This window comes from Prionailurus viverrinus, chromosome D1 (genome assembly GCF_022837055.1).
Source record: "Prionailurus viverrinus isolate Anna chromosome D1, UM_Priviv_1.0, whole genome shotgun sequence".
NCBI lineage: Eukaryota > Metazoa > Chordata > Mammalia > Carnivora > Felidae > Prionailurus > Prionailurus viverrinus.
Window position 1 is genome coordinate 100774312 of NC_062570.1, and position 120797 is coordinate 100895108.

The 120797-nt window shown below is 38.7% G+C and overlaps 9 protein-coding genes and 1 pseudogene across 9 annotated transcripts; 9 read left to right on the forward strand and 1 right to left on the reverse strand.

Annotated features, from left to right (window-relative positions):
* Positions 1 to 8189: 8189 nt before the first annotated feature.
* Positions 8190 to 9152, forward strand: LOC125176706 (olfactory receptor 4A15-like). Its single transcript, XM_047878502.1, has one exon. The coding sequence runs from the start codon at positions 8199 to 8201 to the stop codon at positions 9150 to 9152; it is 954 nt and encodes a 317-aa protein (XP_047734458.1). The 5' UTR covers positions 8190 to 8198.
* A 10574-nt stretch (positions 9153 to 19726) lies between these two features.
* Positions 19727 to 20659, forward strand: LOC125176677 (olfactory receptor 140-like). Its single transcript, XM_047878451.1, has one exon. It carries the CDS (start codon positions 19727 to 19729, stop codon positions 20657 to 20659), a length of 933 nt encoding a protein of 310 aa, XP_047734407.1.
* Positions 20660 to 26498: 5839 nt separating this feature from the next.
* LOC125146542 (olfactory receptor 140-like) lies at positions 26499 to 27428 on the forward strand. Its single transcript, XM_047823253.1, has one exon. The coding sequence runs from the start codon at positions 26499 to 26501 to the stop codon at positions 27426 to 27428; it is 930 nt and encodes a 309-aa protein (XP_047679209.1).
* A 12489-nt stretch (positions 27429 to 39917) lies between these two features.
* On the forward strand, positions 39918 to 40925 carry LOC125176746 (olfactory receptor 4C6-like). The gene has a single exon (XM_047878548.1). The coding sequence runs from the start codon at positions 39918 to 39920 to the stop codon at positions 40923 to 40925; it is 1008 nt and encodes a 335-aa protein (XP_047734504.1).
* A 10742-nt stretch (positions 40926 to 51667) lies between these two features.
* LOC125176557 (olfactory receptor 4C15-like) lies at positions 51668 to 52603 on the forward strand. Its single transcript, XM_047878202.1, has one exon. It carries the CDS (start codon positions 51668 to 51670, stop codon positions 52601 to 52603), a length of 936 nt encoding a protein of 311 aa, XP_047734158.1.
* A 6783-nt stretch (positions 52604 to 59386) lies between these two features.
* LOC125176558 (olfactory receptor 4C11-like) lies at positions 59387 to 60301 on the forward strand. Its single transcript, XM_047878203.1, has one exon. It carries the CDS (start codon positions 59387 to 59389, stop codon positions 60299 to 60301), a length of 915 nt encoding a protein of 304 aa, XP_047734159.1.
* A 4432-nt stretch (positions 60302 to 64733) lies between these two features.
* On the reverse strand, positions 64734 to 80912 carry LOC125146543 (solute carrier family 25 member 43-like; annotated as a pseudogene).
* Positions 80913 to 81067: 155 nt separating this feature from the next.
* LOC125146544 (olfactory receptor 4C11-like) lies at positions 81068 to 81979 on the forward strand. The gene has a single exon (XM_047823254.1). The coding sequence runs from the start codon at positions 81068 to 81070 to the stop codon at positions 81977 to 81979; it is 912 nt and encodes a 303-aa protein (XP_047679210.1).
* Positions 81980 to 96060: 14081 nt separating this feature from the next.
* LOC125176722 (olfactory receptor 4C11-like) lies at positions 96061 to 96972 on the forward strand. The gene has a single exon (XM_047878523.1). The coding sequence runs from the start codon at positions 96061 to 96063 to the stop codon at positions 96970 to 96972; it is 912 nt and encodes a 303-aa protein (XP_047734479.1).
* Positions 96973 to 113717: 16745 nt separating this feature from the next.
* On the forward strand, positions 113718 to 114626 carry LOC125176716 (olfactory receptor 4C11-like). Its single transcript, XM_047878518.1, has one exon. It carries the CDS (start codon positions 113718 to 113720, stop codon positions 114624 to 114626), a length of 909 nt encoding a protein of 302 aa, XP_047734474.1.
* Positions 114627 to 120797: the final 6171 nt, after the last annotated feature.

The following is a 120797-nucleotide window of genomic DNA, read 5'->3' on the forward strand; positions in this document are numbered from 1 at the left end:
TTGATGGTTTTCTGTCTCACATTATGTCTTTCATCCATTTTGAATTTAGTTTTGTGCATGGTGTAAGAAAGTGGTCCAGCTTCATTTTTCTGCATGTTGCAGTCAAGTTTCCCCAACACCATTTGTTGAAGACACTGTCCTTTTTCCATTAGATATTCTTTCCTGCTTTGTTGAAGATTTAGTTGACCATACAGTTGTGGGTCCATTTCTGGGTTTTTCATTCTGTTACATTGATATATGTGTCTATTTTTGTGACAGTACCATATTGTCTTGATGACTACGGCTTTATAATATAGCTTGAATTCTGGAATTGTGATGCCTCCAGGTTTCTTTTTCTTTTTCAGGATTGTTTTGGCTCCTTGGGATCTTTTGTGGTTCCATAGAAATTTTAAGATTATTTGTTCTAACTCTGCAAAAAATGCTGGTGGCGCTTTGATAAGGGTTGCATTAAATATGTAGATTGCGTTGGGTAGTATAGACATTTTAACAAATTGTTCTTCCAGTCCATGACCCTGGAATGCTTTTCTACTTTTTTTTGTGTCCTCTTCGATTTATTTCATCAGAGTTCTATAATTTTCAGAGTATAGGTTTTTTTTAATGTTTATTTATTTTGAGAGAGAGAAAGAGAGAGAGAGAGACAGAGAGAGAGACAGAGAGAGAGAGACAGAGAGAGAGAGAAGGCACTGGGGAGGGGATAGACAGAATCCCAAATAGGCTCCGTGTTGTCAGCACAGAGCCCAATGTGGGGGGAAGAAAAGCTCTCACTTTGAGTATGATTTAACCTGGGTTTTTCACATATGGCCTTTATTATGTTGAGATATGTTCCCTCTAAACCTACTTTATTGGGGGTTCTTATCATGAATGGATATTGTACTTTATCAAATGCTTTTTCTGCATCTATGGAAATGGTCATATGATTTTTATCTTCTCTACTGTTGATGTGATGTATCATATTAATTGATTTGTGAATATTGAACCAGTCTTGCAACCCAAGAATAAATACCACTTGGTCATGGTGAATGACTTTTTAAAATGTATTGTGGATTTGGCTTGCTAATATTTTGTTGAAGATTTTTGCATCTATGTTCATCAGCCACATTGGCCTATAGTTCTCTTTTTTTTGTCTTTATCTGGTTTTGGTATGTCTTTATCTGGTTTTGGTATGCTGGCCCCATAGAACGAATTTGGAAATTTTCCTTTGTCTTCTATTTTTTGTAATAGTTTAAGAATAATAGGTATTAACTCTTCTTTAAATGTTTGGTAGGAAAAAAATAAGTGTTTGGTAGAATTTGCCTGTGAAGTCATCTGGTTCTGGACTTTTGATTGTTGGGAGTTTTTTGATTACTGATTCAATTTCATTGCTGGTAATTGGTCTGTTCAAATTTTCTATTTCTTCCTGATTCAGTTTTGGGAGGTATTTTTTCATAGGAATGTATCCATTACTTTTATATTCTCTATAACCCTATGTATTTCTGTGGGGTTGGTTGTTACTTATCCTCTTTGATTTCTGGTTTTGTTTGAGTTGTCTCTCTCCCCCATCCCCCCTTTTTTTGATGAGTGTGGTTAAATGTTTATCAATTCGAAGAATATGCTCCTGGTTTTATTGATATTCTATTTTTTAAATACAAATACACACACACAGAGAGAGGAAAGTATGGCCCATTCAAAGAAACAAAATAAAACAGCAGAAATTGTCCCTATAAAGCTCTGATGACTGGACAAGGACTTTAGCACACCATCTTAGAGATGTTCAAACAAGTAAAGGAAGGTATGGCAAAGCTCAAGGAAAGGAAGCTAAGGAAAGAGTCAAGGCCAAATATCAAAAAAGAGACATAAAACTTCCATATCAATAAACCTCAGTAAAGAAATAGTATTTTTGGGGGGAGCCTGGTGGCTCAGACAGTTAAGCACCTGGCTCTTGGTTTGTCCCTGGTCATGACCACACAATTTTGTGAGTTCAAGCCCCAGGTCTTCTTGGGATTCTGTCTCTCTGCTCCTTCCCCTGTCATGGGGCTCTATCTTTCTCAAACTAAATAAATAAACATAAAAAAAAAGTAATACACTTTTCAAATCATGTGTAGAGAGTTTCAAAGGACCTGACATTGTTATATAAAAGGCATCTGAATATCCAGTTTCAAATATTTCTAGATTTAGTTTCTATGGTTTTTTTTCTTATATTACTTTGTAATTGTCTCTTTCAAATTATATATCCATACCATCTATCTCTTATTCTTTTTAAGAAATATTCTCTTCTTTGGGGCAAAACTTCTCAGTTGGAATTTTATATGTGGGTTTTACCTCCTCTGAGTTAAATGGAAACTTTTAACATTGATTACCAATAATCTTGTGCCATTCTTATTAAGTATGTCTTTTTTATACAAAGACTTAAGATTTTACTTCACTCCAGTGTCTTCTTCAGCTTGAGAATTTCAAATATATACTGATGAATTGAAAATAACAAATTGTTGGGGTGACTAGGTGGCTCAGTTAGTTGAGTGTCTGACTCTTGATTTCAGCTCAGGTCATGATCCCAGGTTGTGGGATTGAGCCCTGCCTTGGGTTCTGTACTGAGCATGGAACCTGCTTAGGATTCTCTCTCTCCCTATGCCCCTCTCCCTTACTCTACAATAAAAAAGGGGCACCTGGGTGGTTCAGTTGGTTGAGTGACTCTTGACATTGGCTCAGGTCATGGTCTCATGGTTCATGGATTCAGGCCCCACACTGAGCTCTGAACTGATAGTGAGGAAGCCTGCTTGGGATTCTCTATGCCCCTCCACTGCTCATGCTCACTCATGTGCTCTCTCTTTCCAAATAAATAAATAAACTTAAAAGAAATCAAATTAAATTAAAAATATAAAGAATTCTTGTTCATGCAATCTTGTATTTTTGGTATTAATAAGTGACGTGTTCCTTGCTTTTAGATTGCTGTTTTTTTCTACTTAATTCTCCTGAAGTGATTGGCTAGAAGCCTCTGAAAACATGGATCATGTAAAAGGTCTCAGTTCTCTAGAGCATGATTCCTCAGTGAGTTTAATTTTGAACAAGCAGCCTTGGGGACAAAATGTTTTAACAACTCCACGAAGTAATTTGTTGCTCATTGTTGATTAAGTGCCCAGTCATATCTTTCCTTACCTGGGAGAATATTTCTCTTTGGGGGGTAATGTTGCTGTCAAGATGTAAAAAAAAAGCCATTACTTTACTGGGCATGGGCCATATTAAACCAGTCATGCGAATGCTTTCAGAAATATTCCAAAGAATCCAAAACATCCACTGCATTATGGACTAAAAATGCTATTAAAGGTTGATTCAATTAATTTGGTCAGTTAAACATAATGATGTTTTACATTTAATTTTTGGTAGATAATCTCAATGGCGGCTTTCAAATTCAATGATTCATCAATCATATCAACTATACATTCTTGAAGCCAACTCTGTATAATCCCATAATCCAAACTATTAAATGTCTGTGAAAGTTGAAGAAGATGGTCATGCTTTGTGCAGGCAGAGAAAGAGAAATCCTTATGTGACAAAGCATTTCGATGTCACTAAGTGCACCCTGACATTTTTTCTGTAGTCACATTGGGGTTGATGTGTTGGCAATCCTGACTCATTTTCATGAAACTAAGTGGTCATCTTTCAGGACCAAAGATAGAATTGCAGAAGCCTGGATTTGGAACAAGTGACCAAAGAGAAAAGAGAAAAGAGAAAAGAGAAAACCCAGGTAATGTATATACCTTAAACATATACCTTATACGTATACATATATACCTTATACGAGGGATCCTATAAAATATTTTCCCTTTTATGTCTGGCTTATGGCACTTATCATGGTGTCTTCAATGAGTTTTATCCATGTTGTAGCATGTCTCAGCATTTTTTCCTTTTTAAGGCTGAATAATGTTCCATTATCTATATATACCATAATTTATTTATGCATTCATTAGTTGAAGGACATTTGGACTGTTTCCACTTTTAGGCTACTGTGTAAAATGCTTCTATGAACATTGGTGTGCAAATGACAGTTTGAATCTCTGCTTCCTATTCTCGTGTGTATATACACCAAATAACAGTTTGATATGTAAATTAATATCCCTTTAGTACAAAGGGAAACTCAGAACTTACAGTGTGAAAACTTGAGGTCATAGAAATTTAGTTACTTGTTAGATTCATTGACCTGTATGTGTACCTTATTAGAAAGCAAACTTTAGTGTCTGTGGAAATAGAATTCATGAGTTTTGTTAGATATGAGATGTATAGAATATTAAAGAAAATGCCACTATCTGTTTCTGCCTATGGGTTAATTCCATGGATATTTTCTCATTTTTAGGATCTTAAAAATATTGTGAATAAAATTGACACATTGTATTATTCACCCAGTTGACCTCTTATTTATAAAAATAAGGCCCCTTTGATTAAATTTAGATTTAATGATACAATGCAAAGAGGAGACTGAAATGTTGAGAAAAACAGAGGCAAGGGCATTTGTACACAGTAAAGCAAATGGTAAGGAGAGGACAGCTTCTGTAATTGTGTATGAAAACTCCCCAGTCAGTCCCTCCACCCCTCAGGGAATGCTCCCTTGGGTAGTGGGAGAAGACAGTGGACTTGGGGGAAACTCATCTAACCCTAGTTCTAAGAGATGTGGCACTAAAATTACACAGGGAACCAAATAATGATAAATAATATCCTGAATTTATTTCGTGCTTCTTAATTGTCAGGCAGTTTTTGGATAACTTTATTGGCATTATCATATTTAGTCTTTAAAACCATCATATGTGTTAGAAGCTGTTATGTTTCCTTATGCAGATGATGTTGAGTAATTTGCTCAAGATCGCACAGTTGCTAAGTATAGATTCTGAGGATTAAATTCCAAACCAGAATTTAGAACCTGAGTTCTCATAAAATGCATCCAGGACCACCCCTGCAAAATTATAAAACAAAAGTCACAAAGATTATATATGGGAGAGGCAATCCACCCTCTGTGATTGTTGTTATTCTCTGTTGTCCCCAAAGTCAGCCACATTCAGGTTTTAGAGTAGCATTGTTACCTCACTATGAAGAAACTGACTTGGAAAATGTGTTATTTCTTTAAAGTATATCTTTTTAAAAAATCTGATGAGTGTTTATTGGGACCTCAAAATGTTTGCTGCATAATTTTTATGGTCACTGCTCGATCATTAAAAAATGATCGCTTATGTGGGGAATAGATTTTAGTAATCAGACAGTTAAATAGAAACATATGTTTCTAACCATTGGCTTGCTATTATATTTCTTCTTCTTCTTTTGTTTAATTTATTTTTATTTTTTTATTTTTGAGAGGTAGAGAGGCAAATTGTGAGTTGGGGAGGGGGTGCAGAGAGAGAGAGAGAAGGAGACAAAGAATCTAAAGCAGGCTCCGGGCTCCGAGCTGTCAGCACAGAGCCTGATGCAGGGCTGGAACCCATGAACTATGACCTGAGCTGAAGTCGAACACCCAACTGACTGGGCCACCCAGGTGCCTCGCCATCATGTTTCAAAAGGATCTGGACTGTAGCTCAAAATTTCAGTCTATAATTTCCAATAGCTTGCTGATTTGAGAGTGTTTCCCAGTATTTTACAACTTGCGTGCCATATATGTGGTTTGTTTCTTCTGCCTTATGTTGTGGAATTTGGCATAGTGGAGATCTTCTTAATTTATCTTATTTTAATTCACATTGTGGGACAGTTATTGATTTAAGGTTTTGGAGCACTCCTTAATCATTTATTTGTTCTCATTGAATGTGGTAAGAAATTTGAAGTATCTAACGAATGTTGGAAGCAGATATATTTATTTTTAATAAAATATTGTATAGGTAAAGTATAGAATTTTGTAGCATTCTGAGTCAAATCACCATTTTTCAATAGTCTAGAGTACTAATTATGTTCATAAGCTCATTTAAACAGTCAAATATTCATTGATCCCTTAAAATGCGTAAGGCACACATATGGATTCTGGTGATACCATTATTAAAAAGATATGTGTCTATGTTCACTCTGCTGGCAGATCTAACAGATGTTGGGAGAAAACACAACTATAAACAAATGAGTGCTGTAAGTTCTCAACAGGACAAGGGGTTGGACCCTCCTACTGGAGGCTATCTCTTGAATGCTCAGACAAACCCCATGAATTGTGAGTATTTGTCATTATAAATGCAGACATAGCTTCATAATTGTGCATGAAGATATTTAATTTTGTATGTATGCAATGAACTGCTGGAAGCCCCAAAGATGGAACCCCTTTAAGCAGCTTGTCTCTTCTGATATGTCTTCGGATATATCTTAAAGTTCAGAATCTGGTTTTCTGGAAATATGAAAAGTCTGAGGGGTGAGTCCTGGTACTGATGCTGGGGGACCCTCCAGTCTAACTCCAGGTTAAAAACTCAGGAAATCTGAAATTCCTCTACTTCCAGTTCACTCAGTCCACCCAAATCAAAATTCATCAATTTGCAAGCATATTTCATTCAGCTTATAGTCTTTGCTGAGTGCTATCTGCCTTTTTATGTTTTCTCTTATTTTCTCTCTTCTACATTTTTATTCTCCCTCTGATTTTGAGTACAAATTGGCTTGCTTAGAAGCAGAAAGAATAAAATAATCTCCTTTCCTTCACAAATGATGGTCTACAAATGTACACATTATAATGGAGCACATTTCAAATAATTCTGCTAAAAAAAGTTGCACACAATACATGCAAAATTGGTTGTGGATCATATCTGAAAGGCCCAATGGATAATTCATTTTCCTCAAGTGAGAAAGAATGTCTTATATTCCACACAGACTCAGATAATCAAGAAATAACAATGAACAAAACAGCTGGTGTAATCTACTCATTACTTTAATAATCATATAACCTTTAACACATGAAAATTCACCCTGATTATTAAAAAGATGGTCTACTGTCAAATGCTAGATAACGTTTTCAATAACAAGAATTCAGGAACTCAGGAATCTGGAAAGACTATAACCTTTCCAATAGAAACATGGGTTGGAACATGATTTTCCCAAGATGACTGGGAAAAATCAAATAACATTTTTAGATTTTTAGTATAGAATTATTTCTACTATACCATGATTCTGCCTAAAATATTTATGTTGGCATTCTAAATTGAGCTATGGTTAGCAATAATCAATTCTAAACAGTTTTGGAAAGTAGGAAAAATATCTATGTAGTGCCCATTTACTTAAATTTGTACTACCCACTTTTCTCCCCAATAACCTAGGTTGTAGTAAATGTCCATTCAGTGTGTGTGTGTGTGTGTGTGTGTGTGTGTGTATGTGTGTGTATTTTCAAACAACATGTTGCTCTTATTGTACTTTCTTGGGTGGGAAGAATTTAATATATTGATCTCAGTTGGTTTCTTACATGTTTAAAATTCAGCTAAAATAAATTTTATAAACATTTTATTTTATTATTAAAAATTTTTTATGTTTATTTTTGAGAGAGAGAGCCGGGCGGGGAGGGAGGGCAGAGAGAGAAGGAGACACAGACTCCGAAACAGGCTCTAGGCTCCGAGCTGTCAGCACAAAGCCCTGTGAGTGGCTCGAACCTATGAACCTGAGCCACAGTCAGACACTCAACAAACTGAGCCACCCAGGCGCCTCTTATAAGCATTTTAAAGGGCACTTATGCTATGTCTGGTTCTTTCATTGCTTCAGGTGACTTATTTTTTCAGTATTTGGAGCTCATAGTGAAGTAACTCAGAAAAGCAGTTATCTAAATGTCAGGTTATCAATTTATGCTCCACGTACTAGGTATTACATTGTAAGTAAGCTATTAGAGATGAGATTGTTTTCATGGTGAACCTCAGAAGGCCAAAAAGAATTCAGGAAAAAAAAAGAAATGACATATAATGTCAAAAAGTGCAGTCCTTGTGAATTTCTAGAGAAAGCTTCTTCCTTGTTTGGTAGATCATGTCACAGATAGGCCCACTCACATGTACCTCCCAGGTAGAAAACTGGTCTCCTCATTGTAGTTGATGCAAGGAACTTGTGGGTGGAGATTCTAAACTCTCATTTTCTAGAAAGTCACCCTGTGTGAGACCCTTTGGGGCAAACATTGTTGAGTCAACAATGTTATGTCAACACTTAGTTTGTTGACATACAGCTTGTGATCCTCTCAAATTCATTTTGGCCATTTTGTTTGCAGCCTCTGAGGCCTGAGTTCAATGCCTTCAGAAGAACGTATGGAAAATAGAAACAATGTGACAGAGTTTGTCCTCCTGGGGCTCACACAGGACTCTGAGGGGCAAAAAGTTCTCTTTGTCCCATTCTTACTCATCTATATTGTGACAATAGTGGGCAATCTGCTTATCATGGTGACCATCATGGCCAGTCCGTCACTGGGTTCTCCCATGTACTTTTTCCTGGCTTATTTATCATTTATAGATGCTATCTATTCTACTGTCATTGCTCCCAAGATGATTGTAGACTTGCTCTATGAGAAGAAGACTATTTCCTTCCAGGCTTGCATGACTCAAGTCTTTCTGGATCACTTACTTGCTGGTGCTGAAGTCATTCTTCTGGTGGTGATGGCCTATGACCGATATGTAGCCATCTGTAAACCACTTCATTATCTAATCATCATGAATAGGAGGGTATGTGTTCTTATGCTGCTGGTGGCCTGGACTGGAGGCTTTCTGCACTCGTTGGTTCAATTCTTCTTTATTTATCAGCTCCCTTTCTGTGGCCCCAATGTCATTGACAACTTCTTGTGTGATATGTATCCCTTATTGAAACTTGCTTGCACCAATACTTCCCTCATTGGGATTTCTATGATAGCTAATGGAGGAGCCATTTGCACTGTCATCTTCTTCATTCTCCTAGTTTCCTATGCAGTCATATTACGCTCTCTTAAGACTCATGGCTTGGAAGAGAAACGCAAAGCCTTCTACACCTGTGCATCCCATATAACTGTGGTCATTTTATTCTTTGTTCCCTGTATCTTCCTGTATGCAAGGGCTAATTCTACCTTTCCTATTGATAAATTCATGACTGTGGTTTTAACATTCATAACCCCCATGCTGAACCCTTTAATCTATACCCTGAGAAATAAAGAAATAAAAAATGCCATGAGGAAGCTTTGGAGTAAAAATCTGACCTTTGCTGGAGGAAGGTTGCACTGCTCGTGCAGAACATGATATTCATTCTTTCACAGAATCAAGGACTCCTTTCACTATCAGTGATTACATTTTAAAAATCATCTCCTTTGCATTATTTAGCCTATTTATTCTGAAACAGGTCTATAAATTAATCTTTATCTAAATGGGGTATGTTATAGCCCTTAGAGAGCAAGAGAATTGTGTCAATTTAATCCCTGATATATGTAATCAAACTGTGTTAAGATTCTTTAGTGGGAAACAATTTTTGGTTTTATTTCAAGTTCTTGTTTGTGGGGTATGGCACCTCCATGGTATGTAAAAATATTATCTAGTAGAAAATTTAAAATTAAAAATTCATCTTGTTAAAAAATAAAACCTAACAGTTTCACCTAACAGCAAAAATAAATATCCTGGTCAAATTAATTAATTTCACAGCACATGTTCACAGCTGAGGATAGACCCATAAGTAGTGAACTTTGTTAGGTGTATACTGTGGTGGTAGCATATGGTTGATTTTGTATATTCTAATTAAGTTTTGGACAGAAAAATTAAATTGTTCAACCCATTCTGTACATCAAGATCAAATGGCTTCTTCCAGTAGTTACAATATATGTATAAGTGACTCGACTCATATTATGATAGAGCCTCAAATGTTGCCTACATTAAATTATACTCTCTGGGTACCTTTTTAAAAAATTGGCAATAAATGTAAAACATTTTGGGACTAGATTGTTTTGTTTACATATGAATGACTTTCTGATTCTCTGTAAACTTTGTGTTCTTGACTTAAGTGGTAAATCAAAGGTGTCTTCTCTGTTTACAATTGCTCTGTAGAAGTTTTGGAGGTCTATTACTGTAATACAAAGACCATTTTTTAAGGTTCTGGCATTATGCATTACCTTGTTGAGAAGTCAATTCACAACACAGATTGGATATGATATTGGTATTGTTTTTGCCCTCATCCTTCTTTCAGTTTGTAATTCGATCTGGTTAGTGTACTTAGCAATATTAACGCTCCCATTTCTTTTATATGTATTGAATAAATGCCAGCCATGAAGGTTCATTTATTATTCAATGAAGTAAATAAAAATTAATCTAGATCTTTTCTTCAGAAAGAAATTCAACACAGTGGATTAAATAGTAAAAATTTATCAGAACTGTAGGAGATGACACCGGGGTCCTGGCATGAACTAAGTTGGGATCAAGGTCTCACCACCTCTGCTGTGGTGCAGAGGTGCAGAAACCGGACTCAGGATGAATGTTCTGTGCATATGCTTCTCAAAGTCCTTTCCTGTCCTGATTTGATAAATATAATTTTCAAAAAAATTTAAAGTTTTGCTTCTTACATTTATATCTCTAACCTATATAGGATATAAATTTTCAGGTATGGTGCGAGGTGGGAATATACTTTCCTTTTTATAGTAGATTAACTTCTCCCAGCACATTTATTGAATAACCATTGCATTTCCCACTACCCTGCAACACCTCCACTTTCATATAGAAAATATCTATATATCTATTCTTCTATTTATTAGCTTTCCAAAGTGTTCAATTTGTTGATCCATGAACAATAATACAGTGTCTAAATTACTGCAGTGTTTCACATAGTATCGAAGTCTAAAAGATCGCTCCCAAATACCAGCAATCACTTTATCATTTCGGATGGTTTTGGTGGGTCAGAAATTTGGGAGTGGTTCACAGTGGTATTTCTGGGTCAGGGCCTCTCATGAGGTTGCAGGCAGAAATTGGCTGAGCCTGAGGTCATTCTGAAAAGCTTCTTCACTCACATGCCTTGTACTAGGCTTGCAAGTCTTGAACAGTGAGGGCTGGAAGAACTAGTACTCCTTGAGATCATAAGGGTGGGGCCCTAATCTGATGCAACTGGTATCCTAATAAGGAGAGGAAGGGACATTAGAGTTCTCTCTCTCACTCGTGTGCACAGAAGAAAGGCCATGTGAGGACAGTGTGAGAAGGTGGCCCATCTGCAAACCCGGAAAAGAGGCCTCACCGGAAGCCAACCGTGTTGCCACCTTGATATCGGGCTTCCAGCCTCCAGAACTGTGGGAATATCAAGGTCTGTTTAAGCCTCCCAGTCTGCAGGATTTTGCTGTGACAGCCCAAGCAGACTGATATGATGATGGCGGTGGTGACGATGATGATGATGATGATGATAAATAATCTAGATTTGGTGAATAAAGTCCTGAACTGAATCACCAAAATTCAGTTCAGGAAGATAATAGCTTCTCATCGAATCTTGAGATGAGAATAATTTCCTAAGCCAGAACTTCTTGAATGAAGGAATCATCACATATCCTTGAATAAATACCCTGTGATATCACCACAGATAGGGGGTGTATATCTTCATCCTAACCTTTCTCTAAGGCATCTGACATCATTTGGCAGGGTAACTATGCTCTGAAAAGAGAGAAATACTCAAACATTTCTGGAGATGCCATAAATATGTTGCAAACTAATGCTCATTCCTGGGTGGCAGAATGCCACTGTGGGCCAGTGGTCAGAAAGCAGACCGAAGGTGAAAGAATATTGTCCCAAAGCGATCACAGTGGGCCAGTTCTGTGGAGAAAGTTAGACTACTTATATTCTAAGGAATACATTTCCATTTTGGGTCCCTGATCTCTGGTGTTTAGTTTCATGGAATGATAGGCTGAGTAGAAGTATTTAGAACTAATCTTCCTTTTCAAAACAGTAAGTAAAAAAAATTATCATATCCTTGGGCTACCAAAGAGATTTGATTTATTCAGGGAGTGAGTCTTACCACATTCCCACTGAATTTACTAGTTCGGCTTGGAATAAAATGGAGAGACAGGGTAACTGTGTGGAAAATGGAATCTTAAAATAAATCTGAAATAAATTAGGCAAGCAAAACAATGTATTTTGTTTGAATTATCCTTTAGCAAGTGAAAATATCAGCTATTCCATGCAGGAAAAAGATAAGTAGGTTGGGATATAAGAAACCTAAATTTGTACCCTTAGTTTGTCACCATCAGACTTAAATTTTTTCCTCATCACCATCTGAATGTGTAATTTCAGGAATGTTTCTTTCCTTCCCTGGGCCTCAGTTTCTTCATATGAAAAATAAAAAGAATGAATTAGATACTCTTCAATAATTCATTCAGTTCCCAATGTCTATGATTAATGATTGATTAATCAAATTCTGGCCTCCATGTACTTGACTTTTTGGGAAACTCCCATAGTAGACTATCAAACCCAAGACTAGTATTCTTCTTACAGTCAAAAATGGTACAACAATTTTTGGGACTTTTGATTTTGGAGAGCTTGTAAATCAGGCAGATAACACTGTGGAACTGAAATAGCAGAAACTGACTTTTGGTTCTACTGCTTACTAGTTACACCATCCTGGAAAAATGAAAGAAATTATTCTAAATGTTAGGTTTTCCATCTATAAGTTCAGAGTAATGTACTCATCTTCTAGGGTTATTTTGAAATTAAATATGAGAGAGGATTGTAAACAGTAAATGCTTGATGTATGATACTACCTTTTTTTTTTTATTAAAAATTTTTTTTTTCAACATTTATTTATTTTTGGGACAGAGAGAGACAGAGCATGAACGGGGGAGGGGCACAGAGAGAGGGAGACACAGAATCGGAAGCAGGCTCCAGGCTCTGAGCCATCAGCCCAGAGCCCCACGCGGGGCTCGAACTCACGGACCGCGAGATCGTGACCTGGCTGAAGTCGGACGCTTAACCGACTGCGCCACCCAGGCGCCCCTGATACTACCTTTTAATAGCAAATTTAGGTCAAATTAGAAATGGACAGAGACCATAATATGTTATTAACTGACCAGACAAAATATAGAAGTAATGATAATTCTAAATTCTCCAAAGAGAGGAGATGGACAATTCTCAGAGGAAGAAGTTGACGTATTTCAAATTCTCAAGTGTGTTTTGAATCTATTTGTTAATGTCTCCACAACCTAGGATGAGAAACAGTCTCTTCTTAAAGCCTTTGTTGAAAGATGAATGTTAAAGAAGATTCATGCTAAGTACCTTGGTAAGATTTTACATGGGAGGTAATGTGGGGCCATGGTCAAGATCAAGACTTGAGGCCAGACAGACTTGAATTATATCTTTAGGTCTGTCCCTCACTAACTATATATCCTGGAACACAAGGTTTTCCTTCTCCATGTCTCAATTTTCCTATCTGTAAAATAGAAGGAAGAACCTTTCAACCACATATCGCTCTTTCTAAAAAGTATTCAGTGAGGTATTTTACATTTTTTTTTGCATAATGTATAGCATATGTGAAACAGTCAATACTAATTTTTGATCATTACTTGTAATAATAATGGTTAACTTTCATGCAGAACTTTATAATTACCAAATAATTCACACTCTTAAGAGGAAAGTAAGCTTAATTCTTTAGTCCTTAATTATCTCAGAACTGTAATATTTCTGCCACCACAAAAATAAAAAAGGAGGTGAGAAAGAGCTATTGGAACATTCAAAATGGTACTAAAATTTATTTAAAAAGTCTTTTCTAAAAGTAGAGTAACATATAATCATGCTAAAAAAATATAAAATACAGAGAGGTGAAAAATGAAAAAAATGTTAGTTTCAGCATTACAAAAACCCTATAAAATAATACTGTTTTTGCTTTGTTTACTTTCTGTATTTTTCATGCATAATTTTTCATAGTTATCCCTATACTTTTCCAACACAAACATAACATTTAACAATATAGTAACTGAGACTTTTTCTATGAATTAAAAGATTTTGGATAAATGTTTCTTTAATTCCTGAAAGCAAAAAGGGGTGTCTTATTTAAATGCACTGAAATGACTTTTAGCGTTTATTAATTGATTGTGTAGCAGACCTTTCCTTTCTTGACTCGTATGTAGTTCGGCTCTTAATGAGGGAGAACACTGCTGGGAGGGACACCCTTGGTTGTTTCCTATGTGTTATTATATAGGAGAGGCTAGTGAAAACATCATGGCTAATGGTTGAAGATGTCGTTTCTGGTATCACATTTGAAAGCAATCAAAGCAAAGGCTTTCTTTTTGAGAGTTGAGATGATCGTATTTGATAAAGTGTAGCAGATAACTGGAGCCTCACTGCTTCCAAATTTTTAATCTCTCTCTTTTTTAAATGTTTATTTATTTATTTTGAGGTGGGGAAGTGGCAGAGAGGGAGGGAGAGCAAGAATCCTGAGCAGACTCTGCACTGTCAGTGCAGAGCCCCATGTGGGGCTTGAACCCACCGACTGTGAGATCATGACCTGAGCTGAATTCAAGATTCAGACGCTTAACTGACTGAGCCACCCAGGCACCCCTTTAATCTCTTTATGCAAGAAATAGCAGTCCCTTGCTTCCTGAAGTGATGGGAAACTGAGGTGGTTCTTTCAAGAGCAAGCATTTGGAATTCTATTCCCTACTTTAAGTATTCACTTAATCTTCAGAGCAAAATGTTAAAGCGTCTAACTCAGTGTACTAGTCACGAGGTGTGATCCAATGCTCCATCTTCCTGGGCATTCACACTTGGTTATGGGGCACGTCACACACTTTGAAGTGCGCATCTCTGATACTTTTAACATTTTCCCTCTTTTTCCTTAGAATATTGACTGTCCATATCATAGATGAGGAGTTCTTTCAGAGAAGGCCCCTGTCTGCATCTCTCTTTGTAGCCCCTTCCAGCCCCTTTGCACATATTAGGGGCCGGATATATATATAGTTACTGAATTAACATGTAAATCAATGAAAGTTTGGACAGTAAACCAATGAATTAACGGATGAATGAATGAATCATGGGTTCTGAGAAATAAGGGACTGATTTTCATAAAACTAAAAAATGGATTTGATCTAGTTGTGACAATACCACAACTATATCTTATTCGATAGCTTCTCTATTAATTCTCTACAATTTTTAGATGATATAATTACAAAGGTAAGCCAAAGACCCAAACAACCATGTTTGCAAAAGATAAAACATTGGAGTTTTTAAAGACTGGATTCTCTGTCTTTGGCTCACACAGACTTAAACAGAAAAAAATTGCTTCCTTTTCTCATCTATAGTGATAACACCTGTTAATAGGCCTATCTTTTTCTTTTTTTTTTTTTTAATGTTTATTGATTTCTGAGAGAGAGAGAGAGAGAGAGAGAGAGAGAGAGAGAGCGCCAGCAGGGGAGATGCAGGGGGCGGGGGGGAGACACAGAATCCAAAGTAGGCTCCAGGCTCTGAGCTGTCAGCACAGAGCCGGACGTGGGGCTTGAACCCACAAGCTGTGAGATCATGACTTGAGCTGAAGTCTGACGCTCAACCGACTGAGCCACCCAGGTGCCCCTAGGCCTTTATTTTTCAATCTGGGAGCTGAAAAAAAGGAGCCTGGTTAGGCTCCTACAGTATAGGCATCCTGGTTTTCATATTTTCACCTGCAGCATTGATTCGCATTCCTTGACCTTCTTGGTAGCTATGCCTCTACTAGATTATTCTCACTAGTCCTTTTTCAGAAGGCACTGAAGCAGTGCTTTCTGGGATTTTAAGGGGAGAAACATTTGCTTGAGTATACACCATTACAGGTTAAAAGATCACTCTAGGGAAATGAAATCTGGAGATTCAAAAAGGAATGGAGAGTAGTGGATAGGTAGAGATCTTTTTTTATTTTGTGGGGCAGGGAGGATGCTGAGCAAAAAGGTAGGAAAAAAGAATTTGAAGGGGAGAGTATCAGTGAATAACACTTGCAAGAAATCTATTTATTTCTGTTGAAATATTTTTGACATTCATTTTAAAACTGTAATCATGTGTAACAAACACTGTCTTTATCCGCCGAAGGCCAAGACTAACAAATCTACTGTGGAGTGCATGTGTGAAATAGCTTACAAGCAATCACTTTGGTAAAGAAGAGAAAAGGACTCGTGCTAGGTGGTTAAAAACCATGCAGATAAATGACTGACAACCACTCTTATTCTTTTTGAGTAATTCATTGCTTTAGGTGTTATAGATATGGCCTCATAGAAAGAACACTATAATATTAATAGTCGTAGTCCAGCGTCATCCTTTGTGTCTCCTTTATGCCAGTTACTGGGATAGTAGCTGTTCTGCTCTCACAGATATCCTTTGAGCCAAGTATGTTCATTTTACAGTAAATAGTGAAGAGTTCCAGGGGTTAAATGCACTTTATGGAATTACCTTTGCTTGTTTATTTCAGCGTCACAACCCTTTGACTTACATTGAACAGCTTCCTTACCCTTTCTATATCTTAAATATTTCATCTGTTAAATGAGGATGATAGCAGTGTCTGACTTCATTGTTGAATTAAAGATTAAATGTGTCTGGTACTTGATAAACAGTCAGGAAATCATTGGCTGTGTTAGTAGTGACTTCTAGACATGAAATTGTCTCAGTAAATGACAACACTGTCTTTAGATGTTGTTGTCCAAAAATTTTTGGAGTAATTTTTACTCTTTTCTCTCTTTACGTCTATGTTAAGGCCATCCAGAAATTCTATTGTATCTACCTTCATAATATATTCACCTCTACTATTACCATACTGGTCCAAACCATCATTGCTTTTCAGCTGGATGGTTGTAGTAACCTCCCAACGAGTCTGCTTCTACTCTTGTTCTTCTCTGACCCATTCTGAGTCAGAATAATCCTTTTAGAATGATCTGCAAGGCCCTACAAGATCTGTCATCAGCCAGTCTTTATTCATTCCTATCCTGTTACACTGCCTCCTTTGATCAACAGTATCAACCATGCTCCCTCCTCAGGGACTTTTCACTTGCTGGTCTCTCTATATGGAAACTTCTCTCCTTGGGTATCATTGCAGGTCCTTCCCCATTCGTTCAAGTTTGGCTTATGCAATCCCTTCCAAAAGAAGCCTTCTCTCACTGCCTTGGAGAAAATCATATACAGGGACCATGTATCATTTACCCTACTTTATTTTTCTCATAGCAATTATTGTAACTTGACATAATGTATAGTTCTTTTTTTTATTTGCTATTTTCTCTCTCTACTTACTAGACTATAAGCTGCATGAAAGAGGAAATTTTATCTCTTATTTTTACTGTTAAAGCTCCACTTCTGAGAGTGTTAGTATTTTGAAACGAACTTATACATGAATGACTCAATAGACCATAAAATTATATTTCATTGTGTAATCCTTCCCCTATACACACACACACACACACACACACACCAGAGCCAAATTGATGTAATTTGTTCAGCAGCTTGGTTTCGCTGTGTTTGATAAGGGTACTTACATTAGCCAAGTCTGGGTGGGAATAGAATTAGGGGGTTAATAAAAAATAATTTAATAACATATTTTGATTCAATTTGTCTTCAAAGCAAGTTTTTTAAAAAAATTAGTGCTTATTTATTTTTGAGAGAGAGAGAGAGAGAGAGAGAGAGAGAGAGACTGTGAGCGGGGGAGGGGCAGAGAGAGAGGGAGACACAGAATCTGAAGCAGGCCCTAGGCTCTGAGCTGTCAGCACAGAGCCCTACACGGGGCCCAAACTCACGAACTGTGAGATCACGACCTGAGCTGAAGTCAGATGCTTAACTGACTGACTGAGCCACCCAGGTGCCCCTCTTCAAAGCAAGTTTTAAAGAAGACTTTTACAAATTGATTAAATAGAAGGAGATCCTCAAACTAAAACAGAAAAACCCATGGTGAAATAACACAGAGGTTAAGAATATCTGGATTTTTATGAGTCTTTTAGCTTATCGCTCCTAAATATAATGGTCCCTATTCTCAGATCAAAAAGCAAGAGAATTTTTTAGAAAGTGAAACCATGACTCTTACACAAAATGAACACATGAAAAAGATTTTACTTAATCATTAATTTATGAGAGAACTGGTAAGATTATAATCACCCGAAAGAAGAATCCAAAATATTACCCTTACATTATTCAATCAGGGATGTGTAATGCATCTACAAATAAATGCAGAACTGACTTTATCTATAATGGCCAGGGAAGTCAATCAACCTTTCACCAAACAATATTTGCATTTCTATGGGCCAGAGTTATTAGCATTATTATCAGTTTTATAAATGTTATGAGTTATAAAATAGCTCAAAGCAGTAAAAGGCATAAATCCTATATAATCCCAAAGAGAGTGCTGCAGATAACACAAACTTCCACTGAAGATGCCCAATAATCTTTATGCTACATTTCTGCCTTATACTATATATATATATATATATATATATAGTCTTTCCAGGGGAATTCTACCAAACATTTATTTATTTATTTAGTTAGTTAGTTAGTTATAAAAATGAAATTTATTGTTAAATTGGTTTCCATACAACACCCAGTGCTCATCCCAACATGTGCCCTCCTCAATACCCATCACCTACCCTCCCCTCCTCCCACCCCCCATCAACCCTCAGTTTGTTCTGACAAAAGTTAATTTAATTTAGCAGCTATACATGAAAAGAAGTACAGATCTTATAAATAAAATAAATTCATATAAAGGGAAAATTATTTTCTCATTTATTTTTATTTTATTTTTTTTACAAAGGAAAGAACACAAATTTTCTGCATCCATTGGAGTCCTGAGATAGCATACTTAAAATGAGAGATTAAAAATAGTTTAATTATGTTTATTTATCAAGGTATAGGTAGGGTTAAGGGAAACCAATAAGCGATGAAAAAGCCATTACCACAATTAGACTTGAGAGAGCAAGGGCGGGGGGCAGGGGGAGTGATCACAGGAACCCAGAGGGTCCATCCCAAAGAGTTCTGCTTCAGTGAGTCACCCAGTGGTTGACAGACCGCTGTCAATCGAACAATACATACCCTGACATCCTTTTCTTCTCACCTGCTTTCTTACATTCAGCTGGTACCACCTATTGGTCAGAAGGTAAGAGATCTGGTTGAAAGAGACCAGGGAAAGCAGCTGCCCAGGGTGGGCACATTGAGAGTGGATCTGAAGGGGTGGAAAGACTACATGTAGTTTGCATTCCCACCATGTACTGCATTATTTTTTCCTTAGTAAGGGAGTAAACACTTTCATTTTTTGGAGTTAACTGGAAAAAAAGAAAACCCAGAAGAAATAAGTAAAGAGTCTTCCAACTTATTTATTCATTTCATATTTATTGGACACCACAATAAGTCCGACACTGAACCAAGTGAACAAATAAAGGGGTGGACAAGCAGGCAGGTCTACTCCTCTGCCACTTATTTAAAGGGTTTTTAAATGCAAAAGAAGGTGAATTAGACTTAATCTTGCATCAACCATGTGTGGAACCAAACCAACAGTTGTACAGCTTTTTAAAAATATTTAATGAGTTTTTAACATTTCTTACTGGCTGAGAAGCAATCAGGCTTATTATATGGTGACCTTCCTGTGCCTGGATGTCCTCTAGCAAAGACCCAGTGACCAGTTTTTCAGGTGTGGAACAAGATTTTTGCATCCTTGTAAGAGGTTGAATTCACTTCAAAAATTTGCTCTTTTTATAAAATAGAAAAAGCAAGTTTCTTTTCTTTGGCACACCATGAAAAAATAGCTTATGCTATTAAAATGCTTTGGACTTACCTAAAAACCCCACATACAGAGTTCTCATCACCTTGTCTTTGAAAATACTGTCTTTACAGGTTAATTCTCCACTCTTGAATTCATCATCAGCTTTGAAATGAAAGAAGACAGGATGAATGTGACCGAATTCATTCTAATAGGACTTACCCAGAATCCTCAGATGCAGAGAATTCTATTTTTGGTGTTACTTATCATCTACATTGTCACTGTCACAGGCAACCTGCTCATTGTGGTCACTATAATCTGCAGCCAGACTTTGGACTCCCCAATGTATTTCTTCCTGGCATTCTTGTCTTTGATAGATGCATGCTATTCCTCCTCCATAGTCCCTAAAATGTTAGCTGATCTGCTCTCTGATTCAAAATCTGTTTCTTTCAGTGGCTGCATGACACAGCTCTTTGTAGAACATTTCTTAGGAGCTTCAGAGATTGTCCTCCTTGTGGTCATGGCCTATGACCGCTATGTGGCCATCTGTAGACCCCTGCACTACGTGACCATCATGAACCACCACACATGTCGCCTCTTTGTGGGGGTGTGTTGGGCAGTGGGTTTTCTCCACTCCATTGGACAGATTCTAGTTACTTTCTGGCTCCCATTCTGTGGTCCCAACGTCATGGATCACTTCATGTGTGACATTTTCCCCCTGTTACAACTTGCCTGTACTGACACTTTCCTTGTCGGCCTCTTGGTTGTTGCCAATGGTGGAGTAATTTCTGTGATCACCTTTGTGATGTTATTGGTATCCTATGTGGTCATCCTGTGCTCCCTGAAGACTCACAGCTCTGCAGGGAGGAAAAAGGCCCTCTCTACCTGTGGCTCCCACATCACAGTTGTTGTTTTGTTCTTCGTGCCCTGTATTTTTATGTATCTGAGACCAGTAGCTACTTTTCCCATGGATAAAGTCCTAACACTATTCTTTGCTCTTATTACTCCCATGTTAAACCCTGTCATCTACACAGTAAGGAATACAGAAGTAAAAAATGCCATTAGAATGTTATTAAACAGCAATGCCATTTCAGAAAATAAATGACCCACTGCAAAGATGCTATTTATTTCATGATCTTTTACATTTTTATATTTTATTACTTTTAAGACATATCTCTCATGTGGCACAACACCTCTGCAAGCAGGTATTATTATGATTATTCCTATTTTACAGATGAGGGAAAATGAAGTTCAAAAACATTAAATAACCAGCCCGATGTCAGACAGAGCTAGTATGCAGTTCTGCCTTTTTCTAAATCCAAATTTGATGCTCTTCCAACCATTTCAAAGAGTATCAGAAAAAAGGCAGCATTTCATCAGAACTTCTCCTGTTTCGTAACAGACTTAAAAATGTTCCTTTCTAATTACAGAGCTGTGTAATGGCTTGTGTATATAAGCAGTTGGTACTCATAAAGCTGAATTGCCTACTGGCCTCGGACAGTGTGGTATGCAATTTAGAAAGGAGGTATTTGCCAATACCCTCTTGGCACACACTTGCTATATCTAATGTTTAAAATTATCCTGGGTTTCTTGTTCTGTTGGGTAAAAGTTGTCAGGGATTATAAAAATTAATTGTATTTAGACTGATGTGAGGATTTTAAAGTGTCTTCCCATGGTCACAACTTACAAAGTTGAATGCTCGTGTTTTTATTTTACAGAAAAAAAGTAGAAAATCAGAAAGGTTAAATAACTAGGTCATAGAACATGTAAGCCAGCCTTGAGTGCAAATATTCGTACTCCACATCCTGTGATCTTTTCATGATACAGGGGTCTGGGACTGGTATTCGATTATGGTTTGGTTTATAAAAATAGTTTTTGGTTATATGCCATAGAAAGTGACACTTTGAGTAATAATTATCAGTAAAATCAAATGTAATTATTTTCCAGAAACATGCGGTAAAATCATTTCACTATTAAAAAGTTGACTTTGCATTTAGTTCCTTGATACTGGAATCCTCTTTGGAAACTGCTTTAGGAGAGCATTTATAAGAGATACGAAAAAATAGGAATCATTACTCAACAGTTGCCAAAGAAAGTATTTCTCAGCTGAACAGCTTAAGTTGCATGACTTTCTTGTGAATTAATTTTGGCTTTTTTCAAAAATAAAGTCGGTTAAAGAAAATGAAATCTGTGACCAAAATACAAATGTGTATGTATGTCATAGATGTATTTACAGCTTCCTCTTCTGACAGAAAGATCCAGCATCCCACCTCATGAGTGCCATATGTTTTATTGGAAAAAAATCAAGGGATTCCATGATGTAACAATATTTAGCCAGCATATTATGGTTATGAAAATGTAGAGTAAAAAAGCATCAGCTTTAGGACCAGGAGACATGGGTCTTATTTCTCACTGCGCCATTATCTCATCCATGACCCAGACCAGCTCTCCTTATGTCTACCAGTAGTTTACCTGGGTAATTTAGAAGGTGATTCCAAGTTCCGTGGTTCTGCCCATGCCCATATTTTATTACTATGAGTGTTGTTATATTCACGTCTACTTCAGTTAAAAGTAAAATTGGAAGAGTCATGAGACCAAAGCTCATCTCCCCCAAGTTTTGTATTTCTGACAAACAACTTAGAAGATGTCCTTCAAGGCTGAAAGGGTCTGTGGAGTGGTAAGACAATGTGAGTTCTGCTCCTTTGAGAACACGTTCCTCTCCCCATTGAAATGCACGAAGCCACAAGAAATGCATGAAGAACACTTTGGCAGGTACCTGATTTTTGTGAAATTAGTCCCTGAACCCATCAAACATCAGACCGTACCTCAACTAGTTTCTGGTCAACTGTGATATGATGTATATTTAATTTCTTCTGCTTTCATTCTGGTTTATCCTTCTGATTTGAAGCGCTGTGTTGCTGTCTCTCTGGGGGTTTCCAACCACTCTGCCTTTGGATTTACATTCTGGAAACACACTTCCCTGGTATAGCTCCAGGAACTTCTCTTTTGAAAAATTACTTTCATGGAAAACCCTCAGTGATTTATATTTAACTCGTTGTTTTTTCATTTCATGCTATTGTAGGCTTTGGGAAACTAGACTAGACAGTGGTAAGGGTTCTAACGCAGTCTCTCCACTGACCACTGCAGCTAAGTAGAGGCTGGATGACCATTTAATGGGCATTGTGAATGGAATGCAATCTTTCATGACACTGGGCACAATGACCTTGTAAGCACATGCTAATTCTCTGATCTGATGCTGGTTTTCATCCCAGAGTTGAAAGACAAGTTCAAGACATTTTCACAGATGATCCTTCAGCAAAAAAAGAATATATATATATATATATATATATATATATATATATATAATGTATATATAATATATATGTATTATGTATAAATAATATATATGTATATATTATGTATATATATACATATATATATGTATATATATATATAATAGCTCTTCAGGTTCAAATCCTGATTCAAACTGTCTTTGGTATGTACCATCACAAATATTACCATGGCACTATAATACTCAAGTGCCTAATCAAACTAGGTTTAGTCATGTTTTCTCGGGTACCTTAAACTGTTTTCCCTCATGACACATGTTGCTCTCAAGGACCCAACCCAGAGTTATGTACAATTACTTTTTCCTCTTACTAAAGAAAGCAATCTGAACATGGGTGAGTGTGCTTCTATACAGGAATATTTCTGAATGTAATTGAATAAAAATATCACTTCAAAAATTGATATTTATTTCTTTTAGTACATAACTGTAATCTGCCTCGCAGTTGGTGGCAGCATAAAGGTGTCATGACACTTTAGTTGTAAAACAATAATTTAGGGACAAGGATCCTGGCCCAGAATTTAGAGGCCTGGCTTCTTGTTTCACCTTGGCAAATAGCATTCTTATTTCTTGTCTTATATTTTCTTGTTATAAATACAGATAGGTGCCTATTTCTTTTCTATTTCATAGGGATACTATGAGATTAAATTTATATGACTGAAATAAATACATTTTACCATCTTTGACTACAATTCAAGAATGGAATTATGTTCATTATTATCATTTTTATCTAATTTCAGAATTGGCATAAGAAAGAACCACTTTGAAGAAGTATTGGAAACTTTAGCTGATATGAGGTGCCAATATTATAATAGGGTTCATAACTATCACCTCATGTACATCTGAAAACAATATTTGAAAATTACCACCATGAATGGCAGACCAATCGAAAAGCAAATATTATGGCTTGAAAGTTTAAAAAATCAGATAGTTATCCGCCTAAATGTTTAATTTTTACAATACCAAATATTCAGACTCTGTATTAAGCTCATTTTTTATCAAGTATACAAATTTATAAATGGTTGACTTAGTTTTCTCCTCTTGTCATGGTATTTTGTATTCATATAGATTCAAGGAAGAAATTAAAAATTAAAGATGAGTGCTATAAAACTGATGTTCAGTTAAGTTCCGTGCAATAATTGGGTTGTTGGCAAGATCTACGGATGATGGTGACATATCCCTGAGGTCTAATTAACCACAGCTAATAAACTTCACAGAATGTGCCTACAGACAGGGTGGATACTTGTGCTTATGAGACTCAAGAGAAAGGTGCCATTTATAAATCAGCAAAGACACTTAATGTAGCTGGGCTAGTGTGTATTTTCAATCTTACAACTTGACTTATTTCTTGGTGAACTACCAGCTGCCTGAGACCCTGGCCATGGAGCTATGTCAGACAATTTCATAGGTGAGATTTTTTTCCCCCCAGAAAATATATAATTATAGAATCTTAGGTTTAAATGGATCTTGTAAATCATAAAATCACCTCTTACCCCCTCCCCTGGTTAATCTGACATTTAAATGTCTTCTGCAGCAGGTCAAACCACAAAAGATGGAATCAACTACAATACTACCAATTTAGAAGTAAAAATATTTTGGGATCTTTTTTTCTTATTTATTTATTTATATGCATATTTAAATTAGTTAGAATCATGTTATATATTCAAATTTGCATCCAGAATTTCCCCCAACTATTATTACAACATAATAATTTTGCTTTGAGATTGTGCAAATGTTTAAACACATCTCTGTTACAAATTACATATTATTCAGAGAGGTGCACTGTATTTTGCTTATCCATTTCTCTAATGTTGGACATTGTATGCAGTTTTTAATTTTCCACAGTTCTTAATAATTGCGTTGAACATATTTGTACATAATGGGTTTTCTCTTTTAAAAATATTGTTATTTGGGTTTTATTCCTAGAAGGAATATTGTAGATTCAAAGAGTACCACCCAAATAATTTCTATTTCTTCATAGCTAGTTATAAATCACTGTTATTAATTACATCTTATTCTTACTTATGTGCACTATTGTCTCTTCTAATCTTCCGGGGAAGTCCACCTCAGAATAAGGGACTACTTGATTTTGCTATGAGGTTGCTACACTTGGTTTTCACATATGAATAAAATTTTCATCTTGGATAATTAAAAAATTAAACTCTTTATCCATTTACCTTTGGAAGGAAAATAAATGTTTTCCTGCAGGGTAAATTTTGCTATATTTATGTTTTCTCCCTTGTTTCATTTGAGAGATTTATGTTCCCACATTTCCTCATTCCATTAATAATGCAAGATCCTGCAAGCAGGAATGATGGGTGATGGATGCTTTGGGGGGATGGGAAGAGAGGGTGCGAGAATGCAGGTAGGAGGAGCATAAAGGAGTGGGGGAGTCTCATGAATGAATGTGCTGCTACTGTTTGGTAATAAAGTGTTGGGGGACGGGTTACTAAAGGCATTTAAACAGGGACACTTTTTATGACTTTATGTTGACAAACACATTTATATACATAAGAAGCGTCCAATAAGTGTTTGTTGAATAAGTGAGCATATAATACACACTTAAAGTAATAGATTTTATATATTTGTGTGTGCATTTTTACATACACACACACACACACACACACACACACACACATATATATATATATACACACACACACATATAACCTATCTTATCTAACAGACTCTGTTCTCCACATGAAATTTTTATTTTTAAAAACTTATCTTTTATTATTATTTTTTAAAGTGTTTATTTTTTGGGGCGCCTGGGTGGCTCAGTCGGTTAAGCATTGGACTTCAGCTCACGTCATGATCTCGGGTTCATGAGTTCCAGCCCTGTGTCAGGCTCTGCACTGACAGCTCAGAGCCTGGAGCCTGCTTCAGATCCTGTGTCTCCCTCTCTCTCTCTCTCTCTCTCTGCTCCTTCCCCACCTGTGTGCTCTCTCTTTCTTTCAAAAATAAATAAATATAAAAAAGTGTTTATTTATTTTGAGAGCGAGAGTGCACATTCAAGTCGGGGAGGGGCAGAGGAAGAGGGAGAGAGAGAATCCCAGGGAGGCTCCACACTGAGGGCAGCACCTGGCATGGAGCCCGAACCCATCACCCTGAGATCCTGACTTGAGCTGAAATCAAGTCAGACACTTAACTGACTTACAGTTGTAAGTTAACTCAGTTGTTACAGTTGTAACTCAGTTGTAACTGAGTTACAATGTATAAGGTCACAGGCAGAGAGGAGGGCTCAGAAGCGTGGGCCACTGAAATGACTTAGTGAAGTCACTTAGGGTTGGAACCCGGAAAATTGCACTCGTGTTTAAAACCCAGGGTTTCCTCAGTACATTACACATCAGGAGCTGCCCTTTGGGTGTTTATAAGCGGCAGGTGGGAGGTGTATGAAGAGACAGGTGGGAGCATTGTGGAGGAAGTAAGAAGGAATGAAAACAAACGCCGAGGCAAGGAGTGCCCAGAACATGCGCTACATTTACAGTGACTGTTTTTGTACCATGAAATTCAGACTACAATCCTTTCATGGATTAATAGGTATCTCTCTTTATCCCTCTGTAGGGAATTCAGGCCCCAGGAGGGTGTTCCTTCTTGAATGGATATCCTCACACCTCCGAACAATGTGACTGAATTTTTTCTCTTGGGACTCACGCAGAATCCACGCTTGCAGAAAATACTCTTCGTGGTCTTTTTGTTCATTTTTCTATTTACTGTGCTTGCCAATCTGCTCGTTGTCATCACCATCTCCCTCAGCCCCACACTTTCCGCTCCCATGTATTTCTTTCTTACTTACTTGTCTTTTATAGATGCCTCCTACACCTCTGTGACCACCCCCAAAATGATCATCGACCTGCTGTATCAGAGGAGAACCATCTCCTTGGGTGGCTGCCTGACTCAGCTCTTTGTGGAGCACTTCCTGGGAGGATCAGAGATCATCCTCCTTATTGTCATGGCCTATGATCGCTATGTGGCCATCTGCAAGCCCCTGCACTACACAACCATCATGCGACAGGGGCTCTGCCGCCTCCTGCTGGTGGTGGCCTGGCTAGGGGGGATCCTGCATGCCGCTGTGCAGACGCTTTTCATGCTCAGCTTGCCCTTCTGTGGTCCCAACGTCATTGACCACTTCATGTGTGATCTCTTCCCTTTGCTGAAACTTGCCTGCAGCGACACCTACAGGTTGGGAATGGTGGTGGCGGCCAACAGTGGGGCCATGTGCTTGCTCATTTTTTCCATGCTACTCCTCTCGTACATAGCCATTCTGAGGTCCCTGAATTCCCACGGCTCCGAAGGACGACACAAAGCCCTCTCAACATGTGGCTCCCACTTTGCCGTAGTTGTACTTTTTTTTGTGCCTTGCATATTCACCTACATGCGTCCTGTGGTCACCTACCCTGTGGATAAGCTGGTGACTGTGTTCTTTGTGATCCTCACTCCCATGTTAAATCCTATCATTTATACAGTGAGAAACACAGAGGTGAAAAATGCCATGAGGAGTCTGTGGAAGAAGAGAGGCTGTTCATAATGCCAAGGAAGTGATGGTATATATAAATAGGGAGGACTATATCTGTCATAAAGTATGAAAGAGAATCAATAAATTTTGCAGATCGCTGACAGAAAAAAAAGTCCCACATACTAACATTTATTAAACACTCAATAGTGGCTAAGCCCTTTGATAGGTGCTTTTGATAGTTTTAAATGTACTTTACCAAAGCTTCAGTGTTCATAGATTCAAGGTATGCAATGGAAAAGACGACTATAAATCCCAAGTTTGGTTACTATAGAGTATGTTTTTCTCCAGAGTCTTACTGTTACTTTACCAAATTTTTCATACATATGTTACTTGGATGAAATCGTTTTTTCCATAGGACTTTTTTTTTTTTTTTTTGCTTCACCTATGGTGAAACAGAAAATAGAAATTCTTAGGTAGATATATGTGGACGGGACAGTTGGGGAGTGAAACTGCTGATATTTTTTAGCCCTATGAATGTACCAAAGGCAAAAGGGAAGACACCCACAAAAGGAAGGGAATAATTCATAACGTAGTTCTAGTTTAGGGTGTTTTTTTTTTTTTGGCACAAAAAATAAGCCAGAAATGTTGAAATTACTCTCAGTTTGGTCTCATCTTTAAAAATACCCTTATGACTCATTGTTTATTCATTTCTTTTTTTAAAATATTCTTTACCATAAAGGAATTTTTTCTTTCTCCTTACCGAAACCTGAGCCACTTGAAACAACAACAGTAAACATTATTTTATTTAACCTTAGCAAAAGGACATATGATTAGGTTCTAAAGCTTTTGCTCGGGAGGTTCTGATACATACATTTATATTAAATGAACACTTTGTTACTTGTCAGGCATATTCAGCTCAGGTGATTTATCCGCATACAAAATCGGTAGTTCCGATCTTACTGTCCTCATTTTACAGAGAAGCAAATTGGTGACAAGAGAGGTTTACTAATTTACTTGCCTCAGGTCACACGGCTACGAGTTTCAGCTGCAACACTTGAACACGGGTCTTCCAGAGCTCAGTCCTACTTTCTTTCAAATAAAACACAGCCGTCTGAAGCATTTATATCTATAGATAAGACATTTTTCTGCAGGTCTTGATGATTCACTTTGTCCTTCAAGAAAGATGGTGTAAAATTGGTTGTAGCCTTGTCTTGCATATAGAGATACGTTTACGCAATAACACTCTTCTGTGCACATGGAATCTGCCGGGTCATTCTCTTTTACTACGCAGCACTTTACGAAACAAAGCTTCTCTGACTGTAAGGCTCCAACTTGTGTTACTTCCCACAGAGGTCCCTTTCTCAAGCTCGCTGGTCATCTGGACTTGCATCTTAATTTGACCACACAGCTAATGACAGAGCATGGTCTATCTTTTCTCGGGGGTGACTGTGTGTCCTAGTTTATGCCTGGCTGTCTCAAATCATAAGGCATAGAACATTTTCCCACGAAGTCGAGGCCTGGAAGATGATATAACAGCGCTTAACCTATTAAAAGGGATCAAGTTTGCAATTGCTGGTGGCAATTAAGCAAAACAGACTCCAGACCAAACAATGTGTGGTTCAGTTTGACAGGAGCCAGGGGTAAGAACAGGGAAAGTATTGAGTAAATGTTTCTACATTGAGACAAAAGGAGAGATTGGAAGAGGGAAGCTACAGCCAATGATTGTGTCTTAGGTCTGTACCACGTGAGAAGATTAAAGAGGCACAGATTATAAATTGTCAACAGCAAACTTGACAGGCATTAAGACCTGAAAGGAGAAATGTAAGATGGTCTAACACTGTCTCCTGTTGTCAGGAGACTGTTGAGGGAGGCTTGCTGGTTTGGGAATAATTTCAAGGAATGTTAAGGTAATCCTTTGCAAAGAATCTCATCATCGAGATTCTCTCATGAAGGCCAAGTGCCGTCTGATTATTTCTGATACTTAAAACAACAGGAGGGAAAGAAGTATATTTACTCTGAAAAATTAATAAGACACATAATGGTCATATCTGTTGTACAAGGAGACTTTGGTTTATGTGGACTTCTAATTCGGTGAGACTATCAGGCAATAAGTGAGGGGAGTGAGCTAACTCTTGTTGAAGACCAACTGTGATGCACACATTTTGATAGTGCTTTATGTGCTGAAAGTCTCTTTATGCAATACGTTTTATTTGATGGATCTTTACACTATTTATGCAAAAAAAAATGCGATTCACTAAGGGTTAAGTGTCAATATCAAGACTTTTAGGCTCTGCCTCCTCTACTCTTCCCACTTCCCACTATTCCTTGCTGGCATGAAGTGAAATAACCAAAACGCAGAACTACTCATTGGCCACATTGTGAAGATTGTCCTTGAGGCATTTTTTTCCCCCTTATTTGGGGGTCACTTTCTTCCCTTCAGCCTTCCCCTGAGCCTGGTTTCCCAGGCTACCTGTACTCTCTTGATTCTTCTTGTGTCCGAGAAAAGCCACTTGATCTCATGTCCACAGATGTATTTCCTTTCATGGACATCGTGAAAAGTGGGATGTAATGGGCTCAGGAAATGAAATTCAAATGGTTGCATTTGAAAGACAGTGAAGGAAGTATGGGCGAGAAAGATATTTGAAAGAAAAACAAGCAATTCAATCGTTGAGGAGACTGATAGTCTGGGCATGAGGGTAGTGCTTTGAAGCACCTAATGTCGTTTCTCTAGGGCTTTTACAATCGCTGTTCCATGTGTGAATATTTATTGCTTGAAAAATGGCTCCAAAGTCAACTGAGTTTAGGAAATTCTCATTTCCTTTATTCAAAAAAAAAAAATACTATTTAATTCCCACAGTGTGCCAGAGAGTTCTGGGGGCTTGGTATAAGACGTTGACTAATACAAACAGGTTGTGTTTGTGTGGAACTTAAATTACAGCGGGGAGCAGATGGTTAATAAGCAAGTGAACAAATGAATGAAAAATGTAATTGTGTTGGTAATAGGTATGATGAAAAACATTATATTAAGGAGGTGGTGCAGAAGAGAAGAACTGGATATAGATGTGTGTACTTGTTTGTAGCACAACTAGAATTTCAGTCACACTCACATTTAACCACATTATTTACCTTCACCCATTTCTTTATGTTTTCATTTTATTATTATTATTTTTTTTTTGAGAGGGAGAAAGAACATTTGCGTATGAGTGGGGGAGGGGCAGAGAGAAACAGAATCTTAACAGGCTCCACACCCAGCATGGAACCCAACGCGGGGCTCAATCTCATGACCCTGAGATCATGACCTGAGCCAAATTCAAGACTCAGATGCTTACCTGACTGAGCCACCCAGGGGCCCCCCCACCTTTCTTTTTGTAAGTAAGCTTTTTCATATGCTTTTGCAAAGGGTAAAGTATTCTTCGTTCAGGTAAAAACAATTTCTTGGGGAATAAAAATATCTTACTGTTTTTATATATAAAGCACAGATATACATAAAGTACATACATGGATAATATATCTGTGGTGTTAAATTTTTAGTGAGGGTAATTAGAATGTCTACAACAGTGACTTAGGAGGGCAGTAACGAAAAATAAAAAGATTGAGAAGCTTCCCCTAACCTACATATCAAAGTGGTTAGGTAAGAACATGAAGTGATTCTAAGATGTTAGTAAAAATAATCCAAGTGCGGAAGGTGGCCCATCACCTTTGTGAGTCATACTCAATAAAACTGAGAGACTCTTCCTTTTCTGGAGACTTCCTCAGGAGACTGTTGTATTCTGTGTACTATGTTGTAAATGTAGCATATTGATATTTTTCATTATTGAAGGTGGAAAAAGAATGAAGGCTATCATTCCAAATATTTCTAAATTGAAAACATGTTATTTGAGAGTACTATTGTTATGGAGTGAGAAAGAATTGAGTCCTTTTTTTCTGGCTGAGGTACATTGTTTAAAATCCTTAATAATGGCAACTGTTCTGCAGTTAGGTGTGACAATTTTAATAATAGTCTTAAAAGATGAAGGGGACACCAGACTAAGTAGTGGAAAAACTTGGTTCCAGGATTTGCTAGGTGTGTTGGTTTTTCTTCGTCTAGGTTACTAGGCAGATGGATGGTTGTGTGACCATTCTGTTACTGAAGTACTGAAGAAGAGTGGTTACATTGGGAGCAGATAATTGAATGGTTAATACCAGGATCTGGGGTTGTGTTTGTGGAGCATTAGCCTGGCCTGTCTCCAGTGAAGTTCTGCCCCGGAGAAAAACAGATCCTTGTAGGGGTGGATAGGAATTCACTGGTACGGTGATTAGCTCCCCAGTCAGTAGAGACACAGCCTCAAGGGGATGCTGTGGAATGATACAAGTCTGCACACTTGGAAATTCTGTGCCATTGGAAAATGGTGCTCTGCCCTCTTAGCCCAAGACTATTACCCAAAGGAGAACATCTTATTAATAGTGTTTCTTCTAAGATGTGGATTGGAAACTCTTTACAAATTAAGCTCAAAATACAGCCAAGTTCCATGAATGATTTTGTAAATAGCTTAGCTGTCTTTTTTTTTTTTTTTAATTTGGCAACCTTTTTTATTTAGATGAAGTTTCTCTGCCATCTACAAGGGTTGTTTCCTATTTAAATTCTTGGACACTTAGAGCATCTGTTGTAAATCTTTCATCCAAAATCATGAGAAGCTCTGGTCCTATAGAAATAGCTCCCCATGAAATGATCAGACGATGTGTCTGCAGTGCGTGTCCTGATTTACTTGCCTGTATGCTTTGATCTGCTCAATGGAAACTCTAATAGGTCATGATTTGTAGCTATTTTGTAGATGAAAGTTCATGTAAGTACATCCTGGATGGGGCCAGAACTTTGGTTACCCTGACATTATCCTGGAGAATTTACTTGTACAATCTCTGCCTTCTACCTTCTGGAACCATCGGGTAACTGGCTTTTGGAGGTCACAAGGATGACATCAGGTCGAGCACTGAAGGTGACTTCAACAAGTTACTTGAGTATTAAACATGTTCTTCTTAATTTGAACTACTTTGAAATTGTTGAACTAATTGAACCACTTTATACACATATACAATAATACTTAAAATGTGTCAGTAGTTCAACGGTTTTGTCTCTAGACGCAAATTTGTGGCTTCAGAATGGAGAGCCTTAACCTATCAACACTTTTGATTGGATTTGCTTTAATCTCTTTTAGCAAATTATCAAAATGTAAGTGTCTGCCTAATCCAAGTCATGAGATTAGTAACTATGAGAGTGTATTTATGTTTTAGGGATGTGCTCTTAGGAAGGGGAGGAACAGGAATAGCTGGTAAGTGTAGGATGCTTTTAGAGAGATTTTTATGTTTCCTTTTTTTCATGCAACTCTGTGTGTGTGTGTGTGTGTGTGCACATGAAAACACATATATATGTATATATTACACATGTTTCTGCTTTCTTCTTATGCCAACTGCTTTTAGCCTTGATTTTCCAATAACCTTTGAGAACGAATTTACATGGTGCTTTATTCCCGATTTAGTTTAATGATACTTCAAATGTTTGGTTTCATTTTTTTCCAATGTTTATTTTTGAGAGACAGAGAGAGAGAGAGAGAGAGCGCGCGCACCAGTGGGGGAAGGGCAGAGAGAGGGAGACACAGAATCTGAAGAAGGCTCCAGGCTGTGAGCAGTCAGCACAGAGCTTGACGCGGGGCTCGAACCATGAGACCATGACCTGAGCCGAAGTCGGATGCTTAACCTACTGAGTCACCCAGGCACCCTGTTTGGCTTTCAGTTTTCATGTAAAGATGAATTAGATTTAAAAAATATATTTATATAAAACATATATTTATATAAGCACATACACATTTATATGTGAGCAGCTCTGTCCACTGCAGGGTGTTAGTGTTGGTGCTGAAGGTGATGCTGATATGATTTGCTCGGGGATGGGGTCGTGAAATCAAGAAAGCTTCTCCCGGGATTCAGCCCCCTCCCACTGGAAACATCCCTAGAGAACATTAAGTTTTGTATCTACAATGGTATAGTAATTTCCAACCCATAGAGGTGCTATTGTAGATAATTCCTTCTCCACTCATCTTGCAAGGAAAGCAAAATGAATTAGGAAGACTTGCTGACAAAAATAATCCTTTTAAAGCTCTTAATTAGAGACATTCTACTGATGATGCATATGTTCTGGGTACAGATATTCTGAGAAATACGGGGCTATTGATTGCTCGTTAAAAAGGACAACTCAGGGACATCCATAAACGCATTTCTTGTGGTCCAGGATTTTACTGAAGAAATTATTCAGCTCCATAAGACATTCACACACTTAGAAACATGAATCAGCCATAACTTGGATTCAAATACAGGTTCTATCATTTATTAACTGTATAGCCTTACACAAGTTAATTATTCTGCTTTTTCTCAGCCATAAAATTTGTCTAAACAGAGCCAGATGGGAGAATTAAATGAGAAAACATGTATTACGTACTAGCAAAATATGTGGTATGCAGCACATGCTAAATTATTACTATTATTTTGATATTTTGTGTATAGACTATATATTTCTACATCGATATCACAGTGCATATAGGGGACCCTGGGTGGCTCAGTCAGCTGAGCATCTGACTTCAGCTCAGGTCATGATCTCGCGGTTTGTGAGTTTGAGCTCTGCATCTGGCTCTGTGCTGGCAGGTCAGAGCCTGGAGCCTGCTTCGGATTCTGTGTCTCCCTCTCTTTCTGCCCCTCCCCTGCTCATGCTCTGTCTCTCCCTCTCTCTCAAAAATAAACATTAAAAAAAATTAAAAAAAATTTACATAGTAAATTTACTTTAGCTTCATCTGGAGACCAATAATATATTTATTGTTTAAGTCATTGATGAAATTCGATGAATGAATTATTAAATGTGAATTAAAGTAATGTATGATTTTTTACCTTATCATTTGGTTAATATAATCAAGATTGATAATATTCAGTGTGAGTAAAACGGTGGGAAAAACTACTGTTTCATACACTGTTGATGAGAATGAAAGATACTTCAGGATTCTGAGAGAACAGTTACAGAAGCAATCGAAATTCAACATATGCATAGTTTTTGATCCGGTGATGGCATTACTAGGAATTTCTCCAATCAGGAAGTATTCAACCAGGAAACATTAAAACCAGAAAGTAAAAATGTCAGTAAAGTGACGTCCAGTGCATCATTGTGTATAGGACAGAATACTAGAAATAGCATAAATGTCAAGCAAAAACAAATTGGTTATATGAATTATAGTACAACCATAAAATAGAATCACATGCAGAAGTTAAAATGTAGGAAAATTCATAACTGTTGACAAGTAATGCCCAGTTAAATTAAAATTTCAAGAATATTATGATATTTTATATACTTTTATATAGAGCAAAACCCATAAATGTGCACATAGAATATTCCTGCATACAAATGCACATCTGAAAAGAGTGAACTACACTATCAATAAAGGGTCCAGTAGGGCTTATGCTTGGGAGTGGTCCTTTGACTTTCAGCTTTCTAACACTCTACCTCTCCATACGAAATATTTTCCAAGGGCTATATCTTACTTTTGTGATTTATAAAACTTAAACTGAGCATTTAGTAGAAGTATATGGATACTTCTAATAAAATCTAATATCATTTACTAGAAGCCTGTGTAAACACGTGATCCAAAGGCAGAGGATCTGTTTTAAAATAGTTTGTGGTCAGTATCCTTCTCCTCATTCTAGGAAAAGAAATAGAGATCCTGATCTAAGCCCTTTTTACATTTATAAAATCATTTAATCCTTACAACGACCTTTTGGAATAGGTAACATTACCTTCCCACTTTATAGAAAATGGAACTGAGGCACAGAGAAGTTGTCTGGCCTATTTTATGTACTCAGAGGTGAGAACTGACTGTAGTGTGGAAAATCAGGAATTTTACATAGGTCTTTAAGTTCTTACTCCCTACTCCCAATTGAACTCCAGTTTAGCTAGGCACACCTACTCAAGGTATCTCATAACTCAGTTAGTAGGGGTGTATGTGACTAACTTTTATGAGACATCAAAAATATCACAAGCATTATAATAAATATTTAACAAACATCTACACTATAATGTAATTTAATATTTTATCCCATTTTAATATTTATAAATGTAAATATCAAAACCTAAACTATAATGCTAGGAACTTACTATGTTTAATACAACTCTGAAAAAAACCCCGTGATTTAAAGACCATGTGTAACTTCTGGTTGATTACATCCCTGGCAGGTCCAGAATGAAATGTAGGTTTTTGTGATGTCAGAGTTCACATATTTTGGCTATGTACATTATGTTTTTCCTTTCTTCATGCCTTGCTCATGCTGTTCTCTTTCCTGTTGACTTTCTTTATTAAAAACTTAGAAGTTTCTAAATTCTCATGTCAAGGCTTAAATCACTTAATCTTCTTTGAAATCTATAGATCATACTGATAATTTCCCTTCTGGAACTTACATTGTACATGCATCATTTCAGGAGTGCTCATTCTGTTTCCTTCTTTACAGGTAGGGCACCTCCTCTATCCCTCACAGTTTTGGACATGTTATGGAATGAGAAATATGTACTGTCTAGGTAATCATTAGAGAATTGAAGCAATGCAGTTTTTCACTTCTTTGTATGAATGGTCTTTTTGCCAACGTATTTCATAGGAACACTGGAAAAAGAAGGCATTATTACAAAGAGGATCTGAAGGCGGTGGTTCAACACTAAAGTGCAAATCCAAGGTAGGCCTCCACTCTTGGGATTGGCTAATGTATGCCTAGGAGTAGAAATGAGAAAGCTGAAAGATGGGATATATGAGCTTAGATGCCAGAAGGATAGCCTGGCTCTGACAATGGCACTCTCTCATTTCTGGAGGCAAGACGGGCACCAGTATTGTTTGGGCATTTTCCTTGGATACTATTTTCCTTGGTTGAATCCAGTTTCATGGATTTAATTAAATTTAATTAAATGACTAGAGTGTACACAGCACAGCATTAGACATTTGTGGAAATAGAATAAATTAGCTATCCTTAAGCATCCACATAGGGAGATAACACTGACATGAAATTTTTAAAAAATTGGCCAGGAATACAGCTGAATTGCCACTGATATGTACCCTAGCTGGATATTGTAGCAAATATCCAGAATGATGGTGGTGAAGGGGACATTTGGGAAGAAATGAGGCAGGAAGGAAGAATAATAATGGGTTTGTTGATAATAGATGGCATGGGCAGAAGATAGGAGCTTATAGGAACAGAAAATAGTCGTGAATATTTTGTTAGTGCTCCCCAAACATTCTCATGCCTGGTACTTCCTTCGGTGCTTCAGAAAGCATTGTGAGGCAGGGTATGGAATTCTTAGAGAGGCTGCAGAGATGGTGGTTAGTATCCTGTGCCATGGACTTGGTCACAGACATATGAAAAGTGTACAACTTCTCTAAGCCTTAACCACTGCATCAGAAAACCAGGGTAATACAGGTTCCTGTCTCCTATGGCTTTTGTGGGAATTAAAAGAAAAAAATCAGGGGCGCCTGGGTGGCTCAGTTGGTTGGGCGTCTGACTCCAGCTCAGGTCATGATCTCACGGTTCGTGAGTTCAAGCCCCGCGTCGGGCTCTGTGCTGACAGCTCAGAGCCTGGAGCCTGCTTCGGATTCTGTGTCTCCCTCTCTCTCTGCCCCTTTAACGGCTAATTACATTATTTTCTTTTTGCAAGGTTGAAGGTTGTCCAGTCCATGAGTGCCAGGAGTGGGACAGAGAGCTTAGTCTGCTCGCTCTGAACCCACGGCCTCTCCCACCAGACTGGACAGACTGACATGTGTGTTCTGGCAGTAAGAGATGGCTTTGACCGCTGTGCGAAGGAGGCATACAAAAAATGAGGTTGATTAGTATGGGGCGAGGCCTTGAGTGTCATACCGAGTGTGTATTAGTGGTCAGAAAAGAACTATAACAAATTTATAGATTTTAAGACAGAAGGGGCATGAGTCTCTATTCTAGTGTATTATGCTTTAAAATATTTTAAGTCCTGAGATGGCTCAAAGGGCATCTTACTTGGAAGTGGGAACATTTAAGGCAGGTAGGAGTGAAGCTTCTGTGCTTGAGAGGGACAGAGTCCCTGAACTGGCTCCTTTGAGCCCCTAGCATTCCACTCATCTACCACAGCTGCCTCCTTCTCCAGATGAGGAAACGGAGGCCCAGAGTGGTGAGAATGTGATGACACATCTTCAGAGATAAGAGGGATAATTTGGAATGAAACCCGGCTAGCCTGATTCTGAGACTATGTTCCTTCTACACTATTAGGGCTATTATAGGACTTTTAAAGTTCTGAGGTGGAGATTGGGGTTAGCCCATACTGTAGATTGGGGTTAGCCCATATTGCAGATTGGGGTTAGCCTATCCTGGAGATTGGGGTTAGCCTATATTGCAGATTGGGGTTAGCCTATCTTGGAGATTGGAGTTAGCCCATACTGTAGATTGCAAACAGTGCCTTGGCAACTGTGTACCTTGTTTAGTAAAAGGAATAATATTAGGAATGTGTCTTTGGGGATTTAGAGGAATCTTAGAGAACCTTATTTATATTCCCCACAGGTCTCTAACATATTCCTATCAAGTGGCAGACAGCCTCTGCTTAGGTAGTCATAGCAAAGAGAAGTTTACTACTGGAACAGTGCTTTTATCATATCATTTAGTGGCAGTGACACTTGTATATAGCTGACTGAGGCCACTGTTCACTCCTTCAGTGGCATAGTGTAACGGTTAAGAGCTCATGTCTCAAAATGAGATTATATGGATTCATAATCCTCACTCATTTTAGATGAGACGCTTACTGACTCCAAACATCAGTTTCCTCATCCTCAAGATGGGATTTATGATAGCCTCCAACTCATGTGATATGAAAAATAATTGCAATAATGCATGTAACAGACTAAGTGTACCTTGCTGGTACATAGTGAGTAAAAAAAAAATAAATGAATTGTTTTATTGATATTTTGGTTGTTCTTTAAAATTCTTTGTTTCGCCTGGGGCACTCCTTCACAAGGAAAAATGGAAGGAATGATTTATACGAGTTCAGGCTCACGTGCAGGGGTGATATCAGCTAAGTGGGATCGGGGTCTTCCTTGGGCAGAGAAAGAGGCACAGTTTTGTTTTCTTTAGTCAGCATATCTGGAAAATCATTAGAGTCTTGGAATGTTAGTGACAGTTAATTAGTTGTAATTTCTAGTTTCAGGATTGGATTATATATATAATTAGAACACGTTCTTTATGGTAAAATTGTCATCAAATTTGTTGTTGAATTTTACTGTAGGATTTATTTAGTAAGATGAGCACAGGAAGCATAAATTCATCTCACTGGTTTGTGATGATAGCGAAATTATATCATGAAGCAAATGTCTCTACCATATCGAGAACTTGATAGACTCTTAAGAGAAGTGACATTGCTTGCCATTGCTATTGATTTTGATCGAGGAAAAGCCGGATTTGAATTTGGTTTCAATGTTTTCCAAATTTTTTTTTCAACGTTTTTTATTTATTTTTGGGACAGAGAGAGACAGGGCATGAATGGGGGAGGGGCAGAGAGAGAGGGAGACAGAATCGGAAACAGGCTCCAGGCTCTGAGCCGTCAGCCCAGAGCCTGACACGGGGCTCGAACTCACGGACCGTGAGATCGTGACCTGGCTGAAGTCGGACGCTTAACCGACTGCGCCACCCAGGCGCCCCCGGTTTCAATGTTTTCTAACGGTGGGAACTTAGTGTCTTATTTTTCTACTCTTTGAAGCCTCTGTATCTTATCTCTAAAATGTAGAAAATGTCTCATAGGGTATTCCACTGCCTGAGACATATTCACAATACGTAATAATAATCCAGTTTGAGAAGATAACATGTACATGGAAAGAGTATAGCTTTTAATAAGTGGGGAGTCCTTGGGATATGACCTAGCTGGTAGGCTGTTCAACTTAGATCATTCTAAGTGCTCACTGCATATGTGGAAGAAGTGAAGGAGAATTTATGTGTTCTTGGTTGTTGGGTGTGTCTAGTGATAAATGAGTGTTAGCTTCTGGCTTGAAGTTACCAAAAATCAGAGGCTGAGAGAAGGCTTGTATGTAGGTGGTTTATTCTGGAGGCAGTGAATGGGGAGAGTGAAATAGGGGAGAAAGGCAAGTTAATCCAAGATTGTGGTTAAACTGGTTACCATTTATTCTCTGGCTTCTATTTATGAATGGTCTAGGATTTCTTTCAAGTATGTTAATCTCTTCATATTTCCAGGTAGGAGTATGTGCCAGAACGATGAAGTGGGGTTTTCCAAGTATCTCAAGCAACACATATGGGGACAGGAAACAACAGATGTACTGGGGAGTGAAGGTGTTGGGGGAGGGATCAGTAGGATGGAGCTCTTGTCAGGCTATACTGTTAGCAGCTGGTTGCTGTGTCAGTGGCTGGAGCAAAAAGTAGGTCAAGAAGGTATAAGACACAGTGAAAAAATTGTCCAGCACACTCAATGATTACTAATTCAAAATAGTATTCTTTTGTAGATTTTCCAGCTCAGTGTGGTGTGCTTATCTCAGCCCAAAGTAAATGGAGAATCCAAACAATGCAACTGAATTCATTCTTTTGGGTATCACAGAGAACCCAGAGCTGCGGAAAATGCTCTCTGCTGTGTTTCTAATCCTGTACGTGTCCACGGTTTTGGGGAACCTACTCATGGTGGTAACCGTGATCACAAGTCAGAGCCTGAGATCACCTATGTATTTTTTCCTCACTTCCTTGTCCTTCATGGATGCCACCTACTGTTCTGTCATTGCCCCCAAGATGATCGTGGACTCCTTCTCCGAGAGAACTACCATCTCCTTTGAAGGCTGCATGACCCAACTCTTTGCGGAGCATTTCTTTGGTGGTGTGGGGGTCATCCTTCTCGTCGTGATGGCCTATGACCACTACGTGGCCATCTGTAAGCCCCTGCACTACCCGAGCATCATGAACCCTCGGGTGTGCCGCCTGCTGCTGGGAGGCGCCTGCGTGGGGGGGTTTATCCACGCAGCAATACAGCTTCTCTTCATGTATCAAATACCCTTCTGTGGTCCCAATGTCATCGATCACTTCATGTGTGACTTGTTCCCATTGCTGAAACTCGCCTGCATGGACACCCACGCCCTGGGTCTCTTAGTCATCCTCAACAGTGGGGTGATGTGTATGACCATCTTCCTTATCCTCGTGGCCTCCTACGTGGTCATCCTCTGCTCCCTGAAGTCTTGCAGCTCTGCGGGGCGGCGCAAAGCCCTGTCGACCTGTGGCTCCCACCTCACTGTGGTCGTCTTGTTCTTCGTGCCCTGCATTTTCCTGTACGTGCGGCCTGTGGCCACTTACCCCATAGACAAAGCAATGGCTGTGTCCTTTACCATTGTTGCACCCATGTTAAACCCCCTGATCTACACCTTGAGGAATGCGGAGGTGAAAAATGCCATGAGGAAATTGTGGGTCAAGAAGGTAGAAGACACTTCTATACAAGAAGGTATAAGAAACAAACAACCCTGGGGTGTCACTAATTTGTATGCAAAGGGCAAATCTTTCCTTCAAGGACAATGAGGTTTTGTCCCTCCACCATTCATCCCAATCCATTGGGCACATGGCAGCCAATGGCATCTTTTAATATGCAAATCACACTAAGACACTACAATCACCCTATTTCCCACCTCTCCAGTACATTTTATACTCCATCACTTTTCTTACTAGAGTCTGGCCACTCTTTTCTTTTTTCTTTTAAACCTGTTTTTTTTTTTTCTTTTTAAACAATTCAAGCCTGATTTTCAATAATTCAAGTCTTGGTTCAGGGCTTTTGTTTGTTCTTATTCTGTTCACTGCTGGACTTCTCTTTTCCAGAGATTTCGCTTGGTGGGCTCCACCTCATTTTTTCCATCTTCGGATGAACTCCCACATCCTTAGATAAGTCTGTCCTGATGATTTTCCCTAGTCATTCTTCCCTCAGTTACCTCTTCATTCCTGGATTCACTTTACATTTCTTGACCTTGCCTCATGTCAAGAAGGAAGAAAAAGCCCATGAAAGCATAATAACTTGCTCTCTAAAAAATTTAGGATGATAATTTTTCTATTTTAATTATAGAATTAAAGAACTGGAAAGGTCGTAACGATATCCCTAGCCTTACATATTTGTAACGTGTATGGTAATTTTCCCCGTATCAAAAGCAGGTCCAAAACCTACATCTTCTCTTACAAAGGTGAGAGCTGTTCTTACCATTTGTGCTGAAATTATTACCTGTCAGTTAGATTTCACAAATTCCTTCTCATATCTGCCCTATGGGTTCCCCAAATTAATTCACGTTAAATACCTTTGCTCATTAAACATATTTCTTAGGAGCTCAGTGCCTGACTTTTTAAACCCTAACATCTGAAACAAATATTGATCTTACTACTTTTTTATAGGGATTTGCTGTTACTAGTGTAGTTTGTAAATTTCATATGATTATGTAAAATTGAAATATGATAAAATATGAAAATTCAATATTATTCATGATGCAAAGGCATAGCAAAATAGGGTAAAATGGTGCTTTAATTTGAAAAAGAGTATATGCCTAAAAAGCCCTTGCAAGCATCACATTTTGGGGGAAACATTAGATGGACTTTCTTCCTGTTTCATTGAGAAAAATTAAGACATCAGAATACTTCCACAGACTTGTGACTATACCTACCAATCTGTCAGCACCTGTTCAATCATATGCTACCTTCTTACTCCACTAAATACATTATCTGTGTTCCTGCCTGAAGGCAACCAATCTGTGCTCTGGACTTCAACTCCTTATCACTTACATAAAGGCATCTCTTTTTTCATTTCCCTTACGAATGGATCCTTTGCATCAGCAAAGAGGCAGTCTGATATCTTTCATTTTTAAAATAAAATATTCCCTTGATCTCATTTCCTTTATCAAGTACTACTCTGTTTCATTGTCTCTTTGTAGCAAAACTTAAGCGATTCTGTAATGCCTGTTTCCCATTTCTCCCTTTCCAATCTCTTTACATCTTTTTCAGGCATACTTCAGGACCTAACACTAAAAATGCTCTTTTCAAGATCACCAGTGACATCTGTGTCACTCATTGAATAGGCTTTCCTCATTTCTCATCTTATGGACTCCATCACTGAATCCAATCTTCCATGACATATTTTCCCTACTTGACCTTGACTCCCAAATTACTACCTCCAGCTCAGGCTTCTCTCCGGAGGCTGAGATCTGGAAACCCAACCTCCTTCATGGCATTTCCTCTTGAATGACTAATAGATTCTTTTCCCACCTCTAAATCTACTCTGTTCACAATATTCTATATTTCAGCTGGTGGCATAGTTGGTCTCTCTTTCTCATACCCCCATTTATCAGGAAATTCTGTTGGCTCTATCTTCAATACATACTCCAAATTCACCCACTTGTGATCTCTTTTGGACCTGTTTTCTAGTTCCTAGCCACTTCCATCTTTCACCTGAATATTTGCAATTCTCACCCACTCTTCTCACTTCTTTCTTGTCATTCTCTGCCCTATTGCTCTATTGTCAACACAACACGCAGAAATATCCTTAAACCCAGAAGTCAGATAATAGCCACACCTTTATTCAATACTCTGAAATGACTCTTGATCTCACTCAGGTTAAAAGCTAAAACCTTTTGCAATTACTAACAATCAAGTGGACATAATCTGACTGCCCTCTTATTACTCTCAACTCCTCCCTTATGACTAAACCCTCGCTGACTCCTCTGGTTACTCTGGCACCTCTCTGTTCCTCTTACTGGTCATTTACATTCTTGCTGCAGGGTCTTTATGTAGGCTATTCTCTCTGCCCAAAATACTTTCTCCCAGTCGTCTGCATGACTAACTCACTTTATGCTCCCAGACGGGAAGAACTTCTATTTTTAATTTAATAATAATATTTAGATAATACATAGACCTGGGCAAGCAAGGCTTCTGGTCTTCATTCCACACTTGGAAATGTCTTCTGTGAAGTTTTCTAGGTTCTCTAGTGTCTGGAACTGGGTAGTGTCTTCTGGTGGGGTACTCCAGCCTGGACCTGATTGCATGGGTCTCATCCTTGTTTCCTCCTTTGGGGTGCTCTTTGGCTCTCTGTGCTGCACATGGCACCAACCAGATGCCCTGGAAACTCTGGATTCTATACTGTACTGTACTATACTATGTTATGAAGTATCCTAGGTTTTATGCCCAGGACCTTGGTTCCAGGAGGGCATTATGTCAAGCAAGAGGCATTATTCCAACATACAGAGGTTCTGGAGAGAATAAGAAGAGATAGATTCTGGATATGAAGAGGAGGACAGATGTTTACGCATCAGGAAGAATCTTTCTGTGTCTAACTGGACAATAAACAAATCCAAAGTACCTCTTTCTACCCTGAATTCTAGAATTCTGTCAATACTTCACTATATCTAATACTGACCTGTGAATCTTGTAATATACTTTTGAATCAAATTATTATTATTATTATTATTATTATTATTTTTGTTATTATTACAGTAAAACCTTGGACTCCGAGTAACTTGTTCTACCAGTGTTCCACAAGATGAGCAAACATTTTTAGGAAATTTTAATCTGATAAACGAACGATATCTTGCAATATGAGTAGCACGTGACACCAAATATCACATGGCCACAACTGAGCCAACGGTTCTTGAAATTCACTTTGATATACGACAACTGCTTTGGATCATAAACGTGTTTCTGGAATGAATTATGCTCACAAATCAAGGTTTTACTCTATTATTATTATTATTTCATAAGAGTGTTTACCTAGGCAGGGGTCCTGTAAAAAAATATTTGGCTGCTCTGCGCACCCTAGATGAGACCCTGATTTTATTTATTTATTTTTTTAAATTTTTTTTTTCAACATTTTTAATTTATTTTTGGGACAGAGAGAAACAGAGCATGAATGGGGGAGGGGCAGAGAGAGAGGGAGACACAGAATCGGAAACAGGCTCCAGGCTCTGAGCCATCAGCCCAGAGCCTGACGCGGGGCTCGAACTCACGGACCGCGAGATCGAGACCTGGCTGAAGTCGGATGCTTAACCGACTGCGCCACCCAGGCACCCCGAGACCCTGATTTTAGAGACACCAATTTCTGTGATGAAGTAATAACACTCCTGCAAAAGAATGAGGAAGTGCATCTTTGTGGAAATTGATAAACTAACATTAAAATTTGTGTGTATGTGTAGCTATGTTTGAACAGCCTTGGTAATAAAAACAACGTGAGAGAAGTAGAGATGGGACTGGATCTTCTACACATCAGAATATACCATAAAGCTCTGCTGTGTAAATATTTTGCTAGAGGCCATTTAATAGAGAATTCTAAAGAACAGAAGAAATGGTCCAGTGGTTAAGCCATCTATCTTTGGAAACGTGGTATAATTTTGGTAATTTAATAAATGATAAAGGTGGAATTTTAAATCGGTGGGTAAGATTGGTCTATTGGATCAATTCTGAAGGGGCAAATTTCTATTTTCTCTCCCTCTTACCTTGTATCTGCCCCCCCCCCCCATTTCATACATCTCTTTGTACCTGTCTCTATCTCTCTCCTTTGTCTTTTTTGACTTGTACAGTTTCTTTTTTAATTCACAAATTAAATACTTGCACAAATAACATGCTTATTATATTATCTGTCCCTTTCGATCTTCCCACTATTATTTCAGTGTTATCCCACTCACTTTCTCTAATAGAATCAAATAATAAAGATTAAGCAAAGCGAGGTATGGAATAAAGTAGAAGATGCCAAGTGTGGTTCAAAGAAGGCACCAGGATTCCAGGATTTAATTGCTGGAGTTCTGCTGTTGAGTCATGTGTTTAAAAGATCGTCTCCTCCAGGAGTGTGTTCCTGGTCAGTTGGTTCTTCTGGTTGGGAAAAGTCTCTAAAATGTCAGTTAAAAGAAAATAGCACGTGCCCGTTAATACCACAGGTGAAGGTACTTCTGCACATTCACTTTTCTGGCAAATCACTTCAATTCTGCTTCTTTTTGTCAGATGTGAATAGACATAAAATTCAGTAGGATACAAAAGTGTGTAGAACAAACTCCTTGGTATGGACCCTCTCTGAAGAGATCTCATGAGCTAAGTCCAAGTTTCCCTCAAGCTTCAATCCCAGTGCTACATACTCTGAAGGATTAAAGTAAGCAGACCTGTCATTCCTTCTTTTAAAAAACTATTTATTTTGACAGAGACAGAGAAAAAGAGACAGAGAGAGGAAGTGCAAACAAGTTGGATCCCAACTGTGCTGACATCAGAGAGCCTGATGCGGGGTTCAAACCCATGAACCATGAGATCATGACCTGAGCCAAAGTCAACACTTAACCAGCTTAGCCACCCAGGCGCCCCCTGTCATTACTTCTTTTAAAAAAAGTAGAAAGAGAAACATTCCTTTAATCTCTAAAAATTGTTTTTAGTTTTAAAGTCATAACATATATCGCTTAGGTATTCAGACATAAAAAAAGAAGATTTTTGATGAATCCACACAGCTTTGCACATAATTCATAAAATGTGTTATTCCTGAAAAAGCACTTGTTATCTAATCCTAATCCCAACACATTACAGATCCTTATGAATTGATGTGCTTCATCCCAGAACTCAGGTCTTGTATTTAGTAAATACACAGGCATTTTGCTTGAATCCTGCACAGAGATATTATGTTCCATCCCAGTATACATAGTTTTCTATTCCTGAATATGAAGGGAAATCAAAGCATCTTCAAATGGGAACCCAGGAGAAGTTTAAAAAAAAAACAACTTTAATTGGTTAGGGACATAAAGGTTTTGCAAGTACCTGCATAAATCAAATCACAGATAACTGTGTCTTGAAAAATCATACTGATGGGAAATTTCCAAACCCTGAGGAAAACTAAGAAGCAATCCTACAGGTTCATAGCCGCTCAGGGAAACTTCTTTAAATCCTAGCTGGAAGTCAAGGAGGAAACTTTTGCTTTTTTATTTTATTTTTTTCCCTGAGGCCATGTTGAAGACCGCTTGAGAAGCAGTGGGACACATTCTCTACCTCGTCTGCCAGAGACGCTCTTCTTCTGTCTCCTAGATGTAGAAATAAGACTTGGAAACATGCTTCACATTTTGGCCAGCCATTGAATGGACTTTTCTCCATAGAGTATAGGTGATTGCCATCACCAGAATTTTCAAGAAACTGATAAATGGTGAGATTTGCAATTCACATGTTTGCATTTTCAGAGAGAATTTTACTCTTTTTACTGCAACAGTAAATAATAATCTGGATCAAAAATACAGTGGGTTTAGGAATTAAGGGGGAATAGTTAATCATGGAGTTTTAATCTATTCTTTTAATATGTAATAACCATGTATATTTAAAATTTACATGCAAATGTGATTGATATGCACATATAAGTACATAAAAACATATCTTAAATTTACTGTTTGTAATATAATTATAAAAATCTACCTATAATGACAACCTTACTAATAATTCCTCATATAGTTTTAAATATATATTTCAAAATTGAAACAAGCATTTCTATTATTTTCAGAAAGATTGATGCTAGATTAGTTTTGTTGCAGAATGAATGGGAAGGAAATAGTGGACAATGGGGTTAGTGGGGCGGCACATTCCCAAGGTCACAGCCCCAGGAAATAGTCCACAGCCCAGTTCATGGCCATGAGAGTCCCTGAGCAATCTCTGGTGTACGTCCAGCACATTACAAAGTGTGGCCATCAAGAAAGGATAGACCTTGGAATCTTTGGGAAAGTTTGGGCCCATGATATGGATATTTATGAAAAGTTTACAATAGTTAAAAATTTTTAGTTTAAGAATCTATGTCATGTTACCATGTTAGTGCCACCTATGCAAATTAATGATACTGGATAGTTAATAAAACTATCCTCATACCCTGTCTCCTTTCTCTGAATGGTTAAGGTGATGGAAAATATGGTGATATGGATTTTAAACTTGATTTTTAATTTTAAATTTTATATATTTATGTCTAGATACATATTGAAAATAAAAGTCTATTGTTTTTGAATGATCACTTCTTGATTTTAAAATTTTATTAAAACATCTGTACAAATGGGCAGAGTTATTGTACTACTTTTGTTTTTCTCGTTTCACATTGATTAGCATTTTATTGACAGCATCCTGCACTATTTGTAGTAGTTTGATTTACAGAAGCATTTTCCTATTATTGACCATGTTGGATATTTCTAATTTTTCACTATTATAAATGACACATAAATGACTATTATAAATGACATGACATCGTCTTCCATTATAAAAGTTACACCACCTTAATTTAAGCAAAAACCAAATGAGCAAAGGGGAAGAGAAAGAGAGAGAGAGAGAGAGAGAGAGAGAGAGAGAGAGGCAAACCAAGAAACAGACTCTTAATTATAAAGAACTACCAGTGGGGAGGTGGGTGGGGGGATGGGTGGAACAGGTAAAGGGGATTAAGGAGGGCACTTGCGATGAGCATAGGGCGATATAGGGAGTGTTGAATCACTATACTGAACATCTGAAACTAATATAGCACTGTATGTTAACTAACTAGAATTTAAATAAAACCTAAAAAAAACCCAAACAAACCCAAACCCAAAATACCTTAGCTAAAATATTCAGAGGTATTTCAAGCGAAAGAAACTACAGGGAATCATTTGTTTTAACTTCTACCCTTCCTGCAGGTAAATTTATTTCTATATTAAAAATGAGCCAAAAAGTATTCAGTCTACCGACTTTTGGGCAGTATTCAATAATGCTACCGTATTCCGATAGCTCATTATAGTATCTTGATACATACTTGATACTTGAGCATTCAGTCTGGAGTATTCACAATGTATCAGATAGTATAAATAAAATATCAGTTCTTGGGGGAACCCTAGTAGAGCTGGTTGAATATGTCCCACACGATATGTCTACCAGAACATGTGAATGTGACCCTATTTGGGGGGGGGGGTGGGGGAGGGTCTTTACAGATGTACTTGAGTTAAGGATCTCATGATGAGATTTATCCAGATGGGCCCTAAATCCAATGGCAAGTATCCCTGTGAGACAGAAAAGAAGACAGAGATACCGAAGTCCCAGACCAAGATGCAGAGGAGAAGGCTATGTGAAGAGACAGAGGATAAAGTCACGCGAAGTCTAAGGCAGAGACTGAAGCTGTGCGCCTATAAACAAAGAATACTTGGAGCTGGAAGAGGCAAGAATGGATTCTCTCCTAGAGCTTGTGGAGGATATGCCCTGGTAACACCTTGAATTTTTACTTCTAGCTTCCAGAACGATGAGAAAATACATTTCTGTTGTTTGAAACAAACAGAAAAAGTGACACCACCTTATTTCACTTTTAGAATAATTTTTTGTTTAGGGTGGGAGTCACTACTATAAGGAATAAAAACATGTTTATGATTCTGGAAATATTTACAAAAACATTTTCCAAATGATTCCATGAATGAGAGTTTCCCTGCGATTTTAGAATTAATATAATTTTAAAAACCAACACCTTAAAGACACATTTTATCTCATGATAGATTAAAGTTTTCAGCTTGCTTTGTGGGTGTAAACACTACTTAAATATCACTCTGATATCAATATTTCACATCTTCCTTTTGGATTATACATTGCAAAACATAGGCATAATGACTATGTCATTTGACTCTTGTGAGCCAGCAGCTTGAACAAGCGTTACTAAATCTATTTTATGGGAGAGGATGCTGAGGCTTAGTGGTTTTCTTCAATGACACATGGGTGTTCAGCAATGAAGCTGTAATTGCTAGTTTTTTGACAGCAGAAACTGAATATTTATTTATATTATTAAAAAATTTTGGGGGTCCCCTGGGTGGCTCAGTCAGTTAAGCATCCGACTTCTGCTCAGGTCATGATCTCGCGGTTTGTGAGCTTGAGCCCCGGGTTGGGCTCTGTGCTTACAGCTCAGAGCCTGGAGCCTGCTTCAGATTCTGTGTCTCCCGCTCTTTCTGCCCCTCCCCTGCTCACGCTCTGTCTCTCTCTCCTTCAAAAATAAATAAACATTACAAAAAAAAAAAACACTGTCATCTCTCTTCTGTCAGTAGCTCTGGGGCTTGTTCTTACCATTTATTGTAATTTTTCTCCTATGATCCTAACTACATAAATGTTGTTATGTGTCTCACCTTTTCTGATTCTCACAAGAATCCTATCAATAGGCATTTTTATATACACCCAGTTACAGAAGTAAAATCAGAGTCTCTGAGAATTTTAAGTGATTTTTTTCCATCACACGATATAACTAAGAACAGACTGGTCTGTATGAATCTGGAGCTGATGTGCTTCCTCATTTCTTTGCTGCTTTGACTCTAGGAGAAGATGATCACTGCTGGATCATGCATTGATATTCTTTACTTTTAAATAAATGGTTGTTGACTGATCCAATGACCTTCTAGTGTTTGATATTCTTGTTTTCTTAGTGACAGCTTGTAGCCAAATATCAACTTCGCAGTCCAGGCACTATTTAGGAATGTCTAGTATGCTGGAAAAATAATGGACATAGTTATCTTAAAGTAAGAGACAACAGATATTCGTATACATGGTTGTACATTGGTTAGTGTTATTAACATTGTAAACTGTTTTGATTAGCTCTAAGGGGCGTTCACAAAAATCAGCTTATTTTTAATTTGCCCAATAAGACCCATTATTCTTTTATTCACCTGTTTAATAAACATAGATTATGTGTATATATACATACATATACGTAAGGATGGATAAATTTCTGCTATATGTGCAGGTGAGGACATAATCATTCTTCAAAGCTGTATTTTGCTATTGAAAATGAAGTCAAAAGTTGGAGGAATCATCTGGATGCCTTATGGAAAAGATTTCTGTGGGTAAAGTGCTTGGGTTTTTAAATGAGCGAGTAGTAATTATGATTGGTAAGGACTGCTTAATCTAAGTGACATTTTTCCTTTTTCCAGTTTGACCCACATCATAATCCTGTGAGATGAGCAGGCAAGTTATGTATGAATATCCCTACTTTACCATAAAGTCATGTTCATTAGCAACAGATATACTTTGGCAAGTTGTGCTTAATCAGATTGGACCACTTTGTATGATTCATTAGCAAGTAATTAATAAAGCCCTAAGATTCTGGCAATATTCACCGTGCTGTTACTGTTCCTTACTTATGTGATTGTTATCAATTTGTACCTGCAAGTAATTGGGTCATTACCTTCTGATTCTACACTCATCTGTTCTGTGTCCTTCATCAAAGGGCCTCCTTCAAACATGAATAAGGAAATCAGAAGGTTAAAACCTCTACAGGTGGATGAATGTTTGAAAGGCCACCCTGCTCTGTGTTCTTGCTAGAAAAAGAAAGTTCTTACTCCTTTCTGACACAGTGGATGGTGTTGGGGGTTAGTGCCAGAGTTTCTTTGTTAAAATCCCAGACCTAGCATCTGTTATTTGCTAACCTTATCTTTGTAAGCATGAGCTTCCCATCAGTAAAATAGGGATAAGACCTAACATGGACTGTTTCTTGGGCAGTAGGCCCTGAACAATTGTTTTTCTTGTATTATTTAACTTAGTCATCATGGCAAGACTCTGAAATAGGTACTTCAAAAAAAACCCACAAAAAACGTTTGTTCTTATTTTAAAATGATGAATAAAAAAAAACCCCCAACTTAACACATGCATACTTGTTCTGTGTTCACATGGAGCTTTCTCATGTATCTTTCTCTTTTATAAGGAATGAATGAACTCATCTTAAAGGCCAAGTTCATTTCAGATGTTTAAAGAAATATTTGGGGAGTAGCCATGATTTGCAAGGACCTCTTAACCTGGATGTTATTTCTTCTTCTGTTTGCAGATCAGGCAGACTCCTATCAGGGATGGCACGCAAGTCCCCTCGGCTCCCATTCCATCTCACGGTGGACATGATGACCACATTGTCATGGTCCTTTCCTCAGAACCTGGATGTGCTTCAGAACCCTTGCCAACAGTTCACTCCTGGAAGCCATTGCTAAGGGACCCAAGTTGGCAGTTGAGATAAACTATTTCTCTACATGTGGATATCTCCATTCTTCCCCCTTATTGGAACTCTGGCAATTTTAAAGTATTTAATACTACCTTTCTCCTCCCCAATTCTTTCTGACCGCTCACTACCACCTTCAACAAACTTTGACTTTTGTGTGAGTCACAGTGACGCCAGAAACATAGAAGATAATTTTTCGTGTGGATGCACCAACTTACTGACTGTTGCATTACTGTTCGCTGGTCCAAGACAAATTTTTCTTTCTCATAATTGCAGATTACACATGCTCCTTCTGGCGGCTTTTAGCTTTTCCTTGGAAATCATGCGAAACCAAAGCTTTGTAACTGAGTTCGTCCTCCTGGGGCTTTCGCAGAATCCCAGTGTTCAGAAAATAGTATTTGTTGTATTCTTGTTCAGCTACATTGCAACTGTCGGGGGCAACTTGCTAATTGTGGTGACCGTCAGCAGCAGCCCAGCACTCCTGGGCTCCCCCATGTACTTCTTCTTGGCTTTCCTGTCCTTCCTCGATGCTTGCTTCTCCACTGTCATTGCCCCAAAGATGATTGTGGACTCCCTCTATGAGAGGAAAACCATCTCCTTTGGAGGTTGCATGACCCAGCTCTTTGCTGAACACTTCTTTGCTGGGGTGGAAGTGATTGTCCTCACAGCCATGGCCTATGACCGCTATGTGGCCATCTGCAAGCCCCTACGCTACACAACCATTATGAACTGGAGGCTCTGTACCATTCTGATGGGTGTAGCCTGGACAGGGGGTTTTCTGCATTCCATGATACAAATTCTCTTTACTTTCCAGCTTCCCTTCTGCGGCCCCAATGTCATTGATCACTTCATGTGTGATTTGTACCCGTTATTGGAGCTTGCCTGCACTGACACTCACATCTTTGGCCTTTTGGTGGTCGCCAATAGTGGGTCTATCTGCATTATAATCTTCTCTCTGTTACTCGTCTCCTATGTTGTCATCTTGCTCTCTCTGAGAACCCATAGTCCTGAAGGGCAGCGGAAAGCCCTCTCCACGTGCGGATCTCACATTGCTATTGTGGTCTTGTTCTTTGTCCCTTGCATATTTGTGTATGCACGACCTCCATCTTCTTTCTCTTTTGACAAAATGGTGGCTATATTTTACACCATCCTAACTCCCTTGCTCAATCCTTTGATTTACACTTTCAGGAACAAGGAAATGAAAAATGCCATAAAGAAAATGTGGAACAGAATAATGGTGGTTTGTAGTGACAAATAAAACATTGAAGCTTACAAAATATTGTAAAGAGTAAAAGAGTCAAATTTTCTAGACTAAGCCTTTGTGTGTTTGGGTCTGTTTGATAGGAGCTAATGTAATGCAATAAAAAAACCCAGTAATATGGGGTCAGGAAAAATGTTTTCACACTTAGATCACTTATCGACTCTGATTTGGTAACTCAGTATCTTCATAGTGAAGTAAAAGCGTTGGATATTATGTTTACTTAAAATCTTAAAAAAAAAAAGATTGAAGGGAGAAATTACCTATCAGACCTGTTGTCACTCATCCCATGCTTTGGTAAGTCTTTGTGGAGGCATGGCAAAAATATCTTAAGAGGTTAGAAACTTAACACTATTTCAAATGAAAAGAAGTTTATGCGTAGGGCAATGATTTCAGTGATTGAGGAAGAAAACAGTCATGGGTCGAGTGGAAGAGATCAGCGCATTCTCAGAACCTCAGCTATAGGTGTTCCTATGTCATGGGACTATGTTTTGAAAAATAGCAACTTAGATTTCATAGCCCCACTTCCCTAACCTACTCTTCATCTTTTAACTTTTTGAGAGAAGTTATTATTTTCTTATATGCTATATAATCTCTTTCTTTCTTGCTTTCTTTCATCAGCCTTCTCTTATCGACGTATTTAACTTATTATTGAAAGAGAAGTTATTTTCTCATATGCTACATAATCTATTTTTCTTTCTTTCTTTCTTTATTTAGTCAGCCTTCTCTTATGGATTATAAACTCAAGTGAGGCAGGAAAAATTTCCCCTCTTCGGCTCATAATGTATCATTAGCATCTAGAACAGTCTGAGGTAGGAGTTCAGTAAATATCTGTTGAATAAGTGAATAAATGAGATATCTTCCCATATTCACATTTAAATATATCTTTAACATTAACACACTAACGTGTCAAATTTGGCAAAGGAGTGTGGTTATTGCTGATATGAGCTCTTAGCTCTTAATTCTTAATTCTTGACATACATAGAGCATTTAAAATAAATTAGCTCTTAATTCTTGACATACATAGAGCATTTAAAATAAATTGTACATTCTAGCAAATTTCCCCATGTTTAAAATCTAAATATAATATCTCAAAATTCAAATAGAAAATAAAGCCATTATTCTCTATCCACTTTCTCATTTTCATTCTCTATTCCTTCTTCCGTTCCCTGCAACAATAAGTCTTGCTCTCAGTGATCTTACTTTTATTCATAAAATATTTATGATCCCAATAAAGTCATCTATTGCCTCAAATTTGCATTTTATTAGTTGGGTTTATCTAGCCAGAGTTTCTGAATTATCCACTGGAAACCTTACCTTAGTAAGATACAAATTTCAATGAGCAGAGTTTAAATAATCCTAAGATGAAGCCAGAGGTGGCTCAAACTAGTAAAAACCTCAGCTAGCATTTGTTCTGTTTCCACAGTTTCCATGATGGAGTGAGCATAGCCAAGTGCATTCAGCAAACCCTGCCATTGTTTTGACAGGACCTGGAATCCAGATCTCATTTAGTCCTTTGGTCTATAAGGAATTTAATGAGTGTTAAGGGTCAGTTCACTTAGAGATCGAAGAAACTTGAAGAGATCATCGACTTGGCTTCTTGGCTTTGACCACTTCAAAGATCTCCTTGGAAACTGCCCTCTGCAAAAATTTCCCACCAGCACTGGAGAGCTTAATCCTCCTTCAAATGTAAGGAGTTAAAATGGGGCTTTTTGATTGGGAGGTTTAAGGCAGGGGCTGTTTCCTTGCTTGTTCTTGTTTCCCAGCCTAAGAAATCTTATGACATTACTGTGCACATCATATGAAAATAAAAAAGTTTAGACTTCTACTTAAGAGATGTGGATTCTAGGCTCATTTCTGTTGCTTCTGTAACCTGTTGCTTCTGTTCTGTAACCTTCATGAGTTATTTCACTTCTTTGGCGCTCAGTTCATGTTTAAGCAGGAGTAATAAAAACACATGAATATTTCTTCTGTGGTTCTGCGAGCCAGGGACTCATTGTTTTCCTATGTTATATATTTTAAGATTTGCAGAAACTTTTTTTTAAAGGTAGGTCTTCATATTACCGTTTAATTTATGGGGCAGCGGAGGCTCTAAGACTTTAAGTGACAGACCAAAAACCTTCCTCAAGATTCTTCTAGTCCTTTTCTAATACAACAGGCCAGGTGTTGGGGGTGTGATTTTCTCTCAGACGTTTCTGTGAGACACCAGGCCTTGCTGGTTGCCACCTGACCTTTCAGCAAGAGTTCAAAACATTGTGAAATCTTTTGTAGTGTTCTCCTACCTCTCTTTCTGTCACCACCCTCTGTCATTCCCCTGTCGCCTGAATGGATCACTTCATCCTCACTGAAGGTGCCTAGTGGACAGTGACGTGCCTGGCAGGCGATTCTAGAGCAGAGTGCTGGGTTGCACCATAATTTACTTTGTGAAACGTATTGTTTTAATGTAATTTATCCCATCTTTAACAGCTTGTAACCATTCACAAGCAACTTTCTGTACGTAAGTGGAAGGGCGTGAATCTTTAAAAACAAAAAGAAAATACAGAAGACCTATATTCAAAAATTCTTATTCTCATCTCATTCTCTGCATTGACTAAAAAATATAGGTAAGATTAAGAACAGGGGAGAACTGAACACTAATGTTAAAAACAAATATGTAATGATTACCAGTTGACTTTTCCTAAGAAAACATTGGAAATTAAAGAGGTTGAGAAACTTGCTTAAAATCACATAGCAGATAGCGGTGGGGCCAGGGCTCACGTGTGTCTATCTGACATACATATCTATCTGAGCCTTTAAATGACATCAGTGACTTTCATGCTTCTAGAAGAGATGAGCTTAAGCAAATCCTATGGAGAAGTGAACAGACTTTCCTAACCTGCAATCATAGTGAGTTGAAGCTAATTAGCCCCAAAGCATACATTTGCCCTTGGACTATCTGAATGAGGTAGCTCATTGGACATCCTTTGGGACTGGGTTAGGAATAATGGTTTTCCTGGAAGTCTTGAGTCTGAAAGCCTGTCTTAGGCATTTGCAGACTTACGTGGGAATTGTTGTAAATACCTAATAGCATAAGAAGAAAATGTTTACCTCATTTGTATTCTCCAAAAGAAACTCTGGGAAGAGAGGCTGCTTCAGAGGCATTTCTCTCTCAGAATGCAGGGATAAGTTCCTCCATAAAATTTTGAAGGGCTGAATTAAGAAACTTTTCTTTTTCACCACCCCCTCCCTTCCTCCAATATAGACCTTGTTGTTTTTGTCGTAGTGCTTCTGGGGAGGAGCTGTGTCATGTGTGGCCACATGCAGAGTCCCCTTCCTCCATAAACTCTCTCTACCCCATCACCTCTTGTGATAAAAAAAACAAGGATAAGTGTCAATGAAGTATGGTTTGCATGTAATATTCAGGCTCCATATGATTCACTTTCTAAGCAAATGGAAGTTGAAGATACAAGAAAATATACTACAATGCAAGTCATCTATTTCCTCTTAAGCAAAGGGGTAAGTTTTCCAGTCTGTCTGAGATGTTTTCTTCATGTTGCGTCTTCAAGACTGATCTGATATCAATACTCAGCATGTCTTCTAACAAATGATGAAGTTCCTGGACAGTATTTCCACCCATGAAGGGTTGAGGTTGTCCAGGGTTCCTAAGACTTTCCTGGCCTCAGCACAGAGTTATACCGACTTTCAGATAATCTCTGCTTAATGTAGGGGGTTAATAACGATAAACTGCACCATGGCATTGAGGCCAACTTGGCTGAAGTTTCTACTTTGCAGGTCCTCTGATTTGAAAAGTTTTAGGTCAGTGGTGATGTTTCTGGAATGGAGTATAAGATAGGAGTGTCCCTTCTCTACACTTGGGGTTTCAAGAACCTTGTTAACTCTTGCTCATGACCCAAAACTGCACTCTCTGTCTTTTTTGGGGGGGCAAGTGATCGTGTGGTGGGTCAGGAAGAAAGAAGCTAAACTCTCTGATGAAAACTTGGGTGAAATGACCTTCTCCATCATTTTTTTGCTCACCTCTCCTCTATACATCTTTTGAATCTTATCCCCTGTTTCTTCTTTCTCTGATGTCTGCTCATTGTCACTCTCCTCTCTCCTGTTCTGACTCTTTTCTGTCTTTGCCCTTTGCTATTATTCATTTGGATATCTAATTTTCCTTTTGCCATGAAGTTTACAGAACCTGATTTTGGAGTTGGGAGCAGAAATTAAGGTATCAGTTGGCACCCTTCCCTGATGGCTCAGGATTTATCTTCTCTTGGATGCAATCTACATGGTGATAGGGATTTGATACTTTATATGACCTGGAGGCTGAATGATAGAGAGACTTCCTATCTAGTAGCCTCCCACTCAAGTTCTAGCCTGGTTGTACTCAGTGAAACTTTCTGTATCATGCCTGAAACTTTGCACATAGAGTTTTTTGTACATAGGGCAAGTGGCCACACCTACATTGTAGGAAAATGTGAAGGTCAAATAAAATAACAAAAGTGGAATATCATATGAATGGTAAGATTATAGAACACGAATAATGTATAATCTAAGATTGCCTTGTTCAGTTGTATATAAATATAAATATATATACATTTTAAATATATTTCCTATTTAATTTTTTTAATGTTTATTTATTTTTGAGAGAGAGAGAATGACCAGGGGAGGGGCAGAGAGAGAGGGGGAGTCACAGAATCCAAAGCAAGCTCTGGGCTCTGAGCTGTCAGCACAGAGCCCGATGTGGGGCTTGAACTCACGAACTGTGAGGTGACGACCTGAGCCTAAGTCTGATGCTCAACCAACTGAGCCACCCAGCCGTCCCTATAAATATATATATTTAATAAAGCACATAGTAATATAGGATCTAGGGGTAGAGGTTTATTTATCTGGGAAAACCAAAGGAAGACTTTTGGTACGAATATAATTTGAAACTGGCTAAAATTTCAACAGATAAAAGTAAAACTTAAGAATTAGGAAGAGAAAATACTGTGCTCCATTACTGTGATATCCTCCCAGATCAGAGAAAAAGTACAGTCCAGGAGTGTTGGAAATGATGACTGAATTCTGTGATAGAACTCTAAGTGGTGGTGTTGATCTCACATAATGCATACATCTTGTCAAGTGCTACTTTCTTGTCTTTATGTCCCCAAATTTTCTTTTTGCTTATTTAAAATAAAACAAATAGAACTACATCACCTGGCTTTCACAGTTGTCCATTATCTGCTCCCAAACTTCTTTGTTACAACCTTTTGATTTAACAAGAGTATAGTCTCTATGGAGATAGTCTCTATGTTGACCTGAAGCAATGCATGTTTCTCCCTTTATGATATTTTACTGACTCTTCTCACATAACTTCTCCTTTCTTCTCAGCCAAGGGCCCTTTTGGGTTTTTTTTTTTATCCCTTTTTAGGAATCTAATGTTTCAAAACAAAGTAATAATTAATTTATTTACTTTTTTTATAGCTGTCAAGAGATAATTGGACCTGCCAATCAGAGTTTGTAGTTATAACATCTCTGGTTTAACATAATGCACTAATATTATTTTAGCTGGATGGAAAATAAACTTGAAGTTTTTTAGATGCATAACTTTAGTATGGGTAAAGGGACAATTTGAGTGAGTAATTTTGAGCTATATATTTTACTTAAGGAAAGCCAGTATAAACTTATGGAATACTTGAGTTTCAGAGAACCGTATTGGGAAACAGTTTAACATATTTAAAGCAATTACTTCACATCTTTCTCATTTTTGAAACTTCACTGACCAATCAATTTAGAATCTAAGGATCTTTGTACTTTTGGAATCAAAAGTACAAATGCATTCAGCAATATCGCATAGAATTGTATATAAGTCTTATGTAGTTAATTATCTTACCTAGAAGTGTGTTATCCCTCCAACTTTGTTGTGAAGAGGTTGAGGACATATTTATATGCCCTATTACATAGATTGAAGATATGAGTATGTGCTTACTACATATTGGTGACTGGTTTGATGTTGTTATTAATTCATCGAAGGACTGGTGATTTATCAGAAAGAAAGAGGATCTCAAAACTCATATTAAATTATAGATCACTTCACATCAATATTGAAAGGTACAGAAATATTGTAAGACAGAATAAAGACAAATTGTAGTAATTTCCTAAGCTGAAGTAATAGGTAAAATTATGGCCACCATGAACCTGAATTTGGGGAAATAATTTCTTCTTACAGCATAATCTAACCAAGATACCAAAGAGGTAAGGAATAATTGGTACAAACCAGTGTCCAAATCAAGAAATATGTTTTTTTCAAGAAAGAGTCTCCAAGTGTTTATGTTTTAAAATCATACAAGGTTATTATTTTTCAGTAATTGAGCTGCATATACGTTACATGTACATATATACCATACACATATGTACGTATTTAATAAACTATTAGTATCTCTAATTGCAAATGAAGAAAAAGCTTCCAGACATTAAAGTGACCTGATCAAGATCATACAGCAAAGTCATTAGTTCTCACAATTTGGCAGAGATCACGATCACTTGAGAGATTTTTTTTCCCTCTCAAAATTTCAGTCCACATTGGAAGACCTTCAGTTAATGCTCATGGTGAAAGCGTGGACATCATTAAAAAACAAAAAGTTTCCCAAGTGATGACAATACATAAAAAACTGAGAACCGTTGATTTATTTGTTGATGGAATTAGAAACACAAGAGTGCAATTCTGAATCAAGTCCACTGCTGATGCTAAGTCACCATTTCCCCAACTTTCTCTGCAGATGAACAACTTCTCAGCTGTGTTTTTCTATGTTCACTGTGACCATGGAGTCGAATAGCACTGTGAATGAGTTCGTTCTGTTTGGGTTAACACAGAATGTTGTAAAGGGAAAAGTAGTGTTTGTGGTCTTCTTGTTTCTATACCTCACAACCCTTTTGGCAAATTTACTTATTGTGATGACCATAAGATACAGCCGGACACTTGGGAGCCCCATGTACTTCTTCCTTTTCTACTTATCCTTTGCTGATGCCTGCTTCTCAACAACCACTGCTCCTAGGTTAATAGTAGATTCTGTATCTGAGAAGAAAGTCATCTCCTTCAACGAGTGCATGACCCAGGTTTTTGCAGTTCACTTCTTTGGGTGCATGGAGATCTTGGTGCTTATCCTCATGTCCTTTGATCGCTATGTGGCCATTTGTAAGCCCCTGCGATACACTATCATCATGAGCCGGCATTTCTGTGGTACAGTGGTGAGTCTAGCCTGGGTGGTGTCTTGTATCCATTCTTCTGCACAGATTTTCTTGGCTTTGAAACTACCCTTCTGTGGACCCAATGTTATTGATCATTATTTCTGTGATATGCCACCTTTGTTGAAACTTGCATGCATGGACACCTATGTAATCAATTTACTCATAGTTTTTAACAGTGGGGCTATCTGCATGGTGAGTTTCTTCGTCCTGCTTCTCTCTTATATTTTCATCTTACATTCTCTGAATAACCAGAGTGCAGAAGGAAGAAAGAAAGCCCTCTCTACATGCACATCCCACATCATCGTTGTCATCTTATTCTTTGTTCCATGTATATTCACATATACTCGCCCTGTAACTACATTTCCTGTGGATAAGATGGTGGCTGTGTTTTACACTATTGGGACACCCTTGCTCAACCCTCTGATTTATACTCTGAGAAATGCAGAAGTGAAGAATGCAATGAGGAAGTTATGGGGCCGCAAACTCTGACTTGAGGTGGGAGAAAGCAGAGGACTCCAATTGCTAATTCTGTAACAACGTAAATAAAATTGGATTAGTAGAAAAGAGAAAATGTTTTCATCCTGACGTGGACAATTGAATTCTCTCCCAGTAGAACTTTTGGAGACATAGGCAGAATGACCACAGAGCACCGACCCGAATTATTTTGAGCCAATACCACAGAGTGCCAAAACATCTAGTACAGTGGTATTTATGGGAAGATAAGACCACTCTTCCCTTCTGCTGTCTGCATTGCAGCTTGTAGCCAGATTCTGTTGTATCTTTAGCTTTATTCCCTCCTTCGTATATTATTCTGGTGTGTTTCTCTTTTCCATGTTTCTGACCTGTGTTGAAAAATTGGCCCCTAATTTTGACTGACCTATTTGGCTGGCAAATCGATTCTGACACTATCAGATCTGGATCTTGTCTTTTCTGGCTCAACAGTGAACATCGCAAAGTCACTACAAGAAACTGATGATCCCACAGGAGCATACATACCATCTAATTAAGCCTCTATTTGATGCTTGTCTTCTCTTTGTATCATCTTTAAAAATTGGCCCTTTTTGAAATTGTGGTTTATATACACAATGGAGTACTACGTGGCAATGAGAAAGAACGAAATATGGCCCTTTGTAGCAACGTGGATGGAACTGGAGAGTGTGATGCTAAGTGAAATAAGCCATACAGAGAAAGACAGATACCATATGTTTTCACTTTTATGTGGATCCTGAGAAACTTAACAGAAACCCATGGGGGAGGGGAAGGGAAAAAAAAGAGGTTAGAGTGGGAGAGAGACAAAGCATAAGAGACTGTTAAAAACTGAGAACAAACTGAGGGTTGATGGGGGGTGGGAGGGAGGGGAGGGTGGGTGATGGGTATTGAGGAGGGCACCTTTTGGGATGAGCACTGGGTGTTGTATGGAAACCAATTTGACAATAAACTTCATATATTGAAAAAAAATTGGCCCTTTTTTCCTTTTTTTTTTCTTTCCTTTTGGACATGTACAACAAGATAGGTCATGACTTTTTAAAAAAAAGTTTATTTATTTATTTTTGAGAGAGGGGGCAGAGAGAGAGTGAGAGACAGAGAATCCCAAGCAGGCCCCTCACTGTCAGCCTGGAAACTGACGCAGGGCTTGATCTCATGAACAAGATCATGACCTGAGCTGAAATCAAGAGTTTGACGCTTAAATGACTGAGCCACCCAGGCACCCCAAACAGGACAATTCTGCTTACAACAAATATATTCATTGTATTAATCCATAATTACTCTCTATGTACTTTAATATCTTTTTTCTTTGTTCATCATGCTTCTCATTATTTGCTCATATTCTAAGTTTCATATATATTTGTGATATAAATCCATGGACATTTCCCTAATCATCGGTTGGTGAATTGGTGACAGTTTTATACAATTGTGAGAGTTATATCATGAAAGCCAACACCTCATGGATAAGATCATACATATGAAAAAAACAACTGACAGAGACAACAGAGCTACTGTTATAATATTCCATCCACCAAGAGAAGATGTCCACAGAAGTAAGATTCCAACCTGGAAATACAGAACAAAATATGTCAAGGAGGCAATACTTCTCATTATGCAACAGGTGTAGACCTAGTGCAAAGAAGTGTTTCACGGACTAGTGGATAAGATTTCTTGGCTGCTTGGCATGGCACGTACACTTCTGGATTGGGAGAAACGTTTCAGGCTATGGCTTCTTGAATTCCACCTTTATCAAGCAAACTTCGCATAATTTGGCTTCCTTGAGAGATTTTCTTCCCTGGTGGGAAAGATATGGACTAGTGACTGGGATAAGCACTTCGGTGTTTTGGTTTATGTTTTTCATGTATCTCATCAGATTTCCATTCTAGTTTCAGGTACTGTTAACTAATGAGTATGGACAACAGGAGCCAGTCCCTGTGGGAGTGGCCAATGAGTCTGTCTCTGAGAGTAAATATAATAGAGAGTAGTTTCCTATAGATCTGATGATTGGCATGTAAAGTGTGGCAGATAAACTCATCTAAAGCCAATCTGAGAGGCTTTGCATGAGCATGCTTCCCTGGGGATAAAGGCGGACCTTCAAACTCTGATAATAAAAGTTTGGAAGCTTTATTTATATATTTATATATTTATTTATATATGAATTCATGTATTCATTAATTTATTTATGCATTTAAGTTTAGTTATTTATTTTGAGAGAAGGAGAGTGGCAAGAGAAAGAGAAAGAAAGAACCCCAAAGCAGGCTCTGTACCATCGACGGAAAGCCCAATGCAGGGCTCGAACTCACAAATCATGAGATCTTGACCTGAACTGAAATCAAGAGTCCACACTTAACTGACCAAGACACCCAGGCACCCCTGGAGGATTTATTGAAAGCTCATCTTCTGTACTGGAAAATCTCTCACAGTACAAATCCTGTAGAGGATAAGGCAGGAATTTCTTGGTAAAAAAAAAAGGCATCAACAAGCTACTTTCCTTGCCTGCTTTGCCACAAATTTAGCTTTGCTATGAATTGCTAGAGTTTAGTATTGCTATAGAAACAGAAGGGACGAGAGGAGAGGAGAAAAGAGTAGTAATGGAATTGAGATTATGAAGGAGAGAAAGCTTTTCACTTTGAGTTTTAGGAACCTCCTCTGGGAAAGTGTGGAGCCACTGATGATCAGGAAGGTTCTTTTTTTCTTTCTTTTCTGCCAATTCTGATTAGCTGAGCTTTCTCTGAAAATGCATGTCTTTAGGACACTAAAGCTCAGCAGAAAAGATTCATTTCATAAGTTATATTAAAACTAAAATAAAACCAAGGGTTCTTGGGGCTTTAAATACCATCTCTATGCTGATGACTCACACATTTATATTTCCATCCCAGACCTCCATCTTGAATGCCAGACTTGTATACTTGACTACTTGATACTTTCCTTTATATATCTAATAGGTATCTTCATATTTAATGACTGGTTTGTCTCCCTTTTGAAAATAATTTAATAGGGAAAATGCTTTCAACATATTTTAAGCCTGTCTGTGTATAAATTAACATCTTAATATTAGATTTTTAAAACGCATAAATAGGCACTATTGCAGGCATCTGGGTGGCTCAGTCAGTTGAGCGTCTAACTTCAGCTCAGGTCATGGTCTCGCAGTTCTTGACTTCGAGCCCCGCATTGGGCTCTGTGCTGACAGTGCAGACAGAACCTGGAGCCTGCTTCAGATTCTGTGTCTCCCTCTCTCTCTGCTCTGCCCCTGCTCACACTCTGTCTCTCTCTCTCAAAAATAAATAAAGGTTAAAAATTTTTTTTAAATAGGCACTATTGGAAAGTACAGTTGCATAAACTTGACTGAGAGTCCTCAGCTGTAACAATCTGAAATCTGATTTTTAAAAAACTCTAGTAGAGATGATTACCCTGAAGTATTTTGTTCAGTTACATTTTTTTGATATATGCCAAATGTTCTATTTGATCCTTTCTAGGCATCTAAGACAATTTGCGAGAATAATTTGACTTAAATAATTTATTTTCAGGGTAGGTTTGCCAATCAGGTTTAAAAGACAGAGAATTCAGGCCACTCAATCTGTATATGACTTTACCTGGAGGAGGGTCTTTTTGGTCGTAATTAAGCAGTCATGACGAAAACTGCCTCCTGAAACACAAGATTCTTGAAATACCTAAGCTTGGGCTGCTTCAAATTTAAATAAAAAAGCATGGTTCTATGATAGTGATAACATTTAAAATTATTTATTTATTTATTTATTTTGAGAGAGAGAGAGAGAGAGAGAGAGAGAAAGAAACACAAGGAGGGGAAGGGCAGAGAGCGTGAGAATCCCAAGCAGGCTCCACACTGTTGGCTCCTCGTGGGGCTTGATCCCACCACCCAAACTATGATATCATGCTGTGAACCAAAATTCAGAGTCAGAAGCTTAACTGACTGAGCTACCCAGGCACCCTCATGGTGAAAAATGTTAAATGTTTTCACTTAGTTTATGATTAAGGCGTAATTTATGCTGCGGTGTGTGTATTCAGCAGTCAGCAAAGGTTATGAGTTCCAGAATGATTGTACTGAGAAGTCTTTGGTCCCATTGAGTGAAACTGGACGGATGTAGTTTAGTGCAAACTGTGACCCGACATGGCATCTGCTCAGCCACCTCAGTTACATGTTGTTTTGAGGTGTCATGACAGTGACGTTTCTTTGGGGTCGTGTATTGAATCTAGTGAAGTGCCATCATGAGACAGTCGTGTTGGGCAGCCTTCCTGTGGCACAGGTGTTCCCAGGGACATCAGTTTGGAGCTCAGAGGCAGTATATGGCTGAACCTTCTCATTTCCAAGAGCAGCAGACAAGAGTACCCTCTCGTCGCTCCGTGTGTGCACAGTATGAAGCCACATCTGCCTGTGACTGCAGCATGCCTTCTGTCGGTGCACTTCTATTCGACTTTAAAGTGTTTGTTCTTTAGACTTCAGTTGTCTAGTTTTGAAGAATGTTTTTAATTCCCATAATTCCTGGGGCCTCAAACTCTGATCCAGCCCTAGAGTCAATTTATAACTCAGAGACACAACGTAACAATTTTGGTAAAGACAGATTCTGCTTGGAGAACTCAAAGGTGCCAAACATAACTCCAAAATGTGGCAAAATCTTCAGTAGGTTGACTGTCAATCCATTCCAGAGCCCTAGTTCCCCTGGGGCTTTCCCTGTCCACTGCTCCTGAGAAATGGACATCTACTCCTCCACAATGGGGGAGGTAGGAGCTCTGAGCCTTCATCTTTTTCTTCACCGTGTAGAAGGGAGAGGATCTGGGCCACCGCAGTAGCCAGGCAGACACTGGCAAAGTTGCGGGGGAGAGAGAATCAATCTCGGGGCCCAGTCTAGATTTTCTCTAGGTTCACAAAAACTAGAAGGGTGACAGTAGAGAAACAGTAAGGGAAACCCCCCGATAAAGGGTCAGGAACACTTCCTCTTCAGAAACAGTAGAAAAATACAGAGGATCCCCCTGTGAGATGGTTTCAGCACATTCTGCACAACAGCCTGGTTTTGATGAGGTCTGTATTTTTTACAATGGTGAAAACCATGTCTGCCAGACTTCCAGCAATGATGGAGCTCCACTGGGATTATGGCCCAGGTCATCCATGAACAGCACTACAAATTTCAGCAGGTACAGTTCTGCAGGGGAAGAAGTGCAGGCATGCCATCGTGTTTCCCTTCCATGTGCTGGAATCCCCGGGGTTGTGGGAAGACCCCTGATCCTTCCACCCCCAACCGCCAGGCCCAGTGCCCCCAGTGGCGATCAATTTGCAATTGTTTGATTCGAGAAGAATCGATTGTTCTTGCAATCAAACATAATTGACCTGTGGCCTTCCCCAGAAAATTCCATCCTTCCAGTTTCCCAGACCAAAAACATGGAAGTAAAAAAAAAATCGATAACATCACAGTTCACACATAACCTATTAGAAAAACATTCATTTGGCTGTGTCTCCCTCTCTCTGACCCTCCCCCGTTCATGGTCTGTCTCTCTCTGTTTCAAAAATAAAATAAACGTGGACTTTCGGCAAGATGGCGGCTTAGGAGGACGCTGGGCTCACCGCACGTCCTGCTGATCACTTGGATTCCATCTACACCCGCCTAAATAACCCAGAAAACAACAGAGGATTAGCAGAACAGAGTCGCCGGAGCCAAACGCAGACGAGAGGCCTGCGGAAGAGGGTAGGAAGGGCGGCGAGGCGGTGCGCGCTCCACGGACTGGCGGGAGGGAGCCGGGGCGGAGGGGCAGCTCGCCGGCCAAGCAGAGCCCCCGAGTCTGGCTTGCAAAAGCGGAGGGGCCTGACGGACTGTGTTCCCACAACAAGCGCGACTTAGCGTCTGGGAGGTCATAAGTTAACAGCTCTGCTCGGAAAGCGGGAAGGCTGGAGGACAAAGGGAGGGAGAGCTGCTGAGCCCCCTGACAACAGAGCTCAGTTTGGTGGGGAACAAAGGCGCTCGCCAGCGCCATCTCCCCCGCCCATCCCCCAGCCAAAATCCCAAAGAGAACCAGTTCCTTCCAGGGAACTTGCTCGCTCCGTGCAAACACCCAACTCTGCGCTTCTGCGGAGCCAAACCGCCAAACCTCCGGCAGCGGATCTGACTCCCTCCCGCTGCCACAGGGCCCCTCCTGAAGTGGATCACCTAAGGAGAAGCGATCTAAGCCTGCCCCTCCTGCCCCCGTGCACCTTGCCTACCCACCCCAGCTAATACGCCAGATCCCCAGCATCACAAGCCTGGCAGGGTGCAAGTAGCCCAGACGAGCCACACCACCCCACAGTGAATCCCGCCCCTAGGAGAGGGGAAGAGAAGGCACACACCAGTCTGACTGTGGCCCCAGCGGTGGGCTGGGGGCAGACATCAGGTCTGACTGCGGCCCCGCCCACCAACTCCAGGTATACACCACAGCACAGGGGAAGTGCCCTGCAGGTCCTCACCACGCCAGGGACTATCCAAAATGACCAAGCGGAAGAATTCCCCTCAGAAGAATCTCCAGGAAATAACAACAGCTAATGAGCTGATCAAAAAGGACTTAAATAACATAACAGAAAGTGAATTTAGAATAATTGTCATAAAATTAATCGCTGGGCTTGAAAACAGTATACAGGACAGCAGAGAATCTCTTGCTACAGAGATCAAGGGACTAAGGAACAGTCACGAGGAGCTGAAAAACGCTTTAAACGAAATGCATAACAAAATGGAAACCACCACAGCTCGGCTTGAAGAGTCAGAGGAGAGAATAGGTGAACTAGAAGATAAAGTTATGGAAAAAGAGGAAACTGAGAAAAAGAGAGATAAAAAAATCCAGGAGTATGAGGGGAAAATTAGAGAACTAAGTGATGCACTAAAGAGAAATAATATACGCATAATTGGTATCCCAGAGGAGGAAGAGAGAGGGAAAGGTGCTGAAGGGGTACTTGAAGAAATAATAGCTGAGAACTTCCCTGAACTGGGGAAGGAAAAAGGCATTGAAATCCAAGAGGCACAGAGAACTCCCTTCAGACGTAACTTGAATCGATCTTCTGCACGACATATCATAGTGAAACTGGCAAAATACAAGGATAAAGAGAAAATTCTGAAAGCAGCAAGGGGTAAACGTGCCCTCACATATAAAGGGAGACCTATAAGACTCGTGACTGATCTCTCTTTTGAAACTTGGCAGGCCAGAAAGAATTGGCACGAGATTTTCAGGGTGCTAGACAGAAAAAATATGCAGCCAAGAATCCTTTATCCAGCAAGTCTGTCATTTAGAATAGAAGGAGAGATAAAGGTCTTCCCGAACAAACAAAAACTGAAGGAATTTGTCACCACTAAACCAGCCCTACAAGAGATCCTAAGGGGGACCCTGTGAGACAAAGTCCCAGAGACATCACTACAAGCATAAAACATACAGACATCACAATGACTCTAAACCCGTATCTTTCTATAATAACACTGAATGTAAATGGATTAAATGCGCCAACCAAAAGACATAGGGTATCAGAATGGATAAAAAAACAAGACCCATCTATTTGCTGTCTACAAGAGACTCATTTTAGACCTGAGGACACCTTTAGATTGAGAGTGAGGGGATGGAGAACTATTTATCATGCTACTGGAAGCCAAAAAAAAGCTGGAGTAGCCATACTTATATCAGACAAACTAGACTTTAAATTAAAGGCTGTAACAAGAGATGAAGAAGGACATTATATAATAGTTACAGGGTCTATCCATCAGGAAGAGGTAACAATTATAAATGTCTATGCGCCAAACACCGGAGCCCCCAAATATATAAAACAATTACTCATAAACATAAGCAACCTTATTGATAAGAATGTGGTAATTGCAGGGGACTTTAACACCCCACTTACAGAAATGGATAGATCATCTAGACACACGGTCAATAAAGAAACAAGGGCCCTGAATGACACATTGGATCAGATGGACTTGACAGATATATTTAGAACTCTGCATCCCAAAGCAACAGAATATACTTTCTTCTCGAGTGCACATGGAACATTCTCCAAGATAGATCATATACTGGGTCACAAAACAGCCCTTCATAAGTTTACAAGAATTGAAATTATACCATGCTTACTTTCAGACCACAATGCTATGAAGCTTGAAATCAACCACAGAAAAAAGTCTGGAAAACCTCCAAAAGCATGGAGGTTAAAGAACACCCTACTAACGAATGAGTGGGTCAACCAGGCAATTAGAGAAGAAATTAAAAAATATATGGAAACAAACGAAAACGAAAATACAACAATCCAAACGCTTTGGGACGCAGCAAAGGCAGTCCTGAGAGGAAAATACATTGCCATCCAGTCCTATCTCAAGAAACAAGAAAAATCCCAAATACAAACTCTAACAGCACACCTAAAGGAACTAGAAGCAGAACAGCAAAGGCAGCCTAAACCTAGCAGAAGAAGAGAAATAATAAAGATCAGAGCAGAAATAAACAATATAGAATCTAAAAAAACTGTAGAACAGATCAACGAAACCAAGAGTTGGTTTTTTGAAAAAATAAACAAAATTGACAAACCTCTAGCCAGGCTTCTCAAAAAGAAAAGGGAGATGACCCAAATAGATAAAATCATGAATGAAAATGGAATTATTACAACCAATCCCTCAGAGATACAAACAATTATCAGGGAATACTATGAAAACTTATATGCCAACAAATTGGACAACCTGGAAGAAATGGACAAATTCCTGAACACCCACACGCTTCCAAAACTCAATCAGGAGGAAATAGAAAGCTTGAACAGACCCATAACCAGCGAAGAAATTGAATCGGTTATCAAAAATCTCCCAACAAATAAGAGTCCAGGACCAGATGGCTTCCCAGGGGAGTTCTACCAGACGTTTAAAGCAGAGATAATACCTATCCTTCTCAAGCTATTCCAAGAAATAGAAAGGGAAGGAAAACTTCCAGACTCATTCTATGAAGCCAGTATTACTTTGATTCCTAAACCAGACAGAGACCCAGTAAAAAAAGAGAACTACAGGCCAATATCCCTGATGAATATGGATGCAAAAATTCTCAATAAGATACTAGCAAATCGAATTCAACGGCATATAAAAAGAATTATTCGCCATGATCAAGTGGGATTCATTCCTGGGATGCAGGGCTGGTTCAACATTCGCAAATCAATCAACGTGATACATCACATTAACAAAAAAAAAAGAGAAGAACCATATGATCCTGTCAATCGATGCAGAAAAGGCCTTCGACAAAATCCAGCACCCTTTCTTAATAAAAACCCTTGAGAAAGTCGGGATAGAAGGAACATACTTAAAGATCATAAAAGCCATCTATGAAAAGCCCACAGCTAACATCATCCTCAACGGGGAAAAATTGAGAGCTTTTTCCCTGAGATCAGGAACACGACAAGGATGCCCACTCTCACCGCTGCTGTTTAACATAGTGCTGGAAGTTCTAGCATCAGCAATCAGACAACAAAAGGAAATCAAAGGCATCAAAATTGGCAAAGATGAAGTCAAGCTTTCGCTTTTTGCAGATGACATGATATTATACATGGAAAATCCGATAGACTCCACCAAAAGTCTGCTAGAACTGATACAGGAATTCAGCAAAGTTGCAGGATACAAAATCAATGTACAGAAATCAATTGCATTCTTATACACTAACAATGAAGCAACAGAAAGACAAATAAAGAAACTGATCCCATTCACAATTGCACCAAGAAGCATAAAATACCTAGGAATAAATCTAACCAAAGATGTAAAGGATCTGTATGCTGAAAATTATAGAAAGCTTATGAAGGAAATTGAAGAAGATTTAAAGAAATGGAAAGACATTCCCTGCTCATGGATTGGAAAAATAAATATTGTCAAAATGTCAATACTACCCAAAGCTATCTACACATTCAATGCAATCCCAATCAAAATTGCACCAGCATTCTTCTCGAAACTAGAACAAGCAATCCTAAAATTCATATGGAACCACAAAAGGCCCCGAATAGCCAAAGGAATTTTGAAGAAGAAGACCAAAGCAGGAGGCATCACAATCCCAGACTTTAGCCTCTACTACAAAGCTGTCATCATCAAGACAGCATGGTATTGGCACCAAAACAGACACATAGACCAATGGAATAGAATAGAAACCCCAGAACTAGACCCACAAACGTATGGCCAACTTATCTTTGACAAAGCAGGAAAGAACATCCAATGGAAAAAAGACAGTCTCTTTAACAAATGGTGCTGGGAGAACTGGACAGCAACATGCAGAAGGTTGAAACTAGACCACTTTCTCACACCATTCACAAAAATAAACTCAAAATGGATAAAGGACCTAAATGTGAGACAGGACACCATCAAAACCTTAGAGGAGAAAGCAGGAAAAGACCTCTCTGACCTCAGCCGTAGCAATCTCTTACTCGACACATCCCCAAAGGCAAGGGAATTAAAAGCAAAAGTGAATTACTGGGACCTTATGAAGATAAAAAGCTTCTGCACAGCAAAGGAAACAACCAACAAAACTAAAAGGCAACCAACGGAATGGGAAAAGATATTCGCAAATGACATATCGGACAAAGGGCTAGTATCCAAAATCTATAAAGAGCTCACGAAACTCCACACCCGAAAAACAAATAACCCAGTGAAGAAATGGGCAGAAAACATGAATAGACACTTCTCTAAAGAAGACATCCGGATGGCCAACAGGCACATGAAAAGATGTTCAGCGTCGCTCCTTATCAGGGAAATACAAATCAAAACCACACTCAGGTATCACCTCACGCCAGTCAGAGTGGCCAAAATGAACAAATCAGGAGACTATAGATGCTGGAGAGGATGTGGAGAAACGGGAACCCTCTTGCACTGTTGGTGGGAATGCAAATTGGTGCAGCCGCTCTGGAAAGCAGTGTGGAGGTTCCTCAGAAAATTAAAAATAGACCTACCCTATGACCCAGCAATACCAATGCTAGGAATTTATCCAAGGGATACAGGAGTACTGATGCATAGGGCCACTTGTACCCCAATGTTCATAGCAGCACTCTCAACAATAGCCAAATTATGGAAAGAGCCTAAATGTCCATCAACTGATGAATGGATAAAGAAACTGTGGTTTATATACACAATGGAATATTACGTGGCAATGAGAAAAAATGAAATATGGCCTTTTGTAGCAACGTGGATGGAACTGGAGAGTGTGATGCTAAGTGAAATAAGCCATACAGAGAAAGACAGATACCATATGGTTTCACTCTTATGTGGATCCTGAGAAACTTACCAGGAACCCATGGGGGAGGGGAAGGAAAAAAAAAAAAAAGAGGTTAGAGTGGGAGAGAGCCAAAGCATAAGAGACTGTTAAAAACCGAGAACTGAGGGTTGATGGAGGGTGGGAGGGAGGGGAGGGTGGGAGGGAGGGGAGGGTGGGTGATGGGTACTGAGGAGGGCACCTTTTGGGATGAGCACTGGGTGTTGTATGGAAACCAAGTTGTCAATAAATTTCATAAAAAAATAAAAAAAAAAAAAAGAAAACTAGCAAAAAAAAAAAAACATTAAATCCAAGTGAATTCTCATAACTGGATACATAAATCAAAAAAAAAAAAAATAAAATAAAATAAACGTTAAAAAAAAAAAAAAAAAAAAAAAAAAAGAAAAACATTCATTTGCCTTCAAAATAGATGCAGCGTATGATCTATTTTCCCATCAAGTCTCCTTCCATCCTGGTCTGGGCTGCCATCGTCTCTCACTTAGATCATAGTCATGAACTTAGAATTCTCCCTACTTCTACTCTCAATCTGTTAAGTCTATTTTCATCAAAACCCTGCAGTGACTCCATTTTGCTCAGAGAAGAAGACCAAACCCTTACAATGGTTTGACATTCTGTGGCTCTTTTGGCTTCTTCTGATACTTCACACTTGCTCAGCTCCAGCCACAATCGCCTCCTTGCAATTTATTGACCACACCAGGCAGGCTTTCTGTGTTATTTGCTTCAGCTGTTTTCTCTGCTTAACACATGGGTGTTTGCCTAATAGCCTCATCTGCTTATGGTCTTATTCTAATCTCTCCTCAGTGAAGCTTCTCTTCTGTATTTACTACTGTATTTCCATTAGCATGCCATATCCCCTGTTCTTACTTGGCTTTCTTTTTCAATGGCATTTATCATCTCTTAACATACTATTTGACTGACTTATTATTATATTGTTTATTGTCTGTCCCCAGCAGAATGTAAGATCCAAGAAGGCCTGGAGTTTTGTCTGTTTGTTCAGGAATACATACCACACCCATTGTAGAATCCTTTGAATGTAATAGAAACAGTATGGAGGTTCCTCAAAAATTTAACAATAGAACTACCCTATGAGCCAGCAATTGCACTACTAGGGATTTATCCAAGGGATACAATGTGCTGTTTCGAAGGGACACATGCACCCCCACGTTTATAGCAGCACTATCAACAATAGCCAAAGTATGGAAAGAGCCCAAGTGTCCATCGATGGATGAATGGATAAAGAGGATGTGGTATATATATCAACACACACACACACACACACACACATACTGGAGTATTACTTGGCAATCAAAAAAAATGAAATCTTGCCATTTGCATCAATGTGGATGGAACTACAGCATTCTGCTGAGGTAAATTAGTCAGAGAAGACAAATATCTTATGACTTCACTCATAAGTGGAATTTAAGAAACAACGCAAATGAACAAAGGAAAAAGAAAAAAAAAACCCAGACTCTAAAATAAAGAGAATAAAATGCTGGTTGCCGAAGAGAGGTGGGTGGCTGGGTGAAATAGTAAAGGAGATCAAGAGGAGAGAAGATACTCCAGAGGTAGTGAGTCTGTGACACTTGTGATGAGCACTGAGTAATGTGTAGAATTGCTCAATAACAAAAGTGCATTTCATTGTTAAGTATAACTTGAGTTGATTGAAAAATAAAAAAAAATTTTAAAAATGTCTTCATTTCCATATTCTTTCTCTTCTCTCTTTACCTACTGAGTCAACTGACTTCAAAATATTTAGAAATTGTAGAAATTTTAATGAGTAGTTTTCATTGTAATTTTATATTTTATGAGTCTCATTAAGATTTATTGTATTATATCTAAGAGTGACTTTTTCTAGAATAAGAAAGAGGGAGAAGTTTAGAAACTTGCTTAAAGTGACAGAGACACAAATAGTGAAGCTAGAATTCAATTATATCACATGTGGTTCAAACTCTACATGGGCTCCGAGTTTTGCATGGGGTTAGAAAACATTTGGCTTAAAGAGCAGAGCATTTGGGAACTTTCAGTGATCTCTACCTGCTTACTTTTTCCTTAGGGCAGAGACAGGTGTGGAGCATTTGGTAACTGAAGTGAGACGTGTCCCTTAGGACAGACTGGAGGGGGAGAAGAGCTCTGAGGACAGAATCTGCCCGCTGACAGTCTTGTTCATGAATCCTTGGCACCATGGTTTGCTGTGATTGGGATTAATTGTGCTTATCCTTTGAGGTGGGAAGGGCAGAGTCTTTGTCCCTCCAAAGGCTCAGCATTTGTGAACGTCTATGAAATCTCTATAAATATCTGATGGAGGAGGAAGAAATGTTAACTCATGTGCTCTTCCAGGTGTTTTTTTGGGGGTTACAGAGCTGCTTTTAGAGATGTTTCTATCATAGAATAGTGGGGATGTTTCCTTTTTATTCTCGAAAGTTCTAAGAATAGAAATAAGAAATTTTCTGCTGATATTACAGCTCTAACTCAGTCCTTTTAAGGAAGACTGGCTGTCTGTGGAGTATCTCCTCTCCCCACAGACCCTGCACTGGAAAGCTGAGTAAATCTATTGGATGTACAGTTTACATGTTGCACACTTACTGCACATGATTCATCTTCAAAGTAAATCCGAAATGCGAGAGCAAATCTAGGAGCTCTCTATTGGATCTCATCTCCTTTAAGAGAAATAAGGTAAGTTTTCAAACCCAAGTAAACTATGTTCTTTTCCTTGCCTCCCATGCAGGACTGGGTTTTAGGGCAGTTGCCATGATTTAGTTCTGTCTCCTGAGAAGCTTGAAACTCCGGGAACATATTTGTCTTAGTGATGAGAGGATCTGAATGTGTCAGGGCTCCCAGCTTTCACTGGCCTCTGCTTGAGGCAGGACATTCTCAGGACCAATGCTTATTGGAAAGGTGGGGGGTATATTTGAGGGGGCAGAGGTATAGTATCCTATATATATGGGTTTCTTTTTCTTTTAATGGATTAAATAAGCAGCTGATCCTCAATTTTCTTTTATTCAGTTTAAATGGTTATTTATTTCACAAGAGAAAGAGAGAAGAGAGATAGAGAAAGAGAATGAGTGAGGGAGGGAGAGAGAGAGAGAATCCCAGGCAGGCTGTCAGCCCAGAACCCAATGTGGGCCTTGTCCCATGAACCGTGAGATCATGGCCTGAGCTGAAATGAAGAGTCTGACACATAACTGAGTCACCCAGGTGCCCCTATACAGGTGAATTTCTTTTTTTGTTGTTTAAATTTTTAAAAATGTTTTATCTATTTTTGAGAGAGTGTGACAGTGTGAGCAGGGGAAGGGCAGAGAGAGAGGGAGACACAGAATCTGAAGCAGGCTCCAGGCTCTGAGCTGTCAGCACAGAGCCCGACGTGGGGCTCGAACTCATAAACCGCGAGATCACGACCTGAGCCAAAGTCCATGCTTAACCAACTGAGCCACCCAGGAGCCCCCAGGTGGATTTCTTATTTACAAGGTTTAAGATCAGGAAAAGGACCAGGTTGTACACAGACCATATGCAGTCTGCATGCATTGTAACAGTCGATACCACGATTCTATGATGCACTGAATGTTCTGCCAGTTGTGATACTAAAGTGGTCTCTCCAGACCCACTGTCAACCCTGCTCACAGCTAAGAATTATATTCTCTTTCTGCTGTTGGGGTAAGGGGTATATATGGAGTGGAGGAATGAGAAGCAAACTCTCTCATTAAATCCGAGACAAGTACTCTTTATCCCTAACAAGATTCTTTGCTCAACCTTACACTGTGGGCTTAAATGATAAATGTGAACATAAATAAATATAAATAAACAGAAACATAAATATAAATATAAATTTTGCTCTCTTTTTTAATCCCTCTACAATTTGCATCCATTTGAGAGTCAGGGTACATACTGGGCATGGCAGTGATTTTCTTCTCTACTGATTCACGGTTTTCTGGCTTTATGCCGGCTCCACCCAAATGAATGGAGTCTGATGCTTTGCAGGGCAGTGGTGGGTGAGTTGTGGAGTGTTCGAGAGGGAGATATTACCATGGAGCACAAAGGTTTGAGTTCTGGTACTGGTTTCTTTTTGACTGCTCTCTGCTAAGTTGCTTCCCAGCCTAGTTGGACGTGCACAAAATAGAAAATGTGAATTTGCCTAATGAGATATAAATTCCAATGAACAAAGATTTTAAAGAGAGAAGGAAAGAGGGGTATAATCAAAGGTTGCATGATTCAAAACACACACACACACACACACACACACACTTTAACAGTTGAAGGCCATTAGCAAGAAAATCGTTTGGGAAAACCTGGAAGGCTGTGCCGAGGAGATGGACAGGGGACTCTGGATCCAGGAAGAAATGGAAGGTGGAAGTTGTATCAGAGGAAGTCACATAACCACTAAGAAGTACTTAAAATTTAGGAAATGAGACGGTCGGGACATATTCATGAGGGACAGCAAGTGTCAGGCATGGCTGGAACACACACGAGCAGAAGCCCTGGGAGGAAAGGTGGTAAGCAAGACTATGGCACAAAGTTTGAGGACTTTGAAAGTCATGGTGAGTATTTCAGCCTTCACACTTGAAAACCACAGTAACCCTTTAATCTTAAGATTCATCATAGTTTTAGAATGTCCACTTTTCCTTTTGAAGTTGTAGCTAGGAGGTAAAAAGAGGAGAGGATAGAGAGCAAGGAGAAGAGGGAATTTCTGAAATTGTGTCCATCCTTTCTGTATAGAAACAGAGGGTCCACTTAAAGAACTGTAGGATTGACCATTTGTAATACTTCTGTTTATGAGTAACCAGCCCGATTTTGTACTGTTTGAGCTAATAATGCTCACAGTGAAAACTCACATAGTTATCTCCCACGATGTGTTATTTTCTCCAACAAAATGGTGTAAGACATTTTATTTAGAATTTAAGGAGTATTAGACATTGTGTGAAAGGAGTTTTTATGTCCCATGTTTTGAGAATCTAAACTGATCCTGTTTTTACATCAGTGAAAATACTCTGTATGATATTACAATGATGGATGTCTGTTACTAATATGTACCGAAACCATAGAATGTACCACACCCAAGATTCAACCTTGGGGTAAACTTTGGACTCTGGGTGATGAGGATGTGTCACGGTAGGCTCATCAGTTCTGGGAAATGTACCGTTCTGGCGGGCAATGTTGGTAATGGCAGAGGTGATATTTGGGTGGCGGCTAGGGACCTTATGGGGAATCTCTGTACCTGTGTGTTGGTGTTGCTGTGAATGTAGCACTGTTGTAAAAAAATAAACTCTTGACAACAAAAATAAACTAAAAAACAACAACGACCAAAAGATCTTATTAAAGCTGAGAGGAGGTATGTTATTTTGCTGCCTCCTCCTCTCCCCCCCACAGAGACAGCTGAGAGGGAGCCCATCTGCTCCTCCTCTGAGAGGGGAAGGGACAGGTCTGGAGTCACCATTGAATCATACTCGGGATGCCTGCTGGGCCAGTCTTCGTTCTGTTGGGGCCACAGTGGATCCACCTGTATGCTGCCCATTGAGTTTCTAAGTGCAGGGGATTCAAAGATGGATGTCTTCAGTGCAACCCTGACATCTTGAAGGGAGCAGACACCTCATTCCAGATAAGCCCAAATCCAACTGGACTAAATTTAGAAAACCAGATGATTAAATTTTGATAAACAGCTGAATGATTTTGTTCTTCTGTGCTGAATAAATCTTAATAAAATCAGCTCTCATATCTTGTATATCTCCAAATCTTATACTTGACTGCAAAAATATGTTCAGATTTCATAACGTGGCTTCCATGGCCTTTGGCAGAGACGAAACCTTGCTTTTCCAAGTTTTTCTACTATGACACTAGAATCAGTCTAAACCACCAGAAGTTTCATACTGACCTTCTCTATTTGTCCCATGATCCCCATTAAAACTTTGGTTGGTTTCTTTCATGTCAAATGCTCTCACCCCTCTGATTTTTGTATCTTTGGATCACAAACTCTTTACAACCAAGGGTATGTTTTATTTCTACTCTCATGTCATCATGGGTCACATTTAGGGAAGCTGTTTGCACTTTATATTTGTTTTTTTAGTATTTATTAAGGATATTTGGAGTTGCCATTCCCAGCTACTGATCACCATGAGCAAATTAGCAGAAACCACAGTGCCGAGGTGATTTCAGTCATTCGAGGAAGGAAATTGTCATAGGCTCTGGCTGTAAAATTCTCTTTTGTCTGGCAAGAGAGTGGGACACAGGATGAAAAATGAGAGATGGCTAATGTCTGGGAAAGACAAGAGCCCTGAATAAGTGTCCTTGCCCTGTTTTTATTAGGATCAGAAGGTGATGGATGTGCACAAAGAGAGAATGAATTTGTCAACATTAACTTGTGGTTGTGAGGGAAAGGGGGTCCTGAAGATATTTGGGGTTAGGGGTTTGGGTTAATACAAAACAAAAGCTGGGTGCAGGGCAATCGGGAGGAAGGTTGTTTACAGTGGATATGAGGCAGAACCTCTGTTTACCTTAGCTAGCCTAGGGGATGAGGCAGGTAGGGGAAATAACCTCAGAGTTAACAAGGCACCTTTTCTTTTGTTAACCCTCTCTGCTCTGGGCTGCTTTGCCTGCAGCGCAGCAGTCCACAGTCCAATTCACCAATTTACCTAACTGGGCCCTATCATCCTGTGAAAGCAGCTTTTCTGATGTAGTACTAAATTGGCAATGCTTTCAACCTGAACATCTAATCTTGTTTATTTCATATACCTATGTGTTGGGCACCTTTGTCCCTGTTCCTATTTTAGGCCTTTGCCAATCCCTCTCTATTCTGGGGGTTCTGCACCGGTGTCTATTTTGGGGTGCCTTTACACCTCCCTATTCCTTCTTGGTGCCTTTTTGCCTCCTTATACTCGGGGTGCCTTTGCAACCCCCTATTCTTGGGGTGTCAATCTGGCTAACTCAAACTCGGGTGTGACTGTTTTATGACTGTAATTCTCTATGCCTTGTTAACCCATTGGTGTAAGCCCAGAGGATTTCTAAGCTTATCCCCCACAGGCAATTAGTGTGAAAACAGTTGTGAAGCTGTATTAGGGGTAAATGAACAAGTAGATTAATATCTTGATAATATTAATAATCGTAATACAACATTGATGCTAATAACCTTAATGAAAGGACCATTCCAAAAGCATGTACTGCTTATCTGCATCTCTTATGCATTGTACATACTTAATTATTTAGCTTTCATAGAAACTCTAAAAAGTAGATTCTTTTACTCTTCACATTTACAGGTGAAGAGAATGAAGCCCACAGATATAGCGGGACTTGTGAAATATGGCACCATACTGTGCAGGAGTTGGGGTATGAATCCAGGCGGTTCAGCTTCAGCTTTGATGCTCTGTCACTGTGCTAACCTACCTCTCTGCTCTGCTTTAGGATGTTTGCATCTCAGGGAACCTGGTTCAGAATCTGACTTTCTTCAGTTAAAGCTGTAGTTCATCCCTTAACATAATCTGGAGTTTTTCACTGATCCGTCTGTCTCTTAGGAATTTTTACACTTCTCTCTGCAGATGGTTTCTATTCTTCTAATACCAACCACATAGTCCTGTAAATAATGAATGATTTCATCTACATGTATCTTAAAACTCAAAAATCATTAAGAAGAAGTATTTTATGTTATGTTAAAGTAGCTTTCCCCAGCTAGTAAAAAGTGGAGCTGGGATTTGAACCCAAGACATCTGACTGAAGCCACTGTGTTCTTGACCAAGAAATGTAGTTATTTTCTTGATGAATAGCCATCCCAGATAAAATATCAACATTGCAAAATATGAACTGAACAAACATAAAAAAATTCTCTTAAGAGCAATACTTTCATTAAAAAATGTAGTAAACATGTAAAAAAACGTAGTAAAAATGTAACATGTGGCTGGTGATAAAAATGTGTATGTATATAACAAAATGCAATTTTTTTACTAACCAAATGAGAGAATAAGATCATGTCATAAAATAACCTTTTTTGTTTGTTTGCATCTTCTGTAAAATCATGAACCTTGAAATATTGACCATATGTGTATAGTTAAAAGATGTGGACAGGAACACAAATGTCAATATACTTAGAGAATGTTTCTTAAAAGACATATAAGAAAACCAATAGTTATTTCCGAAGAGTAGGATTATAGATACAATAATTTGGAGACAGCTTATAAATTTTCTTTCATTCTTCTGTGTACTTTGAATAATTAATGACAATCATGAATTATTTCATAATAAAATATAGTTAATAAATGCACACAAAATATTGAAAAACGTTTTTAATAATTGTCAACAGCAATGATAATCCCTAGCATTTGGGACAGCGGCATCATACTTGGGAAACTAAGTTGTTATCTGTGTGAGTCAAAATTGGAAGTGATATAAATATCTAAAAAGACAAATGATCAAAGAGATGCCACTTAAAAAGCTTTATACAATATCACATAATTAAATTAACAGTTAAACTAATGATAAGTATAATAACATGGGAAGAAGTATTATAATAATCCCAAGTCAAAATCAGGACACAAAATGATATTATATGATGATTTCAGTGAAAACTCAACATGTTATGAACAAATACTTGAAATAGAACAATCATAACATAGTATGTTGGAATTATGGGATACTTTTCAGATGACATTTTTAGAAGCGTGCTGGTGACTTCAGGGTAAAATGAACATCTCTGAGTAACATCTCTGATGCCTATTAGGATTATAGGCATCATTAGGAATTTTATAGCATGTTGAATTCATAGGCAGAGATGCTCAATATTCTGAGTTTAGTCCCACAGTACAGTCAGGAGGGTAAACAGTTTCCTCAATTATTCCAACCACAAAGTTGTCCTGACATTTGTTTTATAATGATATCAGAGAAGCTGACATTGAACATGAGAGGTGTAAGTAAAAGATTGTCAAAACAGACTTTTGTAAAGCATATTACATCCAAGATACAGATGGGATCAGAGATGAAGGGGTCAGGACATAAATGAATGAACTGAACAGAGAATATTTTCTTCCAGAGGGATTCTCCAACGATATGAGTGCTTAATCATAGTGGAATAGAATTTTTTTTATTTCAAAGCACATAGATAACACCTATATGTGTATCTGTGTGCATATACAATCTTTTAATTCTTAAGGAAACTCAGGATCAGCTACAGCAAATATTTGCACTCCCTTTTTCACATGAAAGCTAAATTTGAGACAGTTAAGCTACTTGCCCAAGGACAGTTCAAGTTCTGCAGTTTTCAATCTTGGTGGGAATCAGAATTTTTTAAGGACATTTAATTTTACCTCCCCAAATGCAAAGGCTTTGTTGATTCAAGGCAGTTAGCTTCTGAATCAACAGATCTGGGAGAGGCTTGGGCATCTGCTGATTTACCAAGAGTCATAGAGGACTGAAGGCAGTCAGAGGTAACATAACATGGAGCAAAAGCAAGGCATTCAGAGTTCAGCCCACTGATCTTCCCAAGCTGACACTTCTTTTCTTCTCTTTGCAGATTCAGCCCTTGTCCTCAACTGCACCTTACTTTCAGCCAGTAGTATTATGATGAATAGCAGTGTGACTGAATTCATTCTCCTTGGGCTGACACAGGATCCAGTAAAGCAGAAGGCAGTATTCGGGGTCTTCTTGATCTTTTACCTTGCAACACTGTTGGGGAACTTTCTCATTGTAGTGACTATCAAAACAAGCAGGACCCTGGGGACTCCCATGTACTTCTTCCTATTCTATCTGTCTTTTGCTGACACCTGCTTCTCTACAACCACAGCCCCTAGATTGATTGTGGATGCCCTTTCTCACAAGAAGACCATTTCTTACAATGAGTGCATGATTCAGGTCTTTACATTCCATTTCTTTGGGTGCATGGAAATCTTGGTGCTCATCCTCATGGCTTTGGATCGCTATGTAGCCATTTGTAAGCCCTTGCGATACACAACCATCATGAACCGGCACGTCTGCAGCATTTTGGTGATTCTGGTCTGGGTGGCATCTTGTATCCACTCTTTGGCACAAATTTTCCTGACTTTGAGATTGCCTTTCTGTGGCCCCAACGTGATTGACCACTATTTCTGTGACTTGCAGCCCTTGTTGAAACTTGCCTGCATGGACACTTATGTGACAAATTTGCTACTTGTTTCTAACAGTGGAACCATATGCACGGTGAGTTTCATAATCCTGCTTACCTCCTATGTTGTTATCTTGTACTCTCTGCGTAACCACAGTGCTGAAGGAAGGCGAAAAGCCCTTTCCACCTGCACCTCCCACTTTATTGTGGTTGTCTTATTTTTTGGTCCATGCATATTCATATACACACGCCCCCCAGCTACATTTCCAATAGACAAAATGGTGGCTGTGTTTTATACAATTGGGACGCCCCTGCTGAACCCTCTGATCTATACACTGAGGAATATGGAAGTGAAAAAAGCCATGAAGAAATTATGGTGTAGCAAAGAATGACTTCTTTCGATATAGGATATTCAGGGATTCTAAAGTATTTTTCCTTGACAGCTTGGTTTTCCTTCATGGACAGGCAAGATGAATTATTCTCATTGTGGGAAAAATCCATTAGGAAATTTTAATTTCACTAATATTTTATATATTTAATTGAATTATTATGAATAAGTACGAATAAATACACATCCCTTATTCAGAGAGGATGGCATTAAAATAGGATTACTTAACACCCATAACCATTGTGAACATCCTGGGCTGGCTCTCAGTTGAATTCTTTTGACAGCTGGCCATATTCACATGATAATTTCTCTTCTTGTACAATTTGTCTTCAGAAAAAAATATACTGACTATTGACAGAATGATTGTGTGTGTGTGTGTGTGTGTGTGTGTATGTGTGTGCACACACCAATTCTTTACAGATTTCATTCTAGTCCTTAAGAACTTGGATATAGAGCTAATCCCTATGGAACCAGAACTTAGAAATGAATGTTGTGGTCTGACAACCTGGGAGTTGGAGAAGATGTTCTGAGAAAATTCTGCGGTGGAATATGTGCCTGAGGCTGACTCACTGGGACATGGATGGACCCTCAAACTCCACAAAAAGCTGGAAATCTCAGTGAAAACCTGGACTGTCACTGGAAAACACTCTCAGTGTTCAGTGAATGGTGGGAGAAGGAGAGTTTTACCCTTGGCAGTGATGGGCGGTATCAGCCAGGAACTGCTTTTGGCAGGGTCCTTCGCTTTCATCGTCACAGATCAAGGGTAGTGCAGATCAAGGGTGATGAGGGGGTCACAATGAGGGGGTTTGGCAGCAGGAATATGCAGAAGGTTAAGTGGTAGAAGGGTGGATAGAAAGCAATGTACAGTGTACAGAAAGCAAAGGTGAAAGGAAAGTGGTAACTGTATCCAGGTGGGATAGAAAGCTTTGCTTTTTTATATTAATAATCACTTTTTGGATATCTGAACGTTTGCAGGGCAACATATGCACTCTGGGTATCTCTATAAAATTGACGTAGATTGGTTTGACGTCCTTGGCTGTTACATTTATTTGCATATCCGGAAAACACTTTATTTATTTATTTATTTATTTATTTAGGGTTCCCAATGGTGTCTGAACACTCAAATTTCATATTCCTCGGGAGAAGCCAGGATTGAAGGTCCACATTAGTGCTTTTCAATTCTGGTCTTCTGGTTTTGTAGGAGAATGTTTGAATACATAGTTTGATTTTTGGAGTTAACCAATTGAGATGTGTAATGAACACCCCACCACCATAACCACCACCACCTCCGCCACCACCACATTGTAATCTCATAATTAAGTACCGTCATGTGATGCTGTTTCAGTATCTGAACTTATAATTCCCACCAAACTGGCACCAAGAAGAATTACTTTAAGTGATATAGGCTAATGAGAAAAGAATCCAATGACCTACATAAGTATGTGCAATACCAACTGAAGACCAAATGTTATCATGTCCCATCAAAGATGCCCAAGACTCCTACATAGAAAGAGGTGGCAGAATAAATAGTTAAGTCCCAAGGAAGACATTCGTCAGAGCTCTCAGTGCCAGAGTTACAAGAGGCAATTATGTTTTATGTTCTAAGTGAAGAGTCAACATATTCCTAATTTTGTGTCTTGCAGTTTCATTTCTGAAGCATTTGAATCTGGTCGTATGAAGGTTATATTTAGAACAATAGCGGAAATTTTCTTGTCATGCTTAGTTCATTTAGATGCCATATTCTCTTAGATGTTAAATAAAGTCTCAGTTGGAAGGGGTGGGAGAACTTGCAGGGAACTGAAAGATCTTACTTGACCTGGTACCTTAACAAACTGCCTCACTGTCTCTGCCTCTGGCAAATGGTGAAAGCTTTTTATTTGCCTTCTTTGGGGGAGCTTTTGGTAGGCTCTCTAATTTTAACGTCCTTGATGTGGAAAGATTTCTATTTCTTGTCATCACTGATGACCCCTTGTTAGCCCTTAGAAAGCCAGTGGTTCAGTTCCAAATTCTGTACTCTTCCCAGTGAACTCTTTTGGGCTGGTCCCTAAAAGATCACTTTCTGGCTTCTCTGTGGCAGTTTGTGGGCAACATCCAGGAATCTCTGCTCCCAAAGTGTTCTATTAATGAAGAAACATTTCTAACATAGGCTGATGTCAAACAGTCACCCTCATCTGATACCAACCTGTCTCTCTTCCTTCCTTGACTTTACTTACCTCAGTCTGCTCAGTGCACCCATATAGAGGGTCCCATTCTAGGTTCTCAGAGTAGGGCTCCATCACACACGCATATGCGCGCACACACACACACACACACACCCCTGGGGTGAGGGACAGACATACCTCTACAGTGAATTCTCTAAAGCTGTTTTCACAAATTACTCAACCACTTTATAACCCGACCACGTTTATATCCTTTATCTAGTTGTAGGATACTTCTGTTGATCATTTCCTTGGTTTGGAAGTAGGCATAAGATGATTTAGGCACAAGTTCACATCCATTGTGTCTATTCAACATTTCAGTTTTAACACCTTGCTACATAAGAAAGGTTACATTATAAACAATTTGTATGACCACTGGACCTGAAGAGAATGTATTTTCATTTGGAAAGTGATGGTAGACAGCACTGGAGGGGAGAAGATGGTGGAGCAGCCGGGTAGTTTTTCTTTTCTCTGTCTCTTCCCTGAAATACAGTTAGATCATCACCAAACCATCTTGCACAACTAGAAAACAGATTTGAGGATTAACACAACAATCTGCAACTTGAGGCACAGAACTCAGCAGGTACATGATGCAGAGAGGTGAACTGGGTGAGAGAGAAGCTGTGGATAGTAGGGAGCTGTTTTTGCTTGTGGACAGAGGACAGAGACAGGGCGAGAGTACAGGAAATGCACTCCCCCTAACAGCAGCTGATGAGGAAGACAAAGAGTGGAAACACCCACAAGGACTGATCAAGAAAGAGAGAAAACTTAGAAAGAAAGTTTACATTTACAAACTGGGGTTTTATCAAGAAAGGATGCTGAATTTTGTCAAATGGTTTCCCCATATCTATTGACAGGTTCACGTGGTTGTTCTCCGTTCTCTTACTAATGTGATGTATCACATTGATTGATTTGTGGAAATTGAGTCATCCTTGCATCCCAGGTATAAATCCCACTTGATTGTGGTGAATAGTTCTTTAGTGTATTGTTGGATCAGATTGGGTAGGATCTTGTTGAGAGATTTTGCATCCATGTTCATCAGGGAAATTGACTGTAGTTCTCCTTTTTAGTGGGGTGTTTATCTCGTTTTGGAATCAAGGTAAATGCTGGCCTCATAGAATGAGTTTGGAACTTTTCCATCCATTTCTACTTTTTGGAACAGCTTCAAAAGGATAGGCGTTAACTCTACTTTCAGTGTTTAGTAGAATTCTCCAGGAAAGCCATCCAGCCCTGGACTCTGGTTTTGGGGAGAGTTTTGATTACAGATTCAGTTTCTTTACTGGTTATGGGGCTGTTCAAATCTTCTCTTTCTTCCTATTTCAGTTTTTGTAGTTTATATGTCTCTAGGAAATTTGTCCATTTCTTCGAGATTGCCCAATTTATTGGCGTATAATTGCTCATAATACTGTCTTAATATTGTTTGTATTTCTGCAGTGTTGGTTGTGATCTCCTCTCTTTCTTTCTCGATTTGATTTATTCGGGTACTTTCCTTTTCTTCTTGATCAAACTTGTTAGAGGTTTACCAATTTTGTTAATACTTTCAAAGAACCAACTCCTGGTTTCATTGATCTGTTCTCCTTTTTTTTTTCACTTTTGATACAATTGATTTCCACTCTAACATTTATTATTTCCTGTCGAATGCTGATTTGGGGTTTTATTTGCTGTTCTTTTTCCGACTCTTTTAAGTAGAATGCTAGATTGTGTATCTGAGACCTTTCTTCCCTCTTTAAGAAGCCGTGAATGGCTACATACCTCCCTCTTATGACTGCCTTCGTTGTGCGCAGATTTTGTGCTGTGGTGTTATCATTTTCTTTGGCCCATATACTTCTTATGTACCTCTTTAACTTCTTGGTTAACCTATTCATTCTTTAGTAGGATGCTCTTTAGTATCCAAGCATTTGTTGACTTTCTAAATATTTTCTTGTGGTTGTTTTTGTGTTTCACAGTGTTGTGGTCTGAAAATATACAAGGTATGTTCTCAATATTTTTGTACTTATTCACGGCTGATCTGTGTCCCAGTATGTGATATTTTTTGGAGAATGTTCCACGTGCACTGGAGAAGAATATGTATTGTGCTGTTTTAGAATGGATTGTTCTGAATATATCTGTTAAGTACATCCAGTCCAGTATATCATTAAAAGCCTTTGTTTCTTTGTTGATGTTCCATTCAGATGATCTGTCCATTGCTGTAATTTGGGTGTTGAAGTCCCCTATTATTATCTTATTATTGTCAATTATTTCCTTTATGTTTGTGATTCATTGATTTGTAAATTTGTGGTATCAAAACTTGGGGGCATAAATGATTACAATTGTTAAATCTCCTTAGTAGATAGACACCTTAATTATGATCTAATGCCCTTCTTCATCTCTTGTTACACTCTTTATTTTAAAATCTAGATTTTCTGATATAAGACTGGCTACCCCAGCTATCCTTTGGTAACCATTAGCATGATAGATGGTTCTCTATCTCCTTACTTTCAATCTGAATGTGTCTTAAGTCTAAAATGAGTCTCTTGTGAACAGCTTATAGATGGATCTTGTTTTTTTTTTATCTATTCTGTTACTCTATGTCTTTGCAGCATTTTTCCTTTGACATTTTAGAGTGAGTACTGAACGATATGTACTTATTGCCATTGTGTTGTGTGGAGTTGGAGTTTCTGGTGGTATTGTCTGGTCCTTTCTAGTCTTTGTTGCTTTTGATATTTTTTGTTTTGTTTTTTCTTTTCTCCTCTCAGAGAGTTCTCCTTAAAATTTCCTGCAGGGCTTGTTCAGTGTCACCAACTCCATCAGTTTTGTTGGTCTGGGAAACTTTTTATCTCTCCTTCTGTTTTCAATGACAACCTTGCTGGGTAACGAATTCTTGGCTGCATATTTTTCTGATTCAACACGTTGAACATATCTTGCCACTCCTTTCTGGCCTGTCAAGTTTCTGTGGATAGGTCTGCTGCGAACTGATCTGTCTTCCCTTGTAGGTTAAGGACTTTTTTTTTTTCCCTTACTGCTTTCATGATTCTCTCCTTGCCTGAGTATTTTGTGAACTTGACTATGATATGCCTTTTTGATGCTCGGTTTTTGTTGAATCTAATGGGAGTTTTCTGGGATTCATGGATTTTGAGGTCTACTTTTCCACTATTATTTGCTCCCATGACCCTTCTACCCCTTTTCCCTCTCTTTGTCTTCTGGGACCCATATGATTTGGATGTTATTCCTTTTTAATGAGTCACTGAGTTCTCTCATTCTTATATCGTGCTCTTTGCCTTAGTTTTACTCTTTTTTTTCTTCTTCATAATTCTCTATAATTTTGTCCTCTGTATCATGAATTTGCTGCTCTGCTTCATCCATCCTTGCCACCATAGCACCATTCGAGATTGAATGTCAGTAATAGCATTTTTAATTTCACCTTGACTGGAGTTTACTTATTTTATTGCCACAGAAAGGGATTCTTTGTGTTTTTTGTTTTTTATGTTACTTTGGGTATTATTCTTATTATTGTCATTCTAAATTCGTGTTCTGTCATCTTGCTTGTAACTGTGTTGATTAAGTCCTTGGTTGTCATTTCTTCCTTTTCTTTCTTTTGAGGTGAATTGCTTCATTTCATCATTTTGAAGGAAGAAAAAGAATTAACAAAATAAAGTAAATAAATAAAAATTAAAAAATTAAAATCAACACAAAAAAATCAAATGAAGGATGCTGGTCATAGGTGTGTTTTGGTCTGGTTGTGGAAAAAAGTTTGATTGAATAGAGAAAAAAAGGAAAGAAAAGAAGTGAAAAAAGGCAAACAGTTGAAAATTTAAAATAATGAATGCAATAACATAGAATAAAAAGAAATGAGGAAAGTGAAATTGATTTAAAAGTTCACAAAAATGGAAAAATACAGTAGAAAAAACCGAAGAAAAATCTTTTCATAAAAATGGGAGTAAGTATCAATTTTTTCTCTTTCTCTCTTCATGAACAAGAAAAGGAAATAAAATTACATATAGAGAACAAAAGGATGGGTGCTGGATTGGTTGTGAGTTGGTGGATGAATAAATGGGCAAAGGACATTGAGGGAGACACTTATTGTGATGAGCACTGGGTGTGAGATGTAGGGGATGAATCACTGGATTCTACTCCTGAAATTATTAGTGAACTATATGCTCACTACCTTGGATGTAAATTAACAAATATAATTTGGTATGTACAATGCAGTCATAGCATTAAAATGAATGAAATAATACCATTTGTAAAAACATGGATGGACTTAGAGTGTCCATAAGCTAAATAAATCAGTCAGAGGACGTCAAATAGCACATGATTTCATTCATATGTGGAATGTAAGAAATAAGGCAAATGAACAAAGAAAGGAAAAAGAAAAAAAAACACCCAGACTCTAAAATACAGAGCAGAAAATGCTGGTTGCTGAAGGGAGGTGGGTGGCTGTGTGAAATAGTAAAAGAGATCAAGAGGAGAGAAGATACTCCACAGGTAGCCAGTCTGTGACACTTGTGATTAGCACTGAGTGATGTGTAGAATTGCTCAATAACAAAAGTGCATTTCATTGTTAAGTATAACTTGAATTGATTTAAAAATAAAAACTACTTGAAAACATCTTCATTTCCATATTTTTTCTCTTTTCTTTTACCTACTAACTTACTGACTTCAAAATATTTAGAAATTGTAGAAATTTTAATCAGTAGTTTTCATTGTAATTTTATATTTTATGAGTACTATTAAGATTAAATAGTTAAAATACTTAAAATGTCACATTTTAGAATAAGAAACAGGGAGAAGTTTAGAAACTTACTTAAAGTGAGAGACACAAATAGCAAGGCATGAATTCAATTACATCACATGTGGTTCAACTTGTACGTGCGCTCTGAGTTTTGTGTGGTGTTGGAAAAGATTTGCCTTAAATATCAGAGCATTTGGTAACTTTCAGGAATTTATACCTGCTTGCTTTTTCCGTAGGGCAGGGACAGGAGTGGAGCACTTGGTAACTGAAATGAAAGGTGTCCCTTAGGACAGACTGGTAGGGGAGAAGGGCTCTGAGGACAGAATCTTTCCATTGACAGTCTTGTTCAGGAATCCTTGGCACTGTGGTTTGCTGTGGCCAAGGGTTGACTGAGTTTATCCCTTTGGGTTGGGTGGGAAGGGGAGAGTCCTTGTCCCTCCAAAGGCTCAGCATTGTGAACATTTATGAAATCTCTATAAATATCAGATGGAGGAGGAAGAAATGTTTAATTCATGTGCTCTTCCAGGGAGTTGTTTTGGGGTTACAGAGTTGCTTTAAGAGACGTTTCAATAGCAGAATAGTGGGGATATTTCCTCTTTATTCTAGAAAATTCTAAGAATAGAAGTGAGAAATTTTCTGCTGATATTACAGCTCTTACTCAGGCCTTCTAGAAAGACTGGCTATCTGTGGAGTACCTCCTCTCCCCACAGACGCTGCACTGGAAAGCTGAGTAAATCTATTGGATGTACAGTTCACATGTTGCACACTTACTGCACATAATTCATCTTCAAAGTAAATCCGAATTGCGAGAGCAAATCTAGGAGCTCTCTATTGGATTGCATCTCCTTTACGAGCAATAGGTAAGTATTCAAACTCAAGTAAATCATGTTCTTTTCCTTGCCTCCCATGCAGGACTGGGTTTTAGGGCAGTTGCCATGATTTAATTCTGTCTCCTGAGAAGCTTGAAACTCCAGGAACATATTTGTCTTAGTGATGAGAGGATCTGAATGTGTCAGGGCTCCCAGCTTTCACTGGCCTCTGCTTGAGGCAGGACATTCTCAGGACCAATGCTTATTGGAAAGGTGGGGGGTATATTTGAGGGGGCAGAGGTATAGAATACTATAAATATGGGTTTCTTTTTTTTTAATTGATTAAATAAGCAGCTGACCCTCAATTTATTTATTTTATTTAAATGTTTTTTTATTTATTTGGAGAGAGAGAGAGGAGAGAGAGAGAAAGAGAGAATGAGTAAGGGAGAGTCAGGGAGACAGAGAGAGAGAATCCCAAGCAGGCTGTCAGCACAGAACCCTATGTGGGGCTTGATCCCACGAACCGTGAGATCATGACCTGAGCTGAAATGAAGAGTCTGACACATAACTGACTGATCCACCCAAGCACCCTTATTCATGTGGATTTCTTATTTACAAGGCTTAAGTTCTGGAAAAGGAACAGGTTGTATAGTGACCATACGCAGTCTCTATGCATTAATACTGTTGATACCTCGATCTGTGGTTTACCGATTATTCTGCCAGTAATGATACTAAAGTTGGCTGTCCTTACCTCCTGAAAAACCTGCTTACAGCTAAGAATTATATTCTCTTTCTGCTGTTGGGGTAAAGGGTATATATGGAGTGGAGGAATGAGAAGCAAACTCTCTATTGAAATCCGAGAGAAGTACTCTTTATCCCTAACAAGATTCTTTGCTCAACCTTACACTGTGGGTTTAAGTTATAAATATGAATATTAATGTAGATATAAATAAATAAAAATATAAATATAAATATAAATATAAATGTAAATGTAAATGTAATATAAATATAAATAAATTCTGATCTTATTTTGATCCCTCAAGTTTGCATCCATTTGAGAGGGTACATACTGGGCATGGCAGTGCTTTTCTTCTTTACTGATTCATGGTTTCTGGCTTTATGCTGGCTCCACCCAAATGAATGGAGTCTGCTGCTTTGCATGGCACTGGTGGGTGAGGTGTGGAGTGTTAGTGTGGGAGAGATTACCATGGAGCACAAAAATTTGAGTTCTGGTACTGGTTTCTTTTTGACTGCTCTGTGCTAAGCTACTTCCCAGCCTAGTTGGAAGTGCACAAAATAGAACAATGTGAATTTGCCTAATGAGATATGAATTCCAATGAGAAAAGATTTTAAAGAGAAAAGGAAAGAAGACTATAATCAAGGGTTGCATGATTCAAACACACACACACACATTTTAGCAGTGGAAAGCAAGTACAAGAAAGTTGTTTGGGAAAACCTGGAAGGCTGTGTTCAGGAGATGGACAGGGTACTCTGGACACAGGAAGAAATGGAAGGTGGAAGTTTATCCGACGAAGGTCATTTAGCCATTGAGAAATACTGAAAATGTAGGGAATGAGATGGTCGGGACATATTCATGAAGGACAGCAAGTGTCAGGCATGGCTGGAACACACATGAGCAGAATCCCTGGGAGGAAAGGTGGTAAGCAAGACTATGGCACAGCGTTTGAGGACTTTGAAAGTCATGGTGAGTATTTCAGCCTTTGCACTTGAAAACCACAGTAACCCTTTTATCATGTTATGATTCATCATAGTTTTAGAATGCCCACTTTTCCTTTTGAAGTTGTAGCTAGGAGGTAAAAAGAGGGAGAGGATTGAGTGAGGGGAAGATGGAATTTCTGAAATTGTGTCCTTTCTTTCTGTATAGAAACATAGAGTGTCCACCTGAAGAATTGTAGGATTGACCATTTGTAAGACTGCTGTTTATGAGTAACTGATTTTGTACTATGTGTGAGCTAATAATGCTCACAGCGAAAACTCACATAGTTATCTCCCTCGACGTGTTATTTTCTTTTTTTTTTTTTTAATTTTTTTTTCCAACGTTTATTTATTTTTGGGACAGAGAGAGACAGAGCATGAACGGGGGAGGGGCAGAGAGAGAGGGAGACACAGAATCGGAAACAGGCTCCAGGCTCCGAGCCATCAGCCCAGAGCCGGAGGCGGGGCTCGAACTCACGGACCGCAAGATCGAGACCTGGCTGAAGTCGGACGCTTAACCGACTGCGCCACCCAGGCACCCCACGACATGTTATTTTCTCCAACAAGATGACGTGAGACATTTTATTTAGATTTTAATGGGTATTAGACACTGTGTGAAAGGAGTTTTTATGCCACATGTTTTGTGAATCTAAACTGATCCTGTTTTTACATCAGTGAAAATACTTTGTATGATATTACGATGATGGATGTATGTTACTAATATGTACCGAAACCATAGAATGTACCACACCCAAGAGTCAACCTTGGGGTAAACTTTGGACTCTGGGTGATGAGGATGTGTCACGGTAGGCTCATCAGTTCTGGGAAATGTGCTGTTCTGGCGGGCGATGTTGGTAATGGCAGGGGTGATATTTGGGTGGGGGCTAGGGACCATATGGGGAATCTCTGTACCTGTGTGTTGGTGTTGCTGTGAATGTAGCACTGTTGTAAAAAAATAAACTCTTGACAACAAGAACAAACTAAAAAGCAGCAACAACCAAATGATCTTATCAAAGCTGAGAAAGGTGTGTAATTTTGCTGCCTCCTCCCTGCCCCCCACAGAGACAGCTGAGAGGAGCCCATCTGCTCCTCCTCTGAGAGGGGAAGGGACAGCTCTGGAGTCACCATTGAATCATACTCGGGATGCCTGCTGGGTCAGTCTTCATTCTGTTGGGGCCACAGCGAATTCACCTGTATGCTCTCCATTGAGTTTCTAATGCAGGATGTACAAAGACTGATGTCTTCAGTACAACCCTGACATCTTGAAGGGAGCAGGCACTTCAGTCCAGATAAGCTCAAATCCAAATGGACTATGTTTAGAAAAGTAGATGACTAAATTTTGATAAACAGCTGAATGAGTTTGTCCTTCTGCGCTGAATGTATCTTAATAAAATCAGCTCTCATATCTTGTATATCTCCAAATCTCATACTTGCCTGCAAAAATATGTTCAAATTTCTTAACCAGGCTTCCATGGCTATTGGCAGAGACAAAACCTTGCTTTTCCAAGTTTTTCTGCTGACACTAGTGTCCGTCTAAACCAGAGGTTTCATATTGATCTTCTCTATTTGTCCCATCACCCCCATTAAAACTTTGGTTGGTTTCTTTCATGTCAAATGCTCTCAACCCTCTGATTTTCATATCTTTGGATCACAAACTCTTTACAAACCAGGGTATATTTTATTTATACTTTCATGTCATCATGGGTCCCATATAGGGAAGCTGTTTGCACTTTGCATTTGTTTTTTAGTATGTATTAACGATATTTGGAGTTGCCATTACCAGCTTCTGATCACCATGAGCAAATTAGTGCCAAGATGATTTCAGTCACTTGGGAGTAGGAAATTAGTGTGAAAAAGCGTTGTGCAGACATAGTATGGGTAAATGAACAGGTAGATTAATATCTTGGTAATATTAATAATTATAATGGAATGTTGATACTAGTAATCATAATGAAAGAAGCATTCCAATCACACTTACTAAATACCTGCATCTCTTCTGCGTCATACATACTGAATTATTTAGCCTTCATAGAAACACTAAAAAGTAGATTTTTTTACAGGTGAAGAAAATGAAGCACAGAGGTATGTAAGGACTTCTGCCACATGGCACCATACTGGGCAGTGGGTGGGGTATGAATCCAGCTGTTCCGCTTCAGCCTCGATGCTCTCACTGTGCTAACTTACCTCTCTAGTGTGCTTTAGGATGTTTGCATCTCAGGGAACCTGGTTCAGATTCTGACTTTCTTCAGTCAAAGCTATAGTTCATCTCTTAACAGAATCTGGAGTTTTTCACTGATCCGTCTGTCTCTTAGGAATTTTTACACTTCTCTCTGCAGATGGTTTCTATTCTTCTAATACCAACCACATAGTCCCTTACATAATTAATGATTTCATCTACGTGTATCTTAAAACTCAAAAATCATTAACAAGAAGTGAATATTTTGCCCACTCTTTGCAATAAGTCCAGATAATTGTGATTTGATATTTAAAATCAAAGATATATGGAATTATGAAAGAAGGGAAAGGCAGTACAATTAGAAAATGTTTTGAAAAAAGACTAAATTAGAATGGAGAAATGGACAGTTTGTAATATAAGAAAAGGAGAAAAGGTCACAGAAAAAGGGAAAAAGAAAAATCATAATAGGGAAAGTAGCAGAGGCTGGGACTTACATAGTTCTCACTTATCATGAGCTGGATCTTTTTCTCATTTTATCTGCAGTGTAACTATGGTTATGTGTAAAGTAGCTTTCCCAGCTAGTAAAGAGTGGAGTTGGGATTTGAACCCAAGACATTTGACTGGAGCAACTGTGTTCTCGACAGAAAGAAATGTAGTTATTTTCTTGATGAATAGCCATCCCAGATAAAATATCAAGATTGCAAAATATGAACTGAACAAATACAAAAAATTCTCAAGAGAACAATATTTTCATTAAAAATGCAGCAACAATGTAAAATGTGGTTGCTGATAAAAAATGTGTATGTATATAACAAAATTCAATTGTTTTCTACTAACCAAATGAGAGAATAAGATCGTCATAAAATAACCTTTTTTGTTTGTTTGCATGTTCACCAGCTTTTCTGCAAAATCATCAACCTTGAAATATTGACCATATGTGTATATAGTAAAAGGATGTAGAGATACATTCATATGTAAATATACTTACATAATTTTTCTTAAAAGATATTTCTAAAAGAAAACCAAAAGTAGTTATTTCTGGAGAGTGCGTTTATAAATTCAATAATTTGGAGACAGCTTTAAATTTTCTTTCATTTTTCTATGTACTTTGAAATATTAATGATAAACATGAATTATTTCATCATAAATATAGTTAATAAGTGGACACACCATATAGAAAAATATTTTTAGTAATTATCCACAGCAATGATAATCTCTAGCATTTGGGACAGCAGCATATTACTTGGGAAACTACTCTAAATTGCTATTTATGTGAGTCAAATTGGAAGCAATATAAATATCTCAAAGGACAAATAGTCAAAGAGATTCCATTTAAGACACTTAATACAATGTCACATAATTAAATTCACAGTGAAACTAACGATAAGTATGATAACATGGGAAGAAGAACTATAATAATTCCAAGTCAAAATCAGGACACAAAATGATATTATATGAAGATTTCGATGACAAACTCAATATGTTATGAACAAAAACTTGATGTAGAGTAATCATAACATAGTATGTTAGAATTATGGGATATGTTTCAGATGAAGTTTTTAGAAGTATGCTTGTGAAATCAGGGTAAAATGAATATCTCTGGGTTACAAAACTATTTAGATTATAGGCATCATTAGGAATTTTATAGCATGTTGAATTCAGAGGTAGAGACGCTCAATATTCTGAGTTTAGTCCCAGAGTACAGTCAAGAGGGTAAACAGTTTTTCTTAATTATTCCAACCTCAAAGTTGCCTTGACCTTTGTTATATAATGACATCAGGGAAGCGGACATTGAACAAGAAAGGCGTAAGTAAAAGATGGTCAAAATAGATTTACATAAAGCATATTGCATCCAAGAAACTGATGGGTTCAGAGATGAAGGGGTCAGAGACCCAAAAATAAGTGAACTGAACTGAGAGTATTTTCTTCCAGAGGGACTCTCCGACAATATGAGTGCTTAATCTTAGTGGAATAGTCTTTTTTATATGTCAAAGCAGATAGATAAAACGCATAACACATGAGATATATGTGTGTATCTGTGTGCATAAACAATCTTAATTCTTAAGAAAATTCAGGATCAGGTAAGGCAAATATTTGCACTCTGTTTTTCACTTGAAAGCTAAATTTTGAGATAGTTAAGGCACTTGCCAAAGGAGAAGTGAAGTTCTGCAGTTTTCAATCTTGGTAGAAATCATAATTTTTAAAGGACATTTAATTTTATCTCCCCAGATGCGAAGGCTTTGTTGATCCAATTCAGTTAGCTTCTGAATCAACAGATAGATCTGGGGGAGGCTTGGGCATCTGCATATTTACCAAGAGTCATAGACTGAAGGCAGTCAGAGGTAACATAACATGGAGCAAAAGCAAGGCATTCAAAGTTCAGCCCACCGATCTCCCCAAGCTGTCACTTCTTTTCTTCTCTTTGCAGATTCAGCCCTTGTCCTCAACTGCACCTTACTTTCAGCCAGTAGTATTATGATGAATAGCAGTGTGACTGAATTCATTCTCCTTGGGCTGACACAGGATCCAGTAAAGCAGAAGGCAGTATTCGGGGTCTTCTTGATCTTTTACCTTGCGACACTGCTGGGGAACTTTCTCATTGTAGTGACTATTAAAACAAGCAAGACCCTTGGGAGTCCCATGTACTTCTTCCTATTCTATCTGTCTTTTGCTGACACCTGCTTCTCTACAACCACAGCCCCCAGATTGATTGTGGATGCCCTTGCTCAGAAGAAGACCATTTCCTACAAAGAGTGCATGATTCAGGTCTTTACACTCCATTTCTTTGGGTGCATGGAAATCTTGGTGCTCATCCTCATGGCTTTTGATCGCTATGTAGCCATTTGTAAGCCCTTGCGATACACTACCATCATGAGCCGGCACGTGTGCAGTGTTTTGGTGATACTAGCCTGGGTGGGATCTTGTATCCACTCTTCAGCACAAATTTTCCTGGCTTTGAGATTGCCTTTCTGTGGCCCCAACGTGATTGACCACTATTTCTGTGACTTGCAGCCCTTGTTGAAACTTGCCTGCGTGGACACTTATGTGATAAATTTGCTAGTTGTTTCCAACAGTGGGGCCATATGCACGGTGAGTTTCATAATCCTGCTTATGTCCTATGTTGTCATCTTGTACTCTCTGCGAAACCACAGTGCTGAAGGAAGGCGAAAAGCCCTTTCCACCTGCACCTCCCACTTTATTGTGGTTGTCTTATTTTTTGGCCCATGCATATTCATATACACACGCCCCCCAGCTACATTTCCAATTGACAAAATAGTGGCTGTGTTTTATACAATTGGGACGCCCCTGCTCAACCCTCTGATCTATACTCTGAGGAATATGGAAGTGAAAAAAGCCATGAAGAAATTATGGTGTAGCAAAGCATGACTTCTCTTGATACAGGATATTCAGGGATTTCAATGTATTTTTCCTTAACAGCTTGGTTTTCCTTCATGGACGGGCAAGATGAAATATTCTCATTGTGGGAAAAATCCACTGGGAAATTTTAATTTCACTAATATTTTATATATTTAATTGAATTATTATGAATAAATACACATATATACACAACTTATTCAGATAAGATGGCATTAGAATAGGATTACCTAGGGGCACCTGGGTGGCGCAGTCGGTTAAGCGTCCGACTTCAACCAGGTCACGATCTCGCGGTCCGGGAGTTCGAGCCCCGCGTCAGGCTCTGGGCTGATGGCTCAGAGCCTGGAGCCTGCTTCCGATTCTGTGTCTCCCTCTCTCTCTGCCCCTCCCCCGTTCATGCTCTGTCTCAAAAATAAATAAATGTTAAAAAAAAAAAGAATTGGATTACTTAAAATCCATAAACATTGTGAACAACCTGGGCTGGCTCTCAGTTGAATTCTTTTGACAGCTGGCTATATTCACATGATAATTTCTCTTCCTGTACGATTTGTCTTCAGAAAAAAATATACTGACCATTGACAGAATGATTGTGTGTGTGTGTGTGTGTGTGTGCACACTAATTCTCTACAGATTTTATTCTAGTTTTTAAGAACTTGGATGTAGAGCTAATCCCTATGGAACCAGAACTTAGAAATGAAGGTCGTGGTCTTGACAACCTGGGAGTTGGAGAAGATGTTCTGAGAAAATTATGTGGTGGAATCTGTGCCTGAGGCTGACTTACTGGGACATGGATGGACCCTCAAACTCCACGAAGAGCTGGAAACCTGAGTGAAAACCTGGACTGTCTCTGGAAAACACTCTCAGTGTTCAGTGAATGGTGGGAGAAGGAGAGTTTTACATTTGGCAGTGATGGGAGGTATCAGCCAGGAACTGCTTTTTGGCAGGGTCCTTCTCTTTCATCGTTACAGATCAGGGACACTGAGAGGGTTTGGCAGCAGGAATATGCAGAAGGTTAAGGGGTAGAAGGGTGCTAGAAAACAATGTACAGTGTAGCGAAAGCAAAGGTGAAAGGAAAGTGGTAACTGTATCCAGGTGAGATAGAAGAAGCTTTGCCTTTTTTATTGGAGAATCACTCATTGGGTATCTCAACATTTGCAGGGAAACAAATGCAGTTCCTGGGTATCTCTATAAAATTGACCTAGATTAGCTTGACTTCCTTGGCTCTTCCATTTATTTGCATATCGGGAAAACCCTTTATTTATTTATTTATTTATTTATTTATGGTTCCCAATGGTGTCTGAAAATTCAAATTTCCTATTCTTTGGGAGATCCCATGATTGAAGTTCCACATTACTGCTTTTTGTTTATGGTCTTCTGGTTTTGTAGAGGAATGTTTAAATATGTATGTTAATTTTTGAAGTTAAACTAATTGATATCTGTAATAAACACCCTACCACCATAACCACCACCACGTCCGCCTCCACTACATCATAATCCCATAATTAAGTACTGTCATGTGATGCTGTTTCAATATCTGAACGTATAGTTACCTTCAAATTTGCACCAAGAAGAATTACTTTAAGTGATACAGGCTAATGAGAAAAGAATCCAATGACCTTCCCAAGTATGAGATCATTTCTAGCAACTGAAGACCAAATGTTATCATGTCTCATCTAAGATACCCAAGACTCCTACATAGAAAGAGGTGGCAAATAAATAGTTAAATCCCAAAGAGAACATATGTCAGAGCTCTCAGTGCCATATTACAAGAGGCAATTATGTTTTATGTTCTAAGTGAAGACTCCTGATCTTCCTAGTTTTGTGTCTTGCAGTTTCATTTCTGAAGCATTTGAATGTGGTCATGTGAAGTTTATATTTAGAATATTTGATTCTTAACTGACCAAGACATAATAAAAATAAATGTTTAATTCTTATCATTTTTTGATTTTTAAAATTTAATATAGTGGGAGAAAGAAAATATTCATTAATATTCAGAAAGCTGTGGGAATTTTCTTCTCATGCTTAGATCATTTAGATCCCAGCTTCCCTTAGATTTTAGATAAAGTCAGTTCATAACGGTGGAAGAAGTGGTCAGGGGACTGAAAAGTCTTACGTGACTGGTACCTTAACAAACTCACTCACCGTGTCTGCTTCTGGCAAATGGTGAAAGATTTTTCTTTGCCTTCCTTTTGGGAGATTTTTGTAGGCTCTCTAATTATAGTATCCTGGGTGTGGGAAGAAGATTTCTGTTTCTTATGATCACTGATGACCCCTTGTTAGCCCTCAGAAAGCCAGTGGTTTCCTTCCAAATTCTGTACCCTTCCCAGTGATCTCTTTTGAGCTAGTCCCTAGAAGTTCTCCTTATGGCTTCTCTGTGGGAGTGTGTGAGGAAACATCCAGGCATATCTGCTCCCAAAGAGTTATATTTATATGGAAAACTTCTAACATAGGCTAACGTCAACCAGTCACCCTCACCTGATACCAACCAGTCTCTCTTCCTTCCTTGACTTTTCTTATCTCATTCTGCTTCCTGTACCCATATGGAGGGTCCCATGCTATGTTCTCAGAGTAGCGCTCCAGCACTCAAACACACACACACACACACACACACACACATGCCCGCGCACGTGCGCGCGCACACACACACACACACACACACACACATGTGAAGTCTGGGGTGAGGGACAGACATATCTCTACAGTGATTTACTTAAGGATTTTTTTCACAAGTCTCTTGGCCACTTTATAACTTGACCACATCTATATCCTTTTTCTAGTAGGATACTTTCCTTCATCTTTTCCTTTGGTTTGGAAATTGGCAAAAGGTGATTTAGACACACAGTTCACATCCATTGTGTCTATACAACATTTCAGTTTTAACACCTTTTTACATAAGAAAGGTTACATTATAATTTGTATGAACACTGGGCCACAACAAGATTTAGTTTCATTTAGAAAGTGATGGTAGACACCACTGGAGGGGCCAAGATGGTGGAGCAGCAGGGAAGTCTTTTTTTTCCCTTTCTCGTCCCTGAAACGCAGCTAGATCAACACAAAACCACCTGCACACCTAGAGAAGAGATTTGAGGATTAACACAACAATCTGCAACTTCAGGCACAGAACTCATCAGGTACATGGTGCAGAGAGGTAAACTGGGGGAGAGAGAAGTTGTGGATAGTAGGGAGCTGTTTTTGCTTGTGGACAGAGGACAGAGACAGGGCGAGAGTACAGGAAATGCACTCCCCCTAAAAGAGGCTAGGGAAGAAGAAAAAAAGTGGAAACACCCACAAGAAAGGGAGGAAGAGAACTTAGAAAAGGGAGGGTTTAATTATATCTCCATAAACAGGGGTGGGCAGAAGCTGAAACTCCACAGCTCAATACCCGGTGAAGCTCTGTTTGGAAAGGTGAATACCCCAGCAGCAGACAGTGAAGTCCGAGGGGGCGCTAGGGGAGAGGCAGTTTCCCTTCCAGGATAACATTTGGTAAACGCTGGGTGGCCTCCCCACAGGCAATGGTCCCAGCAGACCCTGGATAACAGCCACGTTCACTGGGGTTGCGGTGAGGATGTTAAGGGTGAAGCCTGGTGACATATCTGTGTTGTGATTTACCATAATTCATAATCCCTGAATCACTGCTGCTACACGATTGCATGAACTTTTTCTAGCACAGGTTGGCACCAGGCTTCACTCTCTGGGCATCTGGAATGTCACAGTCATGTGAACCTTCCTGGGGGCAGGGAGGCACCGGCCATTGCTCTTGAGACCCTCCCCCAGAGCATCTCAGTGGGTCATAGCTGCAAGGCCCTCAGAAGTGAGGGGTTGGATACACAGTCCCATCTGAGATAAAATGTGGGGGGAAGGTGCTGCCTGGTGGACTGATGTCTTGGTCACAGGCAGTGTAGTTGTGGGGAGTGGACAGAAGCCTGAGACAAAGGAGGAGTGCTTGATTGCTTGTGGGGGAGTTCACAGAGTTCTGATACTAGAGACTGGGTAGCTTGGTGTTTCCATTTTCAGCCCTCCTGAGCATGTGAATACACACCCATGCTTGCCACAACCTTCAACTCTAGCACACTAAGCAGCGCCATCTTGTGGAGGATCGAGCCATTACACCAAGACCCTTCCAAGTGGGCCAATGGTGCTCTAGAGGAATGCCATAAGTGTCTGCCTGCTTAGTTTACAACTATAAAGTGCTGGATAGTTTGACTCCTGGGGGAAACTGGATTTGTTTCAACCATATTTCATTCTGTTCACTGGTCCGTCTATTCAATTTTCTTTTCTTTTCTTTTCTTTTCTCATCCTTGAAAAGACAAAAGAAAAACTTATATTTATTTTCCATTTTTATAAAAAGATTTCTCTTTAGGTTTTCTACTTTACTTTTACTTTTTTGTAAATTTTTAAATCCTATTTCACTTTCATCATTTCATTTTATTCTACCTTATTGTATTTGTTATTTTAAAATTTCAAATGTTTTTCTTTTTGTCCCCCTTTTTTCACTTGTTTTATTTCCTTTGTTCTCTATTCTATCAAGCTTCTTTCAACAACCAGACCAAAACACACCTACAATCCAGCATTCTTTATTTGATATTTTTGTGTTGTTTTAAATTTTGATTTATTTCTTTTACTTTATTAATTCTTTTTCATCCTTCAAAATGATGAGATGAAAGAATTCACCCAAAAAGAAAGAAGAGGAAGAAGTAGCAACCAGAGACTTAACTCAGTTATAAGCAAGATGTCAGAAACAGAATTTAGAATCACAATATTAAGAATACTATTCAGCTTAAAACACACACACACACACACACACACACACACACAATTGCTTTCTGTGGCAATAAAAGAAGTGTCAGAGTAAAATTAAAAAAGTTATAACTGGGGTGCCTGGGTGGCGCAGTCGGTTAAGCGTCCGACTTCAGCCAGGTCACGATCTTGCGGTCTGTGAGTTCGAGCCCCACGTCGGGCTCTGGGCTGATGGCTCAGAGCCTGGAGCCTGTTTCTGATTCTGTGTCTCCCTCTCTCTCTGCCCTTCCCCGGTTCATGCTCTGTCTCTCTCTGTCCCAAAAATAAATAAACGTTGAAAAAAAAAATTAAAAAAAAAAAAGTTATAACTGACATTCAATCTCAAATGGTGCCATAGTGGCAAGGATGGATGAAGCAGAGCAGCAAGTCAATGATATAGAGGACAAAATTATGGAGAATAATAAAATTGAGAAAAACAGGAAAATTAAGGCAAAAGAGCATGATATAAGAATGAGAGAACTCAGCGACTCATTAAAAGGGAATAATATCCAAATCATAGGGGTCTCAGAAGATGAAGAGAGAGAAAAAGGGGTAGAAGGGTCATGTGAGCAAATAATAGTGGAAAAGTAGACATCAAAACCAGGAAGCCCAGAAAACTGCCATTAGAGCCAACAAAAACAGAGCATCAAAGAGGCATATCATATTCCAATTCACAAAACACTCAGGCAAGGAAAGAGTCATGAAAGCAGCAAGGGGAAAAAAAACCTTAAGCTACAAGGGAAGACAGATCATGTTCACAGCACACCTATCCGCAGAAACTTGGCAGGCCAGAAAGGAGTGGCAAGATACGTTCAATATGTTGGATCAGAAAAGTATGCAGCCAAGAATTCATTATCCAGCAAAGTTGTCATTGAAAATAGAAGGAGAGATAAAAAGTTTCCCAAACAAACCTGATGGAGTTAGTGAACACTAACCCAGCCCTGCAAGAAATTTTAAGGGGAACTCCCTGGGAGGAAAAAAGACGAAAAAAAACCCAAAAAAGATCTAAAGCAACAAAGACTAGAAAGGACCAGAGAATACTACTGGAAACTTCAACTCCATAACAACACAATGGCAATAAGCTCATATCTTTTAGGACTCATTCTAAATGTCAATGGACTAAATGCTGCAATCAAAGACATAAGGTAACAGAATGGAAAAGAAAACAAGATCCATCTATATGCTGTTTACAAGGGACTCATTTTAGACATCAAGACACCTTCAGTGTTTATTTATTTTTGAGAATCAGAGAGAGACAGCATGAGCAGGAGAGGGCAGAGAGAGAGAGAGGGAGACCCAAAATATGAAGCAGGCTCCAGGCTCTGAGCTGTCAGCCCAGAGCCCGATGCAGGGCTTGAACCCACAGACCATGAGATCATGACCTGAGCTGAAGTTGGACGCTCAACCAACTGAGCCAACCAGGCACCCCGACATCAAGACACCTTCAGATTGAAAGTAGAGATGGAGAACCACCTAACAGGCTCCCGGTTGCCAAAAGAGAGCTGGAGTAGCCAGTCTTATAACAGACAATGTAGATTTTAAAATAAAGTCTGTCACAAGAGATTAAGAAGGGCATTAGATCATTATTAAGGGGTTTATCTACCTAGGAGGTCTAACAGTTGTAAACATTTATGCCCAATGTGAAATAACCCAAATTTATAAATCAATTAATGACAAATATAAAGGAAATCATTGACAATAATACGATAATAGTAGGGGACTTCAACACCCAAATTACAGCAATGGACAGATCATGTGAGTGGAAAATCAACATAGAAGCAAAGGCTTTGAATGACACACTGGACTGGATGTACTTAACAGATAGATTCAGAACATTTCATCCTAAAGCAGGACAATGCATATTCTTCTCTAGTGCACGTAGAACATTCTCCAGAATAGATCACATACTGGGACAAAAATCAGCCCTTAATAAGTACAAAAGGATTGAGATCATACCTTACATATTTTCAGACCACAACACAGTGAAACACGAAATCTCAAGAAAAAATTTGGACAGGCAACAAATACTTTGAGACTAAAGATGATCCTACTAAAAAATGAATAGGTTAACCAAGAAGTTAAAGTGGTACATAAAAAGTATATGGGCCAATGAAAATGATAATACCACAGATAAAAACCTCTGGGACACAACCAAGGCAGTCATAAGAGGGAAGTGTGTTGTAATTCACAGCTTCCTAAAGAAGGAAGAAAGGTCATAGATACACAACCTAACTTTACACTTAAAAGAGCTGGGAAAAGAAGAGCAAATCAGCAGAAGACAGGAAATAATAAAGATTAGAGCAGAAATAAATTCTGTCAAAATTGGAAAAAAAAAAAGAAACAGTAGAACAGATCAATGAAACCAGGAGTTGGTTCTTTGAAAGAATTAATAAAATTGATAAATCTTTAACAAGTTTGATCAAAAAACAAAAAGGATAGGGCCCAAATAAATCAAATCAAGAATGAAAGAGGGGAAATCATAGCCAATGCTTCTGAAATACAAACAATATTAAGACAATATTATGAACAATTATATGCCAATAAATTGGGCAATCTGGAAGAAATGGACAAATTCCTAGAGACATATAAACTACAAAAACTGAAATAGGAAGAAATAGAAGATCTGAACAGCCCCATAACCAGTAAAGAAATTGAATCCGTAATCAAAAATCTCCCCAAAACCAGAGTCCAGAGCTGGATGACTTTCCAGGGGAATTCTACCAAACACTGAAACAAGAGTTAACACCTATTCTTTTGAAGCTGTTCGAAAAAATAGAAATGGAAGGAAAAGTTCCAAACACATTCTATGAGGCCAGCATTACCTTGATTCCAAAACCAGACAAACACTCCACTAAAAACAACTACAGACCAATTTCCCTGATGAACATGGACATAAAAGGTCTCAACAAGACCCTAGCCAACACTAAAAGAATTATTCACCAGGATCAAGTGGGATTTATACCTGGGATGCAAGACTGACTGAATTTCCATAAACCAATCAATGTGATACATCTTGCTTAGAAAAGAAAGGAGAAGAACCACATGAACCTGTCAATAGATGTGGACAAAGCATTTGACAAAATTCAGCATCCTTTCTTGATAAAACGCCTCAAAGAGTAGTGATAAAAGGATCATACCTCAAGATCATAAAAGCTATATACGAGAGATCCACCACTAATATCATCCTTGGTGGGGAAAAAACTGAGAGCTTTCCCACAAGGTCATGAAAACGACTGGGATATCCACTCTCTCCACTGTTATTCAACATAGTATTGAAAGTCCTAGCCTCAGTAATAACACAACACAAAGGAATAAAATGCATCCAATTGGCAAGGAGGAAGTCAAACTTTCACTCTTTGCAGACGACATGATACACTATATGGAAAACCCAAAGGTTCTGCCAAAAAGCTGCCAGAACTGATCCGTGAATTCAGCAATGTCGCAGGATATAAATTCAATGCACAAAATCGGATGCATTTCTATATACCAATAATGAAGCAACAGAAAGATACATCGAGGAATTGATCCCATTGGCAATTGCACCAAGAACCATAAGACACCTAGGAATAAACCTAAACAAAGAGGTGAGAAATGTATACACGGAAAACAATAGGAAGCTACTGAAAGAAATGGAAGAAGACACACAACAAGATGGAAAAATATGCCCTGGTCATGGATTAGAAGAACAAATATTGCTAAAATGTCAATACTACCCAAGGAAATCTACGTATGTAATGCAATCCCTATGAAAATAAGACCAGCATGCTTCACAGAGCTAGAACAAACAATCCTAAAGTTTGTGTTGAACCAGAAAATACCCTGAAGAGCCAAAGCAATCCTGCAAAAGAAAACCGAAGCTAGAGCATCACATTCTGGACTTCAAGGTGGATTCCAAGGCTGTAATCATCAGGACAGTATGGTACTTCCACAAAAACAGACACTTAGATCAAGGGAACAGAATATAGAGCCCAGAAATGGACCCACAAACATATGGGCAACTAATCTTTCACAAAGCAGGAAAGAAAATCGAATGGAATAAAGACACTCTTCAGCAAATGGTATTGGGAAAACTGGACAGTGACATGCCGAAGAATGAACCTGGAACACTTTCTTACACCAGACACACAAATAAACTCAAATAGATGAAAGACCTAAGTGTAAGGCAGGAAGCTCTCAAAATCCTAGAGGAGGAAACAGGCAAAAACCTCTTTGACTTCGGCTGTAACAACTTCTTGCTCAACATGTCTCTGGATGCAAGGGAAGAAAGCAAAAATGAACTATTGGGACCTCATCAAGATGAAAAGCTTTTGCGTGGTGAAAGAAACAATCAGCAAAAACAAAAGGCAAATGATGGAATGGGAGAAGATGTGTTCAAATTACATATCAGATAAGGGGTTCGTATCCAAAGCCTATAAAGAATTTGTCAAACTCCACACCTGAGAAAGAAATAATCCAGTGAGGAAATGGACAGAAGACCTGAACAGGCACTTTTCAAAAGAAGACATCCAGATGGTTGACACACACATGGAAACATGCTCAACTCACTCATCACCAGGGAAATACAAATCTAAGCCACAGGGAGATACCACCTCACAGCTGTCAGAATGGCACACATTAGCAACTCAAGCAACCATAGATGTTGGTGAGGATGCGGAGGAAGGGGAACCCTTTTGCACTCCTGGTGGCAATGCAAGCTGGTGCAGCCACTCTGGAAGACAGTATGGAGGTTCCTCAAAAAATTAACAATAGAACTACCTTATGAGCCAGCAATTGCACAACTACATATTTATCCAAAGGATACAGGTATGCTGTTTTGAAGGGACACGTGCACTCCATTGTTTATAGCAGCGCTATTGACAAAAGCCAAAGTATGGAAAGAGACCAAACGTCCATTGACAGATGAATGGATAAAGAGGATGTGGTATACACACACACACACACACACACACACACACACACACACACTGGAATATTACTCAGCAATCAAAAAGAAAGAAATCTTGCCATTTGCATCAATGTGGTTGGAACTAGAGTATTCTGCTGAGGGAAATTAGTCAGTCAGAGAAGACAAATATCATATGACTTCACTCATATGTGGAATTTAAGATACAAAACAGATGACCATAGGGCAAAGGAAGCAAAAATAGTGTAAAAACAGGGAAGGGGACAATGCATGAAACTCTTAAATGTAGAGAACAAACTGATGGGTGCTGGAGGGGTTGTGAGTGGGTGGGTGGATAAATGGGCAACGGACATTGAGGAAGACACTTGTTGGGATGAGCCCTGGATGTCAGATGTTGGGGATGAGTCACTGGATTCTACCCCTGAAATTATTAGTGAACTATATGCTCACTAACTTGCATGTAAATTTAAAAAAATGATGTGGTACGTACATGCAGTAACACTTAGCCTTATTATGAATGAAATCTTGCCATTTGCAACAACGTGGATGGACTTAGAGGGCCCATAAGCTAAATAAATCAGACGGAGGAAGTCAAATAACGAATGATTTCACTCATATGTGGAATTTAAGAAATAAGGCAAAAGAGAAAAGAAAGAAGGAAGAGAAAAAACACCCAGACTCTAAAATACAGAGAATAAAATGCTGGTTGCCGAAGGGAGGTGGGCGGCTGGGTGAAATAGTAAAGGAGATCAAGGGAGAGAAGATACTCGAGAGGTAGCCAGTCTGTGACACTTGTGATGAACGCTGAGTAATGTGTAGAATTGCTCAATAACAAAAGTGCATTTCATTGTTAAGTATAACTTGAGTTTATTTAAAAATAAAACTACTTAAAAACATCTTCATTTCCATATTTTTTCTCTTCTCTCTTTACCTGCTGGCTTACTGACTTCAAAATATATAGAAATTGTAGGAATTTTAATGAGTAGTTTCATTGTAATTTTATATTTTATGAGTATCATTAAGATTTATAATATTATATCTAAGAGTGACATTTTCTAGAATGAGAAAGAGGGAGAAGTTTAAAACCTTGCTTAAAGTGACAGACGTATAAATAGTGAAGCTAGAATTCTATTTCATCACATGTGGTTCAAACTCTACATGGACTCCGAGTTTTGTGTGGGGTTAGAAAAGATTTGGCTTAAAGAGCAGAGCATTTGGGAACTTTCAGTAATCTATACCTGCTTGCTTTTTCCATAGGGCAGGGACAGGAGTGGAGCACTTGGTAACTGAAATGAGAGGTGTCCCTTAGGACAGACTGGTAGGGGAGAAGGGCTCTGAGGACAGAATCTGCCCATTGATGGCCTTGTTCAGGAATCCTTGGCACTGAGGTTGCTGTGGTCAAGGATTGACTGAGTTTATCCCTTGGGGTTTGGTGGGAAGGGCAGAGTCCTTGTCCCTCCAAAGTCTCAGCGTTTGTGAACGTGTATGAAATCTCTATAAATATCTGATGGAGGAGGAAGAAATGTTAATTTATGTGTTCTTCCAGGGTTTTTTTTTGGGGGGGGGTTTACAGAGCTGCTTTTAGAGATGTTCCTATCATAGAATAGTGGGGATGTTTCTTTTAATTCTCAAAAGTTCTAAGAATAGAAGTGAGAAATTTTATGCTGATATTACAGCTCTAACTCAGGCCTTCTAGGAAAGACTGGCTATCCGTGGAGTATCTCCTCTCCCCACAGACCCTGCACTGGAAATCTGAGTAAATCTATTGGATGTACGGTTTACATGTTGCACACTTACTGCACATGATTCATCTTCAACGTAAATCCGAATTGCGAGAGCAAATCTAGGAGCTCTCTCTTGGATCTCATCTCCTTTATGAGCAATAAAGTAAGTTTTCAAACCCAAGTAATCTATATTCTTTTCCTTGCCTCCCATGAAGGACTGGGTTTTAGGGCAGTTGCCATGATATAATTCTGTCTCCTGAGACACTTGAAGCTCCGGGAACATATTTGTCTTAGTGATGAGAGGATCTGAATGTGTCAGGGCTCCCAGTTTTCACTGATCTCTGCTTGAGGCAGCACAGTCTCAGGAAAAATTCTTATCGAAAGGGTGGGAGGTATATTTGAAGGGGCAGAGGTATAGTATCCTATACATATGGGTTTCTTTTTCTTTTAATGGTTTAAATAAGCAGCTGATCCTCAGGAAGCAATGGAAAGTGGAAGGTTATCAGACGAAGGTCATTTAGCCACTAGGAAATACTGAAAATGTAGTGAATGATATGGTTGGAACATATTCATGAGGGACAGCAAGTGTCAGGCATGGCTGGAACACACACAAGCAGAAGCCCTGGGAGGAAAGGTGGTAAGCAAGACTATGGCACAGCGTTTGAGGACTTTGAAAGTCATGGTGAGTATTTCAGCCTTCGCACTTGAAAACCACAGTAACCCTTTAATCATAAGTTAAGATTCATCATATTTTTAGAACACCCACTTTTCCTTTTGAAGTTGTAGCTAGGAGGTAAAAAGAGGGAGAGGAGAGAGAGGGAGGAGAAGAGGGAATTTCTGAAATTGGGTCCTTTCTTTCTGTATAGAAACATAGAGGGTCCATTTAAAGAATTGTAGGATTGACCATTTGTAAGACTGAGATTTATGAGATACCAGCCTGATTTTGCAGTATGTATGAGCTAATAATACGGTGAAAACTCACATAGTTATCTCCCTCAATGTGAGTGAGACATTCACAAATTTCACAAAATGGTGTGAGACATTTATTTAGAATTAGTGAGGATTAGACATTGTGTGAAAGGAATTTTTGTCTCATGTTTTGAGAATCTAAACTGATCCTGTTTTTAGATCAGTGAAAATACTCTGCATGATATTACGATGATGGATGTCTGTTACTAATATGTACCGAAACCATAGAATGTACCACACCCAAGAGTGAGCCTTGGGGTAAACGTTGGACTCTGGGTGATGAGGATGTGTCACGGTAGGCTCATCAGTTCTGGGAAATGTACCGTTCTGGTGGGCGATGTTGATAATGGCAGGGGTGATATCTGTGTGGGGGCTAGGGACCTTATGGGGAATCTCTGTACCTGTGTGTTGGTGTTGCTGTGAATGTAGCACTGCTCTAAAAAAATTAAGTCTTAGCAACGCTGACAAACTAAAAAGCAACAACAACCAAAAACTCTTATTAAAGCTGAGAGGAGGTGTGAGATTTTGCTGCCTCCTCCCCGCCCCCCACAGAGACAGCTGAGAGGAAGCCCATCTGCTCCTCCTCTGAGAGTGGAAGGGACAGGTCTGGAGTCACCATTGAATCATACTCGGGATGTCTGCTGGGTCAATCTTCATTCTCTTGGGGCCACAGTGGATCCACCTGTATGCTCTCCATTGAGTTTCCAAGTGCAGGGGATACAAAGATGGATGTCTTCAGGGCAACCCTGACATCTTGAAGGGAGCAGGCACCTCATTCCAGATAAGCCCAAATCCAACAAGACTAAATTTAGAAAAAAACAGATGAAATTTTGATAAACAACTGAATGATTTTGTCCTTCTGTGCTGAATAAATCTTAATAAAATCAGCTCTCATATCTTGTATATCTTCAAATTTCATACCTGACTGCAAAAATATGTTCAGATTTCATAACCTGGCTTCCATGGCCTTTGGCAGAGACGAAACCTTACTTTTCCAAGTTTTTCTACTGTGACACTAGAATCCGTCTAAACCAGCGGTTTCATATTGATCCTCTCTATTTGTCCCATGATCCCTATTAAAACGTTGGTTGGTTTCTTTCATGTCAATGCTCTCACCCCTCTGATTTTCATATCTTTGCATCACAAACTCTTTACAACCAAGGGCCTATTTTATTTCTACTTTCCTCTCCTCATATACAGAACCTGTTATGTACTTTGTATTTTAGTATTTATTTATTTATGTATTTATTCATTTAATATTTATTCATAATTGAAAGACAGAGAGAGACAGAGTGCTAATGGGAAGGTGCAGAGAGAGAGGGAGACACAGAATTTGAAACAGGTTCTAGGCTCTAAGCTGTCAGCCCAAAGCCCCATGCAGGGCTCTGACTCACGGACTGCAAGATCATGACCTGAGCCAAGCCATCTGCTCAACCGACTGAGCCACCCTGGCGCCACTGTTTTTTAGTATTTATGAACGATATTTGGAGTTGCCATTCCCAGCTCCTGATCACCATGAGCAAATTAGCAGGAACCACAGTGCTGAGATGTTTTCAGTTACTCGGGGAAGGAAATATGTGTGAAAAACAGTTGTGCAGATGTATTATGGGTAAATTAACAGGTAGATTAATATCCTGGTAATTTTAATAATCATAATGGAATGTTGATACTAGTAATCATAATGAAAGAGCCATTCCAATCGCAGTTACTAAATACTTGCATCTCTTCTGCATCATACGTACTGTATTTAGCCTTCACAGAAACCCTAAAAAGTAGATTATTTTAATCTTCATGTTTACAGAGGAAGAATAAGTAGCACAGTTATGTAGGGACTTGTGAAATTTGGCATCATACTGCGCAGTGGGTGGGGTATGAATCCTGGCGGTGTGGCTTCAGCCTGGATGCTCCGTCATTGTGCTAACCTACCTCTCTGCTCTGCTTTAGGGGATTTGCATCTTAGGGAACCTGGTTTAGAACTGGAATTTCTTCAATCAAATCTATAGTTCATCTCTTAACATAACCCTGAGTTTTTCACTGACCCATCTATCCTTTAGGAATTTTTACTCTTCTCTTTGCAGATGGTTTCTATTCTTCTCATACCAATCACATAGTCCCTTACATAATTAATGCTTTCATCTATGCATATCTTAAAACGCAAAAATCATTAAGAACAGGTGAGTATTTTGCCCAATCTTCGCAATAAGTCCAGATAATTGTGATTTGATATTTAAAATCAAAGATAATTATGGAATTCTGAGAGAAGGGAACAGGCAGTAGAATTTTAAAAGGTTTTGAAACAAACACTAAATTAGAATGGGGAAATGGACAGCTTGTAATAAAAGAAAAGGAAAAAAAGTCATAGAAAAGGGAAAAAGTAAAATCATAATAGGGAAAGTAGCAGAGGCGGGGACTTACATAGTTCTCTCTTATTATAAGCTGGATCTTTTTCTCATTTTATCTACAGCGTAACCATGGTTATGTGTAAAGTAGCTTTCCCCAGCTAGTAAAGAGTGGAGCTGGGATTTGACCCCAAGACATCTGACTACAGCAACTGTGTTCTTGACCAAGAAATGTAGTTAGTTATTTTCTTGATGAATAGCCATCCCAGATAAAATATCAACATTGCAAAATATGAACTGACCAAAGATAAAAAATTTCATAAAAGCAATATTTTCATTAAAAATGTAGTAACAATGCAAAATGTGGTTGGTGATAAAAATGTACGTGCATATAACAAAATACAATTGTTTTCTACTAACCAAATGAGAGAATAAGATCATGTCATAAAATAACCTTTCTTGTTTGTTTGCATGTTCATCAGCTTTTCTGCAAAATCATCAACCTTGAAATATTGACCATATATGTATCTAGTAAAAGGATGTAGAGATACACACATATGTAAATATACTTAGAGAATGTTTCCTAAAAGACATTTCGAAAAGAAAACCAAAAGTAGTTATTTCTGGAGAGTAGGAGTATAAATTCAATAGTTTGGAGACAGCTTTAAATTTTATTTTATTCTTCTGTGTCTTTTGAATAACTAATGATAAACATGAATTATTTCATCATAAAATATAGTTAATAAATGGATGTAAAATGTTGAGAAACATTTTTAATAATTATCAACAGCAATGATAATCTCTAGCATTTGGGACAACAACATCATACTTTGGAAATTGAGTTGTTATCTATGTGACTCAAAATTGGAAACTATATAAATAACTCAAAGGACACATGGTCAAAGAGATGCCACTTATGAAACTTCATACAATGTCACATAATTAAATTAACAGTTAAACTAATGCTAAGTATAATAACATGGGAAGAAGTGTTATAATAATTCAAGTCAAAATCAGGACACAAAATGATATAATATGATGATTTCAGTGACAAACTCAACAAGTTATGAACAAAAACTTGAAATAGAACAATCATAACATAGTATGTTGGAATTATGGGATATGTTTCAAGATGAAATTTTTAGAAGTATCCTAGTGACTTCAGGGTAAAATGAACATAACTGAGTAACAATACTATTTAGAATATAGGCATCATTAGGAATTTTATAGCATGTTCAATTCATAGGCAGAGATGCCCAATAGTCTTAGTCCCACAGTAGAGTCAAGAGGGTAAACAGTTTTCCTCAATTATGTCAACTTCAAAGGTGTCCTGATATTTGTTATGTAATAGCGTCAGTGAAACTGACATTGGACAACGGAGGTTAAGTAAAAGATTGTCAAAACATATTTTGTAAAGTATATTTCATCCAACATACTGATGGAGTCAGAGATAAAGGGGTCAGGGACCCAAAAATGAATAAACTGAACTGCGAATACTTTCTTCCAGAGGGATTCTCCAACAAGTTAATTATAGTGGAATAGTGTTTTCCAGATGTCAAAGCACATAGACAAAATGCATAACACATGAGATATATGTGTGTATCTGTGTGCCTAAACAATCTTTTAATTCTTAGGGAAAATCAGGATCAGGTAAGGCAAATATTTGCACTCCATTTTTCATATGAAAGCTAAATTTTGAGACAGTTAAGTCACTTGCTGAAGGAGAATTGAAGTTCTGATGCTTTCAATCTTAGTAGGAATCATGATTTTTAAAGGACATTTAATTTTTACTCCCCAAATGCAAAGGCTTTGATCCAAGGGAGTTAGTTTCTAAATCAACAGATAGATCTGGAGAGGGTTGGGCATCTGCAGATTGACCAAGAGTCATAGAAGTTTCAAGGCAGTCAGAGGTAACATAACATGGAGCAAAAGCAAGGCATTCAGAGTTCAGCCCAGTGATCTTCCCGAGCTGTCACTTCTTTTCTTCTCTTTGCAGATTCAGCCCTTGTCTTCAACTGCACCTTACTTTCAGCCAGTAGAATTGCGATGAATAGTAGTGTGACTGAATTCATTCTCCTTGGGTTGACTCGGGATGCAGGAAAGCAGAAGGCAGTATTTGGTGTCTTCTTGATTCTTTACCTTTCGACACTGTCGGGGAACTTTCTCATTGTAGTGACTATTAAAATAAGCAAGACCCTTGGGAGTCCTATGTACTTCTTCCTGTTCTATTTGTCTTTTGCTGACGCCTGCTTCTCTACAACCACAGCCCCCAGATTGATTGTGGATGCCCTTGCTCAGAAGAAGACCATTTCCTACAAAGAGTGCATGACTCAGGTCTTTGCAGCCCATTTCTTTGGGTGCATGGAAATCTTGGTGCTCATCCTCATGGCTTTTGATCGCTATGTAGCCATTTGTAAGCCCTTGCGATACACTACCATCATGAGCCGGCACGTGTGCAGTGTTTTGGTGATTCTAGCCTGGGTGGGATCTTGTATCCACTCTTCGGCACAAATTTTCCTGGCTTTGAGATTGCCTTTCTGTGGCCCCAACGTGATTGACCACTATTTCTGTGACTTGCAGCCCTTGTTGAAACTTGCCTGCATGGACACTTATGTGATAAATTTGCTAGTTGTTTCCAACAGTGGGGCCATATGCACGGTGAGTTTCATAATCCTGCTTATCTCCTATGTTGTCATCTTGTACTCTCTGCGTAACCACAGTGCTGAAGGAAGGCGAAAAGCCCTTTCCACCTGCACCTCCCACTTTATTGTGGTTGTCTTATTTTTTGGTCCATGCATATTCATGTATACACGCCCCCCAACCACATTTCCAATAGACAAGACAGTGGCTGTGTTTTATACAATTGGGACGCCCCTGCTCAACCCTCTGATCTATACCCTGAGGAATGTTGAAGTGAAAAATGCCATGAAAAAGTTATGGTGTAGCAAAGCATGACTTCTTTTGATACAGGGTATTCAGGGATTCTAATGTATTTTTCCTTAACAGCTGGTTTCTTTCATGTGCAGGAAAGATGAAATATTCTCATTGTGGGAAAAATCCATTAAAATTTTTAATTTCACTAATATTTTATATATTTAATTGACTTATTATGAATAAGTATGAATAAATCCACATCCCTTTTTCAGAGAGGATGACATTAGAATAGGATTACTTGAAATCCATAAACATTGTGAACCACCTGTGCTAACTCTCAGTTGAATTCTTTTGACAGCTGGCCATATTCATATGATAATTTATCTTACTGTACAATTTGTCTTCAGAAAATAATATACTCACTATTGACAGAATGATTGTGTGTGTGTGTGTATGTGTGTGCACACACTAATCCTTTACAGATTTTATTCTAGTCCTTAAGAACTTGGATGTAGAGGTAATCCCTATGGAACCAGAGCTTAGAAATGAAGGTTGTGGTCTCGAGTTGGAGATGTTCTGAGAAAATTCTGTGGTGGAATCTGTGCCTCAGCTTGACTCACTGGGACATGAATGGACCCTCAAACTCCATGAAAAGCTGGAAACCTCAGTGAAAACCTGGACTGTCACAGGAAAACACTGTCAATGTTTGGTGAATGGTGGGAGAAGGAGAGTTTTACACTTGGCAGTGATGGGCGGTGTCAGCCAGTGAACTGCTTTTTGGCAGGGTCCTTCTCTTTCATCTTCACAGATCAGGGCCAGTGAGGCAGCAGGAATGGCAGAAGGTTTGGCAGCAGGAATATGCAGAAGATTAAGGGGTAGAATCATGGCTACAAAACAATGTACAGTGTAGAGAAAGCAAAGGTGAAAGGAAAGTGGTAACTGTATCCAGGTGGGATAGAAGAAGCTTTGCCTTTTTATATTGGGGAATACTCATTGGGTATCTGAACGTTTGCAGGGAAAGAAAATGCAGTTCCTGGGTATCTCTATAAAATTGACCTGGATTAGCTTGACTTCCTTGGCTCTTCCATTTATTTGCATATCGGGAAAACCCTTTATTTATTTATTTATTTATTTATTTAGGTTCCTAATACTATCTGAAAATTCAAATTTCCTATTCCTCGGGAGAACCCAGGATTAAAGGTGCTTTTCAATTTTGGGCTTCTGGTTTTGTAGGAGAATGTTTAAATACATATTTTGATTTTTGAAGTTAACCTAATTGATATGTGTAGTAAACACCCTACCGCCATAACCACCACCACGCCCGCTACCACCACATCATAATCTCATAATTAAGTACCGTCATGTGATGCTGTTTCAGTGTCTGAACTTATAATTCCCACCAAATTGGCACCAAGAAGAATTACTTTAAGTGATACAGGCTAATGAGAAAAGAATCCAATGAACTTCCCAATTATGAGAACATTTCTACCAACTGAAGACCAAATGTTATCATGTCCCATCTAAGATGCCCAAGACTCCTACATACAAATAGGTGGCAGAATAAATAGTTAAGTCCTAAGGAAGACATTTCTCCAAGCTCTCAGTGCCTTATTTACAAGAGGAAATTATGTTTTATGTTCTAAGTGAAGACTCCCGATCTTCCTAGTTTTGTGCCTTGCAGTTTCATTTCTGAAGCATTTGAATCTGGTCGTGTGAAGGTTATATTTAGAATAATTGCAGAAATTTTCTTGTCATGCTTAGTTCATTTGGATGCCATATTCTCTTAGATGTTAAATAAAGTCTCAGTTGGAAGGGGTGGGAGAACTTGCAGGGAACTGAAAGATCTTACTTGACCTGGTACCTTAACAAACTGCCTCACTGTCTCTTCTCTAGTAAATGGTGAAAGCTTTTTATTTGCCTTCCTTGGGGGGGCTTTTGGTAGGCTCTCGAATTTTAGCGTCCTTGATGTGGAAAGATTTCTATTTCTTATCATCACTGATAATCCCTTGTTAGCCCTTAGAAAGCCAGTGGTTACCTTCCAAATTCTGTATGCTTCCTGGTGAACTCCTTTGGGTTGGTCCCTAAAAGATCTCTTTATGGCTTCTCTGTGGCAGTTTGTGGGGAAATGTCCAGGCATCTCCGTTCTCAAAGTGTTCTATTAATGAAGAAACATTTCTAACATAGACTGATGTCAACCAGTCACCCTCGTCTGATACCAACCAGTCTCTCTTCCTTGCTTGACTTTTCTTATCTAAGTCTGCTGAGTGCACCCATATAGAGGGTCCCATGGTAGGTTCTCAGAGTAACGCTCCTGCATGCACACACACACACACACACACACACACACACACCCCTGGCGTGAGGGACAGACATACCTCTACAGTGAATTCTCTAAAGCTGTTTTCACAAATTACTCAGCCACCTTATAACCTGACCACGTTTATATCCTTTATCTAGTTGTAGGATACTTCTGTTGATCATTTCCTTGGTTTGGAAGTAGGCATAAGATGATTTAGGCACAAGTTCACATCCATTGTGTCTATTCAACATTTCAGTTTTAACACCTTGCTACATAAGAAAGGTTACATTATAAACAATTTGTATGACCACTGGACCTGAAGAGAATGTATTTTCATTTGGAAAGTGATGGTAGACAGCACTGGAGGGGAGAAGATGGTGGAGCAGCCGGGTAGTTTTTCTTTTCTCTGTCTCTTCCCTGAAATACAGTTAGATCATCACCAAACCATCTTGCACACCTAGGAAACAGATTTGAGGATTAACACAACAATTTGCAACTTGAGCCACAGAATTCAGCAGGTACATGATGCAGAGAGGTGAACTGGGTGAGAGAGAAGCTGTGGATAGTAGGGAGCTGTTTTTGCTTGTGGACAGAGGACAGAGACAGGGCGAGAGTACAGGAAATGCACTCCCCCTAAAAGCAGCTGATGAGGAAGACAAAGAGTGGAAACACCCACAAGGACTGATCAAGAAAGGGAGAAAGAGAACTTAGAAAGAAAGGGTTTAATTACCATTTACAAACTGGGGTTTTATCAAGAAAGGATGCTGAACTTTGTCAAATGGTTTCTCCATATCTATTGACAGGATCACATGGTTCTTCTCCTTTCTCTTACTAATGTGATGTATCACATTGATGATTTGTTGAAATTGAGTCATCCTTGCATCCCAGCTATAAATCCCACTTGATCGTGGTGAATAGTTCTTTTAGTGTATTGTTGGATCAGGTTGGGTAGGATCTTGTTGAGAGGTTTTGCATCCATGTTCATCAGGGAAATTGGTCTGTAGTTCTCCTTTTTAGTTCTCCATTTAGTTCTCCATTTCAAGGTAAATGCTGGCCTCATAGAATGCGTTTGGAACTTTTCCATCCATTTCTACTTTTTGGAACAGCTTCAAAAGGATAGGCGTTAACTCTACTTTCAGTGTTTGGTAGAATTCTCCAGGAAAGCCATCCAGCCCTGGACTCTGGTTTTGGGGAGATTTTTGATTACAGATTCAGTTTCTTTACTGGTTATGGGGCTGTTCAAATCTTCTCTTTCTTCCTATTTCAGTTTTTGTAGTTTATATGTCTCTAGGAATTTGTCCATTACTTCCAGATTGCCCAATTTATTGGCATATAATTGCTCATAATACTGTCTTAATATTGTTTGTATTTCTGTAGTGTTGGTTGTGATCTCTCCTCTTTCATTCTCCATTTGATTTATTTAGGTCCTTTCCTTTTCTTCTTGATCAAACTTGTTAGAGGTTTATCAATTTTATTAATTCTTTCGAAGAACCAACTGGTTCTTGGTTTCATTGATCTGTTCTACTTTTTTTTTTCATTTTGATACAATTGATTTCCACTCTAACATTTATTATTTCCTAATGCTGATTTGGGGTTTTATTTGCTGTTCTTTTCCCAACTCTTTTAAATATAATGCTAGGTTGTTTTTCTGGGACTTTTCTTCTTTTTTAGGAAGGAATGCATTGCTACACAGTACCCTCTTATGACTGCCTTGGCTCTGAGCAGATTTTTTGCTGTGGTGTTATCATTTTCTTTGGCCCATATATTTTTTATGTACCTCTTTAACTTCTTGGTTCACCTATTCATTCTCTAGTAGGTGCTCTTTAGTATCCATGTATTTGTTGTCTTTCCAAACTTTTCCTTGTGGTTGAATTTGAGTTTCACAGTGTTGTGGTCTGAAAATATACAAGGTATGATCTCAATCTTTTTCTACTTATTCAGGGCTGATCTGTGTCCCAGTATGCGATATTTTCTGGAGAATGTTCCACGTGCACTGGAGAAGAATATGTATTGTGCTGCCTTAGAATAGATTGTTCTGAATATATCTGTTAAGTACATCCAGTCCAGTATGTCATTCAAAGGCTTTGTTTCTTTGTTGATTTTCCACTCAAATGATCTGTTGTTTCTTGTAATTTGGGTGTTGAAGTCCCCTACTATTATCGTATTATTGCCAATGAGTTCCTTTATATTTGTGACTAATTGATTTGTAAATTTGTGGTATCAAAACTTGGGGACATAAATGTTTACAATTGTTAAATCTCCTTGGCAGATAGACACCTTATTTATGATCTAATGCCCCTCTTCATCTCTTGTTACACTCTTTATTTTAAAATCTAGATTTTCTGATATAAGACTGGCTACTCCAGCTTTCCTTTGGCAACCATTAGCATGATAGTTCTCTATTCCTAACTTTCAATCTGAAGGTGTCTTAAGTCTAAAATTAATATCTTGTAATCAGCATATAGATGGATCTTGTTTTTTTTATCCATTCTTTTACCCTATGTCTTTGATTGCAGCATTTAGACCATTGACATCTAGAGTGAGTACTGAACGATATGAACTTATTGCCATTTTGTTGTCTGTGGAGTTGGAGTTTCTGGTGGTATTGTCTGGTCCTTTCTAGTCTTTGTTGCTTTTGATATTTTTTGTTTTGTTTTTTCTTTTCTCCTCTCAGAGAGTTCCCTTAAAATTTCTTGCAGGGCTGGTTTAGTGTTCACTAACTCCATCAGTTTTGTTGGTCTGGGAAACTTTTTATCTCTCCTTCTGTTTTCAATGGCAACCTTGCTGGGTAACGAATTCTTGGCTGAATATTTTCTGCACATTGAACGTATTTTGCCACTCTTTTCTTGCCTGCCAAGTTTCTGCGGATAGGTGTGCTGCAAACCTGATCTCTCTTCCCTTGTAGGTTAAGGACTTTTTTTTTCCCCTCACTGCTTTCATGGTTCTTTCCTTGCGTGAGTATTTTGTGAACTTGACTATGATATGTCTTTTTGATGCCCGGTTTTTGTTGAATCTAATGGGAGTTTTCTGGGATTCATGGATTTTGAGGTCTACTTTTCCACTATTATTTGCTCCCATGACCCTTCTACCCCTTTTCCCTCTCTTTGTCTTCTGGGACCCATATGATTTGGATGTTATTCCTTTTTAATGAGTCACTGAGTTCTCTCATTCTTATGTCGTGCTCTTTTGCCTTAGTTTTCCTCTTTTTTCCTGCTTCATTATTCTCTATAATTTTGTCCTCTGTATCATGAATTTGCTGCTCTGCTTCATCCATCCTTGCCACCATAGCACCATTCGAGATTGAATGTCAGTAATAGCATTTTTATTTTTATTTTTATTTTTTTTTAATTTTTTTTCAACGTTTATTTATTTTTGGGACAGAGAGAGACAGAGCATGAACGGGGAGGGTCAGAGAAAGAAGGAGACACAGAATCGGAAACAGGCTCCAGGCTCCGAGCCATCAGCCCAGAGCCTGACGCGGGGCTCGAACTCACGGACCGCGAGATAGTGACCTGGCTGAAGTCGGACGCTCAACCGACTGTGCCACCCAGGCGCCCCAGTAATAGCATTTTTAATTTCACCTTGACTGGAGTTTACTTCTTTTATTGCCACAAACGGGATTCTTCATGTTTTTTGTTTTTTATTTTACCCTGGGTAGTATTCTTACAATTGTGATTCTAAATTCGTGTTCTGGCATCTTGCTTGTAACTGTGTTGATTAAGTCCCTGGTTGCCATGTCTTCCTTTTCTTTCTTTTGGGGTGAATTCCTTCATTTAATCATTTTGAAGGAAGAAAAAGAATTAACAAAATAAAGTAAATAAATAAAAATTAAAGAATTAAAATCAACACAAAAAGAATCAAAGGAAGGATGCTAGTCACAGGTGTGTTCTGGATGTTTGTTGAAAGGAGTTTCATAGAATAGAGAAAAAAAGGAAAGAAAAATAGTGAAAAAA

Bases quoted from the DNA above. Each gene is read 5' to 3' on its own strand.
- LOC125176558 (XM_047878203.1), top strand. From the start codon at position 59,387: ATGGAGTCGAATAGCACTGTGAATGAGTTCGTTCTGTTTGGGTTAACA.
- LOC125176557 (XM_047878202.1), top strand. From the start codon at position 51,668: ATGCGAAACCAAAGCTTTGTAACTGAGTTCGTCCTCCTGGGGCTTTCG.
- LOC125176716 (XM_047878518.1), top strand. From the start codon at position 113,718: ATGAATAGTAGTGTGACTGAATTCATTCTCCTTGGGTTGACTCGGGAT.
- LOC125176677 (XM_047878451.1), top strand. From the start codon at position 19,727: ATGAAAGAAGACAGGATGAATGTGACCGAATTCATTCTAATAGGACTT.
- LOC125176722 (XM_047878523.1), top strand. From the start codon at position 96,061: ATGATGAATAGCAGTGTGACTGAATTCATTCTCCTTGGGCTGACACAG.
- LOC125146544 (XM_047823254.1), top strand. From the start codon at position 81,068: ATGATGAATAGCAGTGTGACTGAATTCATTCTCCTTGGGCTGACACAG.
- LOC125176706 (XM_047878502.1), top strand. From the start codon at position 8,199: ATGGAAAATAGAAACAATGTGACAGAGTTTGTCCTCCTGGGGCTCACA.
- LOC125146542 (XM_047823253.1), top strand. From the start codon at position 26,499: ATGGATATCCTCACACCTCCGAACAATGTGACTGAATTTTTTCTCTTG.
- LOC125176746 (XM_047878548.1), top strand. From the start codon at position 39,918: ATGGAGAATCCAAACAATGCAACTGAATTCATTCTTTTGGGTATCACA.